At 51.5% G+C, this 129,022-nt stretch overlaps 2 protein-coding genes across 5 annotated transcripts; both read left to right on the top strand.

Moving 5' to 3' along the window:
• Positions 1 to 59,631: 59,631 nt before the first annotated feature.
• LOC148134605 (zinc finger and BTB domain-containing protein 39-like) lies at positions 59,632 to 72,161 on the top strand. Of its 3 annotated transcripts, none has more exons than XM_087985658.1 (3): positions 59,632 to 59,740; positions 62,965 to 63,162; positions 69,835 to 72,161. In XM_087985658.1, exon 3 carries the CDS (start codon positions 69,936 to 69,938, stop codon positions 72,072 to 72,074), a length of 2,139 nt encoding a protein of 712 aa, XP_087841784.1. In that variant the 5' UTR covers positions 59,632 to 59,740; positions 62,965 to 63,162; positions 69,835 to 69,935; the 3' UTR covers positions 72,075 to 72,161. The 3 variants fall into 3 exon arrangements, with proteins under 3 accessions (XP_087841784.1, XP_087841785.1, XP_087841786.1); XM_087985659.1 differs by adding an exon at positions 65,755 to 66,053 and having other exon boundaries at positions 59,638 to 63,162; XM_087985660.1 differs by lacking the exon at positions 62,965 to 63,162 and having other exon boundaries at positions 59,640 to 59,740.
• Positions 72,162 to 77,455: 5,294 nt separating this feature from the next.
• LOC148134606 (SOSS complex subunit B2-like) lies at positions 77,456 to 121,618 on the top strand. 2 transcript variants are annotated; one of them, XM_087985662.1, is made up of 6 exons: positions 77,456 to 77,492; positions 85,240 to 85,305; positions 110,067 to 110,138; positions 116,411 to 116,495; positions 118,125 to 118,191; positions 121,271 to 121,618. In XM_087985662.1, the coding sequence occupies exons 4-6, from the start codon at positions 116,418 to 116,420 to the stop codon at positions 121,477 to 121,479; spliced, it is 354 nt and encodes a 117-aa protein (XP_087841788.1). In that variant the 5' UTR covers positions 77,456 to 77,492; positions 85,240 to 85,305; positions 110,067 to 110,138; positions 116,411 to 116,417; the 3' UTR covers positions 121,480 to 121,618. The 2 variants fall into 2 exon arrangements, with proteins under 2 accessions (XP_087841788.1, XP_087841787.1); XM_087985661.1 differs by lacking the exon at positions 116,411 to 116,495.
• Positions 121,619 to 129,022: the final 7,404 nt, after the last annotated feature.

The raw sequence follows: 129,022 nt of genomic DNA on the forward strand, positions 1-129,022 counted from the left end.
GTCCTCCTGGCCGATAGGGCGGCGCTCCTAGGTCTCGATGTATTGAGTCCTCCTGGCCGATAGGGCGGCGCTCCTCGGTCTCGATGTATTGAGTCCTCCTGACCAATAGGGCGGCGCTCCTCGGTCTCGATGTTTTGAGTCCTCCTGGCCGATAGGGCGGCGCTCCTAGGTCTCGATATATTGAGTCCTCCTGACCGATAGGGCGGCGCTCCTAGATCAGATGGGTTTGTGTCATCCTGGCCGATAGAGCGGCGCACCTAGATCAGATGGGTTTGAGTCTGCTGGCCGATAGGGCGGCGCTCCTAGATCAGATGGGTTTGAGTCCTCCTGGCCGATAGGGCGGCGCTCCTAGGTCTCGATGTATTGAGTCCTCCTGGCCGATAGGGCGGCGCTCCTAGGTCTCGATGTATTGAGTCCTCCTGGCCGATAGAGCGGCGCTCCTCGGTCTCGATGTATTGAGTCCTCCTGGCCGATAGGGCGGCGCTCCTAGGTCTCGATATATTGAGTCCTCCTGGCAGATAGGGCGGTGCTCCTAGGTCTCGATATATTGAGTCCTCCTGACCGATAGGGCGGCGCTCCTAGGTCTCGATATATTGAGTCCTCCTGACCGATAGGGCGGCGCTCCTAAGTCTCGATATATTGAGTCCTCCTGGCCGATAGGGTGGCGCTCCTAGGTCTCGATGTATTGAGTCCTCCTGGCCGATAGGGCGGCGCTCCTCGGTCTCGATGTATTGAGTCCTCCTGACCGATAGGGCGGCGCTCCTCGGTCTCGATGTATTGAGTCCTCCTGGCCGATAGGGCGGTGCTCCTAGGTCTCGATATATTGAGTCCTCCTGACCGATAGGGCGGCGCTCCTAGATCAGATGGGTTTGAGTCCTCCTGGCCTATAAAGCGGCGCTCCTAGATCAGATGGGTTTGAGTCTGCTGGCCGATAGGGCGGCGCTCCTAGATCAGATGGGTTTGAGTCCTCCTGGCCGATAGGGCGGCGCTCCTAGGTCTCGATGTATTGAGTCCTCCTGGCCGATAGGGCGGCGCTCCTAGGTCTCGATGTATTGAGTCCTCCTGGCCGATAGGGCGGCGCTCCTCGGTCTCGATGTATTGAGTCCTCCTGGCCGATAGGGCGGCGCTCCTAGGTCTCGATATATTGAGTCCTCCTGGCAGATAGGGCGGTGCTCCTAGGTCTCGATATATTGAGTCCTCCTGACCGATAGGGCGGCGCTCCTAAGTCTCGATATATTGAGTCCTCCTGGCCGATAGGGCGGCGCTCCTAGGTCTCGATATATTGAGTCCTCCTGGCCTCTAGGACAGCGCTCCTAGGTCTCGATATATTGAGTCCTCCTGGCCGATAGGGCGGCGCTCCTAGGTCTCGATATATTGAGTCATCCTGACCGATAGGGCGGCGCTCCTAGATCAGATGGGTTTGAGTCCTCCTGGCCGATAGGGCCGCATTCCTAGGTCTCGATGTATTGAGTCCTCCTGGCCGATAGGGCGGCGCTCCCAGGTCTCGATATATTGAGTCCTCCTGGCCGATAGGGCGGCGCTCCTCGGTCTCGATATATTGAGTCCTCCAGGCCTAAACGGCGGCGCTCCTAGGTCTCGATGTATTGAGTCCTCCTGGCCGATAGGGCAGCGCTCCTAGGTCTTGATGTATTGAGTCCTCCTGACCGATAGGGCGGCGCTCCTAGGTCTCGATGTATTGAGTCCTCCTGACCGATAGGGCGGCGCTCCTAGATCAGATGGGTTTGAGTCCTCCTGGCTGATAGGGCGGCGCTCCTAGATCAGATGGGTTTGAGTCCTCCTGGCCGATAGGGCGGTGCTCCTAGGTCTCGATGTATTGAGTCCTCCTGGCCGATAGGGCGGCGCTCCTTGTTCTCGATATATTGAGTCCTCCTGGCCGATAGGGCGGCGCTCCTTGTTCTCGATGTATTGAGTCCTCCTGGCCGATAGGGCGGCGCTCCTAGGTCTCGATGTATTGAGTCCTCCTGGCCGATAGGGCGGCGCTCCTCGGTCTCGATGTATTGAGTCCTCCTGACCAATAGGGCGGCGCTCCTCGGTCTCGATGTATTGAGTCCTCCTGGCCGATAGGGCGGCGCTCCTAGGTCTCGATATATTGAGTCCTCCTGACCGATAGGGCGGCGCTCCTAGATCAGATGGGTTTGTGTCCTCCTGGCCGATAGAGCGGCGCACCTAGATCAGATGGGTTTGAGTCTGCTGGCCGATAGGGCGGCGCTCCTAGATCAGATGGGTTTGAGTCCTCCTGGCCGATAGGGCGGCGCTCCTAGGTCTCGATGTATTGAGTCCTCCTGGCCGATAGGGCGGCGCTCCTAGGTCTCGATGTATTGAGTCCTGCTGGCCGATAGAGCGGCGCTCCTCGGTCTCGATGTATTGAGTCCTCCTGGCAGATAGGGCGGTGCTCCTAGATCAGATGGGTTTGAGTCCTCCTGACCGATAGGGCGGCGCTCCTCGGTCTCGATGTATTGAGTCCTCCTGGCCGATAGGGCGGCGCTCCTAGGTCTCGATATATTGAGTCCTCCTGACCGATAGGGCGGCGCTCCTAGATCAGATGGGTTTGAGTCCTCCTGGCCTATAGAGCGGCGCTCCTAGATCAGATGGGTTTGAGTCTGCTGGCCGATAGGGCGGCGCTCCTAGATCAGATGGGTTTGAGTCCTCCTGGCCGATAGGGCGGCGCTCCTAGGTCTCGATGTATTGAGTCCTCCTGGCCGATAGGGCGGCGCTCCTAGGTCTCGATGTATTGAGTCCTCCTGGCCGATAGGGCGGCGCTCCTCGGTCTCGATGTATTGAGTCCTCCTGGCCGATAGGGCGGCGCTCCTAGGTCTCGATATATTGAGTCCTCCTGGCAGATAGGGCGGTGCTCCTAGGTCTCGATATATTGAGTCCTCCTGACCGATAGGGCGGCGCTCCTAAGTCTCGATATATTGAGTCCTCCTGGCCGATAGGGCGGCGCTCCTAGGTCTCGATATATTGAGTCCTCCTGGCCTCTAGGACGGCGCTCCTAGGTCTCGATATATTGAGTCCTCCTGGCCGATAGGGCGGCGCTCCTAGGTCTCGATATATTGAGTCCTCCTGACCGATAGGGCGGCGCTCCTAGATCAGATGGGTTTGAGTCCTCCTGGCCGATAGGGCCGCACTCCTAGGTCTCGATGTATTGAGTCCTCCTGGCCGATAGGGCGGCGCTCCCAGGTCTCGATATATTGAGTCCTCCTGGCCGATAGGGCGGCGCTCCTCGGTCTCGATATATTGAGTCCTCCTGGCCGATAGGGCGGCGCTCCTAGGTCTCGATATATTGAGTCCTCCTGGCCGATAGGGCGGCGCTCCTTGTTCTCGATATATTGAGTCCTCCTGGCCGATAGGGCGGCGCTCCTTGTTCTCGATGTATTGAGTCCTCCTGGCCGATAGGGCGGCGCTCCTAGGTCTCGATGTATTGAGTCCTCCTGGCCGATAGGGCGGCGCTCCTCGGTCTCGATGTATTGAGTCCTCCTGACCAATAGGGCGGCGCTCCTCGGTCTCGATGTTTTGAGTCCTCCTGGCCGATAGGGCGGCGCTCCTAGGTCTCGATATATTGAGTCCTCCTGACCGATAGGGCGGCGCTCCTAGATCAGATGGGTTTGTGTCATCCTGGCCGATAGAGCGGCGCACCTAGATCAGATGGGTTTGAGTCTGCTGGCCGATAGGGCGGCGCTCCTAGATCAGATGGGTTTGAGTCCTCCTGGCCGATAGGGCGGCGCTCCTAGGTCTCGATGTATTGAGTCCTCCTGGCCGATAGGGCGGCGCTCCTAGGTCTCGATGTATTGAGTCCTCCTGGCCGATAGAGCGGCGCTCCTCGGTCTCGATGTATTGAGTCCTCCTGGCCGATAGGGCGGCGCTCCTAGGTCTCGATATATTGAGTCCTCCTGGCAGATAGGGCGGTGCTCCTAGGTCTCGATATATTGAGTCCTCCTGACCGATAGGGCGGCGCTCCTAGGTCTCGATATATTGAGTCCTCCTGACCGATAGGGCGGCGCTCCTAAGTCTCGATATATTGAGTCCTCCTGGCCGATAGGGTGGCGCTCCTAGGTCTCGATGTATTGAGTCCTCCTGGCCGATAGGGCGGCGCTCCTCGGTCTCGATGTATTGAGTCCTCCTGACCGATAGGGCGGCGCTCCTCGGTCTCGATGTATTGAGTCCTCCTGGCCGATAGGGCGGTGCTCCTAGGTCTCGATATATTGAGTCCTCCTGACCGATAGGGCGGCGCTCCTAGATCAGATGGGTTTGAGTCCTCCTGGCCTATAAAGCGGCGCTCCTAGATCAGATGGGTTTGAGTCTGCTGGCCGATAGGGCGGCGCTCCTAGATCAGATGGGTTTGAGTCCTCCTGGCCGATAGGGCGGCGCTCCTAGGTCTCGATGTATTGAGTCCTCCTGGCCGATAGGGCGGCGCTCCTAGGTCTCGATGTATTGAGTCCTCCTGGCCGATAGGGCGGCGCTCCTCGGTCTCGATGTATTGAGTCCTCCTGGCCGATAGGGCGGCGCTCCTAGGTCTCGATATATTGAGTCCTCCTGGCAGATAGGGCGGTGCTCCTAGGTCTCGATATATTGAGTCCTCCTGACCGATAGGGCGGCGCTCCTAAGTCTCGATATATTGAGTCCTCCTGGCCGATAGGGCGGCGCTCCTAGGTCTCGATATATTGAGTCCTCCTGGCCTCTAGGACAGCGCTCCTAGGTCTCGATATATTGAGTCCTCCTGGCCGATAGGGCGGCGCTCCTAGGTCTCGATATATTGAGTCATCCTGACCGATAGGGCGGCGCTCCTAGATCAGATGGGTTTGAGTCCTCCTGGCCGATAGGGCCGCATTCCTAGGTCTCGATGTATTGAGTCCTCCTGGCCGATAGGGCGGCGCTCCCAGGTCTCGATATATTGAGTCCTCCTGGCCGATAGGGCGGCGCTCCTCGGTCTCGATATATTGAGTCCTCCTGGCCGATAGGGCGGCGCTCCTAGGTCTCGATATATTGAGTCCTCCTGGCCGATAGGGCGGCGCTCCTCGGTCTCGATATATTGAGTCCTCCTGGCCGATAGGGCGGCGCTCCTACGTCTCGATATATTGAGTCCTCCTGACCGATAGGGCGGCGTTCCTCGGTCCCGATATATTGAGTCCTCCTGGCCGATAGGGCGGCGCTCCTAGGTCTCGATATATTGAGTCCTCCTGACCGATAGGGCGGCGCTCCTCGGTCTCGATGTATTGAGTCCTCCTGGCCGATAGGGCAGCGCTCCTAGGTCTTGATGTATTGAGTCCTCCTGACCGATAGGGCGGCGCTCCTAGGTCTCGATGTATTGAGTCCTCCTGACCGATAGGGCGGCGCTCCTAGATCAGATGGGTTTGAGTCCTCCTGGCGGATAGGGCGGCGCTCCTAGATCAGATGGGTTTGAGTCCTCCTGGCCGATAGGGCGGTGCTCCTAGGTCTCGATGTATTGAGTCCTCCTGGCCGATAGGGCGGCGCTCCTTGTTCTCGATATATTGAGTCCTCCTGGCCGATAGGGCGGCGCTCCTTGTTCTCGATGTATTGAGTCCTCCTGGCCGATAGGGCGGCGCTCCTAGGTCTCGATGTATTGAGTCCTCCTGGCCGATAGGGCGGTGCTCCTAGGTCTCGATGTATTGAGTCCTCCTGGCCGATAGGGCGGCGCTCCTTGTTCTCGATATATTGAGTCCTCCTGGCCGATAGGGCGGCGCTCCTTGTTCTCGATGTATTTAGTCCTCCTGGCCGATAGGGCGGCGCTCCTAGGTCTCGATGTATTGAGTCCTCCTGACCGATAGGGCGGCGCTCCTAGGTCTCGATGTATTGAGTCCTCCTGACCGATAGGGCGGCGCTCCTAGATCAGATGGGTTTGAGTCCTCCTGGCTGATAGGGCGGCGCTCCTAGATCAGATGGGTTTGAGTCCTCCTGGCCGATACGGCGGTGCTCCTAGGTCTCGATGTATTGAGTCCTCCTGGCCGATAGGGCGGCGCTCCTTGTTCTCGATATATTGAGTCCTCCTGGCCGATAGGGCGGCGCTCCTTGTTCTCGATGTATTGAGACCTCCTGGCCGATAGGGCGGCGCTCCTAGGTCTCGATGTATTGAGTCCTCCTGGCCGATAGGGCGGCGCTCCTCGGTCTCGATGTATTGAGTCCTCCTGACCGATAGGGCGGCGCTCCTCGGTCTCGATGTATTGAGTCCTCCTGGCCGATAGGGCGGCGCTCCTAGGTCTCGATATATTGAGTCCTCCTGACCGATAGTGCAGCGCTCCTAGATCAGATGGGTTTGAGTCCTCCTGGCCGATAGAGCGGCGCTCCTAGATCAGATGGGTTTGAGTCTGCTGGCCGATAGGGCGGCGCTCCTAGATCAGATGGGTTTGAGTCCTCCTGGCCGATAGGGCGGCGCTCCTAGGTCTTGATGTATTGAGTCCTCCTGGCCGATAGGGCGGCGCTCCTCGGTCTCGATGTATTGAGTCCTCCTGGCCGATAGGGCGGCGCTCCTAGGTCTCGATATATTGAGTCCTCCTGGCAGATAGGGCGGTGCTCCTAGGTCTCGATATATTGAGTCCTCCTGACCGATAGGGCGGCGCTGCTAGGTCTCGATATATTGAGTCCTCCTGACCGATAGGGCGGCGCTCCTAAGTCTCGATATATTGAGTCCTCCTGGCCGATAGGGCGGCGCTCCTAGGTCTCGATGTATTGAGTCCTCCTGGCCGATAGGGCGGCGCTCCTCGGTCTCGATGTATTGAGTCCTCCTGACCGATAGGGCGGCGCTCCTAGATCAGATGGGTTTGAGTCCTCCTGGCGGATAGGGCGGCGCTCCTAGATCAGATGGGTTTGAGTCCTCCTGGCCGATAGGGCGGTGCTCCTAGGTCTCGATGTATTGAGTCCTCCTGGCCGATAGGGCGGCGCTCCTTGTTCTCGATATATTGAGTCCTCCTGGCCGATAGGGCGGCGCTCCTTGTTCTCGATGTATTGAGTCCTCCTGGCCGATAGGGCGGCGCTCCTAGGTCTCGATGTATTGAGTCCTCCTGGCCGATAGGGCGGTGCTCCTAGGTCTCGATGTATTGAGTCCTCCTGGCCGATAGGGCGGCGCTCCTTGTTCTCGATATACTGAGTCCTCCTGGCCGATAGGGCGGCGCTCCTTGTTCTCGATGTATTTAGTCCTCCTGGCCGATAGGGCGGCGCTCCTAGGTCTCGATGTATTGAGTCCTCCTGACCGATAGGGCGGCGCTCCTAGGTCTCGATGTATTGAGTCCTCCTGACCGATAGGGCGGCGCTCCTAGATCAGATGGGTTTGAGTCCTCCTGGCTGATAGGGCGGCGCTCCTAGATCTGATGGGTTTGAGTCCTCCTGGCCAATAGGGCGGTGCTCCTAGGTCTCGATGTATTGAGTCCTCCTGGCCGATAGGGCGGCGCTCCTTGTTCTCGATATATTGAGTCCTCCTGGCCGATAGGGCGGCGCTCCTTGTTCTCGATGTATTGAGTCCTCCTGGCCGATAGGGCGGCGCTCCTAGGTCTCGATGTATTGAGTCCTCCTGGCCGATAGGGCGGCGCTCCTCGGTCTCGATGTATTGAGTCCTCCTGACCGATAGGGCGGCGCTCCTCGGTCTCGATGTATTGAGTCCTCCTGGCCGATAGGGCGGCGCTCCTAGGTCTCGATATATTGAGTCCTCCTGACCGATAGTGCAGCGCTCCTAGATCAGATGGGTTTGAGTCCTCCTGGCCGATAGAGCGGCGCTCCTAGATCAGATGGGTTTGAGTCTGCTGGCCGATAGGGCGGCGCTCCTAGATCAGATGGGTTTGAGTCCTCCTGGCCGATAGGGCGGCGCTCCTAGGACTCGATGTATTGAGTCCTCCTGGCCGATAGGGCGGCGCTCCTAGGTCTTGATGTATTGAGTCCTCCTGGCCGATAGGGCGGCGCTCCTCGGTCTCGATGTATTGAGTCCTCCTGGCCGATAGGGCGGCGCTCCTAGGTCTCGATATATTGAGTCCTCCTGGCAGATAGGGCGGTGCTCCTAGGTCTCGATATATTGAGTCCTCCTGACCGATAGGGCGGCGCTGCTAGGTCTCGATATATTGAGTCCTCCTGACCGATAGGGCGGCGCTCCTAAGTCTCGATATATTGAGTCCTCCTGGCCGATAGGGCGGCGCTCCTAGGTCTCGATGTATTGAGTCCTCCTGGCCGATAGGGCGGCGCTCCTCGGTCTCGATGTATTGAGTCCTCCTGACCGATAGGGCGGCGCTCCTCGGTCTCGATGTATTGAGTCCTCCTGGCCGATAGGGCGGCGCTCCTAGGTCTCGATATATTGAGTCCTCCTGACCGATAGGGCGGCGCTCCTAGATCAGATGGGTTTGAGTCCTCCTGGCCTATAGAGCGGCGCTCCTAGATCAGATGGGTTTGAGTCTGCTGGCCGATAGGGCGGCGCTCCTAGATCAGATGGGTTTGAGTCCTCCTGGCCGATAGGGCGGCGCTCCTAGGTCTCGATGTATTGAGTCCTCCTGGCCGATAGGGCGGCGCTCCTAGGTCTCGATGTATTGAGTCCTCCTGGCCGATAGGGCGGCGCTCCTCGGTCTCGATGTATTGAGTCCTCCTGGCCGATAGGGCGGCGCTCCTAGGTCTCGATATATTGAGTCCTCCTGGCAGATAGGGCGGTGCTCCTAGGTCTCGATATATTGAGTCCTCCTGACCGATAGGGCGGCGCTCCTAAGTCTCGATATATTGAGTCCTCCTGGCCGATAGGGCGGCGCTCCTAGGTCTCGATATATTGAGTCCTCCTGGCCTCTAGGACGGCGCTCCTAGGTCTCGATATATTGAGTCCTCCTGGCCGATAGGGCGGCGCTCCTAGGTCTCGATATATTGAGTCCTCCTGACCGATAGGGCGGCGCTCCTAGATCAGATGGGTTTGAGTCCTCCTGGCCGATAGGGCCGCACTCCTAGGTCTCGATGTATTGAGTCCTCCTGGCCGATAGGGCGGCGCTCCCAGGTCTCGATATATTGAGTCCTCCTGGCCGATAGGGCGGCGCTCCTCGGTCTCGATATATTGAGTCCTCCTGGCCGATAGGGCGGCGCTCCTAGGTCTCGATATATTGAGTCCTCCTGGCCGATAGGGCGGCGCTCCTCGGTCTCGATATATTGAGTCCTCCTGGCCGATAGGGCGGTGCTCCTACGTCTCGATATATTGAGTCCTCCTGACCGATATGGCGGCGTTCCTCGGTCCCGATATATTGAGTCCTCCTGGCCGATAGGGCGGCGCTCCTAGGTCTCGATATATTGAGTCCTCCTGACCGATAGGGCGGCGCTCCTCGGTCTCGATGTATTGAGTCCTCCTGGCCGATAGGGCAGCGCTCCTAGGTCTTGATGTATTGAGTCCTCCTGACCGATAGGGCGGCGCTCCTAGGTCTCGATGTATTGAGTCCTCCTGGCCGATAGGGCGGTGCTCCTAGGTCTCGATGTATTGAGTCCTCCTGGCCGATAGGGCGGTGCTCCTAGGTCTCGATGTATTGAGTCCTCCTGGCCGATAGGGCGGCGCTCCTTGTTCTCGATATATTGAGTCCTCCTGGCCGATAGGGCGGCGCTCCTTGTTCTCGATGTATTTAGTCCTCCTGGCCGATAGGGCGGCGCTCCTAGGTCTCGATGTATTGAGTCCTCCTGACCGATAGGGCGGCGCTCCTAGGTCTCGATGTATTGAGTCCTCCTGACCGATAGGGCGGCGCTCCTAGATCAGATGGGTTTGAGTCCTCCTGGCTGATAGGGCGGCGCTCCTAGATCAGATGGGTTTGAGTCCTCCTGGCCGATAGGGCGGTGCTCCTAGGTCTCGATGTATTGAGTCCTCCTGGCCGATAGGGCGGCGCTCCTTGTTCTCGATATATTGAGTCCTCCTGGCCGATAGGGCGGCGCTCCTTGTTCTCGATGTATTGAGTCCTCCTGGCCGATAGGGCGGCGCTCCTAGGTCTCGATGTATTGAGTCCTCCTGGCCGATAGGGCGGCGCTCCTCGGTCTCGATGTATTGAGTCCTCCTGACCGATAGGGCGGCGCTCCTCGGTCTCGATGTATTGAGTCCTCCTGGCCGATAGGGCGGCGCTCCTAGGTCTCGATATATTGAGTCCTCCTGACCGATAGTGCAGCGCTCCTAGATCAGATGGGTTTGAGTCCTCCTGGCCGATAGAGCGGCGCTCCTAGATCAGATGGGTTTGAGTCTGCTGGCCGATAGGGCGGCGCTCCTAGATCAGATGGGTTTGAGTCCTCTTGGCCGATAGGGCGGCGCTCCTAGGACTCGATGTATTGAGTCCTCCTGGCCGATAGGGCGGCGCTCCTAGGTCTTGATGTATTGAGTCGTCCTGGCCGATAGGGCGGCGCTCCTCGGTCTCGATGTATTGAGTCCTCCTGGCCGATAGGGCGGCGCTCCTAGGTCTCGATATATTGAGTCCTCCTGGCAGATAGGGCGGTGCTCCTAGGTCTCGATATATTGAGTCCTCCTGACCGATAGGGCGGCGCTGCTAGGTCTCGATATATTGAGTCCTCCTGACCGATAGGGAGGCGCTCCTAAGTCTCGATATATTGAGTCCTCCTGGCCGATAGGGCGGCGCTCCTAGGTCTCGATGTATTGAGTCCTCCTGGCCGATAGGGCGGCGCTCCTCGGTCTCGATGTATTGAGTCCTCCTGGCCGATAGGGCGGCGCTCCTCGGTCTCGATGTATTGAGTCCTCCTGACCGATAGGGCGGCGCTCCTCGGTCTCGATGTATTGAGTCCTCCTGGCCGATAGGGCGGTGCTCCTAGGTCTCGATATATTGAGTCCTCCTGACCGATAGGGCGGCGCTCCTAGATCAGATGGGTTTGAGTCCTCCTGGCCTATAAAGCGGCGCTCCTAGATCAGATGGGTTTGAGTCTGCTGGCCGATAGGGCGGCGCTCCTAGATCAGATGGGTTTGAGTCCTCCTGGCCGATAGGGCGGCGCTCCTAGGTCTCGATGTATTGAGTCCTCCTGGCCGATAGGGCGGCGCTCCTAGGTCTCGATGTATTGAGTCCTCCTGGCCGATAGGGCGGCGCTCCTCGGTCTCGATGTATTGAGTCCTCCTGGCCGATAGGGCGGCGCTCCTAGGTCTCGATATATTGAGTCCTCCTGGCAGATAGGGCGGTGCTCCTAGGTCTCGATATATTGAGTCCTCCTGACCGATAGGGCGGCGCTCCTAAGTCTCGATATATTGAGTCCTCCTGGCCGATAGGGCGGCGCTCCTAGGTCTCGATATATTGAGTCCTCCTGGCCTCTAGGACAGCGCTCCTAGGTCTCGATATATTGAGTCCTCCTGGCCGATAGGGCGGCGCTCCTAGGTCTCGATATATTGAGTCATCCTGACCGATAGGGCGGCGCTCCTAGATCAGATGGGTTTGAGTCCTCCTGGCCGATAGGGCCGCATTCCTAGGTCTCGATGTATTGAGTCCTCCTGGCCGATAGGGCGGCGCTCCCAGGTCTCGATATATTGAGTCCTCCTGGCCGATAGGGCGGCGCTCCTCGGTCTCGATATATTGAGTCCTCCTGGCCGATAGGGCGGCGCTCCTAGGTCTCGATATATTGAGTCCTCCTGGCCGATAGGGCGGCGCTCCTCGGTCTCGATATATTGAGTCCTCCTGGCCGATAGGGCGGCGCTCCTACGTCTCGATATATTGAGTCCTCCTGACCGATAGGGCGGCGTTCCTCGGTCCCGATATATTGAGTCCTCCTGGCCGATAGGGCGGCGCTCCTAGGTCTCGATATATTGAGTCCTCCTGACCGATAGGGCGGCGCTCCTCGGTCTCGATGTATTGAGTCCTCCTGGCCGATAGGGCAGCGCTCCTAGGTCTTGATGTATTGAGTCCTCCTGACCGATAGGGCGGCGCTCCTAGGTCTCGATGTATTGAGTCCTCCTGACCGATAGGGCGGCGCTCCTAGATCAGATGGGTTTGAGTCCTCCTGGCGGATAGGGCGGCGCTCCTAGATCAGATGGGTTTGAGTCCTCCTGGCCGATAGGGCGGTGCTCCTAGGTCTCGATGTATTGAGTCCTCCTGGCCGATAGGGCGGCGCTCCTTGTTCTCGATATATTGAGTCCTCCTGGCCGATAGGGCGGCGCTCCTTGTTCTCGATGTATTGAGTCCTCCTGGCCGATAGGGCGGCGCTCCTAGGTCTCGATGTATTGAGTCCTCCTGGCCGATAGGGCGGTGCTCCTAGGTCTCGATGTATTGAGTCCTCCTGGCCGATAGGGCGGCGCTCCTTGTTCTCGATATATTGAGTCCTCCTGGCCGATAGGGCGGCGCTCCTTGTTCTCGATGTATTTAGTCCTCCTGGCCGATAGGGCGGCGCTCCTAGGTCTCGATGTATTGAGTCCTCCTGACCGATAGGGCGGCGCTCCTAGGTCTCGATGTATTGAGTCCTCCTGACCGATAGGGCGGCGCTCCTAGATCAGATGGGTTTGAGTCCTCCTGGCTGATAGGGCGGCGCTCCTAGATCAGATGGGTTTGAGTCCTCCTGGCCGATACGGCGGTGCTCCTAGGTCTCGATGTATTGAGTCCTCCTGGCCGATAGGGCGGCGCTCCTTGTTCTCGATATATTGAGTCCTCCTGGCCGATAGGGCGGCGCTCCTTGTTCTCGATGTATTGAGACCTCCTGGCCGATAGGGCGGCGCTCCTAGGTCTCGATGTATTGAGTCCTCCTGGCCGATAGGGCGGCGCTCCTCGGTCTCGATGTATTGAGTCCTCCTGACCGATAGGGCGGCGCTCCTCGGTCTCGATGTATTGAGTCCTCCTGGCCGATAGGGCGGCGCTCCTAGGTCTCGATATATTGAGTCCTCCTGACCGATAGTGCAGCGCTCCTAGATCAGATGGGTTTGAGTCCTCCTGGCCGATAGAGCGGCGCTCCTAGATCAGATGGGTTTGAGTCTGCTGGCCGATAGGGCGGCGCTCCTAGATCAGATGGGTTTGAGTCCTCCTGGCCGATAGGGCGGCGCTCCTAGGTCTTGATGTATTGAGTCCTCCTGGCCGATAGGGCGGCGCTCCTCGGTCTCGATGTATTGAGTCCTCCTGGCCGATAGGGCGGCGCTCCTAGGTCTCGATATATTGAGTCCTCCTGGCAGATAGGGCGGTGCTCCTAGGTCTCGATATATTGAGTCCTCCTGACCGATAGGGCGGCGCTGCTAGGTCTCGATATATTGAGTCCTCCTGACCGATAGGGCGGCGCTCCTAAGTCTCGATATATTGAGTCCTCCTGGCCGATAGGGCGGCGCTCCTAGGTCTCGATGTATTGAGTCCTCCTGGCCGATAGGGCGGCGCTCCTCGGTCTCGATGTATTGAGTCCTCCTGACCGATAGGGCGGCGCTCCTAGATCAGATGGGTTTGAGTCCTCCTGGCGGATAGGGCGGCGCTCCTAGATCAGATGGGTTTGAGTCCTCCTGGCCGATAGGGCGGTGCTCCTAGGTCTCGATGTATTGAGTCCTCCTGGCCGATAGGGCGGCGCTCCTTGTTCTCGATATATTGAGTCCTCCTGGCCGATAGGGCGGCGCTCCTTGTTCTCGATGTATTGAGTCCTCCTGGCCGATAGGGCGGCGCTCCTAGGTCTCGATGTATTGAGTCCTCCTGGCCGATAGGGCGGTGCTCCTAGGTCTCGATGTATTGAGTCCTCCTGGCCGATAGGGCGGCGCTCCTTGTTCTCGATATACTGAGTCCTCCTGGCCGATAGGGCGGCGCTCCTTGTTCTCGATGTATTTAGTCCTCCTGGCCGATAGGGCGGCGCTCCTAGGTCTCGATGTATTGAGTCCTCCTGACCGATAGGGCGGCGCTCCTAGGTCTCGATGTATTGAGTCCTCCTGACCGATAGGGCGGCGCTCCTAGATCAGATGGGTTTGAGTCCTCCTGGCTGATAGGGCGGCGCTCCTAGATCTGATGGGTTTGAGTCCTCCTGGCCAATAGGGCGGTGCTCCTAGGTCTCGATGTATTGAGTCCTCCTGGCCGATAGGGCGGCGCTCCTTGTTCTCGATATATTGAGTCCTCCTGGCCGATAGGGCGGCGCTCCTTGTTCTCGATGTATTGAGTCCTCCTGGCCGATAGGGCGGCGCTCCTAGGTCTCGATGTATTGAGTCCTCCTGGCCGATAGGGCGGCGCTCCTCGGTCTCGATGTATTGAGTCCTCCTGACCGATAGGGCGGCGCTCCTCGGTCTCGATGTATTGAGTCCTCCTGGCCGATAGGGCGGCGCTCCTAGGTCTCGATATATTGAGTCCTCCTGACCGATAGTGCAGCGCTCCTAGATCAGATGGGTTTGAGTCCTCCTGGCCGATAGAGCGGCGCTCCTAGATCAGATGGGTTTGAGTCTGCTGGCCGATAGGGCGGCGCTCCTAGATCAGATGGGTTTGAGTCCTCCTGGCCGATAGGGCGGCGCTCCTAGGACTCGATGTATTGAGTCCTCCTGGCCGATAGGGCGGCGCTCCTAGGTCTTGATGTATTGAGTCCTCCTGGCCGATAGGGCGGCGCTCCTCGGTCTCGATGTATTGAGTCCTCCTGGCCGATAGGGCGGCGCTCCTAGGTCTCGATATATTGAGTCCTCCTGGCAGATAGGGCGGTGCTCCTAGGTCTCGATATATTGAGTCCTCCTGACCGATAGGGCGGCGCTGCTAGGTCTCGATATATTGAGTCCTCCTGACCGATAGGGCGGCGCTCCTAAGTCTCGATATATTGAGTCCTCCTGGCCGATAGGGCGGCGCTCCTAGGTCTCGATGTATTGAGTCCTCCTGGCCGATAGGGCGGCGCTCCTCGGTCTCGATGTATTGAGTCCTCCTGACCGATAGGGCGGCGCTCCTCGGTCTCGATGTATTGAGTCCTCCTGGCCGATAGGGCGGCGCTCCTAGGTCTCGATATATTGAGTCCTCCTGACCGATAGGGCGGCGCTCCTAGATCAGATGGGTTTGAGTCCTCCTGGCCTATAGAGCGGCGCTCCTAGATCAGATGGGTTTGAGTCTGCTGGCCGATAGGGCGGCGCTCCTAGATCAGATGGGTTTGAGTCCTCCTGGCCGATAGGGCGGCGCTCCTAGGTCTCGATGTATTGAGTCCTCCTGGCCGATAGGGCGGCGCTCCTAGGTCTCGATGTATTGAGTCCTCCTGGCCGATAGGGCGGCGCTCCTCGGTCTCGATGTATTGAGTCCTCCTGGCCGATAGGGCGGCGCTCCTAGGTCTCGATATATTGAGTCCTCCTGGCAGATAGGGCGGTGCTCCTAGGTCTCGATATATTGAGTCCTCCTGACCGATAGGGCGGCGCTCCTAAGTCTCGATATATTGAGTCCTCCTGGCCGATAGGGCGGCGCTCCTAGGTCTCGATATATTGAGTCCTCCTGGCCTCTAGGACGGCGCTCCTAGGTCTCGATATATTGAGTCCTCCTGGCCGATAGGGCGGCGCTCCTAGGTCTCGATATATTGAGTCCTCCTGACCGATAGGGCGGCGCTCCTAGATCAGATGGGTTTGAGTCCTCCTGGCCGATAGGGCCGCACTCCTAGGTCTCGATGTATTGAGTCCTCCTGGCCGATAGGGCGGCGCTCCCAGGTCTCGATATATTGAGTCCTCCTGGCCGATAGGGCGGCGCTCCTCGGTCTCGATATATTGAGTCCTCCTGGCCGATAGGGCGGCGCTCCTAGGTCTCGATATATTGAGTCCTCCTGGCCGATAGGGCGGCGCTCCTCGGTCTCGATATATTGAGTCCTCCTGGCCGATAGGGCGGTGCTCCTACGTCTCGATATATTGAGTCCTCCTGACCGATATGGCGGCGTTCCTCGGTCCCGATATATTGAGTCCTCCTGGCCGATAGGGCGGCGCTCCTAGGTCTCGATATATTGAGTCCTCCTGACCGATAGGGCGGCGCTCCTCGGTCTCGATGTATTGAGTCCTCCTGGCCGATAGGGCAGCGCTCCTAGGTCTTGATGTATTGAGTCCTCCTGACCGATAGGGCGGCGCTCCTAGGTCTCGATGTATTGAGTCCTCCTGGCCGATAGGGCGGTGCTCCTAGGTCTCGATGTATTGAGTCCTCCTGGCCGATAGGGCGGTGCTCCTAGGTCTCGATGTATTGAGTCCTCCTGGCCGATAGGGCGGCGCTCCTTGTTCTCGATATATTGAGTCCTCCTGGCCGATAGGGCGGCGCTCCTTGTTCTCGATGTATTTAGTCCTCCTGGCCGATAGGGCGGCGCTCCTAGGTCTCGATGTATTGAGTCCTCCTGACCGATAGGGCGGCGCTCCTAGGTCTCGATGTATTGAGTCCTCCTGACCGATAGGGCGGCGCTCCTAGATCAGATGGGTTTGAGTCCTCCTGGCTGATAGGGCGGCGCTCCTAGATCAGATGGGTTTGAGTCCTCCTGGCCGATAGGGCGGTGCTCCTAGGTCTCGATGTATTGAGTCCTCCTGGCCGATAGGGCGGCGCTCCTTGTTCTCGATATATTGAGTCCTCCTGGCCGATAGGGCGGCGCTCCTTGTTCTCGATGTATTGAGTCCTCCTGGCCGATAGGGCGGCGCTCCTAGGTCTCGATGTATTGAGTCCTCCTGGCCGATAGGGCGGCGCTCCTCGGTCTCGATGTATTGAGTCCTCCTGACCGATAGGGCGGCGCTCCTCGGTCTCGATGTATTGAGTCCTCCTGGCCGATAGGGCGGCGCTCCTAGGTCTCGATATATTGAGTCCTCCTGACCGATAGTGCAGCGCTCCTAGATCAGATGGGTTTGAGTCCTCCTGGCCGATAGAGCGGCGCTCCTAGATCAGATGGGTTTGAGTCTGCTGGCCGATAGGGCGGCGCTCCTAGATCAGATGGGTTTGAGTCCTCTTGGCCGATAGGGCGGCGCTCCTAGGACTCGATGTATTGAGTCCTCCTGGCCGATAGGGCGGCGCTCCTAGGTCTTGATGTATTGAGTCGTCCTGGCCGATAGGGCGGCGCTCCTCGGTCTCGATGTATTGAGTCCTCCTGGCCGATAGGGCGGCGCTCCTAGGTCTCGATATATTGAGTCCTCCTGGCAGATAGGGCGGTGCTCCTAGGTCTCGATATATTGAGTCCTCCTGACCGATAGGGCGGCGCTGCTAGGTCTCGATATATTGAGTCCTCCTGACCGATAGGGCGGCGCTCCTAAGTCTCGATATATTGAGTCCTCCTGGCCGATAGGGCGGCGCTCCTAGGTCTCGATGTATTGAGTCCTCCTGGCCGATAGGGCGGCGCTCCTCGGTCTCGATGTATTGAGTCCTCCTGACCGATAGGGCGGCGCTCCTCGGTCTCGATGTATTGAGTCCTCCTGGCCGATAGGGCGGCGCTCCTAGGTCTCGATATATTGAGTCCTCCTGACCGATAGGGCGGCGCTCCTAGATCAGATGGGTTTGAGTCCTCCTGGCCTATAGAGCGGCGCTCCTAGATCAGATGGGTTTGAGTCTGCTGGCCGATAGGGCGGCGCTCCTAGATCAGATGGGTTTGAGTCCTCCTGGCCGATAGGGCGGCGCTCCTAGGTCTCGATGTATTGAGTCCTCCTGGCCGATAGGGCGGCGCTCCTAGGTCTCGATGTATTGAGTCCTCCTGGCCGATAGGGCGGCGCTCCTCGGTCTCGATGTATTGAGTCCTCCTGGCCGATAGGGCGGCGCTCCTAGGTCTCGATATATTGAGTCCTCCTGGCAGATAGGGCGGTGCTCCTAGGTCTCGATATATTGAGTCCTCCTGACCGATAGGGCGGCGCTCCTAAGTCTCGATATATTGAGTCCTCCTGGCCGATAGGGCTGCGCTCCTAGGCATCGATATATTGAGTCCTCCTGACCGATAGGGCGGCGCTCCTAGATCAGATGGGTTTGAGTCCTCCTGGCCGATAGGGCCGCACTCCTAGGTCTCGATGTATTGAGTCCTCCTGGCCGATAGGGCGGTGCTCCCAGGTCTCGATATATTGAGTCCTCCTGGCCGATAGGGCGGCGCTCCTCGGTCTCGATATATTGAGTCCTCCTGGCCGATAGGGCGGCGCTCCTAGGTCTCGATATATTGAGTCCTCCTGGCCGATAGGGCGGCGCTCCTCGGTCTCGATATATTGAGTCCTCCTGGCCGATAGGGCGGTGCTCCTACGTTTCGATATATTGAGTCCTCCTGACCGATATGGCGGCGTACCTCGCTCCCGATATATTGAGTCCTCCTGGCCGATAGGGCGGCGCTCCTAGGTCTCGATATATTGAGTCCTCCTGACCGATAGGGCGGCGCTCCTCGGTCTCGATGTATTGAGTCCTCCTGGCCGATAGGGCAGCGCTCCTAGGTCTTGATGTATTGAGTCCTCCTGACCGATAGGGCGGCGCTCCTAGGTCTCGATGTATTGAGTCCTCCTGACCGATACGGCGGTGCTCCTAGATCAGATGGGTTTGAGTCCTCCTGGCTGATAGGGCGGCGCTCCTAGATCAGATGGGTTTGAGTCCTCCTGGCCGATAGGGCGGTGCTCCTAGGTCTCGATGTATTGAGTCCTCCTGGCCGATAGGGCGGCGCTCCTTGTTCTCGATATATTGAGTCCTCCTGGCCGATAGGGCGGCGCTCCTTGTTCTCGATGTATTTAGTCCTCCTGGCCGATAGGGCGGCGCTCCTAGGTCTCGATGTATTGAGTCCTCCTGACCGATAGGGCGGCACTCCTAGGTCTCGATGTATTGAGTCCTCCTGACCGATAGGGCGGCGCTCCTAGATCAGATGGGTTTGAGTCCTCCTGGCTGATAGGGCGGCGCTCCTAGATCAGATGGGTTTGAGTCCTCCTGGCCGATAGGGCGGTGCTCCTAGGTCTCGATGTATTGAGTCCTCCTGGCCGATAGGGCGGCGCTCCTTGTTCTCGATATATTGAGTCCTCCTGGCCGATAGGGCGGCGCTCCTTGTTCTCGATGTATTGAGTCCTCCTGGCCGATAGGGCGGCGCTCCTAGGTCTCGATGTATTGAGTCCTCCTGGCCGAGAGGGCGGCGCTCCTCGGTCTCGATGTATTGAGTCCTCCTGACCGATAGGGCGGCGCTCCTCGGTCTCGATGTATTGAGTCCTCCTGGCCGATAGGGCGGCGCTCCTAGGTCTCGATATATTGAGTCCTCCTGACCGATAGGGCGGCGCTCCTAGATCAGATGGGTTTGAGTCCTCCTGGCCGATAGAGCGGCGCTCCTAGATCAGATGGGTTTGAGTCTGCTGGCCGATAGGGCGGCGCTCCTAGATCAGATGGGTTTGAGTCCTCCTGGCCGATAGGGCGGCGCTCCTAGGTCTCGATGTATTGAGTCCTCCTGGCCGATAGGGCGGCGCTCCTAGGTCTCGATGTATTGAGTCCTCCTGGCCGATAGGGCGGCGCTCCTCGGTCTCGATGTATTGAGTCCTCCTGGCCGATAGGGCGGCGCTCCTAGGTCTCGATATATTGAGTCCTCCTGGCAGATAGGGCGGTGCTCCTAGAACTCGATATATTGAGGCCTCCTGACCGATAGGGCGGCGCTCCTAGGTCTCGATATATTGAGTCCTCCTGACCGATAGGGCGGCGCTCCTAAGTCTCGATATATTGAGTCCCCCTGGCCGATAGGGCGGCGCTCCTAGGTCTCGATGTATTGAGTCCTCCTGGCCGATAGGGCGGCGCTCCTCGGTCTCGATGTATTGAGTCCTCCTGACCGATAGGGCGGCGCTCCTCGGTCTCGATGTATTGAGTCCTCCTGGCCGATAGGGCGGCGCTCCTAGGTCTCGATATATTGAGTCCTCCTGACCGATAGGGCGGCGCTCCTAGATCAGATGGGTTTGAGTCCTCCTGGCCGATAGAGCGGCGCTCCTAGATCAGATGGGTTTGAGTCTGCTGGCCGATAGGGCGGCGCTCCTAGATCAGATGGGTTTGAGTCCTCCTGGCCGATAGGGCGGCGCTCCTAGGTCTCGATGTATTGAGTCCTCCTGGCCGATAGGGCGGCGCTCCTAGGTCTCGATGTATTGAGTCCTCCTGGCCGATAGGGCGGCGCTCCTCGGTCTCGATATATTGAGTCCTCCTGGCAGATAGGGCGGTGCTCCTAGGTCTCGATATATTGAGTCCTCCTGACCGATAGGGCGGCGCTCCTAAGTCTCTATATATTGAGTCCTCCTGGCCGATAGGGCGGCGCTCCTAGGTCTCGATATATTGAGTCCTCCTGGCCTCTAGGACGGCGCTCCTAGGTCTCGATATATTGAGTCCTCCTGGCCGATAGGGCGGCGCTCCTAGGTCTCGATATATTGAGTCCTCCTGACCGATAGGGCGGCGCTCCTAGATCAGATGGGTTTGAGTCCTCCTGGCCGATAGGGCGGCGCTCCTAGGTCTCGATATATTGAGTCCTCCTGGCCGATAGGGCGGCGATCCCAGGTCTCGATATATTGAGTCCTCCTGGCCGATAGGGCGGCGCTCCTCGGTCTCGATATATTGAGTCCTCCTGGCCGATAGGGCGGCGCTCCTAGGTCTCGATATATTGAGTCCTCCTGGCCGATAGGGCGGCGCTCCTCGGTCTCGATATATTGAGTCCTCCTGGCCGATAGGGCGGCGCTCCTACGTCTCGATATATTGAGTCCTCCTGACCGATAGGGCGGCGTTCCTCCGTCCCGATATATTGAGTCCTCCTGGCCGATAGGGCGGCGCTCCTAGGTCTCGATATATTGAGTCCTCCTGACCGATAGGGCGGCGCTCCTCGGTCTCGATGTATTAAGTCCTCCTGGCCGATAGGGCAGCGCTCCTAGGTCTTGATGTATTGAGTCCTCCTGACCGATAGGGCGGCGCTCCTAGGTCTCGATGTATTGAGTCCTCCTGACCGATAGGGCGGCGCTCCTAGATCAGATGGGTTTGAGTCCTCCTGGCTGATAGGGCGGCGCTCCTAGATCAGATGGGTTTTAGTCCTCCTGGCCGATAGGGCGGTGCTCCTAGGTCTCGATGTATTGAGTCCTCCTGGCCGATAGGGCGGCGCTCCTTGTTCTCGATATATTGAGTCCTCCTGGCCGATAGGGCGGCGCTCCTTGTTCTCGATGTATTGAGTCCTCCTGGCCGATAGGGCGGCGCTCCTAGGTCTCGATGTATTGAGTCCTCCTGGCCGATAGGGCGGCGCTCCTCGGTCTCGATGTATTGAGTCCTCCTGACCAATAGGGCGGCGCTCCTCGGTCTCGATGTATTGAGTCCTCCTGGCCGATAGGGCGGCGCTCCTAGGTCTCGATATATTGAGTCCTCCTGACCGATAGGGCGGCGCTCCTAGATCAGATGGGTTTGTGTCCTCCTGGCCGATAGAGCGGCGCACCTAGATCAGATGGGTTTGAGTCTGCTGGCCGATAGGGCGGCGCTCCTAGATCAGATGGGTTTGAGTCCTCCTGGCCGATAGGGCGGCGCTCCTAGGTCTCGCTGTATTGAGTCCTCCTGGCCGATAGGGCGGCGCTCCTAGGTCTCGATGTATTGAGTCCTCCTGGCCGATAGAGCGGCGCTCCTCGGTCTCGATGTATTGAGTCCTCCTGGCAGATAGGGCGGTGCTCCTAGATCAGATGGGTTTGAGTCCTCCTGACCGATAGGGCGGCGCTCCTCGGTCTCGATGTATTGAGTCCTCCTGGCCGATAGGGCGGCGCTCCTAGGTCTCGATATATTGAGTCCTCCTGACCGATAGGGGGGCGCTCCTAGATCAGATGGTTTTGAGTCCTCCTGGCCTATAGAGCGGCGCTCCTAGATCAGATGGGTTTGAGTCTGCTGGCCGATAGGGCGGCGCTCCTAGATCAGATGGGTTTGAGTCCTCCTGGCCGATAGGGCGGCGCTCCTAGGTCTCGATGTATTGAGTCCTCCTGGCCGATAGGGCGGCGCTCCTAGGTCTCGATGTATTGAGTCCTCCTGGCCGATAGGGCGGCGCTCCTCGGTCTCGATGTATTGAGTCCTCCTGGCCGATAGGGCGGCGCTCCTAGGTCTCGATATATTGAGTCCTCCTGGCAGATAGGGCGGTGCTCCTAGGTCTCGATATATTGAGTCCTCCTGACCGATAGGGCGGCGCTCCTAAGTCTCGATATATTGAGTCCTCCTGGCCGATAGGGCGGCGCTCCTAGGTCTCGATATATTGAGTCCTCCTGGCCTCTAGGACGGCGCTCCTAGGTCTCGATATATTGAGTCCTCCTGGCCGATAGGGCGGCGCTCCTAGGTCTCGATATATTGAGTCCTCCTGACCGATAGGGCGGCGCTCCTAGATCAGATGGGTTTGAGTCCTCCTGGCCGATAGGGCCGCACTCCTAGGTCTCGATGTATTGAGTCCTCCTGGCCGATAGGGCGGCGCTCCCAGGTCTCGATATATTGAGTCCTCCTGGCCGATAGGGCGGCGCAACTCGGTCTCGATATATTGAGTCCTCCTGGCCGATAGGGCGGCGCTCCTAGGTCTCGATATATTGAGTCCTCCTGGCCGATAGGGCGGCGCTCCTTGTTCTCGATATATTGAGTCCTCCTGGCCGATAGGGCGGCGCTCCTTGTTCTCGATGTATTGAGTCCTCCTGGCCGATAGGGCGGCGCTCCTAGGTCTCGATGTATTGAGTCCTCCTGGCCGATAGGGCGGCGCTCCTCGGTCTCGATGTATTGAGTCCTCCTGACCAATAGGGCGGCGCTCCTCGGTCTCGATGTTTTGAGTCCTCCTGGCCGATAGGGCGGCGCTCCTAGGTCTCGATATATTGAGTCCTCCTGACCGATAGGGCGGCGCTCCTAGATCAGATGGGTTTGTGTCCTCCTGGCCGATAGAGCGGCGCACCTAGATCAGATGGGTTTGAGTCTGCTGGCCGATAGGGCGGCGCTCCTAGATCAGATGGGTTTGAGTCCTCCTGGCCGATAGGGCGGCGCTCCTAGGTCTCGATGTATTGAGTCCTCCTGGCCGATAGGGCGGCGCTCCTAGGTCTCGATGTATTGAGTCCTCCTGGCCGATAGAGCGGCGCTCCTCGGTCTCGATGTATTGAGTCCTCCTGGCCGATAGAGCGGCGCTCCTAGGTCTCGATATATTGAGTCCTCCTGGCAGATAGGGCGGTGCTCCTAGGTCTCGATATATTGAGTCCTCCTGACCGATAGGGCGGCGCTCCTAGGTCTCGATATATTGAGTCCTCCTGACCGATAGGGCGGCGCTCCTAAGTCTCGATATATTGAGTCCTCCTGGCCGATAGGGTGGCGCTCCTAGGTCTCGATGTATTGAGTCCTCCTGGCCGATAGGGCGGCGCTCCTCGGTCTCGATGTATTGAGTCCTCCTGACCGATAGGGCGGCGCTCCTCGGTCTCGATGTATTGAGTCCTCCTGGCCGATAGGGCGGCGCTCCTAGGTCTCGATATATTGAGTCCTCCTGACCGATAGGGCGGCGCTCCTAGATCAGATGGGTTTGAGTCCTCCTGGCCTATAGAGCGGCGCTCCTAGATCAGATGGGTTTGAGTCTGCTGGCCGATAGGGCGGCGCTCCTAGATCAGATGGGTTTGAGTCCTCCTGGCCGATAGGGCGGCGCTCCTAGGTCTCGATGTATTGAGTCCTCCTGGCCGATAGGGCGGCGCTCCTAGGTCTCGATGTATTGAGTCCTCCTGGCCGATAGGGTGGCGCTCCTCGGTCTCGATGTATTGAGTCCTCCTGGCCGATAGGGCGGCGCTCCTAGGTCTCGATATATTGAGTCCTCCTGGCAGATAGGGCGGTGCTCCTAGGTCTCGATATATTGAGTCCTCCTGACCGATAGGGCGGCGCTCCTAAGTCTCGATATATTGAGTCCTCCTGGCCGATAGGGCGGCGCTCCTAGGTCTCGATATATTGAGTCCTCCTGGCCTCTAGGACAGCGCTCCTAGGTCTCGATATATTGAGTCCTCCTGGCCGATAGGGCGGCGCTCCTAGGTCTCGATATATTGAGTCCTCCGGACCGATAGGGCGGCGCTCCTAGATCAGATGGGTTTGAGTCCTCCTGGCCGATAGGGCCGCACTCCTAGGTCTCGATGTATTGAGTCCTCCTGGCCGATAGGGCGGCGCTCCCAGGTCTCGATATATTGAGTCCTCCTGGCCGATAGGGCGGCGCTCCTCGGTCTCGATATATTGAGTCCTCCTGGCCGATAGGGCGGCGCTCCTAGGTCTCGATATATTGAGTCCTCCTGGCCGATAGGGCGGCGCTCCTCGGTCTCGATATATTGAGTCCTCCTGGCCGATAGGGCGGCGCTCCTACGTCTCGATATATTGAGTCCTCCTGACCGATAGGGCGGCGTTCCTCGGTCCCGATATATTGAGTCCTCCTGGCCGATAGGGCGGCGCTCCTAGGTCTCGATATATTGAGTCCTCCTGACCGATAGGGCGGCGCTCCTCGGTCTCGATGTATTGAGTCCTCCTGGCCAATAGGGCAGCGCTCCTAGGTCTTGATGTATTGAGTCCTCCTGACCGATAGGGCGGCGCGCCTAGGTCTCGATGTATTGAGTCCTCCTGACCGATAGGGCGGCGCTCCTAGATCAGATGGGTTTGAGTCCTCCTGGCGGATAGGGCGGCGCTCCTAGATCAGATGGGTTTGAGTCCTCCTGGCCGATAGGGCGGTGCTCCTAGGTCTCGATGTATTGAGTCCTCCTGGCCGATAGGGCGGCGCTCCTTGTTCTCGATATATTGAGTCCTCCTGGCCGATAGGGCGGCGCTCCTTGTTCTCGATGTATTTAGTCCTCCTGGCCGATAGGGCGGCGCTCCTAGGTCTCGATGTATTGAGTCCTCCTGACCGATAGGGCGGCGCTCCTAGGTCTCGATGTATTGAGTCCTCCTGACCGATAGGGCGGCGCTCCTAGATCAGATGGGTTTGAGTCCTCCTGGCCGATAGGGCGGTGCTCCTAGGTCTCGATGTATTGAGTCCTCCTGGCCGATAGGGCGGCGCTCCTTGTTCTCGATATATTGAGTCCTCCTGGCCGATAGGGCGGCGCTCCTTGTTCTCGATGTATTGAGTCCTCCTGGCCGATAGGGCGGCGCTCCTAGGTCTCGATGTATTGAGTCCTCCTGGCCGATAGGGCGGCGCTCCTCGGTCTCGATGTATTGAGTCCTCCTGACCGATAGGGCGGCGCTCCTCGGTCTCGATGTATTGAGTCCTCCTGGCCGATAGGGCGGCGCTCCTAGGTCTCGATATATTGAGTCCTCCTGACCGATAGTGCAGCGCTCCTAGATCAGATGGGTTTGAGTCCTCCTGGCCGATAGAGCGGCGCTCCTAGATCAGATGGGTTTGAGTCTGCTGGCCGATAGGGCGGCGCTCCTAGATCAGATGGGTTTGAGTCCTCCTGGCCGATAGGGCGGCGCTCCTAGGTCTCGATGTATTGAGTCCTCCTGGCCGATAGGGCGGCGCTCCTAGGTCTCGAAGTATTGAGTCCTCCTGGCCGATAGGGCGGCGCTCCTCGGTCTCGATGTATTGAGTCCTCCTGGCCGATAGGGCGGCGCTCCTAGGTCTCGATATATTGAGTCCTCCTGACCGATAGGGCGGCGCTGCTAGGTCTCGATATATTGAGTCCTCCTGACCGATAGGGCGGCGCTCCTAAGTCTCGATATATTGAGTCCTCCTGGCCGATAGGGCGGCGCTCCTAGGTCTCGATGTATTGAGTCCTCCTGGCCGATAGGGCGGCGCTCCTCGGTCTCGATGTATTGAGTCCTCCTGACCGATAGGGCGGCGCTCCTCGGTCTCGATGTATTGAGTCCTCCTGGCCGATAGGGCGGCGCTCCTAGGTCTCGATATATTGAGTCCTCCTGACCGATAGGGCGGCGCTCCTAGATCAGATGGGTTTGAGTCCTCCTGGCCTATAGAGCGGCGCTCCTAGATCAGATGGGTTTGAGTCTGCTGGCCGATAGGGCGGCGCTCCTAGATCAGATGGGTTTGAGTCCTCCTGGCCGATAGGGCGGCGCTCCTAGGTCTCGATGTATTGAGTCCTCCTGGCCGATAGGGCGGCGCTCCTAGGTCTCGATGTATTGAGTCCTCCTGGCCGATAGGGCGGCGCTCCTCGGTCTCGATGTATTGAGTCCTCCTGGCCGATAGGGCGGCGCTCCTAGGTCTCGATGTATTGAGTCCTCCTGACCGATAGGGCGGCGCCCCTAAGTCTCGATATATTGAGTCCTCCTGGCCGATAGGGCGGCGCTCCTAGGTCTCGATATATTGAGTCCTCCTGGCCTCTAGGACGGCGCTCCTAGGTCTCGATATATTGAGTCCTCCTGGCCGATAGGGCGGCGCTCCTAGGTCTCGATATATTGAGTCCTCCTGACCGATAGGGCGGCGCTCCTAGATCAGATGGGTTTGAGTCCTCCTGGCCGATAGGGCCGCACTCCTAGGTCTCGATGTATTGAGTCCTCCTGGCCGATAGGGCGGCGCTCCCAGGTCTCGATATATTGAGTCCTCCTGGCCGATAGGGCGGCGCTCCTCGGTCTCGATATATTGAGTCCTCCTGGCCGATAGGGCGGCGCTCCTAGGTCTCGATATATTGAGTCCTCCTGGCCGATGGGGCGGCGCTCCTCGGTCTCGATATATTGAGTCCTCCTGGCCGATAGGGCGGTGCTCCTACGTCTCGATATATTGAGTCCTCCTGACCGATATGGCGGCGTTCCTCGGTCCCGATATATTGAGTCCTCCTGGCCGATAGGGCGGCGCTCCTAGGTCTCGATATATTGAGTCCTCCTGACCGATAGGGCGGCGCTCCTCGGTCTCGATGTATTGAGTCCTCCTGGCCGATAGGGCAGCGCTCCTAGGTCTTGATGTATTGAGTCCTCCTGACCGATAGGGCGGCGCTCCTAGGTCTCGATGTATTGAGTCCTCCTGACCGATAGGGCGGCGCTCCTAGATCAGATGGGTTTGAGTCCTCCTGGCTGATAGGGCGGCGCTCCTAGATCAGATGGGTTTGAGTCCTCCTGGCCGATAGGGCGGTGCTCCTAGGTCTCGATGTATTGAGTCCTCCTGGCCGATAGGGCGGCGCTCCTTGTTCTCGATATATTGAGTCCTCCTGGCCGATAGGGCGGCGCTCCTTGTTCTCGATGTATTTAGTCCTCCTGGCCGATAGGGCGGCGCTCCTAGGTCTCGATGTATTGAGTCCTCCTGACCGATAGGGCGGCACTCCTAGGTCTCGATGTATTGAGTCCTCCTGACCGATAGGGCGGCGCTCCTAGATCAGATGGGTTTGAGTCCTCCTGGCTGATAGGGCGGCGCTCCTAGATCAGATGGGTTTGAGTCCTCCTGGCCGATAGAGCGGCGCTCCTTGATCAGATGGGTTTGAGTCCCCCTGGCCGATAGGGCGGCATTCCTAGGTCTCGATATATTGAGTCCTCCTGGCCGATAGGGTGGCGCTCCTAGGTCTCGATGTATTGAGTCCTCCTGGCCGATAGGGCGGCGCTCCTATGTTTCGATGTATTGAGTCCTCCTGACCGATAGGGCGGCGCTCCTAGATCAGATGGGTTTGAGTCCTCCTGGCGGATAGGGCGGCGCTCCTAGATCAGATGGGTTTGAGTCCTCCTGGCCGATAGGGCGGTGCTCCTAGGTCTCGATGTATTGAGTCCTCCTGGCCGATAGGGCGGCGCTCCTTGTTCTCGATATATTGAGTCCTCCTGGCCGATAGGGCGGCGCTCCTTGTTCTCGATGTATTGAGTCCTCCTGGCCGATAGGGCGGCGCTCCTAGGTCTCGATGTATTGAGTCCTCCTGGCCGATAGGGCGGTGCTCCTAGGTCTCGATGTATTGAGTCCTCCTGGCCGATAGGGCGGCGCTCCTTGTTCTCGATATATTGAGTCCTCCTGGCCGATAGGGCGGCGCTCCTTGTTCTCGATGTATTTAGTCCTCCTGGCCGATAGGGCGGCGCTCCTAGGTCTCGATGTATTGAGTCCTCCTGACCGATAGGGCGGCGCTCCTAGGTCTCGATGTATTGAGTCCTCCTGACCGATAGGGCGGCGCTCCTAGATCAGATGGGTTTGAGTCCTCCTGGCTGATAGGGCGGCGCTCCTAGATCAGATGGGTTTGAGTCCTCCTGGCCGATAGGGCGGTGCTCCTAGGTCTCGATGTATTGAGTCCTCCTGGCCGATAGGGCGGCGCTCCTTGTTCTCGATATATTGAGTCCTCCTGGCCGATAGGGCGGCGCTCCTTGTTCTCGATGTATTGAGTCCTCCTGGCCGATAGGGCGGCGCTCCTAGGTCTCGATGTATTGAGTCCTCCTGGCCGATAGGGCGGCGCTCCTCGGTCTCGATGTATTGAGTCCTCCTGACCGATAGGGCGGCGCTCCTCGGTCTCGATGTATTGAGTCCTCCTGGCCGATAGGGCGGCGCTCCTAGGTCTCGATATATTGAGTCCTCCTGACCGATAGTGCAGCGCTCCTAGATCAGATGGGTTTGAGTCCTCCTGGCCGATAGAGCGGCGCTCCTAGATCAGATGGGTTTGAGTCTGCTGGCCGATAGGGCGGCGCTCCTAGATCAGATGGGTTTGAGTCCTCCTGGCCGATAGGGCGGCGCTCCTAGGACTCGATGTATTGAGTCCTCCTGGCCGATAGGGCGGCGCTCCTAGGTCTTGATGTATTGAGTCCTCCTGGCCGATAGGGCGGCGCTCCTCGGTCTCGATGTATTGAGTCCTCCTGGCCGATAGGGCGGCGCTCCTAGGTCTCGATATATTGAGTCCTCCTGGCAGATAGGGCGGTGCTCCTAGGTCTCGATATATTGAGTCCTCCTGACCGATAGGGCGGCGCTGCTAGGTCTCGATATATTGAGTCCTCCTGACCGATAGGGCGGCGCTCCTAAGTCTCGATATATTGAGTCCTCCTGGCCGATAGGGCGGCGCTCCTAGGTCTCGATGTATTGAGTCCTCCTGGCCGATAGGGCGGCGCTCCTCGGTCTCGATGTATTGAGTCCTCCTGACCGATAGGGCGGCGCTCCTCGGTCTCGATGTATTGAGTCCTCCTGGCCGATAGGGCGGCGCTCCTAGGTCTCGATATATTGAGTCCTCCTGACCGATAGGGCGGCGCTCCTAGATCAGATGGGTTTGAGTCCTCCTGGCCTATAGAGCGGCGCTCCTAGATCAGATGGGTTTGAGTCTGCTGGCCGATAGGGCGGCGCTCCTAGATCAGATGGGTTTGAGTCCTCCAGGCCGATAGGGCGGCGCTCCTAGGTCTCGATGTATTGAGTCCTCCTGGCCGATAGGGCGGCGCTCCTAGGTCTCGATGTATTGAGTCCTCCTGGCCGATAGGGCGGCGCTCCTCGGTCTCGATGTATTGAGTCCTCCTGGCCGATAGGGCGGCGCTCCTAGGTCTCGATATATTGAGTCCTCCTGGCAGATAGGGCGGTGCTCCTAGGTCTCGATATATTGAGTCCTCCTGACCGATAGGGCGGCGCTCCTAAGTCTCGATATATTGAGTCCTCCTGGCCGATAGGGCGGCGCTCCTAGGTCTCGATATATTGAGTCCTCCTGGCCTCTAGGACGGCGCTCCTAGGTCTCGATATATTGAGTCCTCCTGGCCGATAGGGCGGCGCTCCTAGGTCTCGATATATTGAGTCCTCCTGACCGATAGGGCGGCGCTCCTAGATCAGATGGGTTTGAGTCCTCCTGGCCGATAGGGCCGCACTCCTAGGTCTCGATGTATTGAGTCCTCCTGGCCGATAGGGCGGCGCTCCCAGGTCTCGATATATTGAGTCCTCCTGGCCGATAGGGCGGCGCTCCTCGGTCTCGATATATTGAGTCCTCCTGGCCGATAGGGCGGCGCTCCTAGGTCTCGATATATTGAGTCCTCCTGGCCGATAGGGCGGCGCTCCTCGGTCTCGATATATTGAGTCCTCCTGGCCGATAGGGCGGTGCTCCTACGTCTCGATATATTGAGTCCTCCTGACCGATATGGCGGCGTTCCTCGGTCCCGATATATTGAGTCCTCCTGGCCGATAGGGCGGCGCACCTAGGTCTCGATATATTGAGTCCTCCTGACCGATAGGGCGGCGCTCCTCGGTCTCGATGTATTGAGTCCTCCTGGCCGATAGGGCAGCGCTCCTAGGTCTTGATGTATTGAGTCCTCCTGACCGATAGGGCGGCGCTCCTAGGTCTCGATGTATTGAGTCCTCCTGGCCGATAGGGCGGTGCTCCTAGGTCTCGATGTATTGAGTCCTCCTGGCCGATAGGGCGGTGCTCCTAGGTCTCGATGTATTGAGTCCTCCTGGCCGATAGGGCGGCGCTCCTTGTTCTCGATATATTGAGTCCTCCTGGCCGATAGGGCGGCGCTCCTTGTTCTCGATGTATTTAGTCCTCCTGGCCGATAGGGCGGCGCTCCTAGGTCTCGATGTATTGAGTCCTCCTGACCGATAGGGCGGCGCTCCTAGGTCTCGATGTATTGAGTCCTCCTGACCGATAGGGCGGCGCTCCTAGATCAGATGGGTTTGAGTCCTCCTGGCTGATAGGGCGGCGCTCCTAGATCAGATGGGTTTGAGTCCTCCTGGCCGATAGGGCGGTGCTCCTAGGTCTCGATGTATTGAGTCCTCCTGGCCGATAGGGCGGCGCTCCTTGTTCTCGATATATTGAGTCCTCCTGGCCGATAGGGCGGCGCTCCTTGTTCTCGATGTATTGAGTCCTCCTGGCCGATAGGGCGGCGCTCCTAGGTCTCGATGTATTGAGTCCTCCTGGCCGATAGGGCGGCGCTCCTCGGTCTCGATGTATTGAGTCCTCCTGACCGATAGGGCGGCGCTCCTCGGTCTCGATGTACTGAGTCCTCCTGGCCGATAGGGCGGCGCTCCTAGGTCTCGATATATTGAGTCCTCCTGACCGATAGTGCAGCGCTCCTAGATCAGATGGGTTTGAGTCCTCCTGGCCGATAGAGCGGCGCTCCTAGATCAGATGGGTTTGAGTCTGCTGGCCGATAGGGCGGCGCTCCTAGATCAGATGGGTTTGAGTCCTCCTGGCCGATAGGGCGGCGCTCCTAGGACTCGATGTATTGAGTCCTCCTGGCCGATAGGGCGGCGCTCCTAGGTCTTGATGTATTGAGTCCTCCTGGCCGATAGGGCGGCGCTCCTCGGTCTCGATGTATTGAGTCCTCCTGGCCGATAGGGCGGCGCTCCTAGGTCTCGATATATTGAGTCCTCCTGGCAGATAGGGCGGTGCTCCTAGGTCTCGATATATTGAGTCCTCCTGACCGATAGGGCGGCGCTGCTAGGTCTCGATATATTGAGTCCTCCTGACCGATAGGGCGGCGCTCCTAAGTCTCGATATATTGAGTCCTCCTGGCCGATAGGGCGGCGCTCCTAGGTCTCGATGTATTGAGTCCTCCTGGCCGATAGGGCGGCGCTCCTCGGTCTCGATGTATTGAGTCCTCCTGACCGATAGGGCGGCGCTCCTCGGTCTCGATGTATTGAGTCCTCCTGGCCGATAGGGCGGCGCTCCTAGGTCTCGATATATTGAGTCCTCCTGACCGATAGGGCGGCGCTCCTAGATCAGATGGGTTTGAGTCCTCCTGGCCTATAGAGCGGCGCTCCTAGATCAGATGGGTTTGAGTCTGCTGGCCGATAGGGCGGCGCTCCTAGATCAGATGGGTTTGAGTCCTCCTGGCCGATAGGGCGGCGCTCCTAGGTCTCGATGTATTGAGTCCTCCTGGCCGATAGGGCGGCGCTCCTAGGTCTCGATGTATTGAGTCCTCCTGGCCGATAGGGCGGCGCTCCTCGGTCTCGATGTATTGAGTCCTCCTGGCCGATAGGGCGGCGCTCCTAGGTCTCGATATATTGAGTCCTCCTGGCAGATAGGGCGGTGCTCCTAGGTCTCGATATATTGAGTCCTCCTGACCGATAGGGCGGCGCTCCTAAGTCTCGATATATTGAGTCCTCCTGGCCGATAGGGCGGCGCTCCTAGGTCTCGATATATTGACTCCTCCTGGCCTCTAGGACGGCGCTCCTAGGTCTCGATATATTGAGTCCTCCTGGCCGATAGGGCTGCGCTCCTAGGCATCGATATATTGAGTCCTCCTGACCGATAGGGCGGCGCTCCTAGATCAGATGGGTTTGAGTCCTCCTGGCCGATAGGGCCGCACTCCTAGGTCTCGATGTATTGAGTCCTCCTGGCCGATAGGGCGGCGCTCCCAGGTCTCGATATATTGAGTCCTCCTGGCCGATAGGGCGGCGCTCCTCGGTCTCGATATATTGAGTCCTCCTGGCCGATAGGGCGGCGCTCCTAGGTCTCGATATATTGAGTCCTCCTGGCCGATAGGGCGGCGCTCCTCGGTCTCGATATATTGAGTCCTCCTGGCCGATAGGGCGGTGCTCCTACGTCTCGATATATTGAGTCCTCCTGACCGATATGGCGGCGTTCCTCGGTCCCGATATATTGAGTCCTCCTGGCCGATAGGGCGGCGCTCCTAGGTCTCGATATATTGAGTCCTCCTGACCGATAGGGCGGCGCTCCTCGGTCTCGATGTATTGAGTCCTCCTGGCCGATAGGGCAGCGCTCCTAGGTCTTGATGTATTGAGTCCTCCTGACCGATAGGGCGGCGCTCCTAGGTCTCGATGTATTGAGTCCTCCTGACCGATACGGCGGTGCTCCTAGATCAGATGGGTTTGAGTCCTCCTGGCTGATAGGGCGGCGCTCCTAGATCAGATGGGTTTGAGTCCTCCTGGCCGATAGGGCGGTGCTCCTAGGTCTCGATGTATTGAGTCCTCCTGGCCGATAGGGCGGCGTTCCTTGTTCTCGATATATTGAGTCCTCCTGGCCGATAGGGCGGCGCTCCTTGTTCTCGATGTATTTAGTCCTCCTGGCCGATAGGGCGGCGCTCCTAGGTCTCGATGTATTGAGTCCTCCTGACCGATAGGGCGGCACTCCTAGGTCTCGATGTATTGAGTCCTCCTGACCGATAGGGCGGCGCTCCTAGATCAGATGGGTTTGAGTCCTCCTGGCTGATAGGGCGGCGCTCCTAGATCAGATGGGTTTGAGTCCTCCTGGCCGATAGGGCGGTGCTCCTAGGTCTCGATGTATTGAGTCCTCCTGGCCGATAGGGCGGCGCTCCTTGTTCTCGATATATTGAGTCCTCCTGGCCGATAGGGCGGCGCTCCTTGTTCTCGATGTATTGAGTCCTCCTGGCCGATAGGGCGGCGCTCCTAGGTCTCGATGTATTGAGTCCTCCTGGCCGATAGGGCGGCGCTCCTCGGTCTCGATGTATTGAGTCCTCCTGACCGATAGGGCGGCGCTCCTCGGTCTCGATGTATTGAGTCCTCCTGGCCGATAGGGCGGCGCTCCTAGGTCTCGATATATTGAGTCCTCCTGACCGATAGGGCGGCGCTCCTAGATCAGATGGGTTTGAGTCCTCCTGGCCGATAGAGCGGCGCTCCTAGATCAGATGGGTTTGAGTCTGCTGGCCGATAGGGCGGCGCTCCTAGATCAGATGGGTTTGAGTCCTCCTGGCCGATAGGGCGGCGCTCCTAGGTCTCGATGTATTGAGTCCTCCTGGCCGATAGGGCGGCGCTCCTAGGTCTCGATGTATTGAGTCCTCCTGGCCGATAGGGCGGCGCTCCTCGGTCTCGATGTATTGAGTCCTCCTGGCCGATAGGGCGGCGCTCCTAGGTCTCGATATATTGAGTCCTCCTGGCAGATAGGGCGGTGCTCCTAGAACTCGATATATTGAGGCCTCCTGACCGATAGGGCGGCGCTCCTAGGTCTCGATATATTGAGTCCTCCTGACCGATAGGGCGGCGCTCCTAAGTCTCGATATATTGAGTCCCCCTGGCCGATAGGGCGGCGCTCCTAGGTCTCGATGTATTGAGTCCTCCTGGCCGATAGGGCGGCGCTCCTCGGTCTCGATGTATTGAGTCCTCCTGACCGATAGGGCGGCGCTCCTCGGTCTCGATGTATTGAGTCCTCCTGGCCGATAGGGCGGCGCTCCTAGGTCTCGATATATTGAGTCCTCCTGACCGATAGGGCGGCGCTCCTAGATCAGATGGGTTTGAGTCCTCCTGGCCGATAGAGCGGCGCTCCTAGATCAGATGAGTTTGAGTCTGCTGGCCGATAGGGCGGCGCTCCTAGATCAGATGGGTTTGAGTCCTCCTGGCCGATAGGGCGGCGCTCCTAGGTCTCGATGTATTGAGTCCTCCTGGCCGATAGGGCGGCGCTCCTAGGTCTCGATGTATTGAGTCCTCCTGGCCGATAGGGCGGCGCTCCTCGGTCTCGATATATTGAGTCCTCCTGGCAGATAGGGCGGTGCTCCTAGGTCTCGATATATTGAGTCCTCCTGACCGATAGGACGGCGCTCCTAAGTCTCTATATATTGAGTCCTCCTGGCCGATAGGGCGGCGCTCCTAGGTCTCGATATATTGAGTCCTCCTGGCCTCTAGGACGGCGCTCCTAGGTCTCGATATATTGAGTCCTCCTGGCCGATAGGGCGGCGCTCCTAGGTCTCGATATATTGAGTCCTCCTGACCGATAGGGCGGCGCTCCTAGATCAGATGGGTTTGAGTCCTCCTGGCCGATAGGGCGGCGCTCCTAGGTCTCGATATATTGAGTCCTCCTGGCCGATAGGGCGGCGATCCCAGGTCTCGATATATTGAGTCCTCCTGGCCGATAGGGCGGCGCTCCTCGGTCTCGATATATTGAGTCCTCCTGGCCGATAGGGCGGCGCTCCTAGGTCTCGATATATTGAGTCCTCCTGGCCGATAGGGCGGCGCTCCTCGGTCTCGATATATTGAGTCCTCCTGGCCGATAGGGCGGCGCTCCTACGTCTCGATATATTGAGTCCTCCTGACCGATAGGGCGGCGTTCCTCCGTCCCGATATATTGAGTCCTCCTGGCCGATAGGGCGGCGCTCCTAGGTCTCGATATATTGAGTCCTCCTGACCGATAGGGCGGCGCTCCTCGGTCTCGATGTATTGAGTCCTCCTGGCCGATAGGGCAGCGCTCCTAGGTCTTGATGTATTGAGTCCTCCTGACCGATAGGGCGGCGCTCCTAGGTCTCGATGTATTGAGTCCTCCTGACCGATAGGGCGGCGCTCCTAGATCAGATGGGTTTGAGTCCTCCTGGCTGATAGGGCGGCGCTCCTAGATCAGATGGGTTTGAGTCCTCCTGGCCGATAGGGCGGTGCTCCTAGGTCTCGATGTATTGAGTCCTCCTGGCCGATAGGGCGGCGCTCCTTGTTCTCGATATATTGAGTCCTCCTGGCCGATAGGGCGGCGCTCCTTGTTCTCGATGTATTGAGTCCTCCTGGCCGATAGGGCGGCGCTCCTAGGTCTCGATGTATTGAGTCCTCCTGGCCGATAGGGCGGCGCTCCTCGGTCTCGATGTATTGAGTCCTCCTGACCAATAGGGCGGCGCTCCTCGGTCTCGATGTATTGAGTCCTCCTGGCCGATAGGGCGGCGCTCCTAGGTCTCGATATATTGAGTCCTCCTGACCGATAGGGCGGCGCTCCTAGATCAGATGGGTTTGTGTCCTCCTGGCCGATAGAGCGGCGCACCTAGATCAGATGGGTTTGAGTCTGCTGGCCGATAGGGCGGCGCTCCTAGATCAGATGGGTTTGAGTCCTCCTGGCCGATAGGGCGGCGCTCCTAGGTCTCGCTGTATTGAGTCCTCCTGGCCGATAGGGCGGCGCTCCTAGGTCTCGATGTATTGAGTCCTCCTGGCCGATAGAGCGGCGCTCCTCGGTCTCGATGTATTGAGTCCTCCTGGCAGATAGGGCGGTGCTCCTAGATCAGATGGGTTTGAGTCCTCCTGACCGATAGGGCGGCGCTCCTCGGTCTCGATGTATTGAGTCCTCCTGGCCGATAGGGCGGCGCTCCTAGGTCTCGATATATTGAGTCCTCCTGACCGATAGGGGGGCGCTCCTAGATCAGATGGTTTTGAGTCCTCCTGGCCTATAGAGCGGCGCTCCTAGATCAGATGGGTTTGAGTCTGCTGGCCGATAGGGCGGCGCTCCTAGATCAGATGGGTTTGAGTCCTCCTGGCCGATAGGGCGGCGCTCCTAGGTCTCGATGTATTGAGTCCTCCTGGCCGATAGGGCGGCGCTCCTAGGTCTCGATGTATTGAGTCCTCCTGGCCGATAGGGCGGCGCTCCTCGGTCTCGATGTATTGAGTCCTCCTGGCCGATAGGGCGGCGCTCCTAGGTCTCGATATATTGAGTCCTCCTGGCAGATAGGGCGGTGCTCCTAGGTCTCGATATATTGAGTCCTCCTGACCGATAGGGCGGCGCTCCTAAGTCTCGATATATTGAGTCCTCCTGGCCGATAGGGCGGCGCTCCTAGGTCTCGATATATTGAGTCCTCCTGGCCTCTAGGACGGCGCTCCTAGGTCTCGATATATTGAGTCCTCCTGGCCGATAGGGCGGCGCTCCTAGGTCTCGATATATTGAGTCCTCCTGACCGATAGGGCGGCGCTCCTAGATCAGATGGGTTTGAGTCCTCCTGGCCGATAGGGCCGCACTCCTAGGTCTCGATGTATTGAGTCCTCCTGGCCGATAGGGCGGCGCTCCCAGGTCTCGATATATTGAGTCCTCCTGGCCGATAGGGCGGCGCTCCTCGGTCTCGATATATTGAGTCCTCCTGGCCGATAGGGCGGCGCTCCTAGGTCTCGATATATTGAGTCCTCCTGGCCGATAGGGCGGCGCTCCTTGTTCTCGATATATTGAGTCCTCCTGGCCGATAGGGCGGCGCTCCTTGTTCTCGATGTATTGAGTCCTCCTGGCCGATAGGGCGGCGCTCCTAGGTCTCGATGTATTGAGTCCTCCTGGCCGATAGGGCGGCGCTCCTCGGTCTCGATGTATTGAGTCCTCCTGACCAATAGGGCGGCGCTCCTCGGTCTCGATGTTTTGAGTCCTCCTGGCCGATAGGGCGGCGCTCCTAGGTCTCGATATATTGAGTCCTCCTGACCGATAGGGCGGCGCTCCTAGATCAGATGGGTTTGTGTCCTCCTGGCCGATAGAGCGGCGCACCTAGATCAGATGGGTTTGAGTCTGCTGGCCGATAGGGCGGCGCTCCTAGATCAGATGGGTTTGAGTCCTCCTGGCCGATAGGGCGGCGCTCCTAGGTCTCGATGTATTGAGTCCTCCTGGCCGATAGGGCGGCGCTCCTAGGTCTCGATGTATTGAGTCCTCCTGGCCGATAGAGCGGCGCTCCTCGGTCTCGATGTATTGAGTCCTCCTGGCCGATAGGGCGGCGCTCCTAGGTCTCGATATATTGAGTCCTCCTGGCAGATAGGGCGGTGCTCCTAGGTCTCGATATATTGAGTCCTCCTGACCGATAGGGCGGCGCTCCTAGGCCTCGATATGTTGAGACCTCCTGACCGATAGGGCGGCGCTCCTAAGTCTCGATATATTGAGTCCTCCTGGCCGATAGGGTGGCGCTCCTAGGTCTCGATGTATTGAGTCCTCCTGGCCGATAGGGCGGCGCTCCTCGGTCTCGATGTATTGAGTCCTCCTGACCGATAGGGCGGCGCTCCTCGGTCTCGATGTATTGAGTCCTCCTGGCCGATAGGGCGGCGCTCCTAGGTCTCGATATATTGAGTCCTCCTGACCGATAGGGCGGCGCTCCTAGATCAGATGGGTTTGAGTCCTCCTGGCCTATAGAGCGGCGCTCCTAGATCAGATGGGTTTGAGTCTGCTGGCCGATAGGGCGGCGCTCCTAGATCAGATGGGTTTGAGTCCTCCTGGCCGATAGGGCGGCGCTCCTAGGTCTCGATGTATTGAGTCCTCCTGGCCGATAGGGCGGCGCTCCTAGGTCTCGATGTATTGAGTCCTCCTGGCCGATAGGGTGGCGCTCCTCGGTCTCGATGTATTGAGTCCTCCTGGCCGATAGGGCGGCGCTCCTAGGTCTCGATATATTGAGTCCTCCTGGCAGATAGGGCGGTGCTCCTAGGTCTCGATATATTGAGTCCTCCTGACCGATAGGGCGGCGCTCCTAAGTCTCGATATATTGAGTCCTCCTGGCCGATAGGGCGGCGCTCCTAGGTCTCGATATATTGAGTCCTCCTGGCCTCTAGGACAGCGCTCCTAGGTCTCGATATATTGAGTCCTCCTGGCCGATAGGGCGGCGCTCCTAGGTCTCGATATATTGAGTCCTCCGGACCGATAGGGCGGCGCTCCTAGATCAGATGGGTTTGAGTCCTCCTGGCCGATAGGGCCGCACTCCTAGGTCTCGATGTATTGAGTCCTCCTGGCCGATAGGGCGGCGCTCCCAGGTCTCGATATATTGAGTCCTCCTGGCCGATAGGGCGGCGCTCCTCGGTCTCGATATATTGAGTCCTCCTGGCCGATAGGGCGGCGCTCCTAGGTCTCGATATATTGAGTCCTCCTGGCCGATAGGGCGGCGCTCCTCGGTCTCGATATATTGAGTCCTCCTGGCCGATAGGGCGGCGCTCCTACGTCTCGATATATTGAGTCCTCCTGACCGATAGGGCGGCGTTCCTCGGTCCCGATATATTGAGTCCTCCTGGCCGATAGGGCGGCGCTCCTAGGTCTCGATATATTGAGTCCTCCTGACCGATAGGGCGGCGCTCCTCGGTCTCGATGTATTGAGTCCTCCTGGCCGATAGGGCAGCGCTCCTAGGTCTTGATGTATTGAGTCCTCCTGACCGATAGGGCGGCGCTCCTAGGTCTCGATGTATTGAGTCCTCCTGACCGATAGGGCGGCGCTCCTAGATCAGATGGGTTTGAGTCCTCCTGGCGGATAGGGCGGCGCTCCTAGATCAGATGGGTTTGAGTCCTCCTGGCCGATAGGGCGGTGCTCCTAGGTCTCGATGTATTGAGTCCTCCTGGCCGATAGGGCGGCGCTCCTTGTTCTCGATATATTGAGTCCTCCTGGCCGATAGGGCGGCGCTCCTTGTTCTCGATGTATTTAGTCCTCCTGGCCGATAGGGCGGCGCTCCTAGGTCTCGATGTATTGAGTCCTCCTGACCGATAGGGCGGCGCTCCTAGGTCTCGATGTATTGAGTCCTCCTGACCGATAGGGCGGCGCTCCTAGATCAGATGGGTTTGAGTCCTCCTGGCCGATAGGGCGGTGCTCCTAGGTCTCGATGTATTGAGTCCTCCTGGCCGATAGGGCGGCGCTCCTTGTTCTCGATATATTGAGTCCTCCTGGCCGATAGGGCGGCGCTCCTTGTTCTCGATGTATTGAGTCCTCCTGGCCGATAGGGCGGCGCTCCTAGGTCTCGATGTATTGAGTCCTCCTGGCCGATAGGGCGGCGCCCCTCGGTCTCGATGTATTGAGTCCTCCTGACCGATAGGGCGGCGCTCCTCGGTCTCGATGTATTGAGTCCTCCTGGCCGATAGGGCGGCGCTCCTAGGTCTCGATATATTGAGTCCTCCTGACCGATAGTGCAGCGCTCCTAGATCAGATGGGTTTGAGTCCTCCTGGCCGATAGAGCGGCGCTCCTAGATCAGATGGGTTTGAGTTTGCTGGCCGATAGGGCGGCGCTCCTAGATCAGATGGGTTTGAGTCCTCCTGGCCGATAGGGCGGCGCTCCTAGGTCTCGATGTATTGAGTCCTCCTGGCCGATAGGGCGGCGCTCCTAGGTCTCGAAGTATTGAGTCCTCCTGGCCGATAGGGCGGCGCTCCTCGGTCTCGATGTATTGAGTCCTCCTGGCCGATAGGGCGGCGCTCCTAGGTCTCGATATATTGAGTCCTCCTGGCAGATAGGGCGGTGCTCCTAGGTCTCGATATATTGAGTCCTCCTGACCGATAGGGCGGCGCTGCTAGGTCTCGATATATTGAGTCCTCCTGACCGATAGGGCGGCGCTCCTAAGTCTCGATATATTGAGTCCTCCTGGCCGATAGGGCGGCGCTCCTTGTTCTCGATATATTGAGTCCTCCTGGCCGATAGGGCGGCGCTCCTTGTTCTCGATGTATTGAGTCCTCCTGGCCGATAGGGCGGCGCTCCTAGGTCTCGATGTATTGAGTCCTCCTGGCCGATAGGGCGGCGCTCCTCGGTCTCGATGTATTGAGTCCTCCTGACCAATAGGGCGGCGCTCCTCGGTCTCGATGTTTTGAGTCCTCCTGGCCGATAGGGCGGCGCTCCTAGGTCTCGATATATTGAGTCCTCCTGACCGATAGGGCGGCGCTCCTAGATCAGATGGGTTTGTGTCCTCCTGGCCGATAGAGCGGCGCTCCTAGATCAGATGGGTTTGAGTCTGCTGGCCGATAGGGCGGCGCTCCTAGATCAGATGGGTTTGAGTCCTCCTGGCCGATAGGGCGGCGCTCCTAGGTCTCGATGTATTGAGTCCTCCTGGCCGATAGGGCGGCGCTCCTAGGTCTCGATGTATTGAGTCCTCCTGGCCGATAGAGCGGCGCTCCTCGGTCTCGATGTATTGAGTCCTCCTGGCCGATAGGGCGGCGCTCCTAGGTCTCGATATATTGAGTCCTCCTGGCAGATAGGGCGGTGCTCCTAGGTCTCGATATATTGAGTCCTCCTGACCGATAGGGCGGCGCTCCTAGGTCTCGATATATTGAGTCCTCCTGACCGATAGGGCGGCGCTCCTAAGTCTCGATATATTGAGTCCTCCTGGCCGATAGGGTGACGCTCCTAGGTCTCGATGTATTGAGTCCTCCTGGCCGATAGGGCGGCGCTCCTCGGTCTCGATGTATTGAGTCCTCCTGACCGATAGGGCGGCGCTCCTCGGTCTCGATGTATTGAGTCCTCCTGGCCGATAGGGCGGCGCTCCTAGGTCTCGATATATTGAGTCCTCCTGACCGATAGGGCGGCGCTCCTAGATCAGATGGGTTTGAGTCCTCCTGGCCTATAGAGCGGCGCTCCTAGATCAGATGGGTTTGAGTCTGCTGGCCGATAGGGCGGCGCTCCTAGATCAGATGGGTTTGAGTCCTCCTGGCCGATAGGGCGGCGCTCCTAGGTCTCGATGTATTGAGTCCTCCTGGCCGATAGGGCGGCGCTCCTAGGTCTCGATGTATTGAGTCCTCCTGGCCGATAGGGTGGCGCTCCTCGGTCTCGATGTATTGAGTCCTCCTGGCCGATAGGGCGGCGCTCCTAGGTCTCGATATATTGAGTCCTCCTGGCAGATAGGGCGGTGCTCCTAGGTCTCGATATATTGAGTCCTCCTGACCGATAGGGCGGCGCTCCTAAGTCTCGATATATTGAGTCCTCCTGGCCGATAGGGCGGCGCTCCTAGGTCTCGATATATTGAGTCCTCCTGGCCTCTAGGACAGCGCTCCTAGGTCTCGATATATTGAGTCCTCCTGGCCGATAGGGCGGCGCTCCTAGGTCTCGATATATTGAGTCCTCCGGACCGATAGGGCGGCGCTCCTAGATCAGATGGGTTTGAGTCCTCCTGGCCGATAGGGCCGCACTCCTAGGTCTCGATGTATTGAGTCCTCCTGGCCGATAGGGCGGCGCTCCCAGGTCTCGATATATTGAGTCCTCCTGGCCGATAGGGCGGCGCTCCTCGGTCTCGATATATTGAGTCCTCCTGGCCGATAGGGCGGCGCTCCTAGGTCTCGATATATTGAGTCCTCCTGGCCGATAGGGCGGCGCTCCTCGGTCTCGATATATTGAGTCCTCCTGGCCGATAGGGCGGCGCTCCTACGTCTCGATATATTGAGTCCTCCTGACCGATAGGGCGGCGTTCCTCGGTCCCGATATATTGAGTCCTCCTGGCCGATAGGGCGGCGCTCCTAGGTCTCGATATATTGAGTCCTCCTGACCGATAGGGCGGCGCTCCTCGGTCTCGATGTATTGAGTCCTCCTGGCCGATAGGGCAGCGCTCCTAGGTCTTGATGTATTGAGTCCTCCTGACCGATAGGGCGGCGCTCCTAGGTCTCGATGTATTGAGTCCTCCTGACCGATAGGGCGGCGCTCCTAGATCAGATGGGTTTGAGTCCTCCTGGCGGATAGGGCGGCGCTCCTAGATCAGATGGGTTTGAGTCCTCCTGGCCGATAGGGCGGTGCTCCTAGGTCTCGATGTATTGAGTCCTCCTGGCCGATAGGGCGGCGCTCCTTGTTCTCGATATATTGAGTCCTCCTGGCCGATAGGGCGGCGCTCCTTGTTCTCGATGTATTTAGTCCTCCTGGCCGATAGGGCGGCGCTCCTAGGTCTCGATGTATTGAGTCCTCCTGACCGATAGGGCGGCGCTCCTAGGTCTCGATGTATTGAGTCCTCCTGACCGATAGGGCGGCGCTCCTAGATCAGATGGGTTTGAGTCCTCCTGGCCGATAGGGCGGTGCTCCTAGGTCTCGATGTATTGAGTCCTCCTGGCCGATAGGGCGGCGCTCCTTGTTCTCGATATATTGAGTCCTCCTGGCCGATAGGGCGGCGCTCCTTGTTCTCGATGTATTGAGTCCTCCTGGCCGATAGGGCGGCGCTCCTAGGTCTCGATGTATTGAGTCCTCCTGGCCGATAGGGCGGCGCTCCTCGGTCTCGATGTATTGAGTCCTCCTGACCGATAGGGCGGCGCTCCTCGGTCTCGATGTATTGAGTCCTCCTGGCCGATAGGGCGGCGCTCCTAGGTCTCGATATATTGAGTCCTCCTGACCGATAGTGCAGCGCTCCTAGATCAGATGGGTTTGAGTCCTCCTGGCCGATAGAGCGGCGCTCCTAGATCAGATGGGTTTGAGTTTGCTGGCCGATAGGGCGGCGCTCCTAGATCAGATGGGTTTGAGTCCTCCTGGCCGATAGGGCGGCGCTCCTAGGTCTCGATGTATTGAGTCCTCCTGGCCGATAGGGCGGCGCTCCTAGGTCTCGAAGTATTGAGTCCTCCTGGCCGATAGGGCGGCGCTACTCGGTCTCGATGTATTGAGTCCTCCTGGCCGATAGGGCGGCGCTCCTAGGTCTCGATATATTGAGTCCTCCTGGCAGATAGGGCGGTGCTCCTAGGTCTCGATATATTGAGTCCTCCTGACCGATAGGGCGGCGCTGCTAGGTCTCGATATATTGAGTCCTCCTGACCGATAGGGCGGCGCTCCTAAGTCTCGATATATTGAGTCCTCCTGGCCGATAGGGCGGCGCTCCTAGGTCTCGATGTATTGAGTCCTCCTGGCCGATAGGGCGGCGCTCCTCGGTCTCGATGTATTGAGTCCTCCTGACCGATAGGGCGGCGCTCCTCGGTCTCGATGTATTGAGTCCTCCTGGCCGATAGGGCGGCGCTCCTAGGTCTCGATATATTGAGTCCTCCTGACCGATAGGGCGGCGCTCCTAGATCAGATGGGTTTGAGTCCTCCTGGCCTATAGAGCGGCGCTCCTAGATCAGATGGGTTTGAGTCTGCTGGCCGATAGGGCGGCGCTCCTAGATCAGATGGGTTTGAGTCCTCCTGGCCGATAGGGCGGCGCTCCTAGGTCTCGATGTATTGAGTCCTCCTGGCCGATAGGGCGGCGCTCCTAGGTCTCGATGTATTGAGTCCTCCTGGCCGATAGGGCGGCGCTGCTAGGTCTCGATATATTGAGTCCTCCTGACCGATAGGGCGGCGCTCCTAAGTCTCGATATATTGAGTCCTCCTGGCCGATAGGGCGGCGCTCCTAGGTCTCGATATATTGAGTCCTCCTGACCGATAGGGCGGCGCTCCTCGGTCTCGATGTATTGAGTCCTCCTGGCCGATAGGGCAGCGCTCCTAGGTCTTGATGTATTGAGTCCTCCTGACCGATAGGGCGGCGCTCCTAGGTCTCGATGTATTGAGTCCTCCTGACCGATAGGGCGGCGCTCCTAGATCAGATGGGTTTGAGTCCTCCTGGCGGATAGGGCGGCGCTCCTAGATCAGATGGGTTTGAGTCCTCCTGGCCGATAGGGCGGTGCTCCTAGGTCTCGATGTATTGAGTCCTCCTGGCCGATAGGGCGGCGCTCCTTGTTCTCGATATATTGAGTCCTCCTGGCCGATAGGGCGGCGCTCCTTGTTCTCGATGTATTTAGTCCTCCTGGCCGATAGGGCGGCGCTCCTAGGTCTCGATGTATTGAGTCCTCCTGACCGATAGGGCGGCGCTCCTAGGTCTCGATGTATTGAGTCCTCCTGACCGATAGGGCGGCGCTCCTAGATCAGATGGGTTTGAGTCCTCCTGGCCGATAGGGCGGTGCTCCTAGGTCTCGATGTATTGAGTCCTCCTGGCCGATAGGGCGGCGCTCCTTGTTCTCGATATATTGAGTCCTCCTGGCCGATAGGGCGGCGCTCCTTGTTCTCGATGTATTGAGTCCTCCTGGCCGATAGGGCGGCGCTCCTAGGTCTCGATGTATTGAGTCCTCCTGGCCGATAGGGCGGCGCTCCTCGGTCTCGATGTATTGAGTCCTCCTGACCGATAGGGCGGCGCTCCTCGGTCTCGATGTATTGAGTCCTCCTGGCCGATAGGGCGGCGCTCCTAGGTCTCGATATATTGAGTCCTCCTGACCGATAGTGCAGCGCTCCTAGATCAGATGGGTTTGAGTCCTCCTGGCCGATAGAGCGGCGCTCCTAGATCAGATGGGTTTGAGTTTGCTGGCCGATAGGGCGGCGCTCCTAGATCAGATGGGTTTGAGTCCTCCTGGCCGATAGGGCGGCGCTCCTAGGTCTCGATGTATTGAGTCCTCCTGGCCGATAGGGCGGCGCTCCTAGGTCTCGAAGTATTGAGTCCTCCTGGCCGATAGGGCGGCGCTCCTCGGTCTCGATGTATTGAGTCCTCCTGGCCGATAGGGCGGCGCTCCTAGGTCTCGATATATTGAGTCCTCCTGGCAGATAGGGCGGTGCTCCTAGGTCTCGATATATTGAGTCCTCCTGACCGATAGGGCGGCGCTGCTAGGTCTCGATATATTGAGTCCTCCTGACCGATAGGGCGGCGCTCCTAAGTCTCGATATATTGAGTCCTCCTGGCCGATAGGGCGGCGCTCCTAGGTCTCGATGTATTGAGTCCTCCTGGCCGATAGGGCGGCGCTCCTCGGTCTCGATGTATTGAGTCCTCCTGACCGATAGGGCGGCGCTCCTAAGTCTCGATATATTGAGTCCTCCTGGCCGATAGGGCGGCGCTCCTAGGTCTCGATGTATTGAGTCCTCCTGGCCGATAGGGCGGCGCTCCTCGGTCTCGATGTATTGAGTCCTCCTGACCGATAGGGCGGCGCTCCTCGGTCTCGATGTATTGAGTCCTCCTGGCCGATAGGGCGGCGCTCCTAGGTCTCGATATATTGAGTCCTCCTGACCGATAGGGCGGCGCTCCTAGATCAGATGGGTTTGAGTCCTCCTGGCCTATAGAGCGGCGCTCCTAGATCAGATGGGTTTGAGTCTGCTGGCCGATAGGGCGGCACTCCTAGATCAGATGGGTTTGAGTCCTCCTGGCCGATAGGGCGGCGCTCCTAGGTCTCGATGTATTGAGTCCTCCTGGCCGATAGGGCGGCGCTCCTAGGTCTCGATGTATTGAGTCCTCCTGGCCGATAGGGCGGCGCTCCTCGGTCTCGATGTATTGAGTCCTCCTGGCCGATAGGGCGGCGCTCCTAGGTCTCGATATATTGAGTCCTCCTGGCAGATAGGGCGGTGCTCCTAGGTCTCGATATATTGAGTCCTCCTGACCGATAGGGCGGCGCCCCTAAGTCTCGATATATTGAGTCCTCCTGGCCGATAGGGCGGCGCTCCTAGGTCTCGATATATTGAGTCCTCCTGGCCTCTAGGACGGCGCTCCTAGGTCTCGATATATTGAGTCCTCCTGGCCGATAGGGCGGCGCTCCTAGGTCTCGATATATTGAGTCCTCCTGACCGATAGGGCGGCGCTCCTAGATCAGATGGGTTTGAGTCCTCCTGGCCGATAGGGCCGCACTCCTAGGTCTCGATGTATTGAGTCCTCCTGGCCGATAGGGCGGCGCTCCCAGGTCTCGATATATTGAGTCCTCCTGGCCGATAGGGCGGCGCTCCTCGGTCTCGATATATTGAGTCCTCCTGGCCGATAGGGCGGCGCTCCTAGGTCTCGATATATTGAGTCCTCCTGGCCGATGGGGCGGCGCTCCTCGGTCTCGATATATTGAGTCCTCCTGGCCGATAGGGCGGTGCTCCTACGTCTCGATATATTGAGTCCTCCTGACCGATATGGCGGCGTTCCTCGGTCCCGATATATTGAGTCCTCCTGGCCGATAGGGCGGCGCTCCTAGGTCTCGATATATTGAGTCCTCCTGACCGATAGGGCGGCGCTCCTCGGTCTCGATGTATTGAGTCCTCCTGGCCGATAGGGCAGCGCTCCTAGGTCTTGATGTATTGAGTCCTCCTGACCGATAGGGCGGCGCTCCTAGGTCTCGATGTATTGAGTCCTCCTGACCGATAGGGCGGCGCTCCTAGATCAGATGGGTTTGAGTCCTCCTGGCTGATAGGGCGGCGCTCCTAGATCAGATGGGTTTGAGTCCTCCTGGCCGATAGGGCGGTGCTCCTAGGTCTCGATGTATTGAGTCCTCCTGGCCGATAGGGCGGCGCTCCTTGTTCTCGATATATTGAGTCCTCCTGGCCGATAGGGCGGCGCTCCTTGTTCTCGATGTATTTAGTCCTCCTGGCCGATAGGGCGGCGCTCCTAGGTCTCGATGTATTGAGTCCTCCTGACCGATAGGGCGGCACTCCTAGGTCTCGATGTATTGAGTCCTCCTGACCGATAGGGCGGCGCTCCTAGATCAGATGGGTTTGAGTCCTCCTGGCTGATAGGGCGGCGCTCCTAGATCAGATGGGTTTGAGTCCTCCTGGCCGATAGGGCGGTGCTCCTAGGTCTCGATGTATTGAGTCCTCCTGGCCGATAGGGCGGCGCTCCTTGTTCTCGATATATTGAGTCCTCCTGGCCGATAGGGCGGCGCTCCTTTTTCTCGATGTATTGAGTCCTCCTGGCCGATAGGGCGGCGCTCCTAGGTCTCGATGTATTGAGTCCTCCTGGCCGATAGGGCGGCGCTCCTCGGTCTCGATGTATTGAGTCCTCCTGACCGATAGGGCGGCGCTCCTCGGTCTCGATGTATTGAGTCCTCCTGGCCGATAGGGCGGCGCTCCTAGGTCTCGATATATTGAGTCCTCCTGACCGATAGGGCGGCGCTCCTAGATCAGATGGGTTTGAGTCCTCCTGGCCGATAGAGCGGCGCTCCTAGATCAGATGGGTTTGAGTCTGCTGGCCGATAGGGCGGCGCTCCTAGATCAGATGGGTTTGAGTCCTCCTGGCCGATAGGGCGGCGCTCCTAGGTCTCGATGTATTGAGTCCTCCTGGCCGATAGGGCAGCGCTCCTAGGTCTCGATGTATTGAGTCCTCCTGGCCGATAGGGCGGCGCTCCTCGGTCTCGATGTATTGAGTCCTCCTGGCCGATAGGGCGGCGCTCCTAGGTCTCGATATATTGAGTCCTCCTGGCAGATAGGGCGGTGCACCTAGGTCTCGATATATTGAGTCCTCCTGACCGATAGGGCGGCGCTCCTAGGTCTCGATATATTGAGTCCTCCTGACCGATAGGGCGGCGCTCCTAAGTCTCGATATATTGAGTCCCCCTGGCCGATAGGGCGGCGCTCCTAGGTCTCGATGTATTGAGTCCTCCTGGCCGATAGGGCGGCGCTCCTCGGTCTCGATGTATTGAGTCCTCCTGACCGATAGGGCGGCGCTCCTCGGTCTCGATGTATTGAGTCCTCCTGGCCGATAGGGCGGCGCTCCTAGGTCTCGATATATTGAGTCCTCCTGACCGATAGGGCGGCGCTCCTAGATCAGATGGGTTTGAGTCCTCCTGGCCGATAGAGCGGCGCTCCTAGATCAGATGGGTTTGAGTCTGCTGGCCGATAGCGCGGCGCTCCTAGATCAGATGGGTTTGAGTCCTCCTGGCCGATAGGGCGGCGCTCCTAGGTCTCGATGTATTGAGTCCTCCTGGCCGATAGGGCGGCGCTCCTAGGTCTCGATGTATTGAGTCCTCCTGGCCGATAGGGCGGCGCTCCTCGGTCTCGATATATTGAGTCCTCCTGGCAGATAGGGCGGTGCTCCTAGGTCTCGATATATTGAGTCCTCCTGACCGATAGGGCGGCGCTCCTAAGTCTCGATATATTGAGTCCTCCTGGCCGATAGGGCGGCGCTCCTAGGTCTCGATATATTGAGTCCTCCTGGCCTCTAGGACGGCGCTCCTAGGTCTCGATATATTGAGTCCTCCTGGCCGATAGGGCGGCGCTCCTAGGTCTCGATATATTGAGTCCTCCTGACCGATAGGGCGGCGCTCCTAGATCAGATGGGTTTGAGTCCTCCTGGCCGATAGGGCCGCACTCCTAGGTCTCGATGTATTGAGTCCTCCTGGCCGATAGGGCGGCGATCCCAGGTCTCGATATATTGAGTCCTCCTGGCCGATAGGGCGGCGCTCCTCGGTCTCGATATATTGAGTCCTCCTGGCCGATAGGGCGGCGCTCCTAGGTCTCGATATATTGAGTCCTCCTGGCCGATAGGGCGGCGCTCCTCGGTCTCGATATATTGAGTCCTCCTGGCCGATAGGGCGGCGCTCCTACGTCTCGATATATTGAGTCCTCCTGACCGATAGGGCGGCGTTCCTCCGTCCCGATATATTGAGTCCTCCTGGCCGATAGGGCGGCGCTCCTAGGTTTCGATATATTGAGTCCTCCTGACCGATAGGGCGGCGCTCCTCGGTCTCGATGTATTGAGTCCTCCTGGCCGATAGGGCAGCGCTCCTAGGTCTTGATGTATTGAGTCCTCCTGACCGATAGGGCGGCGCTCCTAGGTCTCGATGTATTGAGTCCTCCTGGCCGATAGGGCGGCGCTCCTAGATCAGATGGGTTTGAGTCCTCCTGGCTGATAGGGCGGCGCTCCTAGATCAGATGGGTTTGAGTCCTCCTGGCCGATAGGGCGGTGCTCCTAGGTCTCGATGTATTGAGTCCTCCTGGCCGATAGTGCGGCGCTCCTTGTTCTCGATATATTGAGTCCTCCTGGCCGATAGGGCGGCGCTCCTTGTTCTCGATGTATTTAGTCCTCCTGGCCGATAGGGCGGCGCTCCTAGGTCTCGATGTATTGAGTCCTCCTGACCGATAGGGCGGCGCTCCTAGGTCTCGATGTATTGAGTCCTCCTGACCGATAGGGCGGCGCTCCTAGATCAGATGGGTTTGAGTCCTCCTGGCTGATAGGGCGGCGCTCCTAGATCAGATGGGTTTGAGTCCTCCTGGCCGATAGGGCGGTGCTCCTAGGTCTCGATGTATTGAGTCCTCCTGGCCGATAGGGCGGCGCTCCTTGTTCTCGATATATTGAGTCCTCCTGGCCGATAGGGTGGCGCTCCTTGTTCTCGATGTATTGAGTCCTCCTGGCCGATAGGGCGGCGCTCCTAGGTCTCGATGTATTGAGTCCTCCTGGCCGATAGGGCGGCGCTCCTCGGTCTCGATGTATTGAGTCCTCCTGACCGATAGGGCGGCGCTCCTCGGTCTCGATGTATTGAGTCCTCCTGGCCGATAGGGTGGCGCTCCTAGGTCTCGATATATTGAGTCCTCCTGACCGATAGGGCGGCGCTCCTAGATCAGATGGGTTTGAGTCCTCCTGGCCGATAGAGCGGCGCTCCTAGATCAGATGGGTTTGAGTCTGCTGGCCGATAGGGCGGCGCTCCTAGATCAGATGGGTTTGAGTCCTCCTGGCCGATAGGGCGGCGCTCCTAGGTCTCGATATATTGAGTCCTCCTGGCCGATAGGGCAGCGCTCCTAGGTCTCGATATATTGAGTCCTCCTGGCCGATAGGGCGGCGCTCCTAGGTCTCGATATATTGAGTCCTCCTGGCCGATAGGGCGGCGCTCCTAGGTCTCGATATATTGAGTCCTCCTGACCGATAGGGCGGCGCTCCTAGATCAGATGGGTTTGAGTCCTCCTGGCCGATAGAGCGGCGCTCCTAGGTCTCGATATATTGAGTCCTCCTGACCGATAGGGCGGCGCTCCTAGATCAGATGGGTTTGAGTCCTCCTGGCCGATAGGGCGGCACTCCTAGGTCTCGATGTATTGAGTCCTCCTGGCCGATAGGGCGGCGCTCCTTGATCAGATGAGTTTGAGTCCTCCTGGCCGATAGGGCGGCGATCCTAGGTCTCGATGTATTGAGTCCTCCTGGCCGATAGGGCGGCGCTCCTAGGTCTCGATGTATTGAGTCCTCCTGGCCGATAGGGCGGCGCTCCTCGGTCTCGATGTATTGAGTCCTCCTGACCGATAGGGCGGCGCTCCTCGGTCTCGATGTATTGAGTCCTCCTGGCCGATAGGGTGGCGCTCCTAGGTCTCGATATATTGAGTCCTCCTGACCGATAGGGCGGCGCTCCTAGATCAGATGGGTTTGAGTCCTCCTGGCCGATACAGCGGCGCTCCTAGATCAGATGGGTTTGAGTCTGCTGGCCGATAGGGCGGCGCTCCTAGATCAGATGGGTTTGAGTCCTCCTGGCCGATAGGGCGGCGCTCCTAGGTCTCGATATATTGAGTCCTCCTGGCCGATAGGGCGGCGCTCCTAGGTCTCGATATATTGAGTCCTCCTGGCCGATAGGGCGGCGCTCCTAGGTCTCGATATATTGAGTCCTCCTGACCGATAGGGCGGCGCTCCTAGGTCTCGATATATTGAGTCCTCCTGACCGATAGGGCGGCGCTCCTAGATCAGATGGGTTTGAGTCCTCCTGGCCGATAGAGCGGCGCTCCTAGGTCTCGATATATTGAGTCCTCCTGACCGATAGGGCGGCGCTCCTAGATCAGATGGGTTTGAGTCCTCCTGGCCGATAGGGCGGCACTCCTAGGTCTCGATGTATTGAGTCCTCCTGGCCGATAGGGCGGCGCTCCTTGATCAGATGAGTTTGAGTCCTCCTGGCCGATAGGGCGGCACTCCTAGGTCTCGATGTATTGAGTCCTCCTGGCCGATAGGGCGGCACTCCTAGGTCTCGATGTATTGAGTCCTCCTGGCCGATAGGACGGCGCTCCTTTGTCTCGATGTATTGAGTCCTCCTGGCCAATAGTGCGGCGCTCCTAGGTCTCGATGTATTGAGTCCTCCTGGCCGATAGGGCGGCGCTCCTAGGTCTCGATGTATTGAGTCCTCCTGGCCGATAGGGCGGCGCACCTCGGTCTCGATGTATTGAGTCCTCCTGACCGATAGGGCGGCGCTCCTCGGTCTCGATGTATTGAGTCCTCCTGGCCGATAGGGTGGCGCTCCTAGGTCTCGATATATTGAGTCCTCCTGACCGATAGGGCGGCGCTCCTAGATCAGATGGGTTTGAGTCCTCCTGGCCGATAGAGCGGCGCTCCTAGATCAGATGGGTTTGAGTCTGCTGGCCGATAGGGCGGCGCTCCTAGATCAGATGGGTTTGAGTCCTCCTGGCCGATAGGGCGGCACTCCTAGGTCTCGATGTATTGAGTCCTCCTGGCCGATAGGGCGGCGCTCCTTGATCAGATGAGTTTGAGTCCTCCTGGCCGATAGGGCGGCGCTCCTCGGTCTCGATGTATTGAGTCCTCCTGACCGATAGGGCAGCACTCCTAGGTCTCGATGTATTGAGTCCTCCTGGCCGATAGGGCGGCACTCCTAGGTCTCGATGTATTGAGTCCTCCTGGCCGATAGGACGGCGCTCCTTTGTCTCGATGTATTGAGTCCTCCTGGCCAATAGTGCGGCGCTCCTAGGTCTCGATGTATTGAGTCCTCCTGGCCGATAGGGCGGCGCTCCTAGGTCTCGATGTATTGAGTCCTCCTGGCCGATAGGGCGGCGCTCCTCGGTCTCGATGTATTGAGTCCTCCTGACCGATAGGGCGGCGCTCCTCGGTCTCGATGTATTGAGTCCTCCTGGCCGATAGGGTGGCGCTCCTAGGTCTCGATATATTGAGTCCTCCTGACCGATAGGGCGGCGCTCCTAGATCAGATGGGTTTGAGTCCTCCTGGCCGATACAGCGGCGCTCCTAGATCAGATGGGTTTGAGTCTGCTGGCCGATAGGGCGGCGCTCCTAGATCAGATGGGTTTGAGTCCTCCTGGCCGATAGGGCGGCGCTCCTAGGTCTCGATATATTGAGTCCTCCTGGCCGATAGGGCGGCGCTCCTAGGTCTCGATATATTGAGTCCTCCTGGCCGATAGGGCGGCGCTCCTAGGTCTCGATATATTGAGTCCTCCTGACCGATAGGGCGGCGCTCCTAGGTCTCGATATATTGAGTCCTCCTGACCGATAGGGCGGCGCTCCTAGATCAGATGGGTTTGAGTCCTCCTGGCCGATAGAGCGGCGCTCCTAGGTCTCGATATATTGAGTCCTCCTGACCGATAGGGCGGCGCTCCTAGATCAGATGGGTTTGAGTCCTCCTGGCCGATAGGGCGGCACTCCTAGGTCTCGATGTATTGAGTCCTCCTGGCCGATAGGGCGGCGCTCCTTGATCAGATGAGTTTGAGTCCTCCTGGCCGATAGGGCGGCACTCCTAGGTCTCGATGTATTGAGTCCTCCTGGCCGATAGGGCGGCACTCCTAGGTCTCGATGTATTGAGTCCTCCTGGCCGATAGGACGGCGCTCCTTTGTCTCGATGTATTGAGTCCTCCTGGCCAATAGTGCGGCGCTCCTAGGTCTCGATGTATTGAGTCCTCCTGGCCGATAGGGCGGCGCTCCTAGGTCTCGATGTATTGAGTCCTCCTGGCCGATAGGGCGGCGCACCTCGGTCTCGATGTATTGAGTCCTCCTGACCGATAGGGCGGCGCTCCTCGGTCTCGATGTATTGAGTCCTCCTGGCCGATAGGGTGGCGCTCCTAGGTCTCGATATATTGAGTCCTCCTGACCGATAGGGCGGCGCTCCTAGATCAGATGGGTTTGAGTCCTCCTGGCCGATAGAGCGGCGCTCCTAGATCAGATGGGTTTGAGTCTGCTGGCCGATAGGGCGGCGCTCCTAGATCAGATGGGTTTGAGTCCTCCTGGCCGATAGGGCGGCACTCCTAGGTCTCGATGTATTGAGTCCTCCTGGCCGATAGGGCGGCGCTCCTTGATCAGATGAGTTTGAGTCCTCCTGGCCGATAGGGCGGCACTCCTAGGTCTCGATGTATTGAGTCCTCCTGGCCGATAGGGCGGCACTCCTAGGTCTCGATGTATTGAGTCCTCCTGGCCGATAGGACGGCCCTCCTTTGTCTCGATGTATTGAGTCCTCCTGGCCAATAGTGCGGCGCTCCTAGGTCTCGATGTATTGAGTCCTCCTGGCCGATAGGGCGGCGCTCCTAGGTCTCGATGTATTGAGTCCTCCTGGCCGATAGGGCGGCGCTCCTCGGTCTCGATGTATTGAGTCCTCCTGACCGATAGGGCGGCGCTCCTCGGTCTCGATGTATTGAGTCCTCCTGGCCGATAGGGTGGCGCTCCTAGGTCTCGATATATTGAGTCCTCCTGACCGATAGGGCGGCGCTCCTAGATCAGATGGGTTTGAGTCCTCCTGGCCGATAGAGCGGCGCTCCTAGATCAGATGGGTTTGAGTCTGCTGGCCGATAGGGCGGCGCTCCTAGATCAGATGGGTTTGAGTCCTCCTGGCCGATAGGGCGGCGCTCCTAGGTCTCGATATATTGAGTCCTCCTGGCCGATAGGGCGGCGCTCCTAGGTCTCGATATATTGAGTCCTCCTGGCCGATAGGGCGGCGCTCCTAGGTCTCGATATATTGAGTCCTCCTGACCGATAGGGCGGCGCTCCTAGGTCTCGATATATTGAGTCCTCCTGACCGATAGGGCGGCGCTCCTAGATCAGATGGGTTTGAGTCCTCCTGGCCGATAGAGCGGCGCTCCTAGGTCTCGATATATTGAGTCCTCCTGACCGATAGGGCGGCGCTCCTAGATCAGATGGGTTTGAGTCCTCCTGGCCGATAGGGCGGCACTCCTAGGTCTCGATGTATTGAGTCCTCCTGGCCGATAGGGCGGCGCTCCTTGATCAGATGAGTTTGAGTCCTCCTGGCCGATAGGGCAGCACTCCTAGGTCTCGATGTATTGAGTCCTCCTGGCCGATAGGGCGGCACTCCTAGGTCTCGATGTATTGAGTCCTCCTGGCCGATAGGACGGCGCTCCTTTGTCTCGATGTATTGAGTCCTCCTGGCCAATAGTGCGGCGCTCCTAGGTCTCGATGTATTGAGTCCTCCTGGCCGATAGGGCGGCGCTCCTAGGTCTCGATGTATTGAGTCCTCCTGGCCGATAGGGCGGCGCTCCTCGGTCTCGATGTATTGAGTCCTCCTGACCGATAGGGCGGCGCTCCTCGGTCTCGATGTATTGAGTCCTCCTGGCCGATAGGGTGGCGCTCCTAGGTCTCGATATATTGAGTCCTCCTGACCGATAGGGCGGCGCTCCTAGATCAGATGGGTTTGAGTCCTCCTGGCCGATAGAGCGGCGCTCCTAGATCAGATGGGTTTGAGTCTGCTGGCCGATAGGGCGGCGCTCCTAGATCAGATGGGTTTGAGTCCTCCTGGCCGATAGGGCGGCGCTCCTAGGTCTCGATATATTGAGTCCTCCTGGCCGATAGGGCGGCGCTCCTTGATCAGATGAGTTTGAGTCCTCCTGGCCGATAGGGCGGCACTCCTAGGTCTCGATGTATTGAGTCCTCCTGGCCGATAGGGCGGCACTCCTAGGTCTCGATGTATTGAGTCCTCCTGGCCGATAGGACGGCCCTCCTTTGTCTCGATGTATTGAGTCCTCCTGGCCAATAGTGCGGCGCTCCTAGGTCTCGATGTATTGAGTCCTCCTGGCCGATAGGGCGGCGCTCCTAGGTCTCGATGTATTGAGTCCTCCTGGCCGATAGGGCGGCGCTCCTCGGTCTCGATGTATTGAGTCCTCCTGACCGATAGGGCGGCGCTCCTCGGTCTCGATGTATTGAGTCCTCCTGGCCGATAGGGTGGCGCTCCTAGGTCTCGATATATTGAGTCCTCCTGACCGATAGGGCGGCGCTCCTAGATCAGATGGGTTTGAGTCCTCCTGGCCGATAGAGCGGCGCTCCTAGATCAGATGGGTTTGAGTCTGCTGGCCGATAGGGCGGCGCTCCTAGATCAGATGGGTTTGAGTCCTCCTGGCCGATAGGGCGGCGCTCCTAGGTCTCGATATATTGAGTCCTCCTGGCCGATAGGGCGGCGCTCCTAGGTCTCGATATATTGAGTCCTCCTGGCCGATAGGGCGGCGCTCCTAGGTCTCGATATATTGAGTCCTCCTGACCGATAGGGCGGCGCTCCTAGGTCTCGATATATTGAGTCCTCCTGACCGATAGGGCGGCGCTCCTAGATCAGATGGGTTTGAGTCCTCCTGGCCGATAGAGCGGCGCTCCTAGGTCTCGATATATTGAGTCCTCCTGACCGATAGGGCGGCGCTCCTAGATCAGATGGGTTTGAGTCCTCCTGGCCGATAGGGCGGCACTCCTAGGTCTCGATGTATTGAGTCCTCCTGGCCGATAGGGCGGCGCTCCTTGATCAGATGAGTTTGAGTCCTCCTGGCCGATAGGGCAGCACTCCTAGGTCTCGATGTATTGAGTCCTCCTGGCCGATAGGGCGGCACTCCTAGGTCTCGATGTATTGAGTCCTCCTGGCCGATAGGACGGCGCTCCTTTGTCTCGATGTATTGAGTCCTCCTGGCCAATAGTGCGGCGCTCCTAGGTCTCGATGTATTGAGTCCTCCTGGCCGATAGGGCGGCGCTCCTAGGTCTCGATGTATTGAGTCCTCCTGGCCGATAGGGCGGCGCTCCTCGGTCTCGATGTATTGAGTCCTCCTGACCGATAGGGCGGCGCTCCTCGGTCTCGATGTATTGAGTCCTCCTGGCCGATAGGGTGGCGCTCCTAGGTCTCGATATATTGAGTCCTCCTGACCGATAGGGCGGCGCTCCTAGATCAGATGGGTTTGAGTCCTCCTGGCCGATAGAGCGGCGCTCCTAGATCAGATGGGTTTGAGTCTGCTGGCCGATAGGGCGGCGCTCCTAGATCAGATGGGTTTGAGTCCTCCTGGCCGATAGGGCGGCGCTCCTAGGTCTCGATATATTGAGTCCTCCTGGCCGATAGGGCGGCGCTCCTTGATCAGATGAGTTTGAGTCCTCCTGGCCGATAGGGCGGCACTCCTAGGTCTCGATGTATTGAGTCCTCCTGGCCGATAGGGCGGCACTCCTAGGTCTCGATGTATTGAGTCCTCCTGGCCGATAGGACGGCCCTCCTTTGTCTCGATGTATTGAGTCCTCCTGGCCAATAGTGCGGCGCTCCTAGGTCTCGATATATTGAGTCCTCCTGGCCGATAGGGCGGCGCTCCTAGGTCTCGATATATTGAGTCCTCCTGACCGATAGGGCGGCGCTCCTAGGTCTCGATATATTGAGTCCTCCTGACCGATAGGGCGGCGCTCCTAGATCAGATGGGTTTGAGTCCTCCTGGCCGATAGAGCGGCGCTCCTAGGTCTCGATATATTGAGTCCTCCTGACCGATAGGGCGGCGCTCCTAGATCAGATGGGTTTGAGTCCTCCTGGCCGATAGGGCGGCACTCCTAGGTCTCGATGTATTGAGTCCTCCTGGCCGATAGGGCGGCGCTCCTTGATCAGATGAGTTTGAGTCCTCCTGGCCGATAGGGCAGCACTCCTAGGTCTCGATGTATTGAGTCCTCCTGGCCGATAGGGCGGCACTCCTAGGTCTCGATGTATTGAGTCCTCCTGGCCGATAGGACGGCGCTCCTTTGTCTCGATGTATTGAGTCCTCCTGGCCAATAGTGCGGCGCTCCTAGGTCTCGATGTATTGAGTCCTCCTGGCCGATAGGGCGGCGCTCCTAGGTCTCGATGTATTGAGTCCTCCTGGCCGATAGGGCGGCGCTCCTCGGTCTCGATGTATTGAGTCCTCCTGACCGATAGGGCGGCGCTCCTCGGTCTCGATGTATTGAGTCCTCCTGGCCGATAGGGTGGCGCTCCTAGGTCTCGATATATTGAGTCCTCCTGACCGATAGGGCGGCGCTCCTAGATCAGATGGGTTTGAGTCCTCCTGGCCGATAGAGCGGCGCTCCTAGATCAGATGGGTTTGAGTCTGCTGGCCGATAGGGCGGCGCTCCTAGATCAGATGGGTTTGAGTCCTCCTGGCCGATAGGGCGGCGCTCCTAGGTCTCGATATATTGAGTCCTCCTGGCCGATAGGGCGGCGCTCCTTGATCAGATGAGTTTGAGTCCTCCTGGCCGATAGGGCGGCACTCCTAGGTCTCGATGTATTGAGTCCTCCTGGCCGATAGGGCGGCACTCCTAGGTCTCGATGTATTGAGTCCTCCTGGCCGATAGGACGGCCCTCCTTTGTCTCGATGTATTGAGTCCTCCTGGCCAATAGTGCGGCGCTCCTAGGTCTCGATGTATTGAGTCCTCCTGGCCGATAGGGCGGCGCTCCTAGGTCTCGATGTATTGAGTCCTCCTGGCCGATAGGGCGGCGCTCCTCGGTCTCGATGTATTGAGTCCTCCTGACCGATAGGGCGGCGCTCCTCGGTCTCGATGTATTGAGTCCTCCTGGCCGATAGGGTGGCGCTCCTAGGTCTCGATATATTGAGTCCTCCTGACCGATAGGGCGGCGCTCCTAGATCAGATGGGTTTGAGTCCTCCTGGCCGATAGAGCGGCGCTCCTAGATCAGATGGGTTTGAGTCTGCTGGCCGATAGGGCGGCGCTCCTAGATCAGATGGGTTTGAGTCCTCCTGGCCGATAGGGCGGCGCTCCTAGGTCTCGATATATTGAGTCCTCCTGGCCGATAGGGCGGCGCTCCTAGGTCTCGATATATTGAGTCCTCCTGGCCGATAGGGCGGCGCTCCTAGGTCTCGATATATTGAGTCCTCCTGACCGATAGGGCGGCGCTCCTAGGTCTCGATATATTGAGTCCTCCTGACCGATAGGGCGGCGCTCCTAGATCAGATGGGTTTGAGTCCTCCTGGCCGATAGAGCGGCGCTCCTAGGTCTCGATATATTGAGTCCTCCTGACCGATAGGGCGGCGCTCCTAGATCAGATGGGTTTGAGTCCTCCTGGCCGATAGGGCGGCACTCCTAGGTCTCGATGTATTGAGTCCTCCTGGCCGATAGGGCGGCGCTCCTTGATCAGATGAGTTTGAGTCCTCCTGGCCGATAGGGCAGCACTCCTAGGTCTCGATGTATTGAGTCCTCCTGGCCGATAGGGCGGCACTCCTAGGTCTCGATGTATTGAGTCCTCCTGGCCGATAGGACGGCGCTCCTTTGTCTCGATGTATTGAGTCCTCCTGGCCAATAGTGCGGCGCTCCTAGGTCTCGATGTATTGAGTCCTCCTGGCCGATAGGGCGGCGCTCCTAGGTCTCGATGTATTGAGTCCTCCTGGCCGATAGGGCGGCGCTCCTCGGTCTCGATGTATTGAGTCCTCCTGACCGATAGGGCGGCGCTCCTCGGTCTCGATGTATTGAGTCCTCCTGGCCGATAGGGTGGCGCTCCTAGGTCTCGATATATTGAGTCCTCCTGACCGATAGGGCGGCGCTCCTAGATCAGATGGGTTTGAGTCCTCCTGGCCGATAGAGCGGCGCTCCTAGATCAGATGGGTTTGAGTCTGCTGGCCGATAGGGCGGCGCTCCTAGATCAGATGGGTTTGAGTCCTCCTGGCCGATAGGGCGGCGCTCCTAGGTCTCGATATATTGAGTCCTCCTGGCCGATAGGGCGGCGCTCCTTGATCAGATGAGTTTGAGTCCTCCTGGCCGATAGGGCGGCACTCCTAGGTCTCGATGTATTGAGTCCTCCTGGCCGATAGGGCGGCACTCCTAGGTCTCGATGTATTGAGTCCTCCTGGCCGATAGGACGGCCCTCCTTTGTCTCGATGTATTGAGTCCTCCTGGCCAATAGTGCGGCGCTCCTAGGTCTCGATGTATTGAGTCCTCCTGGCCGATAGGGCGGCGCTCCTAGGTCTCGATGTATTGAGTCCTCCTGGCCGATAGGGCGGCGCTCCTCGGTCTCGATGTATTGAGTCCTCCTGACCGATAGGGCGGCGCTCCTCGGTCTCGATGTATTGAGTCCTCCTGGCCGATAGGGTGGCGCTCCTAGATCAGATGGGTTTGAGTCCTCCTGGCCGATAGAGCGGCGCTCCTAGATCAGATGGGTTTGAGTCTGCTGGCCGATAGGGCGGCGCTCCTAGATCAGATGGGTTTGAGTCCTCCTGGCCGATAGGGCGGCGCTCCTAGGTCTCGATATATTGAGTCCTCCTGGCCGATAGGGCGGCGCTCCTAGGTCTCGATATATTGAGTCCTCCTGGCCGATAGGGCGGCGCTCCTAGGTCTTGATATATTGAGTCCTCCTGACCGATAGGGCGGCGCTCCTAGGTCTCGATATATTGAGTCCTCCTGACCGATAGGGCGGCGCTCCTAGGTCTCGATATATTGAGTCCTCCTGACCGATAGGGCGGCGCTCCTAGATCAGATGGGTTTGAGTCCTCCTGGCCGATAGGGCGGCACTCCTGGGTCTCGATGTATTGAGTCCTCCTGGCCGATAGGGCGGCGCTCCTAGGTCTCGATATATTGAGTCCTCCTGACCGATAGGGCGGCGCTCCTAGGTCTCGATATATTGAGTCCTCCTGACCGATAGGGCGGCGCTCCTAGGTCTCGATATATTGAGTCCTCCTGGCCGATAGGGCGGCACTCCTGGGTCTCGATGTATTGAGTCCTCCTGGCCGATAGGGCGGCGCTCCTAGGTCTCGATATATTGAGTCCTCCTGACCGATAGGGCGGCGCTCCTAGATCAGATGGGTTTGAGTCCTCCTGACCGATAGGGCGGCGCTCCTAGATCAGATGGGTTTGTGTCCTCCTGGCCGATAGGGCGGCGCTCCTAGGTCTCGATGTATTGAGTCCTCCTGACCGATAGGGCGGCGCTCCTAGATCAGATGGGTTTGAGTAGTGATGGTGCGTTGTGTTCAGGGTTAATGTCTTTGATGTTTTTTAAACAGACTGTTTAACAGCTGTGGGCCTTGGATATATCGATGTTGCTATGGTGGTGAAAAGGCTTTAATTGTATTGTACTCCAGCCGGTAAGCGTGTGGAGAGGATGTGGTGAAGATGCACCGGGATTTATTTCCCCCGGCCTGGGACAGCCCTCGGGATCCCGAGTAAAACAAAATGTCTGAGCTTGTGAGGCTCTGCCTTTGTTACCGGGGCCGGGGCCGGGGCCGGGGCCGGGGCCCTGGCCCTGGCCCTGGCGGTAAGCGAGCTCCCTCTTGGCTACTTGCATATTCAGGCCCCTTGGCCGCGCTGTGAGACCTGTGCAGTCCTCCCACCTGTTCAGGAGCAGAGCCTTCGTGGGAGAGGGAGAAAGGGCTGTCACCTGCTTCCTGACACCAACTGACTGCACACCAGACAGACCTTCTCCTGGCACTCACTTCACACACACGTTAAAATAATTATCATTGCAACTTACAATCCCGACAGAGTGGAAACAAGCAATTGGGGGTTAACACTGACCCTCCAAAGACTAACCCATCCAGACTTTTTACCAACCCTACATTTACCTCTGACTAATCCCACTCTAACCTGTACATCCCTGGGCACTACGGGGCAATGTAGCACAGCCAATCCACCCTAACCTGCACATCTTTGGACTGTGGTAGGAAACCGGAGCACCCAGAGGTAACCTATGTAGACCTAGGGAGAATGCACAAACTCCACATGGACAGTCCTCTGAGGCTGGAATCCAGCCTGGTGCTCTGGCACTGTGAGGCAGGTGCGCTTAACCACTTGCTGCCCTTGTTACCATAGTTTTGATTATACTTTAAAGTTTTTGAAATACTCGAGGTAATTGGGAATGTTTGGCTTGGATTTATAAATAGAAATCATGTTCAACCAACTTGTTGCAGTTGTTTTAAACCGTAACGTGTAATGTGAATTACATCGTCATAGGGTCATAGAGCTGTATAGCACAGAAGTGGACCCTTCGTTCTGACCTGTCCATGCTGACCCAGATATCCTAAATTAATCTAGTCTCATTTGCCAGCACTTGGCCCATGTCCTTTTAAACCCTTCTTATTCATGTACCCATCCGCGTGCCTTCTAAATGTTGTAATTGTATCAGCCTCCACCATTTCCTATGGCAGCTCGTTCCACACATGTAGCACCTCTGTGAAGTTACCCCTGGGTCCCTTTTATATTTTTCCACTCTTACCTTAAACCTATGCATTTCTAGTTCTGGACTCTCCCACCTCAGGGGAAAAACCTTGTCTATTCATCCTATCCATGCTCCTCGTGATTTTATAAACCTCTATAAGGACACCCCTCAGCCTCCGAAGCTGCAAGGATAACAGTCTCAGCCTATTCAGCCTCTCCCTGTAGTTTATAACTTCCAATCCTGACAACATCCTTCTAAATCTTTTCTAAACCCTTTCAAGTTTCACAGCATCCTATAACCCGAAACGTCAATTCTTCTGTTCCTTTGATGCTGCCTGACCTACTGCGTTTTTCCAGCAACACATTTTTAAGCTCTGATCTCCAGCATCTGCAGTCCTCACTTTCTCTTAATTATATTATAGACCCCCTAATAGTCAGAGGGAAATTGAGAAACAAATGTGTAAGGAGATCTCACTTATCTGTAAGAATAATAGGGTAGTTATGATAGGGGATTTTAACTTTCCAAACATAGACTGGGACTGCCATAGTGTTAACAGTTTAGATAGAGAGGAATTTGTTAAGAGTGTACAAGAAACTTTTCTGAGTCAGTACATGGATGTACCTACTAGAGAAGATGCAAAACTTGACCTACTGTGGGAAATAAGGCAGGACAGGTGACTGAGGTGTCAGTGGGGGGGGCACTTTGGGGCTAGTGATCATAATTCTAATAGTTTTAAAATTGTGATGGAAAAGGATAGACCAGATCTAAAAGTTGAAGTTTTAAATTGAAGGAATAAATTTAATGGTATTAGGCAAGAACTTTCAAAAGCCGATTGGGGGGGGCGGATGTTCGTAGGTAAAGGGGCAACTAGAAAATGGAAAGCCTTCAGAAATGAGATAACTAGAGTCCAGAGATAGCATATTCCTGTTAGGGTGAAAGGAAAGGCTGGTAGGTGGAGGGAATGCTGGATGACTGGAGAAATTGAGTGTCTGGTTAAGAAAAAGAAGAAAGCATATTAGATTAGATTAGATTTCCTACAGTATGGAAACAGGCTGTTTGACCCAACAAACCCACCCAGACCTATTCCCCTATCCTTTATTTATCTCTGACTATGGGCAATTTAATATGGTTAATTCACCATACCTGCTAATCTTTGGATTGTGGAAGGAAACCAGAGCACCCGGAGGAAATCCACGCAGGCACGGGGAGAATGTTCAAATTCCACACAGACAGTCACCCGAGGTGGAAATCGAACCCAGGTCTCTGGCATTGTGAGGCAACCGTGCTAACCACTGAGCCACCGTGCCACCCCAGAGATAGACAGGAGAAATTGAGTGAATCCTTAGATGAGTGTAAAGGCAGTAGGAGTATATTTAAGAGGGAGGGCAGAAAGGGGAAATGAGAAAGCTTTAGCAAATAGGGTTAAGGAGAATCCAAAGGGTTTTTACAAGTACATTAAGGATAAAAGGATAACTAGGGAGCAAATGGGACACCCTAAAGATCAGCAAAGTAGTCTTTATGTAGAGCCACAGGAGATGGGGGAGTCACTAAACGAATATTTTGTACTGGTGGAGAAGGACTTTCCTGGTCGCGCTACTATAGGAAAGATACAGAGGCTTTGGAGAGGTGGAAAGAGGGTTTACCAGGACGCTGCCTGGACTTGAGGGCTTGCCATATGAAGAAAGGTTGAATAAGCTTGGACTTTTCTCTCTGGAGAGTAGGACGAAGAGAGGTGACCTGATCGAGGTGTACAAAATAATGAGAGGAATAGATAGAGGCAACAACCAGAGACTTTTCCCCAGGACAGGATTGTCTGGTATGAGAAGCCATAGTTTGAAGATATTAGGAGAAAGATATAAAGAAGACATCAGAGGTAGGTTCTTTATGCTGAGAGTTGTGAATGCAAGGAATGCATGGCCAGTTGAGGTGGTGGAAGCAAAGTCATTGGGGACATTTAAGCGACTGCTGGACATGCACATGGATAGCAGTGAATTGAGGGGTGCATAGGTTCAGTTACTATATTTTACATTAGGATTAAGTCTTGACACAACATCGTGGGCCTAAGGGCCTGCTCTGTGCTATACTTTCCTATGCTCCTAAGACATAGAATGTGGGGAAATAGATGGCAATATCTTGAAAAATGTCCTTTTACAGAGGAGGAAGTGCTAGATATCTTGACATGCATAAAGTTGGATAAATCACTAGGACCTGATGAGGTTTATCCTAGAACTCTGTGGGAAGCTAGAGAAGTGGTGGTTGGGCCCTTGCTGAGATATTTGTATCACCAATAGTCACAGGTGAAAGTGCCACAAGACTGGAGGTTGGTTAACGTGATGCCACAATTTAAGAAAGGTGAGTCCTCCTCTTTTTGTCATTTACACAAATGATTTGGATGCGAGCCAGTGAACTATAGACCAGTGAGCCTGATATCAGTGGTGGGAACATTGTTGGAAGAAATCCTGAGGGATTTACATGTATTTGGAAAGGCAAGGACTAATTAGGAATAGTCAACATGACTTTGCGTGTGGGAAATCATGTCTCATAAACTTGATTGAATTTTTTGAAAAAGTAACAAAGAGTTTTGATGAGAGCACAGCGGTTGACATGATCTGTATGGACTTCAGTAAGGCGTTCAACAAAGTTCCCCATGGGAGACCGGTTAGCAAGGTTAGATCTCACAGAATACAGGAAGAACTAGCCATTTGGATGCAGAACTGGTTCAAAGGTAGAAGACAGAGGGTGGTGGTAACCTATGGGGAGTGGAGTGCCACAAAGATCAGTCCTGGGTCCACTACTTTTCGTCATTTATATCAATGATTTTGATATAAACGTAGAAGATATAGTTAGTAAATTTACAGATGACACCAAAATTGTAGTGGACAGAGATTACAACAGGATCTTGATCACATGGTCCAATGGGCTGAGGAGTGGTAGATGGAACCAAAAGAGAAATGCTGGAAAATCTCAGCAGGGCTCGCAGCATCATTAAGGAGAGAAAAGAGCTGACGTTTCAAGTCTAACTGACCCTTTGACAAAGCTTTGACAAGAGGTCAGTTAGACTCGAAACATCAGCTCTTTTCTCTCCTTACAGATGCTGCCAGACCTGCTGAGATTTTCCAGCATTTCTCTTTTGGTTTCAGATTCCAGCATCCGCAGTAATTTGCTTTTATCCAGTGGTAGATGGAGTTTAGATAAATGCGAGATACTGCAAATCTTAGCAGAAGTTATACATTTAATGGTAAGGTCCTAGGGAGTGTTGGTGAACAAAGAGACCTAGAAGTGCAGTTTCATAGCTCCTTGAAAGTGGAGTCACAGGTAGATAGGATAGTGAAGAAGGCATTGGGTATGCTTTCCTTTATTGGTCAAAGTATTGAGTACAGGAGTTGGGAGGGTCATGTTGCGGCTGTACAGGACATTGGTTAGGCCAGTGTTGGAATATTGCGTGAAAAGATGTTGTGAGACTTGAAAGGGTTCGGAAAAGGTTTACAAGGATGTTGCCACAGCTGGAAGAGTTGAGCTATAGGGAGAGGCTGAATAGGCTGGGGCTGATTTCCCTGGAGCATCAAAGGCTGAGGGGTGATGTTAGAGATGTTTATTAAATCATGAGGGACGTGGTTATAGTAAATAGACAAAGTCTTTTCCCTGAGGTGGCTGAGTCCAGAACTACAGGGCATAGGTTTAGGGTGAGAAGGGAAAGGTATAAAAGGTACCTAAGGGGCAACTTTTTCACGCAGAGGGTAGTGCCTGTCTGGAATGAGCTGCCAGAGGAAGTGATGGAGGCATTTGGATGGGTATATGATTATGAAAGGTTTCGAGGAATATGTGCCAAGTGCTGAAAGGTGGGACTAGATTGGATTGGGATATCTAGTTGGCGTGGACCATTTGGACTGAAGGGTCTCTTTCCGTGCTGTACATCTCTATGACTGTATGATATGACGCAGTTCCAATTACCATTTCTATCAAATTGGAGGTCAACCTGGCTTACTGGAGTGCATTCCGGAAGCAGTACCAGGAATGTGAAGTTGGTGATAGCATCAATCAGGAAACGTAGGGAAGTAGCAGATATAGCAGATATTTTGGGTGACGTCAGTCTGCAGTGCTTAATTTGATCGCTTGATTTGGAACCACTTATCCAATATTAGCTGGATTTTGTAATGACTGACTTTAAATTTTCCAATATTGATTGCAACCTCCTTCGAACAAAAGATTTGAATGGAGCTGATTTTATAAGGTGTGTTCAGAAGGGTTTCCTAACTCAGTACATTGACAGGCCAACAAGGGGAGAGGCCATTCTAGATTTAGTGCTCAGAAATGAGCCAGGGCAGGTATCAGATCTTGTGGTCGGAAAGGATTTTGGTGATAGTGACCACAACTGCCTCAGATTCTACATAGCTATGGAGAAGGAGAGGATTAGGCAAAATGGGAGGATATTTAATTGGGGAAGAGGAAACTATGATGCGATTAGACATGAGTTAGGACGCATGGATTGGGAGCAATTGTTCCATGGTAAAGGCACTATAGCCATGTGGAGACTGTTTAAGGAACAGTTATTACAAGTGATGAATAAATATGTCCCTCTGAGACAGGCAAGAAGTGGTAAGATAAAGGAACCTTGGATTATGAGAGCAGTGGAGCTTCTGGTCAAAAGGAAGAAGGCAGCTTACGTAAGGTGGAGGAAGCTAGGATCAAGCTCAGCTCTACAGGATTACAGGCAGGCGAGGAAGGAGCTTAAAAATGGTCTGAGGAGAGCCAGGAGGGGGCACGAGAAAGGCTTGGCAGAACGGATTAGGGAGAACACAAAGGCATTTTACACTTACGTGAGGAATAAGAGAATGGTCAAAGAAAGAGTAGGCCCGATCAGGAATAACATAGGGAATTTGTGTGTGGAGTCTGAGCAGTTATGGGAAGCCCTAAATGAGTTTTTTGCTTCTGTCTTTACGAAAGAAACGAACTTTGTAGTGAATGAAACCTTTGAAGAGCAGGTGTGCATGCTGGAATGGATAGAGATAGAGGAAGCTGATGTGCTGAAAATTTCGTCATCCATTAAGATTGACAAGTTGCCAGGCCCGGACCAGATTTGTCCTTAGCTGCTTTGGGAAACGAGAAATGCAATTGCTTCGCCACTTGGGAAGATCTTTTCATCCTCGCTCTCCACTGGAGTCGTACCTGAGGACTGGAGAGAGGCAAATGTAATTTCTCTCTTCAAGAAAGGAAATAGGGAAATCACCGGCAATTACAGACCAGTAAGTCTCACGTCTGTCGTCTGCAAGGTGTTAGAAAGGAGTCTGAGGGATAGAATTTATGACCATCTAAAAGAGCATGGCTTGATTAAGTACAGTCAACACAGCTTTTCATCAGCTTTCCACATCCATCAAAGTTTTACCTGCACATCCACTAATATCATCTATTGTATCCGTTGCTCCCGATGCGGTCTCCTCTACATTGGGGAGACTGGGCGCCTCCTAGCAGAGCGCTTTAGGGAATATCTCCGAGACACCCGCACCAATCAACCAAATCGCCCAGTGGCTCAACATTTCAACTCCCCCTCCCACTCTGCCAAGGATATGGAGGTTCTGGGCCTCCTCCACCGCCGCTCCCTCACCACCAGACGCCTGGAGGAAGAACGCCTCATCTTCCGCCTCGGAACACTTCAACCCCAGGGCATCAATGTGGATTTCAACAGTTTCCTCATTTCCCCTTCCCCCACCTCATCCTAGCTTCTAACCTCCAGCAACTCGATCCCCTGACCTGTCCGGACTTGTCCGACCTGCCCAGCTCCTTTTCCACCTATCCACTCCACCCTCTCCTCCCTGACCTATCACCTTCATCTCCTTCCCCACTGACCTATTGTACTCTATGCCACTCTCTCCCCACCCCCACCCTCCTCTAGCTTATCTCTCCACGCTTCAGGCTCTCTGCCTTTATTCCTGATGAAGGGCTTTTGCCCGAAACGTCGATTTTGCCTGTCCTCGGATACTGCCTGAATTGCTGTGCTCTTCCAGCACCACTGATCCAGAAACAGCTTTTTGAGGGGCAGGTCATGGCTCACAAACCTTATCGAGTTCTTTGAGGATGTGACTAGAAAAGTTGATGAGGGTCGAGCTTAGATGTGGTGTATATGGACTTCAGCAAGGCATTTGATAAGATTCTGAGGAGAAAGTGAGGTCTGCAGATGCTGGAGATCAGAGCTGGAAATGTGTTGCTGGAAAAGCGCAGCAGGTCAGGCAGCATCCAGGGAACAGGAGAATCGACGTTTCGGGCATAAGCCTGAAGAAGGGCTTATGCCCGAAACGTTGATTCTCCTGTTCCCTGGATGCTGCCTGACCTGCTGCGCTTTTCCAGCAACACATTTCCAGATTTGATAAGATTCCCCATGGAAGGCTTATTCAGAAGGTCAGGAGGAATGGGATTCAAGGGAACATAGCTGTCTGGATACAGAATTGGCTGGCCAACAGAAGACAGCGAGTGGTAGTAGAAAGAAAATATTCTGCCTGGAAGTCTGTGATGAGTGGTATTCCACAGGACTCTGTCCTTGGGCCTCTATTGTTTGTAATTTTTATTAATGACTTGGATGAGGGGATTGAAGGATGGGTCAGTAAGTTTGTAGATGACACAAAGGTTGGAGGTGTCGTTGACAGTGTAGAGGGCTGTTGTAGGCTGCAGCGGGACATTGACAGGATGCAGAGATGGGCTGAGAGGTGGCAGATGGAGTTCAACCTGGATAAATGCGAGGTGATGCATTTTGGAAGGTCGAATTTGAAAGCTGAGTACAGGATTAAGGATAGGATTCTTGGCAGTGTGGAGGAGCAGAGGGATCTTGGTGTGCAGGTACATAGATCCCTTAAAATGGCCATCCAAGTGGACAGGATTGTTAAGAAAGCATATGGTGTATTGGCTTTCATTAACAGGGGGATTGAGTTTAAGAGTCATGAGATCTTGTTGCAGCTCTATAAAACTTTGGTTAGACCGCACTTGGAATACTGCATCTAGTTCTGATCGCCCTATTATAAAAAAGATGTGGATGCTTTGGAGAGGGTTCAGAGGAGGTTTACCAGGATGCTGCCTGGACTGGAGGCTTATCTTATGAAGAGAGGTTGACTGAGCTCTCATTAGAGAAAAGGAGGAGGAGAGGGGACCTAATTGAGGTATACAAGATAATGCGAGGCATAGATAGAGTCGATATCCAGAGACTATTTCCCAGGGCAGAAATGACTAACACGAGGAGTCATAGTTTTAAGCTGGTTGGAGGAAAGTATAAAGAGGATGTCAGAGGCGGGGGTTTTTTTACACAGAGAGTTGTGAGAGCATGGAATGCGTTGCCAGCAGCAGTTATGGAGGCAGGGTCATTGAGGACATTTAAGAGACTCCTGGACATGTATATGGTCACAGAAATTTGAGGGTGCATACATGAGGATCAGTGGTCAGCACAACATCGTGGGCTGAAGGGCCTGTTCTGTGCTGTACTGTTCTATGTTCTACATAAATAATACTAACTTTTAGCTTTGCAAATTGACATTACATTTTGGGCTGTGGCTGGTGCTATTCATAAAACATTCCTATGCTATTCAGTAAACCATTTATTGTAATAGAAAATGTTGCTATGCCATACCGTGAATTTGCATATTATAGTTGATTGCTAGTTTGCAGTTTATGATGAAGGCAGATGTTCACCTCCATTTTACTATATGGTGGTAACTCCTATTGATACTTGAATAGATAAATTTGTGACAGGTAGATTACTAAAGATTGGGTCATCTAGTTTCTTGTTTGCCCAATCCTGCAATTATGTCCGTTAGGACTCAGTCACTCAGCCAGCAGTGACGCTACTGATCTTGGTGATTAACTTTGAATTCTAACATTCAGGTTACAATCCTTTCTCTTGCCTCACACAGTACTTGCTTCAAGTAGTTTTTAGAACAAGTATGTCTGCAGTCAACGTTGAAAATATTTTTGAAAATTTCTGTCCCAATTGTCTTCCCTTATACCACCACTTTTGTTTGGTCTATCAGTTCTACAGGACAGAACGCACTCAGGGATGATGATCAAGGAATTCTGTGAACAACTGTGTTAGTTTGAGATTTGACCAATCCATGAGTCTCCTTTAATACTAGCTCAAAGCTCAGTGTGGAAACAGACCTTTCGGCCCAATAAGTCCCTACTGAGCCTCAGAAGAGTATTCCACCCAAACCCATTCGCCCAATTTTGGAATCAAAACCCTGGCACTGTGAGGCAGCAGTGCTAATCACTGAGCCACTGTGCCACTTAGTAAAATGAACTCTACTTGGTATCCAGAGCTGAGTTTACAAGCTGCAGTGATGTCAACTGATTTATCATTTCCTTTTCTTTGTCATTCTATCAATTTTGGTACAAGTTAGTGCCTTGTTGACCATTCAGTCTTCAAAAGTCAAACATATCATCAACCAAGAATGAACGAAACAGCAGATTTACTGTCTAAAGGATATTAAGTAAATGTGATATGCGTTCTTCACCACCAAATGTGATCTAAATAAAAGTAAATACAGCTGATGTTGGAAGTCTGAAATAAAAATAAAGTGCTGGAAAATTGGCCAGGCTAAATTGTCCATAATGTTCAGGGATGGGATGGGGATTTGGTGGAATAGAAAGTAATATAATAGGGGAATAGTCAGGGTGGTCTTCAGAGGGTCATTGTGGACTTGTTGGGCCTAAAGGCCTGTTTCCACACTGTAGAGATTCCATGATCTTATGATAGTTATTTAAGCTAAGATTTAAGATTCTTTTGAATTCATGATTAACTGGCTACTATCCTGAAACTTGAGGTCATGTCCCAGTACATTCACGGATAGTGGATTACTAGTCCAGTGATGATACACCACATACAATGTTAAGAGCAGCATACAAATTCATGTCATGTTCCTGATGCCTGTTAATTCTATAGATTTGATTTAAATTGCTGAATTGGAATGAAAAGTTAGATAAAATTTGGAAGGATATTATGTTTGTAAAATCTTGTATTCAAACTGATTTAACTGTTCTCATTTGCAGGCTTGTCTATACAAGATAACGATCATGGAACTATGTAAAGCAAAGTACTTTATTGGCCAGTCAATTTGACTTTAGTGGAAGTTTCCAAAGCACTAACGGAGATGGGTATGAGAATTAAACTACACAGTGCTGACCACCCTAACAATCTTCTTAAGGAACTTAATAAGTTTAGGTTGTCCGAAACCATGTGTGATGTAATCATCATGGTTGGCAACAGGACATTTTCAGCACACAAATCAGTGCTTGCATGTGCTGCTGGCTACTTCCAGAAGCTCTTTCTGAATTCTGAGGTTAATACTGCAAGAACATACGTGGTAGACTTCATCACCCCGGCAAATTTTGAAAGAATCTTGAATTTTATCTATACAGCTGAGCTTTTTACTGATCTCATTAATGTTGGTGTTATCTATGAGATGGCAGAGAAGTTGGGAATGCAAGATCTTCTGAAGGCTTGCTACTCCACCTTTCCTGACTTGGAAAAGACAGAAACCAATAAACCAACAGATCAATCACCCGAAGGCTATGCACCTCTCACCGGGGCTTCAAATGACCAAAACACCCCCATGTCAGACTCCAGGGGCCCAGGCCCACAATTTTGTCAAAACAGAAGTTACATAATGCAGGTTGAAGTAGGAGAGAGTTTTAAAAGTGAAGAGCGAAATCTTGTGAATGAAAATGGCCCAAGTATGCCATTGATGTACCAACAGTCAACAAAAACTGAAGATAACCTGGAGATGGAATACAGCCAATGCACAACAAGTGAGAATGTGCCTTTGACCTCTAATAAAGGCCCATGTGAGCTGTATGAAATACAGAGTAATGGATATTATAATCAAACCAGTTTACTGGTCACTGGAGAATCTCTCAAAGAGAGTAGTAATTCCTGTGTCAGTAACAATGTCGACCTCCAGGTTCAATCAATGAAGGAAATGGAGTGCATGCAGTTTGATGGTATTGAACAGGATGGCCTTAATATTGATGACCATCAAGAGAGCAGAGGTCCTTCTGAAGAAATAATCGAGTTAACAGATGACAGTGAAGATGACAATCTTGTCTGTGTTAAGGATAGTAATGGTGAAGGTAAGAGTATGCCATGCCAGGTGTGTGGCAAGGTCTTGCCAGCCAACATAGGAATGATTAGGCAACACGGTAAACTCCACATTGATGCAAAAGAGGGGCTATGTACTGTGTGTGGCACCAAGTTCACTGATAGGAGCTCTCGAATCACCCATGTTTTGTCTCACGTTGGAATTTTTCTCTTCTCGTGTGACATGTGTGAAATGAAATTTGTAACACAGTGGCAAGTGGCTGGACACAGGAAAGGGAAGCCACATGATACTAACATTATTGTCCAACCAAATACCATCTTGCCTGCTGAAGCTAATTTTGGTGGCTCTCCCACAGAACTGTTTTGTGCTGTCTGTGGAAAGACAGTCACTAAAGATTATCTTGCTGTGAAAGACCATATCCTTTCCCATCTTGACATGAAAAGTCTCTCCTGTAGTGTCTGTGAGCAGCCATATAGATCAGTCTGTAGCCTAATGTGGCATGTTTTATCCCACATGAATATATCAATCTTTTCCTGTTCTGTATGTGGTAATAGCTTTGTAGACCGAACTGTTCTAGAGCAACATATGGCTTCACACCAGGGTATGGAGTATTTATATGAATGTAATTTCTGCTGTAGAAAGTTTCGGTTAGAAGCCTCTTATCAGAACCATGTGAAGATACATAAGAGGAATAACTTGGATGGCACAAAAGGTCTAACTACTCCACACCAGTGGCTCAAAAAAACCTTAGCAACATCACCATCAGATGAGTCTACAAGTGATGGACATGTACCTGGTGTATACCAAGAGACCCTTCTGACCCTTCCCTCAAACCAAGGCAAAGCCAACTCCAAAGGGAACTGGTATGAATGTGAATTTTGTGGTAAAAGGTTTTCCCATTCCAGTGAGTTTCAGTATCATCTCCGAATCCACTCAGGAGAGAAGCCCTATGAATGCAAGCTGTGCCACAAGTTCTTCAGGGGGCGATCGACTGTCAAAAACCATCTAAAGACCCATTCAGGTGCCCTTATGTATTGCTGCACGGTTTGCCAGAAGTATTGTCCCACCTTGAACCTTATGATTAAACATGTGGAGATGCACAAAGATGGGGGCCTACCTCCTGACTTTAACATTGCACAGACATTCATGTACATCGTGCATTCCAAACAGTCAGTAAAAATGATGGACTAACCCTTACCCGAAAAGGAAACCGTTCCATTGTTGAAATTAAAAACTGTATTCAGAAGTAAACTTCAAATAAAGTCTCATTTTAATGTACAGTGGAATGTTCAACGCTAAGATCAGATTTATAATGAGCTTATGGTTGACAGAATGTTTCAAGAGTTAGCAAATTGATCATAAAGATTTGATTCATTTATAGAGTCATAAGACTCAGACATTACAGAGATAGAGCTACTCATCTCAGGTATCCTTGCCTGCATTTGGCTCTTATCTCTCTAAATCGTTTTAATCCATGCACGTGTCCTACTATTTTTAAATGTAATCATTTTTCCGGCTTCTGCCACTTCCTCAAACAGGTCCTCATCTGTACACATATCATCCTCTGATAAAAGTTGCCCCTGAGATCCCTTTTGAATATTTTCCCTCTCACCTTAACCTGTGCCCTCTTGTTTGGATTCCCATACACATCCCATGCCTTTGGCTATTCATCTTACCTGTACCCCTAGGTTTTACAAACCCATTTAAGATCACTCCTCAGCCCTGGACATTCTGGGTTAACAATCCTAGCCTATCCCATCTCCCTATAACTCAGACATTCCAGTCTTAGCAACATTCTCGTAAATCCTTTCAGCGCACTATGTAGTTTTAACAACGTTCTTCCTGCAGCAGAATAACCAGAATTGTAGTTTTCTAAACATGAACTCACTAATGTCTTGTATAGCACAGCATTATGTCTCAATTCCAATAAAAAGTGCACTAACCAATGAAAATGTGCCAAATGCCTTCTTAACCACCCTGTCTATCTGCAGCATCAGGAACTATGAACCAACACCTCATGTCTCTCTTATCAAATAAACTGATCGTCACATTATGCAAAGGCTGTGAAAGATTTGGAGAGTGTGCAGAGGAGGTTCACCAGAATGTTGTCTGGTATGGAGGGTACCAACTATGAAGAGAGAGTTGAGTAGATTAGGATGATTTTCAATAGAAAGGTGGAGGTTGAGGGGACACGTGATTGAGGTCTATAAAATTTTCTCAGAATGAGGGAGTCAGTTACTAGAAGGTCACAAGTTCAAGGTTAGAGTGAAAAAGTTTAAGGGAGATATGTGTAGGACGTTCTTTACACTGAGGTTGATAGGTACCCTGGAACGTGTTGCCAGCAGAGGTGATGGAGGCCGGTACGGTGGCTTCACTTAGGATTTATCTAGATACTCATGAGTGGGCAGGGAGAAGAGAGAGGCAGACTTTTAGAAAATAAGGACAGGTTTAGATGGAGGATCTGATTCAGTGCAGGCTTGGAGGGGCCTGTTCTGTAATTTTCCTTGTTCTTTGTTCCCCAGCACTCTATCAGTAAAAGCATAGGAGAGTGATGAGCAAAACCCCATCATAGCCAGCAGACCAGGTACTGGCCAGGTTTACTTTACTAAAATACAATATTTCATTAATCTAAATTAAAACACATCGGTCACTTCTCAACTGATTGGCCCATCTGATCAAGATGCCACTATACTCTTAGATAACCTTTTTTATTCTCAACTGCACCAAAATTTGGTATGATATGAGGTTGGGTAGAGTATTGTTATGAAGTTGTAGGTGTGTACCGTACCTTAAGAGAGTGTGGTAGTTTGAACGGACATAGAAGGGTACAGAGTGTGCTGAATATTTAAAAATGTAATATTCCGTAGTAAAACAAATAGCTAAAGCTGCGATGCTGTGTTATACAACAGATTTGTATTTGGCCAATCAGTTTAAATCATGCCCCAAGTTACCAAAATCCAATTGAATTTAAGCTTTACTGTCATTGGATGGCCTCAAACCAATGAGCTCTGATATTTTTGGGTATATACAATTGGGCATTTTGAACAGTTAACCAGAGTGGCAAAGAGCACCAACAGAATCGCTCTCTGAATGGTACCTTTTCATATAAAATCTGTAATGCTGAAGATCAAAGAAAAGAAAGCAGGAAAATCTACAAAGGAAAATACAGAGGAAAATAAACACAGCTGACTGGTTTTGAAATTTGAATTTTTGTAAAACTTAATCGAGGGTTTTAATAGATCAGTATTTGCTGTAGAGTGGGAGGTAGATAAATTGATCAGATAAAGGAGGCTCACATTGCAGACAGTTGTTGTTTGTTCTTTTTTTACTTGGAGTTAAAGAATAAATTGTTTCTTTTCTTGAAATAGTGGAATTTGGGTAGTTCTTTGTAACTCATACTTTAACAAGGTGAGCTGAGCTTCTCTGTGTGTCTGTTTAAATTAGCAGAATGATGTACACAGTTTTATAACAGTTTGGGGGGCTTAGTATCGTGATTTAGACGGATTCAGTCAAAGAGTTTGGGTACGAAGAAAGCCTGATAGATTTAAACGCTTGCTGATTGTCCTAGATCTTTAAATAAAATGTAGGTGAGACAATTTGTTTAATTTCAATTACTTGTGGTTGGTTAAACTAAAAGTGAAAAAAAATGGCTCTTAAAATTGCTAAAGAGGCTCTGAAGTTTGAAGATGATTCCCAAATTTGCCAAGAAATTTTAGAAGGAAGGAAAAAGACCTTACTGTTAATAATATACAAATAGGTTAGATTTGGGTTTATCCAAAGCCAAAGATAAATGGAGTAACAGACAAGTGCAGTAGAGTTAGAAAAAAACTTAAATTACAATTAAGGAAAATGGAGTTAGAAATGAAAAAGGAGAGAGCAAGAAGAGAGAGGATAAAGAAAGAAAGAGAAAGTTCCTCGCTGAGCCGAGAGAGAGGAAAAAAAATGAAGATTCTTAGCTGAGCATAGAAAAGAAAGGGAGAGGGAAAAAGAATTTGAACTTGAGAAGTTGCAACTTAGTCAGCAAAGTCAATTTAACAGGATGGAGATTAATGGGCAGCACGGTGGCACAGTAGTTAGCACTGCTGCCTCAGCGCTAGAGATCCGGGTTCAATTCCTGCCTCGGGCGACTGACTGTGTGGAGTTTGCACGTTCTCCCCGTTTCCTCCGGTTGCTTCGGTTTCCTCCCACAGTCCAAAGATGTGCAGGTTAGGTGAATTGGCCATACTAAATTGCCTGTAATGTTAGATGAAGGGCTAAATGTAGAGGAATGGGTCTAGGTGGGTGCACTTCGGCAGGTCAGTGTGGACTTGTTGGGCCGAAGGGCTTGTTTCCACACTGTAAGTAATCTAATCTAATCTAAAAGAGAAGATAACACATTCAAATATGTCAAAACTGATGAGAAAATTTTGATGATAAAGATGTTGAACCCTTTTTATAATTTGAAGAATTGGCTAGGCAGATGGAGTAGTCCAAGGATTTATGGGTAATGCTAGTTTTGACTAAATTGGTAGGCAGAGCTAGTGAGGTATTTGCGGCGCTGTCAGATGAGGAGTCAAGAGATTATGAAGATGTCAAACAAGCTATTTTACCGAGAACTCTGTGGGAAGCTAGAAAAGTGATTGCTGGGCCTCTTGCTGAGATATTTGTATCATCAATAGTCACAGGTGAGGTGCCGGAAGACTGGAGATTGGCAAACGTGGTGCCACTGTTTAAAAAGGGAGGTAAAGACAAGCCAGGGAACTATAGACCAGTGAGCCTGACCTCGGTGGTGGGCAAGTTGTTGGAGGGAATCCTGAGGGACAGGATATAAATGTCTTTGGAAAGGCAAGGACTGATTGGGGATGGTCAACATTGCTTTGTGCGTGGGAAATCATGTCTCACAAACTTTGATTGAGTTTTTTGAAGAAGTAACAAGATTGATGAGGGCAGAGCAGTGGATGAATTCGACAGGGTTCCCCATGGGAGACTGATTAGCAAGGTTAGATCTCATGGAATACAGGGAGAACTAGCCATTTGGATACAGAACTGGCTCAAAGGCAGAAGGCAGAGGGTGGTGGTGGAGGGTTGTTTTTCAGACTGGAGGCCTGTGACCAGTGGAGTGCCACAAGGACCGGTGCTGGGCCCTCTACTTTTTGTTATTTACATAAATGATTTGGATGTGAGCATGAGAGGTACAGTTAGTAAGTTTGCAGATGACACCAAAATTGGAGGTGTAGTGGACAGCGAAGAGGGTTACCTCAGATTACAACAGGAACTGGACCAGATGGGCCAATGGGCTGAGAAGTGGCAGATGGAGTTTAATTCAGATAAATGCGAGGTGCTACATTTTGGGAAAACAAATCTTAGCATGACTTATACACTTAATGATAACATCCTAGGGAGTGTTGCTGAACAAAGAGACCTAGAAGTGCAGTTTCATAGCTCCTTGAAAGTGGAGTCATGGTAGATAGGATAGCGAAGAAGGCATTTGGTATGCTTTCCTTTATTGAGTATTGAGTACAAGAGTTGGGAGGTCATGTTGCGGCTGTACAGGACATTGGTTAGGCCACTGTTGGAATATTGTGTGCAATTCTGGTCTCCTTCCTATCGGAAAGTTGTTGTGAAACTTGAAAGGGTTCAGAAAATATTTACAAAAATTTTGCCAGGATTGGAGGATTTGAGCTACAGGGAGAGGCTGAACAGGCTGGGGCTGTTTTCCCTGGAGCGTCAGAGGCTGAGGAGTGACCTTATAGAGGTTTACAAAAATATGAGCGGCACGGTTAGGATAAATAGACAAAATCTTTTCCTTGGGATCGGGGAGTCCAGAACTAGAGGGCATAGGTTTAGGGTGAGAGGGGAAAGATATAAAACAGATCTAAGGGGCAACTTTTTCATGCAGAGGGTGGTACGCATATGGAATGAACTGCCAGAGGATGTGGTGGAGGCTGGTACAATTGAAATATTTAAGAGGCATTTGGATGGGTATATGAATAGGAAGGGTTTGGAGGGATATGGCCCGGGTGCTGGCAGGTGGGACTAGATTGGGTTGGGATATCCGGTCGGCATGAACAGATTGGACCGAAGGATCTGTTTCCATCTGTACTTCTCTATGACTATGACTCTAAGTACTTATGAATTGGTAACAAAAGTGTATAGACAGTGGATCAGAAAATCAAAGAAGGCACAAGGTCAGATTGTTGTATTTAAAAGAATTATACGTAGTCATCTTGATAGATGGTTGCAGGCCTTAAAAATAGCGAAGATCTGTGAGGCGCTAAGAGACATTATTCAAAAACTCATTTCCAGAGATATAAGAATTCACATGGATGAGCAGAATGTTCAGGAAGTGAGAAGGGCAGCACAGTTAGCAGTGTTGGTGCATGTTGGTGCATGAATTTCATCCTGTGACGAACAGAACTTAGGAGATGGGAAGATCCTACACTGGTAATTGTTTACCACAGGTTAGAGAAACACAAGCAGGGGGAAGTGACGAAGACCGGAGGGGCAGCCGGGTAGGTTTTTTTTCCCTTTAAAAGCGCGCAGGAGAAGAACCCGAGGCACTACAGAGGTAGTGTCTCCCACCCGCCCTCCTCCTCTAACCTAAATAATAAGACCCGTTGTGGTAAGTAGGTAAGTGCTGCATTTTGCTTGTTGTATTCTTTAGACCCAGTTTTTTTTTATAAAAGGTTACTTTCAGAGGGATGGCAGTGAAGGCAGTGCAATGTTCCTCTTGCAACATGTTTGAGGTGAGGGATGCCATGGACGTCCCTGCTGATTACACTTGCAGGAAGTGCACCCATCTCCAGCTCCTCCAAGACCGTGTTAGGGAACTGGAGCTGGAGTTGGATGAACTTAGGATCATTCGGGAGGCAGAGGGGGTCATAGATCGGAGCTTTAAGGAAGTAGTAACTCCAAAGATGGCAGATAGATGGGTGACAGTGAGGGGGACTGGGAGGAAGCAGCCAGTGCAGGGACCCCTGCGGCCGTTCCCCTCAAGAACAAGTATACCGTTTTGGATACTTGTGGGGGGGACGACTTACCAGGGGCAAGTAACGGGGCTCAGGCCTCTGGCATGGAGCCTGTCCCCGTTACTCAGAAGGGAAGGGTGGAGAAGAGCAGAGCAATAGTAATTGGGGACTCGATAGTTCGGGGCACAGATAGGAGGTTTTGTGGGAACGAGAGAGACTCACTTTTGGTATGTTGCCTCCCAGGTGCAAGGGTACGTGATGTCTCTGATCATGTTTTCCGGGTCCTTAAGGGGGAGGGGGAGCAGCCCGAAGTCGTGGTCCACATTGGTACCAATGACATAGGTAGGAGGAGCGCTGAGGATGTTAGGCAGGCTTTCAGGGAGCTAGGTTGGAAGCTCAGAGTTAGAACGAACAGAGTTGTTGTCTCTGGTTTGTTACTCGTGCCACGTGATAGAGAGTCGAGGAATAGGGAGAGAGAACAGTTAAATGCGTGGCTACAGGGATGGTGCAGGAGGGAGGGATTCCAGTATTTGGATAACTGGGGTTCTTTCTGGGGAAGGTGGGACCTCTATAAACAGGATGGTCTACACCTGAACCTGAGGGGCACCAGTATCCTTGGTGGGAGGTTTGCTAGTGCTCTTGGGGGGGGGTTTAAGCTAACTCTGCAGGGGCATGGGAACCCAGACTGTAGCTTTAGGGTGCAGGACCTGGAATGTAGGGAGGTTAGGAACATGGCATCAATTTCAAAGGAGGGTGCCTGTAAACAGGAAAGTGGTTTGAAGTGTGTATACTTCAATGCAAGAAGTATACGAAATAAGGTAGGTGAACTTGCAGCGTGGGTTGGTACCTGGGACTTCGATGTTGTGGCTATTACGGAGACATGGGTAGAACAGGGACAGGATTGGCTGTTGCAGGTTCCAGGGTTTAAATGTTTTAGTAGGGTCAGAGGTGGGGGTAAAAGGGGGGGAGGTGTGGCATTGCTTGTCAAAGATAATATTACAGCTGTGGAAAGGACGATGGATGAAGACTCGCCATCTGAGGTAGTTTGGGCTGAGGTTAGGAATAGGAAAGGTGAGCTCACCCTGTTAGGAGTTTTTTACAGGCCTCCTAATAGTCCTAGAAACGTAGAAGAAAGGATTGCGAGGATGATTCAAGAGAAGAGTGAAAGTAATAGGGTGGTTGTTATGGGGGACTTTAACTTTCCTGATATTAATTGGGAAAGCTATAGCTCAAGTTCGTTAGATGGGTCAGTGTTTGTCCAATGTGTGCAGGAGGGTTTCCTGACACAATATGTAGATAGGCCAACAAGAGGTGAGGCCATACTGGATTTGGTTCTGGGTAATGAACCAGGCCAGGTGTTAGAATTAGAGGTAGGTGAGCACTTTGGGGACAGTGACCACAATTCGGTGACCTTTACTCTAGTGATGGAGAGGGATAAGTGTGCACTACAGGGCAAGAGTTATAGATGGGGGCAGGGAAATTATGATGCTGTGAGGAAGCTTCAAGGCAAGGGTGTAATTGATATGTGGAGCTTGTTCAAGGAGCAACTAGTGAGCGTCCTTGATAAGTATGTGCCCGTCAGGCAGGGAGGAAAGGGTCGTGTGAGGGAGCCTTGGTTTAATAAGGAATTGGAATCCTTTGTTAAATGGAAGAGGGCGGCCTATGTAAAGATGAGGCGTGAAGGTTCAATTGGGGCGATTGAGAGTTATAAGGTAGCCAGGAAGGACCTGAAGAGAGAGCTAAGAGCAGCAAGGAGGGGACCTGAAAGGTCCTTAGTTGGTAGGATTAGGGAAAACCCTAATGCTTTCTATAGGTATGTCAGGAATAAAGAATGACTAGGGTAGGAATAGGTCCAGTCAAGGATAGTAGTGGGAAGTTGCGTGTGGAGGCTGAAGAGATTGGGGAGACACTGAATGAATACTTTTCTTCAGTATTCAATCAGGAACAGGACATTGTTGTCAATGTGAGTACTGAGTCACAATTAAGTAGAATGGATGGCTTTGAGGTATGTAGAGAAGAGGTGTTGGAAATTCTGGAAAGGGTGAAAATAGATACGTCCCCTGGGCCTCATGGCATTTATCCTAGGATTCTCTGAGAAGCAAGGGAAGAGATTGCAGAGCCATTGGCCTTGATTTTTAAGTCCTCGTTGTCTACAGGAGTAGTGCCAGAAGATTGGAGGCTAGCAAATGTGGTTCTCTTGTTCAAGAAGGGGAGTAGGGATAACCCTAGTAACTATAGGCCGGTGAGTCTCACTTCTGTTGTGGGCAAAATCTTAGAGAGAATTGTAAGGGATAGGATTTATGAACATCTGGATAGGAATAATGTGATCAAGGATAGTCAGCATGGTTTTGTGAAGGGCAGGTCGTGCCTCACAAACCTTATTGAATTCTTTGAGAAGGTGACTAAGGAGGTGGACGAGGGGAAAGCAGTAGATGTGGTGTATATGGATTTAAGTAAGGCGTTTGATAAGGTTCCCCATGGTAGACTACTGCAAAAAATACGAAGGTATGGCATTGAGGGTGAGTTGGAGGTTTGGATTAGGAGTTGTCTGGCTGGAAGAAGACAGAGGGTAGTAGTTGATGGCAAATGTTCATCTTGGAGTGCCGTCACTAGCGGTGTTCCGCAAGGATCTGTTTTGGGACCATTGCTGTTTGTCATTTTTATAAATGACCTGGAGGAGGGGTTAGAAGGTTGGGTGAGTAAGTTTGCGGATGATACGAAAGTCGGAGGAGTTGTAGACAGTGAGGAAGGATGTGGCAGGTTACAGCGGGATATAGATAAGCTGCAGCACTGGGCAGAAAGGTGGCAAATGGAGTTCAATGTAGTTAAGTGTGAGGTGATTCTTTTTGGGTAAGTGTAATAAAAAGATGGGGTACTGGGCTAACGGTCGGATACTTGGTAGTGTGGATGAGCAGAGGGATCTTGGTGTCCATGTACACAGATCTCTGAAAGTTGCCACCCAGGTAAATAGTGCGGTGAAGAAGGCATTTGGCGTACTGGCTTTTATTGGTAGAGGAATTGAGTTCCGGAGTACTGAGGTCATGTTGCAGTTGTATAAGACTCTGGTGCGGCCACATCTGGAGTATTGTGTGCAGTTTTGGTCGCCATTCTATAGGAAGGATGTGGAGGCACTGGAACGGGTGCAGAGGAGGTTTACCAGGATGTTGCCTGGTATGGTAGAAAGGTCGTATGAGGAAAGGCTGAGGCACTTGGGGTTGTTTTCATTGGAGAAAAGAAGGTTTAGGGGTGACTTGATAGAGGTGTACAAGATGATTAGGGGTTTAGATAGGGTCGACAGTGAGAATCTTTTTCCACGTATGGAGTCAGCTATTACAAGGGGGCATAGCTTTAAATTAAGGGGGGGGGTAGGTATAGGACAGATGTTAGGGGTAGATTCTTTTCTCAGCGAGTCGTGAGTTCATGGAATGCCCTGCCAGTAGCAGTGGTGGACTCTCCCTCATTATGGGCATTTAAGCGGGCATTGGATAGGCATATGGAGGATAGTGGGCTAGTGTAGGTTAGGTGGGCTTGGATCGGCGCAACATCGAGGGCCGAAGGGCCTGTACTGCGCTGTATTGTTCTATGTTCTATGTTCTATGAAAGGAGGTGAAAGGCTTCAGGTGTTTTCACTGTACTGATAAATTAGAGTGTTGTTGGTTCAAGGAGATCCCTGGGAAAAGGTGTTTTCATTGCCAGAGGGTGGGACATGTAAAATCTTTAAAGATGTCACAGATGTTGCTCTTTACTGTGGGAAAACATGTGGTAAAAGAAGCTAAGCCAGTGGCATTATTGAAAGTAGTAAAAGAAAAGTGAAGAAAGTTGAGAAGCTGCAAGAGAGTGCACAGCCTCTGCGGGTAAAGTTTACTCAGAAAGGGGGAAAAGGGCAAGAAATTATAGTTTTGAGAGATACAGGATCTAACCAGTCTCTAATAGTAAGAGATAGACAAATTTGCACTCTTTCTGACTTGTTACCTGAGAGAATGATAATTTGTGGGACAGATGGACAGAAATTTAAGGTCATGTTAGAACATAGAACAATACAGTGCAGACAGGCTCTTCAGACCTTGATGTTGTACTGACCTGTGAACTAATCTAAGCCTATCAACCTACACTATCCCATTAACATCCATATGCATATCCAGGGACTATTAAATGCCCATAATCTGGCTGATTTAACTACATTGGCAGGCCGGGCTTCCACGCTCTTACCACTCTCTGAGTAAAGAATTTGTGGGCGGCACGGTGGCACAGTGGTTAGCACTGCTGCCTCACAGCGCCTGAGACCCGGGTTCAATTCCCGACTCAGGCGACTGACTGTGTGGAGTTTGCACGTTCTCCCCGTGTCTGCGTGGGTTTCCTCCGGGTGCTCCGGTTTCCTCCCACAGTCACAAAGATGTGCAGGTCAGGTGAATTGGCCGTGTTAAATTGCCCGTAGTGTCAGGTAAGGGGTAAATGTAGGGGTATGGGTGGGTTTCGCTTCGGCGGGTCGGTGTGGACTTGTTGGGCCGAAGGGCCTGTTTCCACACTGTAATCTAATCTAATCTAAACCTGCCTCTGACATCAGTCTTAAACCTGTCACCCCTCAATTTGTAGCTATGCCTCTCGTAAAAGCAAATTTCATCATCCTAGGAAAATGATTCTCACTGTACATCCTTTCTAATCCTCTGATCATCTTGTATGTCTTTATTAAATCCCCTCTTAGTCTTCTTCGCTCCAATCAGAACAAACCCAAGTCCCTCAGCTTTTCCTCATAAGACCTTCACTCCAGACCAGGCAACATCCTGGTCAATCTCCTCCCCTTTCAAATGCTTCCGCGTCCTTCCTGTAATGGGGCAACCAGAACTACACACAGTGAGGCTGTATAGTTGCAGCATGACATCATGGCTCCAGAATTCAATCCTTCTCCCAATAAAACATAATACACCGTATGACTTAACAGCACTATCAACCTGGATGGCAACTCTCAGGGATCTATATACCAAGATCCCTCTGCACATCCACACTGCCAAGAATCTTTCCATTGACCCAGTGTTCTGCCTTCCTGTTATTCTTCCCAAAGTGAATCACTTCCCATTTATCTGCATTTGCCACCTTTCAGTCCAATTCTGCAGTTATTCCCTGCAACGTGCAACATTCTTCCATCACTCCACCGACTTTAGTATAATCTGCAAACTTACTAACCCATCCACCTATGCCTGTGTCCAAGTTATTATAAAAATGATAAACAGCACTGGTCCCAAAACAGTTTTCTGTGGTACATCACTCCAGGCTGAATATTTTCCATCAACCAGCAGTTGTTGACTTCTTACAGGAAGCCAGTTTCTAATCCAAACTGCTAAATCACCTTCAATCTCATGCCACCACATTTCCTTCAATACCCTACCATGTGGAACCTTATCAAAGACTTTCCTAAAGTCCATGTACACAATGTGAAACTGCCCTATCTTCATCCACATACTTGGTCACCTCAAGGTGTGAGACACGACCTACCCTTAATGAACCCATGTTGACTATTTCCAATCAAATTGTTGTTTGCTAGATGATTATAAATCCTATCTTTTGCCCTGTGGCATGAACCTATCCCTTTCCATCGCTAAACTAAACATAGCCGAACTATGATAACTCTCTCCAAAGTACTCACCTATCACTAAGTCAAACACCTGGCCTTGTTAATACCAAGTACCAGGTCCAGTGCAGCGTCCCCGCTTGTCAACCCTTAGGCACACTGTGTCAGGAAACCCTCCTGCACACATTGGACAAAAACTGATCCATCTGACATACTAGAGTAGCATTTCTGGTCAATGTTGGAGACGTTAAAGTCTCCCACAATGACCACCTTGTTGCTTTCACTCCTGCCCAGAATTGATTTGCCAACCCTATCCTCCACATTCCTGGAATTTTGCAGGGGCCTATTAAAAAACTTCCAGCAGTGTGATCTCTCCTATTTCTAACCTCAGCCCATACCACCTCAGTAAACAAATCCTCGTCAAAAGTTCTTTCAGCCACGTTTATATTGTCCTTGACTAAAATAGCCACACCATCCCCTCTTTTACCACCTTCCTTGATCTTAATGAAAGATCTAAACCTGGAACCTGCAACATCCATTCCTGACTTTGCTCTATCCATGTGTCAGAAATGGCCACAACATCAAAGCCCCAGGTACCTATCCATGCTGCAAGCTCATGTACTTTATTCCGGATACTCCTGGCATTGAAATAATCACACTTCACGCCAGCTTGTTGTCTGCCAGCACGTTCCTGTGATGGCGAAATCCTGTACATGTCATCCTCCTATGCACTGGAGCTACACCTCAGGTTCCCATCCCCCTGCTGAGTTAGTTTAAACCCGTCGAAATAACACTAGCAAATTTCCCAGCTTGGATATTAGTATCCCTTTGGTTTAAGTGAAGACTTTTGGTTTGTAGAGGTCCGACTTTCCCCAGAATGAGCCCCAAGTATCCAAAACCCTGAAAGCTTCCCTCCTGCACCATCCCTGCAGTCACGTGTTCAGCTGCTACCTCTCCCTGTTCTTCACCTCGCAATCACGCACCATGGGTAACAAACCAGAGCTAACAACTCTGTTTCAATAAGTTGTCAGCTTCCACCCTAGCTCCCTGAAATTTTGCCTTATATTCCTATCCCTTTTTCTACCTATGGCGTTGGTACCTTTGTGGACCACAACTTGGAGCTGGTCTCCCTTCAGGATCCCAAAGACATGATCCGAGAATCACTGACCCTGGCACCTGGGTGGCAACACACCAACCTTGGGTCTCTTTCATTTCCAACAAACATTCTATCTGACCCTCTAACTGTTGAGTCCCCAGTGACTAACAGTCTTCTCCTTTCCCCACTTCCCTTCTGTGACAGACTTTGTGCCAGAGACCTGCACCCTATGCATGCCCCTGGTAAGTCCTCCCCCCAATCGTATACTTGTTTTTCAGAGGAAAAACCACAGAGAATCCCTGCACTGGCTGTTTTGTCCCCCTTCGATCAGTTACCCAGCTTTCTTCTTGCCTATGAGTAACTACTTCACTGAAACTCTTATCTATTACAGCCTCTGCCTCCCAAGTGATCGAAGTTCATCCAGCTCCTGGTCCAGTTCCCTAACACAGTCTTGGAGGAGCAAGAGTTGGATGCATTTCCTGCAGAGTCCCTCACCTCTAACACCAAGCAAGAGGAACATTCCTCTCCCTCACTGCAATCCCTGCTAGTCCCCTTTTCAGAAAGTCAAAAAAAAGAGAAGCTTACCTGATATGCCTCTGATGTTTAAGGTTAGGAGAGGGTCTCGGGTTTAGAAAAACTTCACTTATATTGCTCAGGAGATGAAAAGTCCCTCCTTTCCCAAAAATCCCTGCTGTCTAAGGTGCTGCTGCTTAAAGTTTTAAATCACTGATTCGTCTTTCCCAACAGGCCTCCAATCTAAGCTTCTGCTCATCCCGCTGCTGGCAACAGAAATGGAGAGTTCCAATGCTCAAGGTAAGTTCTTAAAGTTTTAAATCAGTGACTTACCTTTGCCAAACAGACCCCTGGTCCAAGCTCCTGCTCTTCATGCTGCTGGCAACCGGAATCTATGAGGTTGAAGTGCCAACTCAAGACTGCAGAAGTAACAATGGGAGTGATTGGCAGTGTGGCCATTCTAGAAATCCGGTTTGTTCTTGGGAATGATTTAGCAGGGTCTAAGGTGGAAGTGATACCCCTTGTGGAGAAATCCAAGGAAGACCATGAAACTTAAGAATTAAATTTTAAAAATCTTGGTATTTTCCAAGACTGTGTACTAACAAGATCCCACCATCATAAGTCACAACATAAAGCAAAAACTAAAGACAATGATGAAGGTTTTTGCAAGGTTTGTGAAGGTTTGTAGCTCAGATTGAGGTTTAGGGTGTAGGTTTGCTCGCTGAACTGTAGGTTTGATATCCAGACAATTCATTACCTGGCTAGATAACATCATCAATGGCGACCTCCAAGTGAAGGTGTTGAGATTCAGTTAGTGGACCCCCTATTTGACATAATAGAACATAGAACAGTACAGCACAGAACAGGCCCTTCAGCCCACGATGTTGTATTGGTGCAGGAGAAGCCTGAACTTGCAGAAAGTCAGACAAATGTTTAGTCCTGAAAAGCTAATGGGCTTGTAACAGAAGGACAATTCAAGAAAAGATGTGTAGAGCAAAGAACAAAGAAAATTTACAGCCCAGGAACACGCTCTTCAGCCCTCCAAACCTGAACCAATTCAAATTCACTGTCTAAACCTGTCGGTCAATTCCCAAGTATCTGTATACCTCAGCTCCCCACCTACTCATGCATCTGTCCAGATGCATCTTAAAAGAATTTACTGGGCCTGTCTCTACCACCTCTGCTGGCAACACATTCCAGACACCCACCACCCTCTGTGTGAAATACTTACCACATGTATCCCCCTTAAACTTTCCACCTCTCACCTTGAAAGCGTAACCTCTCGCAATTGAATCCTTCACCCTAGGAAAATGCTTGTCTCTATTCACCCTGTCTATACCCTTCATGATTTTATAAACCTCAATCAGGTCCCCCTTCAATATCCTTTTTTATAAGACAATAAACCTAACCTTCTCAATCTTTCTTCATAGCTAGCACCTTCCATACCAGGCAACATCCTCGTAAATCTTTTCTGCACCCTCTCCAAATCATCCACACCTTTTTGGTAATGTGGCGACCAGAACTGTACACAGTATCCTAAATGCAACCGAACTAATGTCTTGTACAATGTTAACATGATCTACCAGCTCTTATACTCAATACCCCGTCCGATGAAGGCAAGCATACTATATGCCTTCTTGATCACTCTATCCACCTGTGCAGCAACCTTCAGGGTACAATGGACCTGCACTCCCAGATCTCTCTGCCATCGATTTTTCCCAAGGCTCTTCCGTTCATTGCATAATTCGCTCAAGAATTAGTCTTGCTTAAATGCATCACCTCGCATTTTTCTGGATTAAAACCATCTACCACTTTTCCACTCAACTCTCCAATCTATCTATATCCTCCTGTATTCTCTGACAGTCCCCTGTGCTTTCTGCTACTTCACCAATCTTGGTGTCATCTGCAAACTTGCTGATCATATCAACAGTGCCCTCTTCTAGATCATTTCTGTATATTACAAACAACTGTGGCCCTAATACTGACCCCTGTGGAACACCACTGGTCACCTTTCTCCATTTTGAGAAACTCCCTTCAGCTACTATTCTCTGGTCTCCTGTTGCTCAACCAGTTCTTTATCCACCTAGCTAGAACATCCTCCACACCATGTGACTTCACTTTCTCCATTAGTCTACCATGGGGAACTTTATCAGTCGCCTTACTAAAGTCCACGTATATGACATCAAAAGCCCTTCCTTCATCTATCAACTTCGTCACTTCCTCGAAGAACTCAATATATTAAGTTGGTAAGGCACAAGCTCCCCTGCACAAAAACATGTTGTCTCTCACTGATAACCTAGGAGAAAGTGAGGACTGCAGATGCTGGAGATCAGAGCTTAAAAATATGTTGCTGGAAAAGCGCAGCAGGTCAAGCTTATGCCCGAAACGTCGACTCTCCTGCTCCTTGGATGCTGCCTGACCTGCTGCACTTTTCCAGCAGCACATTTTTCAGCTCTCACTGATAACCCCATACATTTTTAAATATAAATAGATCCTATCCCTCAGTACCTTCTCCAGCAACTTCTCCACCACCAATGTCAAGCTCACTGGTCTGTAGTTACCCGGAATATCCCTACAACCCTTCTTCTACAGGTGGACAACATGAGCAACCTTCCAGTCCTCCGGCACCTCACCTATCTTTAAGGATGCCACAAAGATATCTGTCAGGGCCCAGCTATTTCCTCTCTCGCCTCCCTCAGCAACCTGGGATAGATCCCATCCAGTCCTGGGGATCTAGCCTACCTAACACATCTTCCCTACTTATGCTAACATGTTCCAGACTAATCAAACTTCTATCTCTAATCTCAACATTCATCATGTTCCTCTCCTCTGTGAACACTGATGCAAAGTAATCATTCAGAATCTCACCCATTCTCTCAGGTTCTGCACACAGCCTTCCTTCATTATCCTTTAGTGGACCAATCCTTTCTCTAGTTGCCTACTTATTGAGTCATAGAGTCCTTCTTATATAAGAATAAAATGTTTGTAATTCTCCTTAATTCTGCTCACTAAAGCTATTTCATGACCCCTTTTAGCCCGCTTGATTTCTCATTTAAGACTTGTCTTACTCTTCCGATATTCTTCCAGGGCCCATTCTGTTCTTAGCTGCCTAGACCTTATGTATGCTTCCCATTTCCTCTTGGCTAGTTGTACAATTTCTCCTGTCATCCACGGTTCGCAAATCTTGGTCCTCTCTATCCTTTGCCTTCAACAAGACTTGCCTATCCTGCACTACCTTTAACCTATCTTTGAAAGCCTCCCAAATCTCAAATGTGGACTTCCCTTCAAATATGTTTTTACGTACTCTGAAAAGAAGGCAGGGATATTCCTGAGGGTTATAATCCGAAAGAACTGGAAAACAGGTGTTAGTCACTGCCCACCAAAGTGAAGAATCAAATCCATATGTTGTTAATTTTGATGTGCCTCAAAATATGTAAAACAATGAGGAAGTCCTTGAGGAGTGGGTTAGATTCCTGAAGAAGGGCTTATGCCCGAAACGTTGATTCTCCTGTTCCTTGGATGCTGCCTGACCTGCTGCACATTTCCAGCAACACATTTTCAGCTCTGATCTCCAGCATCTGCAGTCCTCACTTTCTCCTCGAAGATTTTAACCTGCTGCGAATCCTCTTACAAGGATGCCTTCCTTGAAGAAGCTCTCTTCCAATTCCTGAAGAAGGGCTTATGCCCGAAACGTCGATTCTCCTGTCCTTGGATGCTGCCTGACCTGCTGCGCTTTTCCAGCAACACATTTTCAGAGTGGGTTAGATTAGTAAACTATCTGTCTCAGGAGCAAAGAACACAGTATGAGGACATAGGTAGGAATAAGATGGGAAGGACTAATGCTATTGTGCATGAAGTAGATGTAGGGAATGTTGTTCTGATAAAACATGGCTTACTCCTTTCAAAGCTACACAGATGCAGAAAGAATTGGAAACAATGCTATGTGCGTAACTAACATCTTTTCTTCAGTTCCTTCTCTCTATTATAATAAGGTTTCAACATGTTCACATGATATACCCAATAGTTTTTTCTATCTGGCATCTTTACCAGATTGTTTACCTGACTCAACTTTTTCACAATTTGATAGAGACCACTAAATCTGTCTTTGAATAGACCTCCTACTACTGTGAAAAATACTAATACATTATCCCCAAGGGATAACATCCAAATTTAGAAGTTTTTACCTGCCATCCTCTTCAGGTACTGTTTTGCTAACTCATCTACCTTATTTACTCTCTTCTTCACCTGCAGCATATAATTCAATTGTGAGATTGTTGACTTCAGTCCTGTCAATTTCTCTTTAATTCATTTCAAAGGTTGTTTCACTGCATGTCCAAATATTACTCAAAGAGAGTAAACTGAGTAGATTCACAAGAGGCATCTCTACTGGCAAAGAATACGAATGGGATATCTTTATCCCAATCATCTGGATAATTCTGACAGTATGCTCTTAACTTGGTCTTCAAGTTTGATTTCACCTTTCCAAAGCTCCCTGGGATTCAAAATGATATGCATTTGTTTTAAAGTGCTGTATGCCTACTCTATACATGACATCCATATGTAAAATTGGACCTTTGGTCTCACTGAATCTCTCTGGGTAGCACATACCCTGTGAAGAAAGCTACTAACTTCTCTACCACCCTTAATACTCCATGGTGGAATTGTCTCCCAAAATCTGGTAGACATATCCATTATGGTTAGCAAGTACTGGTTCCTATTTTTAATGTTAAGTAGGAGACCTACAGAATAAATCCACATATAAGGTTCTTTGAATGTGGGATTTAGCAACAAAGGTGCTGGTTTTATTACTGCCTACATCTTATCTACCATTGGCATGAATGGTAATTAAGGCAAAAGTAAACCACATTCTTGTACATTTCAGGACAATAGAAATGCTTTTGTACCTTACCCTAAGTCTTCCAGACTCCTACATGTAGTTCATGTGCTACCCATAACCTCCTACATGTAACACATCCTGTCTGTATGCTACCAGCAATACAATCTGGTCCACTTCTGCTCAATTCTCTTCTGCACTAACCTGCCATGGTGTTAATTTTCACCTTAGAATTCTATATTTAAGATAGTAACCTCAGTGGAATATTCTCCGACTCCTTTTCTGAGAATGCATCAAATATATATCTTCCATTATCTTGTCATTCTGTCATTTTCCTGCCTGACTATCTGCCTGTTTAGATTTTTCCTACACCGTTACATCAAACAGGGTATCTTTCTCCTTAGTTTTTGCTTTGTATTATGACTTAAGATAGTTGGATCTTGTTTCTACACAGTATGGGAAAATTTCAGAGTATTTTTCTTTTTACTCCCCAGTTTCTTGGTCTTCCTTTGGCTTCTCCACAGCAAGGGGTGTCACTCCTACCTTGGATCCTGCTAAATCATTCAGAAGACCAAACTGGATTCCTGGAACTGATACTTGTCAATCACTACCTCTGTTACTTTCCCAGCCTTTAGTTGGCACTCCATCCTGACCAAGGGAACACTAAATTTCTGTTCATCCAAACCACAAATTACCACTGTCTTATAACACGTCAGAAAAACTGCAAATATGATCATCTCTTACCGTTAGAGTCTGGTTAGATCCTTTATCTCTCAAAAGTATAATTTGTTTCCCTCTCCCCAGTTCTTTCTGAGTAAACTTTACCCATAGAGGTAAATTATTTATAAAGTTAAAAATCACACAACACCAGGTTATAGTCCAACAGGTTTAGTTGGAAGCACACTAGCTTTCGGAGCGACGCTCCTTCATCAGGTGATAGTGGAGAGCTCGATCGTAACACAGAACTTATAGCAAAAATTTACAGTGTGATGTAACTGAAATTTTACATTGAAAAAGCCTTTCAACTGTTAGAATACAGTGATAGTTTCACTTCTTCCATGTGTAAATCACAAAACCTTTTTTTTAAAGTTGCGTTCTCGTGTTAGCTGTTAACAATGGCGATAGCTAGACAATATGTTGAAGGTGTTGGCCCCCTGTGTTCTCTGTCTATGCCATGATGTTTAGATTGATTCTAATCTAAAAAGTGAGATAAGTAAGTACAATGTAACTCTGCAAGTACACACTTTCTCACACTCACAACCCCCACCCCAGACAGACACACACACACACACAGACAGACAAAGACCCACATGGACACATACATTTTGTGGGGTGAATTTGTACTTGCAGAGTTACCTTGGTACTTTGCTCAAAAACTGCATACATTCATGTAGAACTCTGAGCTCAAAACTGCATGAATTTATGTAAAACTCCATTATCTCACTTTTTAGATTAGAATCAATCTAAATATCATGGCATAGACAGAGAACACAGGGGGCCAACACCTTCAACATATTGTCTAGCTATCACCATTGTTAACAGCTAACACAAGAATGCAACTTTAAAAAAAAGGTTTTGTGATTTACACATGGAAGAAGTGAAACTATCACTGTATTCTAACAGATGAAAGGCATTTTCAATATATAATTTCAGTTACATCAAACTGTAAATTTTTGCTGTAAATTCTGTGTTACGATCAAGTCCTCCACAATCATCTGATGAAGGAGCGCGGCTCCGAAAGCTAGTGTTTCCAATTAAACCTGTTGGACTATAACTTGCTGTTGTGTGATTTTTAACTTTATACACCCCGTCCAAAACACCGGCATCTCCAAATCAGAATTATTTATAGAGATCAAGCTCTAACTCCATACCCAGCCTCTGCTTAGACTGTGCACTGTTCTGCAGCTCTTCAACTTTTCTTGGGGTGTTCTTTACTATTTCACTAATGCTACCGGCTTAGCTTCTTTTCTCACATCTTTTCCCACAATGCCTTTCTTAAATGACTAGCCTTGTGACTTTACTTGTCCCACTTTATGGTAGTGAAAACGCATTTTCCCTGTCCCCTGCTTAGACCAAGAGCACTGTAATTTTCTGTGGCATACTCCACTGCTGTGAAAACACCTGAGGCCTTTCACCTCCTACACACCCTCTTGGGCTTCTTTAACCTATGGTAAGCACTTATCAGTGTTCTCCACTCTTTGTTTTATAGTGTAGGATATCCCCTTTTCCCAACTTCTATCCCTCACAAGATGAAATTCTTGCTAGAAGTTTGTCATATGTACCAACGTGTATTCACTCTGCTTCTCCTCATTTCTGGAACTTTCTGCTCATCCATATGAATGAAAGTGAGTTTTTGAATCCTCCAGCAGAGAAATGTCTCAGAGTTTCATAGGTCATTATCCATTTTTAAGGCACACAACCCTCTACCAAAATAACTATGTTTAATTCATGTAAACTTAACATAACTCTGACCTGATTCCTTCAAGTATTTCTGAACCACTGTCTATATGCTTGTAGTACCAATTCATAAGCACTCAAAATAGCCTGTTTGACATCTTCATAATCTCTTGACCCCCTCATCTGACAGCACGGCAAATGCCTCACTAGCTGTAATACCAGTTTAGTCTCAATTAGCATTACCCATAAATCCTTGCACCATTTCATCTGCCTATCCAATTTTTCAAATGAAAAAAGGCTTCGACATCTTTCTCATCAAAATGTGGCAGGGCTTTGACATATTTGTATACATCACTACCTTCTCGTTTAATCTCCATCCTGTTAACCACTTTCCTGACTAATTCGCAACTTAAGTTCAAATACTTTCTCATTTTCTCCTTCTTTACTCTATTTTTCTCCTTTTCTCATCTCTTATTCTCTCTCTTTTTTCTTCTCTTTCTCTTTGTCTCTCACCTCTCTCTCTTTGCTCAGCTAAGAACCTTCTCTCTCTTTTTCCTCTCCCTTTTTCCTCTCTCTCTTTCTTTCCCTTCTAACTCCATTTTTCTCAATTGTAATTTAAGTTTTTCTAACTCTAGAGCACTTTTCTGTTTCTCCAACAGACTTAAGTATTTGAGTAACTTCCTTATAATTTCAGCTTTACTTTTGTCCTTGGTTAAACCCAAATCTAACTGTTTTGTTAATTCTAAAAGTATGATTGTTTTCTGTCCTTCCATACTTTCTTGGAAAATTTGGGAATCATTTCAAATATCAGAACCTCTTTAGCAATCTTAAGAGCCATTTCTTTCACTTATAATTTAACCAACCACATGTAACTGAAATTAAACAATTTCTCTGTTTTATTTAAAGATCTAGGACACTAATCGGCGAGTATTTAAATCTGCTGGGATCTTTCATACCTCAAATCTATCCAAATCTCAGACTCGATCTGTCTATATCTGCCCAACTCATGGATCTGATCCCCCAAATTGTTACAATATGGCAGTAAACCCTTCTGATAATTAAATCAAACACCCAGAAAAGCTAACCTCACCATATAATCTGTTTAAGTATGAGTAACAGAGAACTACCTAAATTCAACTATTTAAAAAGTTACAATTTTTTTTGCTGTTCTCCAGGACACATGAACCATTTTGCTCCAGAACATGTGATTCACAGTCTGCTCCAGGACTCATGATCCACACACTTCTCCAGGGATAGTGAACCACACTCTGCTCCAGGGATAATGACCCACACACTTTTCCAAGGATAGTAGCCCACACTCTCTCCATGTATCCTGATCAATACTCTGCTCTAAGGATCATGACACACACTCTGCTCAAGCACACATGACCTACAATCTTCTCCAGGACTGGTGACACACTCTGGTCCATGATTTGTGACCCACACTTTGCTCCAGGACTTGTCACCAACACGCTGCTCAGAGTTAAAGACATATACTCTGCTCCAGGACACATGACCAACACTCTGTTCCACTTATCTGGATACCAGGAATTGTGATCCACTCTGTGTCCAATGACAAATGAGCCATTCTGTTCCAGGGCTTGTGAACTACACTCTGCTCCAGAATATGTGACGCACCCTCTTCTCCAGGGCTCGTAACACACATCTGCTAAATTGTGTGGGTCACGTGTGCTAGAGCAAATTGTGTGTCATGAATACTGGAGCTGAGTGTGGGACATGATTCCTACAGTAGAGTATTGGTCAGGATCCCAGGAGCAGTGTGTCGGTCATGTGTCCTGGAGCAGACTGTGGGTAACATGTTTTGGAGAAAAGTGTAATTCACCAGTCCTGGAGAAAAATGTGGATGATGATGATGAGCAGGGTTTCGGTATCCACCCTAACCTGCACATCTCTGTCCGCTATGGGACAATTTAGCACGGCCAATCCACCCTAACCTGCACATCCCTGGGCACTACAGGACAATTTAACACGGCCAATCCACCTTAAACTGCACATCCCTGGGCACTACGGGACAATTTAACACGGCCAATCCACCTTAAACTGCACATCCCTTACACTGTATGACTATTTATCATGTCCAATCCACCTTAACCTGCACATCTCTGAATACTACAGCACAATGTAGTATTCCTGGTCCCTATGGGATAATTTAGCATGGGAAATTGACCCTAAACTGCACAGCACAGAGCACTGCAGATCAATTTAGCATCAATCCACCCGGATCTGCATGTAGTAATTGGGAACTACAGGACAATTTAGCATGCCCAATGCCACTTAACCTGCACATCCCAGGGCACTACGGGACAATTTAGTACGGCCAATCCCACCCTCACCTGCACATTCCTGGGCACCATGGGACAAATAACATGGCCAATCCAGCCAAAACTGCACATACTTGGGCACTATGGAACAATTTATAGTTGCCAGTGCCCCCAACCTGCATATCCCTGGACACTACAGGATTATTTAGCATGGCCAATGGAATCTTATCTGGACCTCCGTGGCACTTTGGAACAATGTAGCACGTCCAATCCATCCTAACTTGTACATCCCTGGGAACTATGGGACAATTTGGCATGGCCGATTCACCCTAACCTGCACATCCCTGGGCACTACGGGACAATTTGGCATGGCCAATCCACTCTAACCTGCACAATCCTGGGCACTACCGGATAATTTGGCACAGCCAATTTAGCAAAACTGTGCACAGCAGGACAGTTTAGCACGGCAAATCCATCCTAAACTGCCCATCTTTCTGCAGTACAGGACATTTTAGGAAGGCCAGTCCACCCTAACTTGCACTTCTCTGGACAGTACATTGTAATGTGCCATGGTCAATCCAGCCTAATCTACACACATTTAAGCACTACAGGACAACATAACATAGCCAATCTACCCTAACCTGCACATCCCTGGACATTACAGGTCAATTTAGCATGGTCAATCTACCTTAACTTGCAAACACCTGAACACTACAGGACACGTTATCATGCCCAATCTACTCTCACCTGCACATCCCTGGGCACTACGGGACAATTTACCACAGTCAACCCAACCTAACCTGCCCATCCATGGACACTATGGGACAGTTAAATACATCCCAACCATGCTATCTGGCTCATCCCTGGATGCACAGCCAGTTCACCTAACTTACACATCCATGAAAACTATGCAACAATTTAGATGCAATTCACTCCAACCTGCAAATCCGTTGGCACTACGGGACAATTTAGCACGGCCAATCCCACCCTAACCTGCACATCTCTGGACAATAAGGGACAATTTATCACAGACAACCTACCCTAACCTCCATTCCCCTGGACACTGTGGGACAATTTAACACGGCCAATCCAAGGCCAATTCACCCTAACCTGCAAATCTTGGACACTATATCACAATTTAGCACGGCCAATCCACACTAACCTGCACATCCCTGGGCACTACGGGGACAATTTAGCACGGCCAATCCCACCCTGACCTGCACATCCCTGGGCACCACGGGGACAATTTAGCACGGCCAATCCACCCTAACCTGCACATCCCTGGGCACTACAGGACAATTTAGCACGGCCAATCCCACCCTAACCTGCACATCCCTGGGCACTACAGGACAATTTAGCACGGCCAATCCCACCCTAACCTGCACATCCCTGGGCACTACGGGGACAATTTAGCACGGCCAATCCACCCTAACCTGTACATCCCTGGGCACTACGGGATAATTTAGCACGGCCAATCCCACCCTAACCTGCACATCCCTGGGCACTACGGGGACAATTTAGCACGGCCAATCCACCCTAACCTGCACATCCCTGGTCACTACGGGACAATTTAGCACGGCCAATCCCACCCTAACCTGTACATCCCTGGGCACTACGGGATAATTTAGCACGGCCAATCCCACCCTAACCTGCACATCCCTGGGCACTACGGGGACAATTTAGCACAGCCAATCCACACTAACCTGCACATCCCTGGGCACTACGGGGACAATTTAGCACGGCCAATCCCACCCTAACCTGCACATCCCTGGGCACTAGGGGACAATTTAGCACGGCCAATCCCACCCTAACCTGCACATCCCTGGGCACCACAGGGACAATTTAGCACGGCCAATCCACCCTCACCTGCACATCCCTGGGCACTACAGGACAATTTAGCACGGCCACTCCCACCCTAACCTGCACATCCCTGGGCACTACGGGACAATTTACCACGGCCAATCCCACCCTAACATGCAAATCCCTGGGCACTACGGGGACAATTTAGCACGGCCAATCCACCCTAACCTGCACATCCCTGGGCACTACGGGACAATTTAGCACGGCCAATCCACCCTAACCTGCACATCCCTAGGCACTACGGGACAATTTAGCACGGCCAATCCCACCCTAACCTGTACATCCCTGGGCACTACGGGACAATTTAGCACGGCCAATCCAACCCTAACCTGTACATACCTGGGCACGACGGGACAATTTAGCACGGCCTCTCCACCCTAACCTGCACATCTCTGGACAATAAGGGACAATTTATCACAGACAACCCACCCTAACCTGCATTCCCCTGCACCTTGGGACAACTTAACACGGCCAATCCAAGGCCAATTCACCCTAACCTGCAAATCTTGGACACTATATCACAATTTAGCACGGCCAATCCAAACTAACCTGCATATCCCTGGGCACTTAGGGACAATTTATCATGGCCAATCCCATCCTAGATCTGCACATCCCATGGCACTTATGGGGCAATATTTCACATCCAATCTACCCTAACCTTCATATCCCTGGATACTGCGGGACAACTTAGTATGGCCAATCCACCATATCCTGCACATCACTGAGCACTATGGACAATTTAGCATGGCCAATACACCCAAAACTGCACATCTCTGGGCACCATGGGACAATTTAAAATGGCCCATTCACACAATCTGCCCATCCTTTGATACTTCGTGACAATTTATTACAGCATTACCCCCCCCAACCAGCATATCCTGCATACAGGACAATGTAGCATGCAAATCTGCACTAATCCGCACATCACTGTGCACTTTGGGATAGTTTAGCATGGTCCATTCACCCTAACCAGCACATCTCAAGACACTCCAGGACAATATAAAACAGTCAATCCACCCTATTCTGCACAGCTCTGCACACAATGGGACAATTTAGCACGGCCAATCTGCCCTTATCTGCACATCCCTATACACTATGGGTACACTGAATGGGCACCTTGGCTCAACAGGCTCAGTGTTTGGTTATTACGGGACAGGAGAAAGTGAGGTCTGCAGATGCTGGAGATCAAAGTTGAAACTTTATTGCTGGAACAGCACAGCAGGTCAGGCAGCATCCAGGGAACAGGAGATTCGACGTTTCGGGCACAGGCCCTTCTTCAGGAATGAGCAGAGAGTGTTCAGCAGGAGAAGATAAAAGGTAGGGAGGAGGGACTTGGAGGAGGGGCGTTGGAAATGTGATAGGTGGAAAGAGCTCAAGGTGAAGGTGATAGGTCGGAGTAGGATGGAGGCGGAGAGGTCAAGAAGAAGACTGCAGGTCAGGAAGGCGGTGCCGGGCTGGAGGGATCCGGCTGAGACAAGGTGGGGGGAGGGGGGATGAAGAAACTGGTGAAGTCCAAGTTCATCCCCTGTGGTTGGAGGGTTCCCAGTCAGAAGATAAGACGCTCCTCCTCCAACCGTCGCGTTGTTGTGGTTTGGCGGTGGATGAGTCCAATGACCTGCATATCCTCCGTTATTACGGGACAATTTAGCACAGACCCCAATCCATCCTAACCTGACAATCCTTGGCCTCTACAGGGCAATTTAGCATGGCCAATCCACCCTAACCTGCGCATCATTGTGCACATGGGACAATTAACACAGCCAATCCCACCCTAACCTGCACATCCCTGGGCACTACGGGACAATTAACACAGCCAATCCCACCCTAACCTGCACATCCCTGGGCACTACGGGACAATTTAGCACGGCCAATCCCACCCTAACCTGCACATCCCTGGGCACTACGGGACAATTTAGCACGGCCAATCCCACCCTAACCTTCACATCCCTGGGCACTACAGGACAATTTAGCACGGACAATCCCACCCTAACCTGCACATCCCTGGGCACTACGGGACAATTTAGCACGGCCAATCCCACCCTAACCTTCACATCCCTGGGCACTACAGGACAATTTAGCATGGCCAATCCCACCCTAACCTGCACATCCCTGGGCACTACAGGACAATTTAGCACGGACAATCCACCCTAACCTACACATGTCTAGGCACTATGAGAACAATTTAGCATGGCCAATCCACCCTAACCTGCACATACCTGAACTCTACACTATAATATACGTAGCCAATCCATCCTATCCTACACATCCCTGGACACAACGGAACCATTTAGCATGACCAGTCAAACCTAACCGGCACATCCCTGGACACAACACATCAATTTAGCACATACGAAACACCTTACCCTGCAAATCCCTGGACACTGTGGAGAAAGTTAGCACAGCCAATTCACCCTAATCTGTACATCGTTGAGTACATTGAGAAAATTCAGCAGGGTCAATTGACCCTAACATTCACACTCCTGGACAATAGGTGACAATTAAGCATGGCTAATTCACCCTAACCAACACATCTGTTCACTCTTCGGAATAATTTCCCATGGCCAATTCACCCTAACCTGTAAATACCTGGAAACTATGGGACAATTTATCATGGTCAACCAGCCTAATCTACACATATCTGAGCACTATGTAACAAATCGATTCTAACCTGTGATCCCTGGACATTACGGGACAATTTAGCATGGTTAATCACCCTAACCTACAAATACTGGATTACTATGTGACAAGTTAACCATATCCAATCTACACTAACCTGCAGATCACTGGACACTACTGGCAATTTAGCACGGCCAAAGCATCCTAACCTGCACATCGCTGGACACTTTGGAACAAAGTAGCACAGCCAGCCCACCCTAAACTGCATATCCCTGGAAAACACAGGACAATATAACATGGTCAATCCAGCCAAATCTACACATATCTGAGCAATGCGGGGCAACTTATTGTGACCCTAACCTGTACATCCCTGGACACTACATGATGAGTTATCATGTCCTATGTACCCTAACTTGCACATCCCTGGTCCCTATGGGGCAATTTAGCACGGCCAATCCACCCCAACCTGCATCCCTGCACACTACAGTACAATTTAGTGTAGCCAATCCACACCAATCTGCACATCCCTGGGCATGATGCGAAAGTTTTGCGTAATGAATCCACCCCAAATCACATTTCGCTGGGCACTATGGGACAATTTAGCACGGCCAATCCACCCTAACTTACACAGTCCTGGACACTACAAGACAATTTAACACATCCAATCAAACCTAACCTGCACATTCCTGGCCACTGGGAAAAAATTCTAACATGGCCAAGCCAACCTAACCTGAACATCAATGGGCACTACAGGACAAATTAGAATGGCCAATCGACCCAAGGTGTGCATCGATGGGACACATAGCACGGCCAATCCATCCTAACCTGCACATGCCTGCTCATGTTGGAACAATTAGTTTGAACAACTGCACATCCGTGGGAACTACAGGACTATTTAGAATGGCCAATCTACCCTAGCCTGCACTTCTCTGGACAGTAGGGGATAATATAGCATGTTCAATCCAATCTAATCTACACATGTCTGAGCACTACGGGACAATTTGACCATAACCTTCATAACTCTGGACATTACGGGCAATTTACCCTAACCTGCAATTACCTGCATACTAAGTAACAAGTTATCACGTCCAATCTACCAAAACCTGCATCCCTGGACACTACAGGGCAATTTGCAAAGCCAATCCACCCTAACCTGCACATCTCTGGACACTACAACACAGTTTAGCACAGCCAATCCAACCTTACCTGCCCATACATGGACATTATGGGACAATTTAGCACATCCCAACTGTTATCTGGTTCATTCCTGGATGCTACAGGACACTTTAGTACATCCAATTCACCTAACCTACACATCCCTGAACACAACATAACAAATTTGATAGCCAATTCACCTTAACCTGCAAATATGTGGACATTATATCACAATTTATCATGGCCAATCCAATCTAACCTGCATATCCCTGGACACTTGGGACGATTTATCAGGGCCAATCCACCTGAACTTGCACATCCTATGGCACTACGGGGCAATTTATGACATCCAATCTACCCCAACCTTCACATCCCTGGACACTGCAGGACAACTTAGCATGGCCAGTCCACCCTATCTTGCACATCCCTGGGCACTACGGGGACAATTTAGCACGGCCAATCTACCCTAACCTGCACATCCCTGGGAACCACCGACAATTTAGAATGGTCCATCCACCCAATCTACCCATCCTTTGATACTTCGTGACAAAGGGTAACATTACCCACCCTAACTTGCATATCCCTAGACCCTACAATGTTGCATGGCCAATCTACTGTAATCCATACATCTCTGGGCACTACGGAACAATTCAGAATGGTCCACTCACCCTATCCAGCACATCTAAAGACACTCTGGGATAATACAACACAGTCAATCCACCCTATTCTGCACATCCCTGCACACAATGGGACAACTTAGTACAGTCAATCCACCTAACCTGCACATCCCTGGCCTCTGCAGGACCATTTAGCATGACCAATCTGCACATCCCTGTACATTATTGGAGAAATTAGCATAGCTAATTAGCTAATCCCCCCCCCCCCCCCACCCCCCTGCAATCAAACCTGACCTGCACATCCCTGGACACTACACGTCAATTTAGCATATGCAAAACACCTTAACCTGCAAATCCCTGGACCCTGCAGGGAAATTTAGCATGGCCAATCCATCCTAATCTTTACATCCTTGAGCATATCGGAAAAATTCAGCACAACCCTGGGTAATACACGACAATTTTGCATGGCCAATTCACCCTAATCTGCACATCCCTAGACACTACATGACGAGTTATCATGTCCAATGTACCCTAACTTGCATATCCCTGGGCACTACGGGACAACTTAGCACGGCCAATCCACCCCAAACTGCACATCCCTGGGCATGATGCGACTAATTCATGTCGTGAATGCATCCTAACTGCACATCGCTGGACACCAAGGGAAAATCTAGCACAGGCAATCCAACCCAACCTGCACGTGACTGGGCACTAATGGACAATTTTACCTGACCAATCCACTCTAACCTACACATTCTTGAACACTACAGGACAATTTAACACATCCAATCAAACCAAACCAGCACATCCCTGACCACTGCGGGTAAATTTAGCATGAACAATCCAACCTACCCTGAACATTCATGTTATAATTGTACAAGACATTGGTTCGGCTGTGTACAGTTCTGGTAACCACCTTACCAAAAGGATATAGATGCTTTGGAGAGGGTGCAGAGAAGGTTGATGAGGATGCTGAAGATGTTGCCTGGTATGGAAGGTGCTAGCTATGAAGGGAGGTTGAGTAGGTTAGGTTTGTTTACAATGGAAAAAAAGAAGACTGAGGGAATACCTGATTGAGGTTTACAAAATCATGAAGGGTATAGTCAGGGTGGATAGAGACAAGCTTTTTCCCAGGGTGAAGGAGTCAATAGCGAGAGTTTACACTTTCAAGGTTAGAGGTGGAATGTTTAAGGGGAAATACATGCGGTAAGCACTTCACACAAAGGTAGTGGGCATCTGGAACGTGTTGCCAGCAGAGGTGGTAGATGCTGGCATGGTAGATTCATTTAAGTCTGGACAGATGCATGAGTAAGTGGGGAGCAGAGGGATACAGATACTTCGGAATTAGGCGACAGGTCTAGACAGTAAATTTGGATTGGTTCTGGTTTGGAGGGCCGAAGGGCCTGTTCCTGGACTGTAAATTTTCTTTGTTTTTTGATCTTTGTATCAATGGCCACTATGGGACAATTTAGCAAGGCCAATTCATCCAAAACTGCACCTCCCTGGACAGTACATGATAATATAGTATGGTCAATCCAGCCTAATTTACACACATCTGAGCACTAGGCAACAAATCAACAAGGCCAATTGACTCTAAACTGCACACATCTGGACATTTTGGGACAATTTAGCATGGCCAATCCACCCTAACGTGCAAATAGCTAGATACTATGTGACAAGTTATTACACCCAATCCACCCTAACCTGCACATCCCTGGACACTATGGGACAATATAGTATGGCCAATCCACCCTGCACATCCCTAGGCAATACAGGATATTATCATGGCCAATCCATCCTGACCTGCACTTCCCTGGATAGTAGAGGACAACATTGTGTAGTCAATCCAGCCTAATCTACATATATCTGAACACTACGGGACAACTTAATCGACCCTAACCCTCATATCACTGGACATTACAGGACAATTTATCCTAATTTGCAAATACATGACAAGTTATCATGGCCAATTTAGCCAAACCAGTGTATCCCTGGACACTACAGGGCAATTTAGGACAGCCAGTCCACCCTAACCTGCAAGTCTCTGGGCAATATGGCACAGGTTAGCACGCATGAACGCGCATGAACACTACCGAACAATTTAGCATGTCCAACTATGTTATCTGGTTCATTCCTGGATACTACAGGACACTTTAGTACATCCAGTTTTCATAATCTACACATCCCTGGGCACTACGGGACAATTTAACATGGCTAATCCACCTTAACCTGCACATCCCTGGACACTGCGGGACAACTTAGCATGGCCAATCAACTTCTATTTCCTCAAAAAATGGAGTTCACAACTCCACTTCTTCCCTCCCATCCCCTCCAACTTTTTTATATAGTGCCCCCCGATACTATCCTTCCCAAGACTGATCCTTTCGGTCTGGACTAGACAATAGACAACAAGGTGTCAAGTCAGCCACTACTTGAATGAGAGGAAAACCAAATGGATATGAAATACTCACATCTGGCCGGTCAATTCCTCAACACTCAATAGAAGAGGGCTCAAGGCTCTTACACCGCTGTCTACAATCCATCTGTGCCAAATCCACAAGTCACAGCACCATATTAAGATCTGTACCACCAGGAGGGGCCTCTCGGTTCCACAATTGGTCAAAAGAATCACTAGGATGTGGTCTGCTTCAGCAAGGCACAGTTTAATCATATCGACCGGGTGCAGATTTGTCCAGCAAAACAGTGGCTTTCCTTGGAGAAATTGCACAGTTGAATTTGAATGATATGCAATTTTTATATGTTTCTTAAGAGACAGTGCAACCTTAATTACAAAGGAAAAATAATTAAATATAATAACGTGACATAATGGACAGCAGGCTAATCCCATGATATTTTCTGGGGAACAGTATTGTCTTATGCACATTATCGTCTCATACTCATGGTTCAAATTTAGTCAGGGTGTTCAGTTGCTGTCTTATGATTCATACTATGAAGACTCCATTGTCTGTTTTATCTTTTAATTCAGCTAGCTCAGCAAAACAGGACTGCAGCTTCCAACCATTTTAGCACAGTATTAATTTATACCCTGAAACCATTTTGTTATGTTACTTTATATTGAAAAACTGTTTTGTATTGAGAGAAAGCTTGCATAGATTTGTTGCTCTTGACAACAGGCTAAATCCAGATTTTAGATTTTCAAATTTAGCACGGTCAATCCATGCTAACCTGCACATCTCTGGACACTATGGGACAATTTAGCAGGGATGACAGTGGAGGAACAATGGTGGATATTTCTGTATGTAATGCAGAAGTTGCTGGATCAGTTCATTCCAAAAAAGAAGAAAGATCCTAAGAGGAGTCATGGGTGGCCGTGGCTGACGAGGGAAGTTAAGAAACATATAAAGTCAAAAGAGAAAAAGCATAACATAGCAAAGATGAGTGGGAAAACGGAGGACTGGGAAGCTTTTAAATAACAACAGAGGATTACTAAGAAGGGAATATGCAGAGAAAAAATGAGGTACGAAGGTAAACTGGCCAAAAATATAAAGGAGGATAGTAAAAGCTTTTTTAGGTATGTGACAAGAAAAGAATGATTAAGACTAAAATTGGGCCCTTGAAGACAGAAACAGGGGAATATATTACGGGGAACAAAGAAATGGCAGAAGAGTTGAATTGGTACTTCAGATCTGTGTTCACTGGGGAAGACACAAGCAATCTCCCTGAGGTAACAGTGGCTGAAGGACCTCAACTTAAGGGAATTTATATTTGCCAGGAATTGGTGTTGGAGAGATTGTTAGGTCTGAAGGCTGGTAAGTCCCCAGGACCTGATGGTCTACATCCCAGGGTACTGAAGGAGGTGGCTAGAGAAATCGTGGATGCATTGGTACCATTTTCCAATGTTCTATAGACTCAGGATCAGTTCCTGCGGATTGGAGAGTGGCTAATGTTGTACCACTTTTAAAGAAAGGTGGGAGAGAGAAAGCAGGAAATTATAGACCAGTTAGTCTGACCTCAGTGGTGGGAAAGATGCTGGAGTCTATTATAAAGGATAAAATTACGACACATCTGGATAGCAGTAACAGGATAGGTCAGAGTCAGCATGGATTTATGAAGGGGAAATCATGCTTGACTAATCTTCTGGAATTTTTTGAGGATGTAACTCTGAAGATGGACAAGGGAGATCCAGTGGATGTGATGTACCTGGACTTTCAGAAAGCCTTTGATAAAGTCCCACATAGGAGGTTAGTGAGCAAAATTAGGGCAAATGGTATTGGGGACAAAATACTGACTTGGATTAAACATTGTTTGGCTGACAGGAAACAAAGAGTAATGATAAACGGTTCCCTTTCAGAATGGCAGGCAGTGACCAGTGTGGTACTGCAGGGATCAGTAGCTTTTTACAATATACATTAATGATATAGATGATGGTATTAAAAGTAATATTAGCAAATTTGCTGATGATACATAGCTGGGTAGCAGAGTGAAATGTGAGGAGGATGTTAGGAGATTACAGGGTGACCTGGACAGGCTAGGTGAGTGGACAGATGCATGGCAAATGCAGTGTAATGTGGATAAATGTATGGTTATCCACTTTGGTGGCAAGAACAGGAAGGCAGATTACTATCTATATGGAGGTAAAAACAATGACTGCAGATGCTGGAAACCAGATTCTGGATTAGCGGTGCTGGAACAGCACAGCAGTTCAGGCAGCATCCAAGGAGCTTCGAAATCGACGTTTCGGGCAAAAGCCCTTCATCAGAAGTAAAGCTTTATTCCTGATGAAGGGCTTTTTCCCGAAACATCGATTTCAAAGCTCCTTGGATGCTGCCCGAACTGCTGTGCTGTTCCAGCACCACTAATCCAGAACCTACTACCTAAATGGAGTCAAGTTAGGTAAAGGGGCAGTACAACGAGATCTGGGTGTTCTTGTACACCAGTCAATGAAGGCAAGCATGCAGGTACAGCAGGCAGTGAAGAGAGCTAGAACATAGAACATAGAACAATACAGCACAGAACAGGCCCTTCGGCCCACGATGTTGTGCCGAACATTTGTCCTAGCTTAAGCACCCATCCATGTACCTATCCAATTGCCGCTTAAAGGTCACCAAAGATTCTGACTCTACCACTCCCACAGGCAGTGCATTCCATGCCCCCACCACTCTCTGGGTAAAGAACCCACCCCTGACATCTCCCCTATACCTTCCGCCCTTCACCTTAAATTTATGTCCCTTTGTAACACTCTGTTGCACCCGGGGAAAAAGTCTCTGACTGTCTACTCTATCTATTCCTCTGATCATCTTATAAACCTCTATCAAGTCACCCCTCATCCTTCGCCGTTCCAATGAGAAAAGGCCTAGCACTCTCAACCTATCCTCGTACGACCTATTCTCCATTCCAGGCAACATCCTGGTAAATCTTCTCTGCACCCTCTCCAAAGCTTCCACATCTTTCCTAAAGTGAGGCAACCAGAACTGCACACAGTACTCCAAATGTGGCCTTACCAAGGTCCTGTACAGTTGCAACATCACTTCACGACTCTTGAATTCAATCCCTCTGCTAATGAACGCTAATACACCATAGGCCTTCTTACAAGCTCTATTCACCTGAGTGGCAACTTTCAAAGACCTATGAACATAGACCCCAAGATCCCTCTGTTCCTCCACCTTACTAAGAACCCTACCGTTAACCCTGTATTCCGCATTCTTATTTGTCTTTCCAAAATGGACAACCTCACACTTGGCAGGGTTGAACTCCATCTGCCCCACTCCTCAGCCCAGCTCTGCATAATATCCAAGTCCCTTTGCAGCCGACAAGAGCCCTCCTCACTATCCACAACTCCACCAATCTTCGTATCATCTGCAAATTTACTGACCCACCCTTCGACTCCCTCATCCAAGTCATTAATAAAAATTACGAACAGCAGAGGACCCAGAACTGATCCCTGCGGAACTCCACTTGTAACTGGGCTCCAGGCTGAATATTTACCATCAACCACCACTCTCTGACTTCAACCGGTTAGCCAGTTTTCTATCCAATTGACCAAATTTCCCTCTATCCCATGCCTCCTGACTTTCCACATAAGCCTACCATGGGGAACCTTATCAAATGCCTTACTAAAATCCATGTATACTACATCCACTGCTCTACCCTCATCCACATGCTTGGTCACCTCCTCAAAGAATTCAATCAGACTTGTAAGGCAAGACCTACCCTTCACAAATCTGTGCTGGCTGTCCCTAATCAAGCAGTGCCTTTCCAGATACTCATAAATCCTATCCCTCAGTACCCTTTCCATTACTTTACCTACCACCGAAGTAAGACTAACTGGCCTGTAATTCCCAGGGTTATCCCTATTCCCTTTTTTGAACAGGGGCACAACATTCGCCACTCTCCAGTCCCCTGATACCACCCCCCGTTGACAGTGAAGATGAAAAGATCATTGCCAACGGTACTGCAATTTCATCTCTTGCTTCCCACATAATCCTAGGATATATCCCATCAGGCCCGAGGGACTTGTCTATCCTCAAGTTGTTTCCTAACATGTATCTTCTCTAGTTTACCAGTCCGTTTCACACTCTCTTCTTCAACAATACGGTTCCTCTCATTCGTAAATACTGAAGAAAAGTGCTCATTCAAGACCTCTCCTATCTCTTCCAACTCAATACACAGTCTCCCACTACTGTCCTTGATTGGACCTACCCTCGTTCTCGTCATTCTCATGTTTCTCACATACGCATAAAATGCCTTTGGGTTATTCTTGATCCAATCCGCCAGAGATTTTTCATGCCCTCTCTTGGCTCTCCTAATCCCTTTCTTCAGGTCCCTTCTGGCTATCCTGTATCCCTCCACTGCTCTGTCTGAACCCTGTTTCCTCAACCTTATGTAAGCCTCCTTCTTCCTCTTTACAAGCCATTCAACCTCCCTCGTCAACCAAGGTTCCCTCACACGACCATTTCTTTCCTGCCTGACAGGTACATACATATCAAGGACACGTCGTATCTGTTCCTTGAAAAAGTTCCACATTTCCATGACATCCTTCCCCGACAGCCTATGCTCCCAACTTATGCTCCTCCGATCCTGTCTTACAGCATCGTAATTACCCTTCTCCCAATTGTAAAACCTACCCTGTTGCATGCACCTATCTCTCTCCATAACCAAGGTGAAAGTCACAGAATTGTGGTCACCATCACCAAAATGTTCACCCACTAACAAGCCCATCACTTGTCCCGGTTCATTACCGAGTACCAAATCCAATATGGCCTCCCCTCTGGTTGGACAATCTACATACTGCGTTAGAAAAGCTTCCTGGACACACTGCACAAACACCGCCCCATCCAATCTACTTGATCTAAAGAGCTTCCAATCAATATTTGGGAAGTTGAAATCGCCCATGACTACGACCCTGTGGCTTCTGCACCTTTCCAAAATCTGTTTCCCAATCTGTTTCTCCACATCTCTGCTGCTATTGGGGGGCCTATAGTAAACACCCAACAAGGTGATTACACCTTTCCTATTTCTGACTTCAGCCCATACTACCTCCAGAGGCAGATCCCCCTCAAACTTCCTTTCTGCAGCCGTTATACCATTTCTAATTAGCAGCGCCACCCCCCCCTCCTTTTTTACCACCCTCCCTAATCCTACTGAAACATCTGTAACCAGGAACCTCCAACAACCATTCCTGTCCCTCTTCTATCCACGTTTCCGTGATAGCCACAACATCGTAGTCCCAGGTACCTAAGCACGCCCTAAGTTCACCGACCTGATTTCTGATACTCCTTGCGTTGAAGTATACGCACTTGAACCCATCTCTGTGTCTGCAAGTATTCCCTGTCAGTGCTACCTTCTCCACAGCCCCCCTACAGTCTTGGGCATCCTGACAAACAGCTAACCTATTTGCTGGACTACAAGTCCGGATCCCATCCCCCTGCCAAATTAGTTTAAACTCCCCCGAAGATAGCTAGCAAACCTACCTCCCAGGATATTGGTGCCCTTCTGGTTCAGGTGCAACCTGTCCTGCTTGTACAGGTCCCACCTTCCCCAGAATGCAGTCCAACTGTCCAAATACCTGAAGCCCTCCCTCCTACACCATCCTTGCAGCCATGTGTTCAACTGCACTCTCTCCCTATTCCTTGCCTCACTGTCACGTGGCACCGGCAACAACTCAGAGATGACGACTCTGTCTGTCCTAGCTTTATGAAACCCAGCTGATAGCAATCTGGCCTTCATAACAAGAGGGATTGAGTATAGAAGCAAAGAGCTTCTTCTGCAGCTGTATAGGGCCTTGGTGAGATGGTACCTGGAATATTGTGTGCAGTTTTGGTCTCCAAATTTGAGGAAAGACATTCTGGCTATTGAGGGAGTACAGCGTAGGTTCACGAGGTCAATTCCTGGAGTGGCGGGACCACCTTATGCTGGAAGACTGGAGCGACTGGGCTTGTATACCCTTGAGTTTAGAAGATTGAGAGGGGATCTGATTGTAATGTATAAGATTATTAAAGGATTGGACATTCTGGAGGCAGGAAGTTTCTGCTGATGAGGAGTCCCGAACCAGAGGACACAGTTTAAAAATGTGGGGTAGGCCACTTAGAGCAGAGTTGAGGAGAAACTTCTTCATCCAGAGAGTGGTGGGTGTGTGGAATGCTCTGCCCCAGAAGGCAGTGGAGACCCAGTCTCTGGATACTTTAAAGAAAGAGTTGGATAGAGCTCTTAAGGATAGTAAAATCAAGGGTTATGGGGATAAGGCAGGAACAGGATACTGATTGAGGATGATCACCCATGATCATGATGAATGATGGTGCTGGCTCGAAGGGCAGAATGGCCTACTCCTGCACCTATGTCTATTGTCTATTGATGAACTTGGCCACTGCAGAGCAAAGGTGACTATGTACTTTGGAAGTTCTTGATATTTGAGTGTTTAACCTTAGTTGATCAGTGTCACTTCCCCCTCCTCTGTTGTTACATCAAGTTGTTTCTTGAGTGCTCCCAGGGGTTTTTTTTTTGCTTGTGCAATAATACTTGAATATTCCACGATATTGTTCACTCTGTCTGAAGTTGGATTCCTTCCTTTAAAGCAAAGTTATTAAGAAGAGTCACTGGGCTTGAAACGTTAGCTCTGCTTTCTATCCACAGATGTCCCAGACTTGCTGAGTTTCTCCAATAATTTTTGTTTTTGTTTCAGATTTCCACTATTGCTTTATTCCCTCCTTTCAGTCTCACCTCAAAGGTGAAAGAACAGTGCCTCCGTTGTAGTTTAGCTGTGATCTCCCCTCCCCTGTGCTGTCAGCACAAGTCATTCAGAGCCCTCTGGTGGTGAAAGAAAATCTTATTGCGTTTTTGCAGGTATGCCTCAATTTGGAAAGGATGTCTGACGCTCTACACGGGGAGAGGCGGAGACCTTCAGAAAGTCGGAGAGTAAGTTCTGTGCCTTGATGCTGTGCGTGTGAAGAGCTGTTGTAAGCTGGGGTTGCTGCCTTGCTCTGCCTCCAATCTAACGGTTTGGGCGGGCTTTCAGAAGTTTCAGTAGTTCAGATACCTGTTGGCACTTCATTTGTGGTGTAATTGTGAGTGTTCAGAAGTGGGAGGGAGCCAGGAAAGAGTGGGTGGTGATGGGGAGTGAGCCCATGTAAAACAAGGGGGTGAGGAGAGAGACGGTTAAGAACGTTTAAGGATAGAGAGTGAGTTGACTGACAGGTAAGGACAGAGGTGGGGACTGGCAGTGGAGGAGGAGTGAGAGTCTGGAGTATAGTTCTGGAAAAGCACAGCAGGTCAGGCAGCATCCGAGGAGCATGAGAATTGATGTTTTTGTATTGAATTCAGATTCCACCATCTGCTGTGGAAGGTTTTGGACCCGGGTCCCCAGAACATTGAGTCATAGTGCTGTCCAGCATGGAAACAGGTCAAGTCGTTCATGTTGACCAAATATCCTAAATTAATCTAGTCCCATTTGCCAGCACTTGGCCCATATTCCTCTAAACATTTCCTGTTTATATATCCATCTAGATGCCTTTTAAATGCTGTAATTGTACCAGCTGCCACCTCCTCCTCCTTTGGCAACTCATTCCAAGCACGCATCACCTCTGCATGAAAGAGTTACTCCTTAGGTCCCTTTAATTCTTTCTCCTCTTGTCCTCTAGTTTTGGACTCTCCCCACCCTTGGGAAAAGACTTTGGCTATTCACCCTATATATGCCCCTCATGATTTTATAAACCTCTTTAAAGTCACCCATGAGCCTCTGATGGTCCAGGGAAAACAGCCCCAGCCTATTCAGTCTCTCCCTATAGCTCAAACCCTCTAACCCTGGCAACATCCTCGTAAAATCTTTTCTGAACCCTTTCAAGTTTCATAACATCCTTCTTATAGCAGGGAGACTAGAATTGACACAATATTCCAAAAGTGGCCTGTATAGCCGCAACATGACCTCCCAACTCCTGTACTCAATATTCTGACCAATGAAGGCAAGCATACCCAACGCCTCTTTCACTATCCTATCTACCTGGGACTCCACTTGCAAGGAACTGTGAACCTGCACTCCAAGGTCTCTTTGTTCGGCAACACTCCTCAGAACCTTATCATTAAGTGTATAAATTCTACCTCAATTTGCCTTTCCAAATTGCAGCACCTCACATTTATCAAAATTAAACTCCATCTGCCATTCCTTGACCCATTGGCCCATTTGATCAAGGTCCCATTGTACTCTGAGGTAACCTCCTTCGCTGTCCACTACACCTCCAATTTTCCAAGTCTCTGGATTAATAGTCAAGTGATGATACCAGGAGGCCGTTGCCTCCCCCATCCCTCTTGCTGCCATGCTAAGGTTTCAAACCATATCCCCAGGCCATTAGCCTGGCTCCCTGGATTACCAGACCCGAATACATTACTGTCTTCCTCCTGCCTGTGATCGTACAGCCACTTTAACAGAAACCTTCAGCACTGTAAGGGAGTTTTTGTTCATGTAAAGTAAAATGGTGTCACATACACATGAACAGCTTTCTCAAAACTTCGCACGAGATCAGAGTTTGCCATGGAGGGTGACCCATAGGGGTCTACAGCATTGAAACAAGCCCATCTTGCCCATGCTGCCCAGTTTTCACAATTAATCTAGTTCCATTTGCCTGCATTTGGTCCACATCCCTCCATCCCTATTCTATCCACATACCTGTCTAAATGTCTCTTAAATGACGAAATTGTACTCGCTCGCGCCACTATTTCTGTCAGCCTGTTCTGGACACTCGCTACTCTATGAAAAAATTGCCTCTCTAGACCCTTCTGTATCTTTCCCCTCTCACCTTTAAAACTCCCCTGCCCTGGGGAAAAGCTGCAGCTATCTACCTTGTCTATGCCTCTTCTCATTTTATTGACCTGTATGAGGTCACCCCTCCAGTATCTTAATGCTCCAGTGGGAAAAAGTCCCAGCCTCTCCCTGTAACTCCAACTCGTCAGAGTACTGGTTTCCAAAGAGTCACTGCTTCTTCAGAAATTACCCACCAAGGGGTGGTGATGGTGGGTGACTGGCCTGTAGTAATGTGTAAAGCATTGGTTAGGCTACTGGTGTTGTTGGAGAGTCCAGATTAGAGGAGGGAAGGGATTGCACTGGAGAAGGTGCAAAGGAGATGTTTGCCTGGGCTGGAGAGTTTCAGATGGAGAGATGGGATAGAATGGGGTTGTTTTCCTTGGAGCAGAGGAGACTGAGAGGGGACATGCTGAAGATGTATAAACAGCTCATTAAAACTCTCATCCCCTTCCAAAGGTAAATCGCCATAGTCCCAGAGGAATCTCAAGGCTGCTGTCTCCTTAAAGAGAGAGAGAGAGAGAGAGAGAGACACGATCGGTGGTGGGTTTAACCTGAGGGTCACCATGCCTCAGGCAAGGGGGTGAGATTGTGAAGGCGAGACCTCGATGGTAACCTCCGATGCGGCAGGAATTGACATGCTGTTGATGTTGCTCTGTAAACCAACCATCCGACCAACTGAGCTAGCCCTGAACCCCCCTCCCCACTGGCCAAACCAACTTTCTAAATTCGCCCTTGCACGCAAGCAAGACACCTGTCCCACTAGAATGCGGAAGCAATGCTGCAAGGTCGGAAAAGCCATCTCTCAGGTGGAAAGCAAAATGCTTGCAACGGCTGCAGTCTAGGGCAGGCGCAAGAATATCCCCTTGTCCTCTTTTGAAGGCCTCCCTGGTGTTCAGGCCACAGTTTATACCTCGACAGGCTGTTATCACACCGCTGTGTGTGTGGGAGCTTGCGGTGCGCAAATTGGCTGCTGCATTCCCCTGCTTTATAACAGTTGCTGCATTGCACTTGGTGACTATGAAGTGCATTGGAAACCTCCTGAGCTTGTGTGAGATGCTATAAAAGCACAGGTTTTGTCTTTTCTTTGGTCCTGGTTGCATGCGTGTGTGTGTTCTTCAGTGTTAACAAGTGAATGAACTGGTAGGCAAGGTGGTACATGGTGAAACACTCCCCACCCTCTACCAGAGCAATTGAGTGAATGTTGTAATTCAGTTGAGCATCCATCTTTGCATCAACCTTCCAGCTTAAAGTTTCCTGACACATGCTGTGCCAGACTTTGGCTCTCTTTCGCGCTGTCTGCTTCTTAGCTCCAGCGTCTACGTTGGACTGAAAAATGTCAGGTGGTCCACGTCCACTTCAGCAGAGAGAATCTTGTCTTTTGAAAGAAAGACACACTATCTAAATGGTGAGAGGGAGCAGAGCTCGGAGATGCAGTGGGATCTGGGTATCCGAGTGCACGCTCGCAGGTCAGTGCAGCCACAGCAAGCAGTCAGGCCAACTAATAAGATGTGACGGTTTATTGTGAGTGGCATTGAATGCAAGAGTAAGGAGGTTATGCTTCAGTAATGCAGGTGCGTTGGTGAGACCACGTCTGGAGCACTGTGTGTAGGAAGAACTAGCCGTTTGGATATAGAACTGGCTCAAAGGTAGAAGACAGAGGGTGGTGGTGGTGGAGGGTTGTTTTTCCAGACTGGAGGCCTGTGACCAGTGGTGTGCCACAAGGATCGGTGCTGGGTCCGCGACCTTTTGTCATTTTACATAAATGATTTGGATGCGAGCATGAGAGGTACAGTAAGTAAGTTTGCGGATAACACCACAATTGGAGGGTGTAGTGGACAGCGAAGAGGGGCTACCTCAGATTACAACGGGATTTTGACCAGCTGGGCCAATGGGCTGAGAAGTGGCAGATGGAGTTTAATTTAGATAAATGTGAGGTGCTGCAGTTTGGGAAAGCAAATCTTAGCAGGACTTATACACTTAATGGTAAGGTCCTAGGGAGTTTTGCTGAACAAAGAGACCTTGGAGTGCAGGTTCATAGCTCCTTGAAAGTGGAGTCACAGGTAGATAGGACAGTGAAGAAGGCGTTTGGTATGCTTTCTTTTATTGGTCAAAGTATTGAGTACAGGAGTTGGGAGGTCATGTTGCGGCTGTACAGGAATTGGTTAGGCCACTGTTGGAATATAGCGTGCAATTCTGGTCTCCTTCCTATCGGAAGGATGTTGTGAAACTTGAAAGGATTCATAAAAGGTTTACAAGGATGTTGCCAGGGTTGGAGGATTTGAGCTATAGGGAGAGACTGAACAGGCTGGGGCTGTTTTCCCTGGAGTGTCGGAGGCTGAGGGGTGACCATGTAGAGGTTTACAAAATTATGAGGGGCATGGATAGGGTAAATAGGCCCAGTCTTTTCCCTGGGGTCAGGGAGTCCAGAACTAGAAGGCATAGGTTTAGGGTGAGAGGGGAAAGATATAAAAGGGACCTATGGGGCAACTTTTCATACAGAGGGTGGTACGGATATGGAATGAGCTGCCAGAGGAAGTAGTGGAGGCTGGTACAATTGCAACATTTAAGAGGCATCTGGATGGGTATATGAATAGGAAGGGTTTGGAGGGATATGGGCCGGGTGCTGGCAGGTGGGACTAGATTGGGTTGGGATATCTGGTTGGCATGGACGGGTTGGACTGAAGGGTCTGTTTCCATGCTGTACATCTCTATGACTGGTCACCATACTTACAGAAGGATGTTAATGTGTCGGAATCAGTTCAGAAAAGGTTTACTGGTCTAATCCTTGGAATGAGCAGAATGCCCTATGAGGAAAGGCTAAACAGGCTAGGTCTGTATATTCCAGAGTGTAAACAATCAGAGGTAACTTAATTGGAACACGTAAGATCCTGAGGGGATGGGGTGGATGTGGAATAGGATGTTTCCTCTTGTGGGAGAATCTAGAACTGGGGGTCACAGTTTAAAAATAAGGGAGAGCCCATTTAAAACAGAAAAAATGTTGCCCCCTCTCTATCAGAGGGTGTAGTTTCTTTGGAATCCCCTTCAGTTTGGCTACATTTGGAACACTGCATACAATTCTGGTCCCCCTGCTTTAGGGAAGATGCTGTTAAACTTGAAAGGGTTCAGAAAAGATTTACAAGGATGTTGCCAGGGTTGGAGGGTTTGAGCTACAGGGAGAGGCTGAATAGGTTGAGGCTGTTTTCCCTGGAGTATGGGAGGGTGAGGAGTTACCTTATAGAGGTTTATAAAATCATGAGGGGCATAGATACTGTTGGAATATTGCGTGCAATTCTGGTCTCCTTCCTATCGGAAAGATGTTGTGAAACTTCAAAGGGTTTACAAAAGAATTACAGGAATGTTGCCAGGGTTGGAAGATTTGAGTGATAGGGAGAGGTTTAATAAGCTGGGGCTGGAGGCTGAGGGGTGACCTTAGAGGTTTATAAAATCATGAGGGGCATGGTTAGGATAAATAGACTAGAAAAGTCTTTTCCCTGGGGTCGGGGAGTCTAGAACTAGAAGGCATAGGTTTAGGGTGAGAGGGGAAAGATATAAAAGAGACTTAAAGAGCAACCTTTTCACACAGAGGGTGGTACGGGTATGCAATGAGCTGCCAGAGGAAGTGGTGGAGGCTGGTACAATTGCAACATTTAAAAGGCATTTGGATGGGTATATGAATAGGAAGGGTTTGGAGGGATATGGGCTGGGTGCTGACAGGTGGGACGAGATTGGATTGGGATATCTGGTCGGCATGGGTGGGTTGGACCAAAGGGCCTGTTTCCGTGTTGTACATCTCTATGGCTTTATGAGAGAGGGTGAGTAGCCAAGGTCTTTTTCCCCGGGATGGGGGAGTCCAAAACTAGAGGGCATAGGTTTAGGGTGAGAGGGGAAAGATATAGAAAGGAGTTATGGAGCAAGTTTTTTTCACGCAAAGTGTGGTGCGTGTATGGAATGAGCTGCCAGAGGAAGTGGTGGAGGTTGGTATAGTTACAGCATTTAAAGGCATCTGGATGGGCGCATAAGTCAGAAGGGTTTAGTGGGATATGGGCCAACTGCTGACAAATGAGACTAGATTAGTTCGGGATATCTGGTCAGCGTGGACAAGTTTCCATGCTGTGTGACTCTGACTGTGGATGCAGGAAATCTGAGTATTTTTAAGGCAGAGATCATTTAGATTCTATATCAGCAATAGGATGAAAGATTATTGCAGTATATGCAGGAACGTAGATTTGAGGTTAAAATCAGATCAGCCATGAGCTTATTAAATGGCAGATAAGGCTCATAGGGCCAATTGGCTTACTTTGGTTCCTTGCTAGTACATTAGTCAGCGGGGTAAGCATTGTGCAAGCGACGAGAGGTTACTGAGATGTGCAACCACTTCTGTGTTCCGTTTCAGGTTTTGTATGCAGTATTCGGAAGTGCCGAATTTCAGTGACCCCAACCCTGAGTACATGTCCCAGGCATCTTCGCAAAACAAGCCTGTAAGTCTTGACACCCCGTAACGCCCTCCCCTTTCAGACCAGGTTGTTGCTGATATTTTTATCTGGTGCCAGCGCTTATGTCAGGGGTCGCACCTCCATGGGTAATGGTGTCAATGCTGAGGTTCCTTCCTGTGATTGCTTGCTGGCTTGCTCACTTTTCTGGAGGCGCTGATTTGGTTATGCCTCACTAGGGGCCAGCCTGTTGGAAATAGAGTCCTGCTATTATTAGGGTCGCTGCAAATCGGGGAGGGAGAAAAACAATGGGTGTTTTGGGTGGAAGGGAAACTGAGAAAGTGGCTCAGTGCTCCCTGGTCACAGGATCTGCTGAGATTATTCTTGTGCTAATTCAAATGCTCCTTAGTTTTCCTTCTCCGGATGCTTCCACTGTTTTTGCAAGAGGCACAGGGTGGCTGCTTCACAATTAGCAAAGGTCTCTTGAATTAATTAAAAGTCACAGCTCGCAGCAACTGCTGATGGAAAAAAATTAAACTGCTTTTCTTCCTGCTGGAAGTAGCTTTTACTTCGGAGAACAGAGAGCCCCTGAACCAGGGAGGACAAGTGGGAGCCAACTCTTGCACGTTCCCTTCAGCCATCTGACTGCTTGCCTCTCAGTGCTTTGAATGGGATTTCTGCAGCAGCTTGGCCCTAGCCTGGGTGAGGACGTGGTTTGTCATGTTGGATGAGTCTGCTGAGCATCTGACAGCACGTGAACTGAACTTTTGGTCCCACCTGTCCATGCCAACCAGGTTTCCTAAACTGAACTGGTCCCTTTTTGCCTGTGTTTAGCCCATATCCCTCTAAACCTTTCCTATTCATATACCTTTGAAATGTTCTAATTTTACGTGCCTTTACTACTACTTCTGGCAGTTCATTCCATAAACACACCACCTTCTGTGTGGAAAAGTTACCCCTCCGAATCCTTTTAAATCTTTCCCCTCTCACCTTAAACCTATGCCCCTCTAGTTTTGGACTCTCCCACCGCAGGGAAAGTACCTTGGCTATTCACCCTATCCATGCTGCTCATGATTTTATAAACCTGGTAAGGTCACTCCTTCGTATCCTATGCTCCAAAGAAAAACGTCCCAGCCCCTCCTTATAACTCAAACCCTCTCGTCTTGGTAGCATCCTTGTCAATCTTTTCTTCACCCTTCCCAGATTAACAACATCCTTCCTATAGCTGGGAGACCAGAACTGCATGCAGTACTCCAAATGCGGCCTCACCAACTCCCATTCTCAATGCTCTGACTGATGAAGACAAGCATGCCAAACGTCTTCTTCACCACCCTGTTTAACTGTGATGCTACTTTCAGGGAACGATGTTCCTGCACCCCTAGGTCTCTCTGGTCAACAGCACTCCCAGGTCCCTACCATTATGTATGTAAGTCCTGCCATGGTTGGTCTTACCAAAATGCAATGCCTCGCCTCCATCTGAATTGAACTCCATCTGCTACTCCTCGATCTGTGAAGAGGTCCATGACAAGTTTTGGTTGGTTGGTTGGTAGGGTGGGGAGGGAAGAAGAGATCTAGGGGGCGGAAGGGAGAGCATTCCTAGTAGCTCATTAGGCAGGTTTGCTCCCAGTCCAACCAGTTAATCCTGAGCACTCTTTGCTATTTCCTTTCTCGTTTAAGACCCTGACTGAACAAGGTAGCTCTTCTACGGCTGGCCTGGTGACATCTTTGCCCTCTGTGACGACAGGTGAGTACCTATGATAAAGACCTTGCTGTCAGGTAAGCATTTGGGGCAGGGAGAGCTGCAGTGTCAGAGGAACTGTCCTTCAGATCAGAAGTTGAGCCTTGACCCTGTCTTGCCTCAGCTGGAGGTTCAACTAGTTGGAAGGAGACCAAAGAGATGAAGGTGTCTCCATCCCCACCAACCACCATCACCACCGCAGTCCTGAGGCACATTAGCTCTGCTGCCTCACAACGACAGGGACCCTGGTTCAATTCCACCCTCCGGCAACTGTCAGTCTGTTCGGAATTCGCATGTTTTCCCTGCATCTCTGTGTGGGTTTCCTTGCGTGGTCGAAATGTGCAGATTAGGATGGGTTGGCCATGCTAAATTGTCCCCGTAGGTGCTACAAGAGTGCAGGTCTGTCTTCCGATTGGCCTTCCCTCAAAGGTGGACACAGACTTTGCTAGTTTACTCGGCCAACCTGAGATGGGGAGGATTGAGTTGGGCGACTGGCCCCCATCCCTTTTAAACCATGGAGCAGGCTCGAGGGGCCAAATGGCCAATGCCCGGTTCTGTTTTCTGTGTGGGGTTGGTGGGGAGGGGGTGGAATCTAATGGATTCTACAATCCTGCAGCTTTGTGCCTTCCTTATGTACATCTATTGTATACATGTGTAAATCATAAAATCCCTAGAGTGTGGAAGTAGCAATGGCCCTTTGAGTCTACACCAACCTTCCAAAGAGCATCCCATCCAGACCCACCCTATCCCTGTAACCCTGCCTTTCCCCTTGGCTAACTCACCTAGCCTGCACACCACTGGACACTGAGGCAATTTAGCACGGCCAATCCATCCTATCCTGCACATCCCTGAACACTACGGGGACAATTTAGCACGGCCAATCCCACCCTAACCTGCACATCCCTGGGCACTACGGGGACAATTTAGCACGGCCAATCCCACCCTAACCTGCACATCCCTGGGCACTAGAGGACAATTTAGCATGGCCAATCCCACCCTAACCTGCACATCCCTGGGCACTACGAGACAATTTAGCACGGCCAATCCATCCTATCCTGCACATCCCTGAACACTACGGGGACAATTTAGCACGGTCAATCCCACCCTAACCTGCACATCCCTGGGCACTACGGGGCAATTTAGCACGGCCAATCCCACCCTAACCTGCACGTCCCTGGGCACTACGGGGACAATTTAGCACGGCCAATCCCACCCTAACCTGCACATCCCTGGGCACTACGAGACAATTTAGCACGGCCAATCCACCCTAACCTGCACATCCCTGGGCACTATGGGACAATTTAGCACGGCCAATCCCACCCTAACCTGCACATCCCTGGGCACTACGGGGACAATTTAGCACGGCCAATCCACCCTAACCTGCACATGTTTGGACCATGTGAGGAAACTGGAGTATCTGCAGGAAACCCACGCAGATGCAAATTCCACACACAGACCGTTGCCTGAAGGTGGAATTGAACCAGGGTCCCTGTCGCTGTGAGGCAGCAGAATTAACCACTGAGCCACCATGCTGCTCTTAAAACTAGGATATACATTTAACTGACTGTTAAGTGATGGTAGAGGCAGCTGTCAATAGACTCTGTACCGGGCAGAGGAATACAGAAAGCTGTCAGCAGTGGGGAGCAGACCTTGAGTAGTTAAAGGAGCAGGCTGAATTGCTGAGGTGTACTTGCAGTGAGGTAGAAAGTTACCCCAGTTTAACCCACAGAAGGAAGGTATGCAATCCTGGTCTCCCTTCCATTGGAAAGACATTGTTAAATTTGCAAGGATGCAGAAAAGATTGACCAGAATGTTGCCGGGATCAGAGGGTTTGAGCAATAGAGAGAGGCTGAATAGGCTGGAGTGTCAGAGGCTGAGAGGTTGACCTTTTTTTGTAGAGGTTTATAAAATGATGAGGTGCAAGGGTAGGGTGAATAGCCAGGATCTTTTGCCCCAGGGTAGGGGAGTCCAAAACGAGACGGCATAGGTTGAGGGTGAGAGAGAAAAGATTTAAAAGGGACCTATGGGGCAACGTTTTCACTCAGAGGGTGGTGCATGTGTGGAACGAGCTGCCAGAGGAAGTATTGGAGGCCGGTACAATTAGAGCATTTTAAAGGCATCTGGATGGATATATGAATTGGAAGGGTTTGGAGGGATATGGGCCAAGTGCTGACAAACATGACTAGATTAATTTAGGATATCCGATCAGCATAGATGAGTTGGACTGAAGGGTCTGTTTCTGTGCTGTATAACTCTATCGCTTGTGTGGGAGAGTCTAGGACCTGAGGGTGTCCCCTCGGAATCAGGAGTTACCCATTGAAGACCGAGACGGGAAGGAGTTTCTTCTCTCTGAGTAGGGGAGTGAATCTGTGGAATTCTTTGCCACAGAGGGTTGCCGAGGGTGGGTCGATCAGTATATTCGAGGCTGAGGCAGACAGATTCTTAATCAGGAAGGAGGAATTGAGAGGTTACGGGGAAAAGGTAGGAATGTGGATTTGAGGGCGATCAGAATTAGAATATAGAACATTACAGCGCAGTACAGGCCCTTTGGCCCTCGACGTTGCGCCGACCTGTGAAACCATCTGAAGCCCATCTAACCTACATTATTCCATTTTCATCCATATGTTTATCCAATGACCATTTAAATGCCCTTAAAGTTGGTGAGTCCACACTGTGCAAGCTTACGTGCAGAGTCTGTTGGCAGCTGCCTCTACCATCGCTTGACAGTCGGTCAAATGTTTTAAGGGCAGCTCGGTGGCTCAGGTGTTGCAGGCACTTTGCTGGAGAAACTCAGCAGGGTCCGGCAGGTCAGTGCATACAGAGGAAAATCAGGGTTAACGTTTCGGGTGCAGTGAGCACTCTGTTCTACACTGGACCCTGAAAGGCGGACTGTTTCTCCTCATCCCAATCTCTCTCTGCACAGTCGCTGCCAGACTCTGCTTCTGTTTCAGATTTCCAGCCTCCACAGTTGTTCTTTCTATTTTCAATATTTATTTTCACTGTATTGAGGTTATCCCTTTATCCTCTTGCTCGGGAATGTCATTACCATCTGGCTTTTGTTTCCCTGTCTCCCCCTCCGCTCCAGGTAACGATAGCCTGAATGCTGCCGGGTCGGTTGGAGTTCCCCTCGGTGCAGTGAATCACGTACTGCCCGGAGGAGGAAGAGGGAACGGGCGTGGGCCAGGAGGTAACCAAGCTGTGAACGTGTCAGGACCTGCATTAACACACTCCTCCACCAGCAGCACCCCCAGCCTGAGCAACGGGAGGGATCAGAGACGTGTGCCAAAGCGATGAGCGTTCTTCTCTTCCCCATCTCCCGGCACGTTCCAACTTTGTGAAGCTCCCTCCCAAAAATCCGTGGGGAAATGCTATCTAAGTGGGATTGGTTCTTTATCCTCATTCTCTCTCTCTCTCTCTCTCTCTCTCTCTCTCTCTCTCTTCTCCACCACCACTACCCCCTGCCCCCCCCCCCCCCCTTAAACTTTGCCCAGCGAGGCTGTTGGAATTACGGGGGGGGGGGGGGGTTGAGTCATGTTATCTCAATCCTCTCCTGCGTCCCTACCCACCCCAGGAATGTGTGCCTAGAACAGAGTTGCTGCTGCTGCCCTCTTAATGCCCTGGAGTGTCCTCGCTGGGCATCAGAGTGCCCTGATGTCCTTTGATGCCTGTGAGATGTAGGGGGCAGAATGAGGCCATTCGTCCCATTTGAGACTGCTCCACCATTCGATCATGGCTGAAATCTTTTTCACTGCGCCCCACCCCCCGCACCCCCTCGTGCCTTTCCTGTAACCCTTGATCCCCATAACATCCCTCCCAAGTGCTGCTGGTGTTTGGGCTTCAATTCTGGAAGGCTATTTGACTGCAGGGTGCTTTTTCACAGCCGAGCTCTCTCCTTTTCCCTTGTGCATGCACTCGTGCAACGTCTCTCAGCTCTGCCCTCATTCTGTTTAATCATCGCTGTCTCTCTCTGATTCACTCCCGCACTCGCCTTTCTTTAGATAAATTTGGTGTGAGAGACGTTGACAGACTCACCCCTGAGACCCGTACGTGTGGAGTCAAGGCTTGATTCAGTGTAACCACAAAGTCTGTTTCATTTGGGTGGGGAGAAAGGGGGGGGGGGGTTAGCATTACTAATTCTTAACATCAAGAATATATTTCATCAACCTGTTCCAATTGTCCCAATGCGTTATGGCACAAGTCCAGAGCAGAACTGGAAGTTGAACCCAGACCACCTGGCCCAGGTGCCACTGTGTCACATGAGTGCAGCTCCTGTAGTAAATTACATTAGCAAAGTTCAGTTTGGAGCCTTGGCCCTCATTTCTGGACAAGTCTCTGTGATGTGGGCTGCCCCAGTAAACATTTCTGGTTCAAAATACTCTTGTCCTGACAACAGTCAGCGGCCTTACTTTGCATTTTTCGTTTTGTGTAGCCAATGTGGGCTGAAGAGAAATTGGTGTTTGTTGCTTGCTTTGAAAGCCAGCCCAGTGCTCGCACTCAGGCACGTGCACTCTCAGGGAGACGGACACATGCGCACACACACACACACACACACACAGGCAGACATTTGTGCACGCGCATGAATACAAACGTGCAAAGATGCGCACAAACACATGCACGTGTGCGCATACAAACCAGCACAGATATACAGCTGCATGTGCAAACATGCATAGACATACAGGCGCACATAGTCATACAGCATGGAAACACACCCTTCGGTTAAACCAGTCCATGCTGACCATGTTCCCAACTTAAACTAGTCCTGCCTGCTTGCGCTTGGCCCATATCCCTCCAAACTTTTCCTCTTCATGAACTTGTTTGAATGTCTTTTAAATGTTGTAAGTATACCCTCATCTACCACTTCCTCTGGCAGTTCATCCCATACACAAACCACTCTGTGCAAAAAAAAAAAGGTATCAATCATGTTCTTTTTAAATCTTTCTCCTCTCACCTTATAAATGTGGCCTCTACTTTTGAACTTCCCCATTCTAGGGAAAAGACCTTTTGCTATTCACCTTATCCATACCCTTCTTGATTTTAAAAGTCTCTAGAAGGTCACCCGTCAACCTCCTATGCTCCAGTGAAAACAGTTGCAGCCTATTTTTATAGCTCACACCCTTCATGCCTGGCAACATCCTGGTAATTATTTTTCTGAATCCTCTCCAATTTAATAATATCCTTCCTATAACAGGATGACCAGAGCTGGACACAGTATTCCAGAAGAGGCCTCACCAACATCCTGTGCAACATCAACATGAAGTCCCAGCTCTTATACTCTATGGGTCTAAGCAATGAAGGCAAGCATGCTAAACACCTTCTTAACCACCCTGTCTACCTGTGAAGCAAGCTTCAAAGCATTATGTACCTGAACCCTGAGGTGTCTGTGTTCCACAACACTACCCAGGGCCTTGCCATTAATTCTCTAAGTCCTGCCTTTGTTTGTTTTACCAAGACGTAATACCTCCCATTTATCCAAATTAAACTCCATCTGCCACTATTCAGTCCGTTGTTCCAATTGATCAAGATCCCGCTCTAATCTTAAAACAGCCGCCTTCATTGTTAACTATACCACCAATGACGGTGTCATCTGCAAACTTCTTAATGTGCCTCCTATAATTCTTCTCCAAATACACATGCACAGACACACATGCAAATGTGCACACAGATGCACATACAAGCAAGCACAGAGATACATACGAACACGCAAATGCATACAAAAACACACACGGGAGGCCAACACAGATGCACGCCTGCGTGCTGATACTTGGACAGAAACACAGGCACACAGACAGATCCACACGTGCACACACCCTTTGAAATGTTTACAAGGTATTTTTAACCCCCCCAGAAATCACTAGGTTGAAGAGTCTCAAAAGAGAGCTGGTGTGGTTTCAGGTTCCCTTGGTTGGGATGGTCCAGCCCATTAGAGCATGTAATAATATCGTGGGGGGGGGGGGAGTAGGGGCATGGTTTGCAGAGAGAGCTACATGTCCCAGACTCTTCTATATGTTCAGTTAGTTATAAGTCAGACATTAGCTGGATGATATGGTGCCTGGCGGAGCCTAGGCTGAGCTGTCGTTCCTCAGTCCCCACACTGAGTTCAGCATCTCCCGGTTTAAGATGACACAGCCCAAATGAGCATGGAAGATACCTCCACCTCCACAATTCATCTCGTAGTGCTGCTGGCCTGTGGGATCTTGCTGTGCGCAAGTTGGCTCTGGGCGTTTTTCCATTTGAAGTATACTCTGAGGGAGGTCGGGTCATGGAAGGAACTTGTCCACATGACAACCCTTACTCTTTGTCACCCCCCTCTGCTCGATTAGGGGATGTGGGGATTTTATCTTTCACTGTTCCAATTCAACCCCCCCCCCCCAATCCAAACTTTCCTTTCTCAAAGGGGGTCAACTAGGGAATAGACTGGCTGAGTTGTTTTTATAAGATAAAAGGTTATGGTTGCATTTTGATATCCCTGATAATCAGCTTTCTTTGTGTTTCATTTTGGGTGTGTGTGTGTGTGTGTGGGGGGAGGGGGGTGGGGTGGGGGGAAAGAGAGTGACCGGGTTAGAGCAGATTAATGACGAGTGATTACTGATCAGATCGATGAATGATTAATGATCAGGTTAATGATGCGACATGGGTGATCAGTTTGATGACGAGTGATTAATGATGACAGATTAATGATCAGATTGAAGATCAGTGATTAATGACCTCCCTAAAACTCTTTTCACTGGGAAACTGCAGAGGGCTTATTTCTCTCTCTGTTTAGCCCTCGTTTTTTTCCCCTCTGTCCTTCTCTTGCTCTCACTGTCCTCCTTTTCTGTGTGTCTCTCTCTATATCTCTCTCTCTCTTGCTCATCCTCTCTCTGTCTCTTCTCTTTTGTCTCTCCCTCTGCTCCCATCTCCCTCTAGCTCATTCTCTCTCATTCCCTCTGCCTCTCCCTCTCTCTGTGCCGGTGTCTCTGCCTGTCTCTATCTCTCTCCTCTCTCTTTGTCTGTCTGTCTGTCTGTCTGTGTCTCTCGCTCTCTCTCGCCTCCTGCTTGACCAACCTTGAGTGGAAATTTCCAGCTGGTGTAGACCCCGATTCCTTCCCATTTCCCCATCACCCCCCCCCCCCCCCCCCATGATGTGGCCTTGACATCGATCCCATCGCTGGAGGAGAGACTCCACCAGGCCGGCCGACTGATGGTCTGAACATTTCTGTGGACTCTGGTGGTCTGGCCCTGGACTGTGAAGAAGGTGGGTGTGAGGAAGTTCGGGCTTGGACGGCAGGTGAAGGCTGACTGCTGCATCTGGGATCTTGCTGTGCCAAGTTGGTGGTGGTGCCTGAAGGTGCTGCAGAAATGCAGACGAGCCCCTTCCTCCACCACCTTTCCCCCTCGTGGAAGTCAGACTGATTTCAAGAATGAGAGTTGTTGTGGACCAGACCAAACCCCCTCAAAATATATTCGGAAGATTTTCTGGACACTAACATTTTTCCCATCTTAAAGGCAATTAATTGTAAGGTGTTGCATTCCAGATGCAATTCAGTTGGCCAAACTACCTGGCTTGAAGCAAAACAGTTTATTCATACACTACAGTTAAAATACAACAAAAGAAATAAGGAATAAGAACTATATTGGAAAACTTAGCAGACTAATAGATATATTAACTACGAGACAATAACTGAACAGTGAAGGAATTGAGGTTATGGTGAGAGCGCGGGTAAGTGAAGTTGAGTCCGTGAAAAGATCAACCATGATCTTATTGAATGGCGGAGCACTTTTGGTGGGGTCTGTTCCACCTATGAGTCTGCATCAACCCTGGAAAGGGCATTCCAGATGCAGACCCCACCCTATCCCCATAATCCCACAGTTCCCCCCCCTGAACATGCGCATATTTGGAAAGTAGGAAGAAACTGGAGCACCCCAGAGGAAGCCCACGAAGACATGGGGAGAATGAGCAAACTCCACACAGTTGCCTGCGGCTGGAATTGAATCTGGGTATCCAGTGCTGCAAAGCAACAGTGCTAACCACTGAGAGCCACCCGTTGATATCTGCAAACATTTCCTAAACAAATCCATGCTGACTGTTCATGATGAATTTATGTCTCTCCAAGTGCCAATACATTCTGTCCCTCAGAATTCTTTCCAATGACTTCCCAGTCACCCAGATTAGACTTACTGGCCTGTAGGTTCCTGGGTCTCTCCCTCACTCCATTTTTTTAATAATAGGACAACTTTAGCAGTCCATCAGCACCAGAGAGGGTATATCCTCACTTACCTCCCCCAACAACCTGGGGATACATCTCTTTCGGGCCTGCAGATTTACCCACTTCCAAGGCTGTTGAACATATTAATATTGTGTTTCTCATACACACATACCTCTCTCTCTCTCTCATATTCACGCTTTCTCACACTCTCGCTCTATCATTCTGTGTCTCATTCTCTCCCATACTCTTTCTCTTACTCACTCACTGTCTCTCCCTCTTTCTCTCACTTACACTCACTTTCTCTGCCACTCTTGCTCTATCATTCTGTCTCATTTTCTCTCTCTCCCATACACTCACTCTCTCTTATTGGGCGGCACGGTGGCACAGTGGTTAGCACTGCTGCCTCACAGCGCCAGAGACCGGGTTCAATTCCCGCCTCAGGCGACTGACTGTGTGGAGTTTGCACGTTCTCCCCGTGTCTGCGTGGGTTTCCTCCGGGTGCTCCGGTTTCCTCCCACCATCCAAAGATGTGCAGGGTCAGGTGAATTGGCCATGCTGAATTGCCCGTAGTGTTAGGTAAGGGGTAAATGTAGGGGTATGGGTGGGTTTCGCTTTGGCGGGTCGGTGTGACTTGTTGGGCCGAAGGGCCTGTTTCCACACTGTAATCTAATCTAATCTAATCTCTCACTCTCCCTTTCTTACCCACTGTCCCCTTTTTTCTCTTGTTTTTTTCCCTCTCTCTCTGTCTCTGTTAATTCTGTCTATTATTTTACAGTCCTGTCCCCTACAGGTCTATATTTGTGTTGCCTTTTTCCATTGTTAATTAATCACTAAGGACTATGCCCATACCTTTCTGTACACCGATTACCTCGATATTCCCAGATGGGCCCAACTCTGTCCCAAGTTACTTTCCTGATGTTGAGATATTTAAAAACACCCTTTGTATTTTCCTCATTCTATCCACCTAAGCTTTCTCATGCACTCTGTTACCTTCCCTTTGTATTTTGTAAGTCCTGCTCTTTTTTACACTCCTCCAGGGATTCTGCCATATTGAGCTCTCAGCATCTGCCATAAACATCTCTTAAACTTAACCTTTATACACCTTGACATCCAGAACTCCCATCCATTGACTTCACAGGAACATATTTGCCCCATACACTGACTAGTTCCTAGAACATGGAACAAAACAGCACCCCTGTGGTCCCTTCGGCCCTCCAAGCCTGTGCCGACACATTTTACCCTTCCATACTAAAACTGTCTTCACTTACAGGATCCATATCCCTCTGTTCCCTTCCCGTTCAAGTATTCCTCCAAGTGAAAGCTGCTGTTGTGTCTGCTTCCACCACCACCTCTGGCAGTGTGTTCCAGTCACTCACCACCCTTTGTATGAAAAAAGTGCCTCACACATCTGTTTTAAACTCTTCCCCACCCCACCCCCATCGCACCTTTAACCTGTGTCCCTGTGTAACTGACCCCTCCACCCTGGGAGAAAGCCTCATACTTTCCATTCTATCCACACAGTCACAATCTTATAAACTTCTATCAGGTCACCCCTCAATCTCCTGCATTACAGTGAAAACAAACACAGTCTATCCAACCTTTCTTCATTGCTAAAATCCCCCCCCCCCCCCCATACCAGGCAACATCCTGGTAAATCTTTTGTGTACCTTCCTCTCTGAATGCTTCCCTCTGTTCCGACACGGTTTTATCTGCTCCCAGTCCACTTGGGCCAAACTGGATCCTATCTTACTTTAATTAGCCTATGCCCAGCGTAGAACTTTAATTCCTGGCCTATCTATATCCTTTCCCATAACTACCCTAAATTTTAACTGGGTTATGATCGCTATTTCCAAAACGCTCCCCTGACTGACATGGGCTCCTTTCAGAATATTAAGTCTGAAACTGTCCTCTCCTTTACTGGGCTCCCTTTCTACTTCCCCCCAACCCCCATCTTCTACATGAAAAAGAAATCCAACTTCTTCCCCACCACCCTCCGTTTTGGGCATGGGTCATCAGACCCAAAGTGTTAACTCTGATTTCTGTTCGCCAACACTGCCAGACCTACTGAGCTTTTTGTAGAATCTCTACAGTGTGGAAGCAGGCCATTCGGCCCATCAAGTCATTTTCGTCATTTATATAATTATTTGGATGTGAGCATAAGAGGTATGATTAGTAAGTTTGCAGATGACACCAAGATTGGAGGTGTAAGAAGAAGGTTACCTCAGATTACAACAGGACCTCGATCAGCTGGGCCAGTGGGCTAAGGGGTGTCAGATGGAGTTTAATTCAGATAAATGTGAGGTGCTGCGTTTTGGGAAAGCAAATCTTAGCAGGACTTATACACTTAATGGGAAGGTCCGAGGGAGTGTCGCTGAACAAAGAGACCTTGGAGTGCAGGTTCATAGCTCCTTGAAAGTGGAATCGCAGGTAGATAGGATAGTGAAGAAGACGTTTGGTATGCTTTCCTTTATTGGTCAGAGTATTGAATACAGGAGTTGGGAGGTCATGTTGCGGCTGTACAGGACATTGGTTAGGCCACTGTTGGAATATTGCGTGCAATTCTGGTCTTCCTATCGGAAGGATGTTGTGAAACTTGAAAGGGTTTAGAAAAGATTTACAAGAATGTTGCCAGGGTTGGAGGATCTGAGCTA

This window comes from Chiloscyllium plagiosum, unplaced genomic scaffold (assembly GCF_037043375.1).
Source record: "Chiloscyllium plagiosum isolate Xiang-an unplaced genomic scaffold, Cpla_swu_hap1 HiC_scaffold_53Y, whole genome shotgun sequence".
Classification (NCBI taxonomy): Eukaryota; Metazoa; Chordata; class Chondrichthyes; order Orectolobiformes; family Hemiscylliidae; genus Chiloscyllium; species Chiloscyllium plagiosum.

Bases quoted from the DNA above. Each gene is read 5' to 3' on its own strand.
- LOC148134605 (XM_087985658.1), top strand. From the start codon at position 69,936: ATGGGTATGAGAATTAAACTACACAGTGCTGACCACCCTAACAATCTT.
- LOC148134606 (XM_087985661.1), top strand. The intron at 110,139-118,124 runs GTAAGTTCTGTG...TTCTCGTTTAAG, and splicing joins GACCTTCAGAAAGTCGGAGA to ACCCTGACTGAACAAGGTAG. The intron at 118,192-121,270 runs GTGAGTACCTAT...CCTCCGCTCCAG, and splicing joins TTTGCCCTCTGTGACGACAG to GTAACGATAGCCTGAATGCT.